Source organism: Electrona antarctica, assembly GCF_951216825.1.
Source record: "Electrona antarctica genome assembly, chromosome: 17".
Classification (NCBI taxonomy): domain Eukaryota; kingdom Metazoa; phylum Chordata; class Actinopteri; order Myctophiformes; family Myctophidae; genus Electrona; species Electrona antarctica.
In genome coordinates, this window is record NC_136798.1 from 15,246,393 (window position 1) to 15,389,592 (window position 143,200).

Below are 143,200 nucleotides of genomic sequence, written 5' to 3' on the forward strand. Positions count from 1 at the left end.
TACTGTCACAATACTTATTTTGTTATCTTTATAAACTGTAACTTCTGTAGTCGATATTGGAACAATTATTAAAACAAACTCACTCTAATAATAATATTAATAATAGCAACAATGTCAACACAGCTGATTTAAAGGCAATATTTTTACTTAAGTCTACCTCTTTATTTAAGTGCCTAATAAATGACCCAACCTCTTACCTAAACTAGTTTAGCTTACAGTACATGCCCAGTGGCATGTCAACAGCCATTCAAACAATTAAACAGGTCAATACACGTAATGGTCTAGATGGTAGCAGATAATAGGGTGATGAGTCTGACAGTGATGAAACATGTTAATAGGACTGTAGCAATACATAGACCTTGACAACTGTAAAGGTGGTTGCACACTGGGCGCGTTTCTTGGAAAACCGACGGAAAAACTCGAAAAATCCGAAAATGCGTCCAGTGTGCAGGGACCTTTAATCTGTGTTTTCCTCCTTACATGAAACTGCTCTCATACAGTCAGCCATGTGGCTGCCACAGCTTCTGCCGCTGATGCATATCACACAGCCAGCCAGAGACATCAAGCCATCAAACAGACTCCAAATAGGCAGAGGCCTGCACTCAGCCACTGATCATGTCAGATCCGATGATTACATCAGGATGTTTCTAAACAGCTAAAAATAAACCTCATGTCATGGGATGACATACGTTGAACCTTGTCCTTCCAGTCACAGACCTTGTCATTGTCATTCCAGTCACAGTTTTGTTTTAAAGCTGCAATCCGGGAATTATTTTAACATGACAGAGTATGTTAATGCAAAATAATGTAACTAGCACATGCTGTACCACCTCCATTACAGCCATGGCACCTCCAACCACATAGTGGTCCACATAGTGCTGGTTGGAGGTGGCTGTAATGGAGGTCCTGCTACTTCTCCGTTGAGAGAATTCGTCTTTGGTGTGAGTTTGGACACCTACTACAGTAGCTGACAAATGACAATGTCAATAAAGTTATTTAAAGTAGACCATACACCAAATTGTTCACTAGACACACTGTTGCAATTACCCCTCTCCGTTGGGAGAGACATAAAACATACAGACAGAGTTTGAAGTTGAATGGGCTTAGTTGAGGGGCGTTCATCAATTTAATATCAATATATTGAATTTAAAAACTACACACAGATCAGCATATGTTAACCACTGCGCCAACACAAACATTCATCAGTAAAATTAAGAGTAAGATTTCTGTTCTGAAACGTTCTGAATTATTCCCTAATATGAATCTTAAATGTGTCAACTACATCCATGATAAGATGATGCATGGATATATGGATGATTGAATGACACGGAGCCTCCTCACATCACCTTCTGTTCCACCCAGAGCAAAGTGTTTCTAAGATCAGTCATCTTGATTGCGGTCAGATCAGATTAATACTGGTCTTACCAAATTGCAAGCTTGTAACCAATTTGGTTGTACTCATTACATTCCATGTGTGGGGTATTGTATAGAGATGGTGAATCTCTTGAGAGCAATAACAGAAGAACATGCTGAACATTTTGATAAATGTGACATCAAACCTCACACTTAATCCAACAAAACCAAAAACCGACAAGACAGACTATATCGGTCTCTGTCTGTCTGTTTCCACAGCTCACAGCACATCTATGCAAATCCCATAACAACTCAGGATAGCAGTCAGGGTTAGGCTTATCACTATGTTCTGCTTTATATCATTCCTACCTTCACCATTCCAACAACACCTCCCGCCTATTCTAGAGTAAATGTTTAGGAGACAAAGATGCACACATTCTCTATAGAAAAGGTTACTGAGAACACAGATCAGAGAACAGTATATAAAGTGAATGTTTGTGATCATGGCATAAATTAAGTAAAACTCACAATCACACTGTTGCTGATGTTATAGATATTATACGGATGGTTAGCACTTAGCAGATTAAAGGTTCTGAGACAAATGGAAGATGGGTTTGACACAACGTCCTCAAATCCTCTCCAGTCTCGACTTTAGAGATAAAGAACAAAGGTATTTTCTTTACAGTGTTCTTTGAGTGATTGTGGTCTAAAAGAGGTGATGCATGAGCATCAGGCAACTTTTTCTTTCTCGCAATTCATATCAGCAATTTTCACAAGCAACAAGAAACCAAACGAGATTGTTGGCTAAAATCTGTTTAAATACTTCCTGGCAACATGAAACTCGAGTGTAATCAATCCACCGATGCTAAAGGCCAACATTAAACAAAACGCAGTCTGTGTATTGCTACCTCAGCTATTAAAAGGAGGTATTGAATGAACATGTATTTTTGGCAAGGTAATTGTTAAATACTATTATCCTCACATCTTCATTAATAATCAACCACTACTGTTCAGAGAGCAAAAGTCTGTTTTCTTAAAGACTCTCAATTGCAAGGCTTCAGATGCACAATTGGGGGGGAAAGAGCTATTGTTTACCAGTGCAATGTCTACCAAACAACTGCGGCAACAAGAACAAAAACTGGGATATTCCATATAGTAATGACTGGAAAATTCACAACACCCTCTTTTTCCTCCATAGATGACTGTTACGGTGCCATGCCATTAGTCCAATGGCCCATTAAGTATCATTGGTCCATATATTGGCACATTATAATTATGCCTAACTCTATTCGTATCCCAAACCTCAGACTAACCTAACATTTTTCTGAAAATTGGGACTTCAGAATAATGGGCCGCCGGACCAATGGTCAGCCCCCACATCAAGTTTGTCACGCAGAGAGATCATCAAATCCTTCTTAAGTACAAAGTAGACTAGGTTGTAACATACAGTACTTTCACTCCAGAATGCTTTGAGGCTCATTTATATTGTATAAAATATTTTATGGAATTAGAAGATGAGGTGTGAGGTTACAATTACTGTAAATGTGTATCTCGTGCTTAGTTCATCAATGAATATAAAATGTGCCGACACAGCAACGTTTTGGATTTCAATATCTGAAATGGTTGATTTGTTATGTAGCTAATGGTGTAATGGTAAGAACAATACTGTACCTTGCAAGAAAAGTAAATTTCATTACAGCCAATAGCATCTTTGTGCTGTGCACTGCTTTACATTTACCATGTTGAACCATTTTCTGGGTTGTGTAGCCATATTTGAACCTTTTTGCTTTGTTGTCAGGTTATATTTCATACGCCTTCACTAAACATGTCAATCTGTTTTGAATGCACACATGCTAGGGCTGCACAATAGTGGCTTTTTAATTCCCCTTTTTTTTGTAAACCTTTTTTGTATCCTGTGAATTTCAGTACCTACAAACACCTTTTTCTACAGAATTTGTCACCATAACATCGCGTAGGATTTGCTCAATTTTGGATCGAGTGAAAGATATTTTTTATGACATGCAACTTGAAGTACAGCAGAGTATATACAAGAAGCCTTTCCCTCTGATCGCAAAGTAATTATAGCCTCTTGGGATTTGGTCAATTCAGCCGTCAGCACTGCAATTTCATTATAAAATGTTTTATTTGCAATAACTATGTAACTCTAATATAATCACATACAGAAAGTCATGCAGCGTATTTCTGTGAGGCACAGCTGGTAATCAATATTCTGTCACAATACTCTGTCAGTGGTTCCCAAACAAGGACCCCCCCAATTGACATTTATTAGCCCGCGGACACCCATTTGAAAAATACATGACAGGGGCCACCCATTAGAAAAGAATTGTATGGCTCTAGCAATGATTCTCAAACATTTTAATTTCAAGGACCCCCAGTTTGACATGCATTCGTCTACGGACCCCCATTTAATGGCATTTTTTTATTTTTCATCTCTGAGACCCTAATTTATATTGTACAATCTATGTTAATTTAACTCTGAGAGTGTACATTTGGTTCCATTTGTATCACTCTCAGAGTAAAGGTGGCCTTACACTAGCCGATAATCGGGCATTTTTGACGCTCGGGGGGTGCCTGACCGCTCAAAGCGCGATCGGGATCGGCCCGATCAAGAATGTTTGATATTTGCTTTGCCCCGCTCCGATTATCCTGTAGTGTGTGGTGCTATCAGATTTCAGATTGAAAAAAATCGGCTAGTGTAAGGCCACCTTTACAGACCCATAAGGGTCCACTTCGTTCCAAGCTATAATTTAGTTGGGGACCCCCTGGAACTCCCTCAAGGACCCCTGGGGGTCCCTGGACCCCACTTTGGGAACCACTGCTCTATGTACTTCAAACTAAATCAGTCCATAAAACTAGGCTATAGAACATTTCTGTGATCATATTACAGACTAAAAAACAACTATTGATTCTTGCAAAACAATATCTACAGTCAGGAAACTGTAAATAAACAAAAATGTTTTCTTGCTGACTAGGAACCGTTTGAAACAATAGATATTAAGTAATATTTCTTATTTATACCGACACTACCACAATGTTGCCTTGATTTGTGTATTGTAAGTTGAAAAAAGGTTCAATAAACTCAAACTGTGAAATCAGTCATAAACATGACAATTGCTACCAGATGCAATTAATAGATCCTGATCTCTTTCATGTCAAACACCCACACATTAATATATATTTGGCCACGGACCCCCATCTGAAAAGATTTTGTGCCAGGGACCCCCATACAAAATTTGTATTAAAATATTTCTTAATATTCTTTTAATAGCAGATGTATATAAAAGGATTGAAGCGGTTAAACTGATTAACTGATGCTAAACCAATTTCACTGGGGAACCTCTGGAACCTCCTCAAGGACCCCTGGGGGTCCCCAGACCCCACTTTGAGAACCACTGTGATAGATAAGGCTCTAGGAAAAATATAATGAATTTGTTCTCTATTTTCATAGTGTAGGCCTATAACAAAGCCTTCTATTAGACTAGAGAGTTGCATCAATGAGTGACAAACGCTCATAGACTCCAGTGCATTCCGTAAACATTCCGTAAAGCTTTGAAGTCTATGTAGAAGACTCGCCCGATGAAGAGAACGGAGGTGACGCAACTCTTTGATAGAAGGCTCTGGTGTATACCAATGGGGCTTGTTTGTGATTTGGGTTCACATTTCCAAATTATCCATCCATGTTCTTAGTGATTTGGGTTCATATCCATCCATGTTCAGGCCAATGTATGGTTTCACTGCACATTTTAGTGCTAAACTCACTTTCCTTTATATGCTTTATTGTAATAGCACCATGAACTATTTATTATAACAAATTGGGTTCATTATTATTATAGTTTTAGAGTTAATATGTTTTTTATACAGCAAATCGACAGAGAACAGTGACGAATAATATAGGTGCAAAGACGGGTCTTGTATCGATGTTCATTAGTTTGATTATCTGTCTATCTACTTGGTGTGGCCATCCTGTGCCCGTCTCATGCGCACTCTATCCTGGTTGTTACGAACCACCTGGCGGATGCTGTGTTCACTTTTCTGACACACCTCTGTGAGACGGATGTCACATTCTATGATGCTGGTGTTGTGAGATATCCCTTCTTCAAGAGCTTTACCTCCATCCTACACAGAGAGAGACAGAGAGAGAGAGAGAGACCTTTTTTGGATTTTGGATTTGATGCAGTGAAAGACGGTGCCAAAGGTGTTTCGGGGTCTTGATACCCAACCATCCACACTCCTCTTCAGATGCTATTGTTGCACAACACTGTACTACTACTATAACCTATGTACCGTCCACTTTCCCGTCTGTGGACAGTGTTTTACTGAAGTGAGACACACATTTCTATTGCAGTGAAGAGTACACCAAGGTCGAGGATATTGATGCCACTGCATGTGGCGTTTCTGCAACGTGGGTGATTTTCGATCCTCTGCAGTGACCATCTACTCACTCACAGTCCCTGTGTACAACTTGTATAATCTTGATGAGCAGTGATCGTGAGATGGGGGGACATCCATATTTGTCTCCCATGGGAAAACAACACCTACTCAACTTTCCATTACTGCATGTTTTCAACACATCTATGAATAATTGAGAAATCCTTGTGCTTCTGAGCATCTTTGCTCACTTTGCTGTACTATACATGCTCTCTTTTTATGGGTTGCACTAGGAGTGTTAAGGCCTTAATACTACTAGTTTCAGGTGATAAGATAACCACCAAAAACTACAACATGACATCACGCCGCAGTGATAAGCGCGCACACACGCACGCACGCACGCACGCACGCACACACGCACGCACACACACGCAGGGAAAAGCTGGAAATATGTCATGACAGAGGCTCTCTCCTGAGTGTGTGTAGTGGCGGCTGAATTTATCCTGTGTGCAGATCGATAGACAGTCACACCCTGCACAGTCTTAGTTTAACTCAGGCCAGGTGATACTGCTTAAATCAGCCACCACTATCTGTACAATAGTAAGCGTATAGGGGTAGCTCTAGTATCATCATTAGTGTAACAAAATATCCTGAACTGTGTTTTTTAATAGTAATTTGAGAGAGATTAATCGAGACCCATGGTGTTGTTTCAAATCTAGTTGCAATGGAACCTCTAAACATAATGATAAACTGGGAAGAAGTTACACTTGTTAGTGGGAGAGGGAGTTGAAGCTGAGATTTGAATGATATTGTAGTGGAACATGTATGGGCAAATTCAGCAACATTTCACATTAAGCTGCTTTTCATGTTTCGTGTTCATGTTATTATTATAGTTACTGTACACGATAATTCTGAAGAATAACCACTAGTCTTTGCCATATTTCCCTTTCCACAGTTTGGAGACCAGAAATTGTGCATGCGTGAACTTACAATGCCCAGTCTGTTGCAGGAGAGGTCGATACTCTTGAGACTGTTGTTCTGAAACAGGACTTGGGAGAAGACAGAGGCGGTGGCCTCCGTCATCTCGTTGCCTCTCAGATGCAAGTGGAGCAGAGTGCTATTCTTCAGTAGGGCCTGGCCGATAGCCTGGCCCCCCTCATCTCCCAAACGATTCAGGCACAGGTTGAGGGAGTGCAGGGTACAGTTCTTCGACAGGGTGTAGCTGATAGCTTGGGCTCCAGGGCTCCCGATGTTGTTGTTACACATGTTCAGCGTCTCCAGTTGACTCCTGTTTAGTAGCTTTCCGATGGCTCTGGCTCCCTTGTCCCCTATCAGGTTGTGGGAGAGGTCGAGCTCAATCAGGGAGGGGTGATCCAGGAGGTAGTTCACCAGCAGTCTGCATTTTGTATCCCCCACCTTGCTTTGGTGGAGTCTCAGAACCTATGGGAATAGTATCATATTTATGCTTTGTACCAGATAGCGATTAGCTAAATATTGTACAGTACAAAGCATCTCTTTGAATTCAATGCAAAGTTTATCTCTTTGGGTTTAACACATATGCATATACAGTATATATTTAAATATGACCACTAACAAAGACAGCACTATATGCAAAGAAATCTTTTGAAGGAGGCAGTTTGTCTAATGTCTATACAAGGTGGTAGTGCTTCTGGTGCGACAATATAATTCCATGATAATTGTAAATTGTGCCTACATTAATACATACATTAATAAAACTGAAAAAACAGGATTTGGGCACCTCATCTCAGGACAGTGTGGCTTAAAAACACACGCACGCACGCACGCACGCACGCACGCACGCACGCACGCACGCACGCACGCACGCACGCACGCACGCACACACACACACACACACACACACACACACACACACACACACACACACCTTCAACGTCTTACAGGACTTCAGGGCCTTGGCCAGAGACTCGCAGTCTTGCATGGTGATCTCAAACATATTCCACTCAAAGTTCATGCCGCAATTTTTGACCTTGTACACCAAATGCAGCTCCTCCAGGTTGGTCAGCTTGTCCAGCAAGATGCCAAAGTCAAAGTGGTCGACAGATGGCCCATCTGAGCCACCGTCACTTGCAGAGTCTGAGACCTCCTCTTCTTCTGTCTTCTGGGGCTCTTTAATAGGTGGAAGCAGCTGCGAAATGTCCAGCCTCTTTACATAGTTCATACAAAGAGGGACCATGTCCAGAACCGTCTTTGGGTCTGTCACGCCTGGGATAAAGAGCTCAACAATCTTCTCTAGGTGCCTCTCAAAGAACATTTGTTTCCAGCTGTGGCCATATCGAGAGATATCGCACACATCCCAGCGCTCCTTGCAGCATCGCTGCCAATAGCCTTCATCACTTATGAGGTTGGCTGTCACATTCAGGGGAAGAACAGGAGACAACTTCTCCAGCACGTAGTCTTTATGGCCAGGCAGAAGTTCTTCAACTATGGGCTTTTCTGTAATAACGGTATGCATGAAAGCCAATGATATCGTATATTGTAACATAATTGGTGGGTGTGTAATGATGCTAATGAAATTAAAAGCATACCTTCAAAATTTCTCACAATTTGTTGCAGGCAGAGATTTGATAAAAGAGGCACTACAACGAGGGACCACTGTGGATCTTCAGCAATGATCCTCCTCATCCTCCTGTGGAGATTGAGGTCTGCCAGAGAAGGAGACTTCGACATTGTTCAGTTCATGGATTCTTCTGAGGACATAAACTAGAGAGAATCCAGATTTTCTGCCACTTAATTTCCCGTCATGAAATACATTTTTGAATGGCATATTAAATTAACTTGAGTATGTTTTAATATAACATTTACGTGCTATGTGTGTTTTCCTTCTGAAAACGTACAGTACAAGTAACAGAAATTTTAACATTCAACATTTAGGGCATGCAACAGCCCTGGGTGTTACAGACAGACACCCACGTTAACGTGCTTAGCCAAAATGTTCAATGCATCCTACATAATAAACTGCTCGAACAAAAAAAACAAATGCAATCATTTACATGAAGTGAACTAGTAAAATCATCTCTAGTCCTTTTACACAAAGCAATGTCATTGTAAACTGTCGAGGAGTGCCGTGCTTTACCTTCAGTGATCTGCTTTGTGCTCGTAACTGTAGGCCTACGAGCCCATCTCCTTGGCAACAGACAGTCCACAATGTTTCAGTGGCAGGCAGTCATGCATGTAGTCCAACCCCCTCAACACCTAGCAGCACATGATTACATTAAACTCAAGTACTGTACATTTGCAGCCAACATTTTTATATTTGTCGAGGTAAGCAGAGTATATTGTGCCCAGAGTATATTTCTGCCTAAAATATCAATTGGTGAGCATATTCATTGATTTCACACTGAAATGTTTTCACATGTCTGATAATTATTTGCAATTGTTGTGTTGAATATTATTTGAGCCTATATATTAAGGCATGACACTTGCCCGTGGCTGTGTCCTCAACTGACAGACAACCACTATTTCATGCCATTACATTTATTGTGAGTTGGGTATGGTGCAGTGTGGTCATGCTTGATCATGCTGTGAAGAACATTTGCGGTCAAAAAGCTGACAGATGGGCCCAGGCCTACTGGTTAACATTCTCTTGGAAACCGTCCAGCTGAAAGAATAAGAAATCACTCCATGCAAGGCTACAGCCATGGTTGTATAGGCCTATTCATTGCAAGAATATGCAAATATAGAATCTGCAAATGAGACTTGATAATAAATAAAAAAGTTGACATTCAAAATAGCAAATATCAATAAAGAATCATAGCCTATCTATTGATTTATTACACACCTTAGTTTCTACTCTAGTCAAGAAAGGAAGCTACAGCACGACAACTATTGTTTTATATGGATGTGTTGTGTGTGTTAGTGTGTTATAGGCCGGTGTTTGGGTGGGTGATATTTTTGGCAACCCTGATCAATGTGATCCTGCAGTTGGTATTGCAGGTACTCTATGCGTCACTGCTTGTTTCCGCCAACACTATAGTTCATGCATACAGTTGAGTAGGTGACCTGTCAGCTTGGCCAGTCACGCTACACTGACCCTTAACAGGAGCATTTGAAAAGAGTTGCATCTCTCACTTGGAAGGATAATGCGTTAATCTGAAAAGATAGGAATTACCAGTTCTTCTGTTCTGGCTCTGAAGTGGTGACGCAAGACAGTTAGTAATACGATTGGGTTTGTACTGGATCATTCATTAATTATGTAACAAATCGTGCAGCACTTCAAATGAACTCAGCTGGACATGTCTACTAGTCGCATGATAGTGTATGTATTATAGGGAGCCAGGGAAGAACAAGAGACGGTGGAAAGTAAGTTGTAACTAAGTAGTACATATACTCAAGAGCTGTACTTTTGAGGTACTTTTACTTGAGTATTTCCATTTTTTAATACGAATCCAACTACATCTCAGGAGCATTTGTACTTGTACTCAACTACAATTGACAGCTTTAGTAAGCTTTAGTTTTATAATTAGATTTTTACAAAACGTACCACCAACCCTAACCAAAACCAACCCTTAACCCTAACATTAATCATTTCAGAATTGTATACCTTGGCTATTTGAAAATAGGAGGCTCTGTCTGTAGGCCGGATACAGTCCATCATCATCATACTCATGTAACCCAGCCTGATAGACCAGCAGTTTCAAACAATTTAATGTAAAGGTGGACCCCTCATTGATATGTATATGGTCGTGAATGCCCATCTTAATACATGTTGTGCCAGGGACCTCCAAAAAACATTTGTGTTGTTAAAGATTTTCAAGTTTTCAAAAATAGACGATATACAAGCTCAGAACGCATCGCAGTGCGACATGTTGTGAGCTTGTAGATCAGCTATTTTTGAACAGCTTAAGAATAAAATCGGATTTTGATGCTATGTTAACTAGTTTTGCTGGGGACAAGCTGGAACCCCCTCAAGGACTTCTGGGGGTCCCCGGACACCACTTTGAGAACCACTGTGACAGACAAAAGACAAACGCATCATTTGCACTCCAACTTTTAAGGAGCCACGCAGAGCACAGGCATCAAGCTCACTCTGCCTCCGTGCACTGTGCCTTGCATTCTGCTCTATACTCCAGCCTACATCTTGGGAATGTAATGTAGCCTGATAGATCCTGTCTGTTCATTTGCTGAACGACAAACAGCTCTTTATAGCCGCAGTTGAATAATAGCCATTACTCTGAAGATAATTGGGTTTGAATACCACTGCAAAATCTAGAACCAATACAATGCTTCATTTACATTAAAAAACTGTAAAAAAAATAATAATAAAAAAATAATAATTAAATGACCAGAAGGCATGCGACAGACAATTCAGAGCTGCAAAAATGCAATGCCACCAAATTACCAGAACTGCTGATTGCAGTTCATTCTGACTGCAAACGTCTCTCTCCATTTATGCCATACAGCACAGCGGGATATTGGCTCATATATCTCACAAAGCGCTCGGCTGTTTCATACCGATAAGAGATTTGGTATTGGGAAATTGAATACATGCCACCCTGATTTATGACAAGAGTTAAAATCCTCAGAAGCTTGGAAAGAGGCCCTGCAGAACAATGTACAGGGAAATCAAGTGCCAACGGAGAGCAACCATCTGTCTGTTATGAATGCCTGCATTACTTTTTGCCTCATGGTTGGGAAAGGTGCTATCACACTTCTATTTGTTTTCATAGCACAAGGGGCTGGCTGTTGCATTAGTTGCTAGGCAACATCACTGACCCTATGAAATTACCAAAGGATAGACGGATAGTAACTGATGAGTTCCATTCTAAGATGTCAACCGTGAGAGACAAGTGACACGACACCTACTCCAGTAAAGAGATTGCTCGCATTGAGTGTAGCTGTTGACACTTGTGACTTTACCCACAAAGCAGCAAAATGTGGCGATTGTGAGATTGGTTTTCGGACAACTGACAAGAAAAGCCTTGGACAAGTTGAGCACGATGTGGCTAAACAGAACAAGTACTACCTACAGTATACCCACACAATTCTCAAATGTTTACCATATTAAAATCAAAACCCAACAAAAATAACACCCATGAAAAAAGGAGCAATTACCTAATGGCTACCCATAGTGTATGTCCTTTTGTTTGATTGGCTCCATCTTGTGTTTGGATTATTATAGTACAATCTTGAAATCCAGAAACATTATGGTACATTCCTGTAAAGACTACATGGTTAATTTCCAGTCAGAGGCTCAAATCATGAACGCCTGGTGGAGACCTGTGCTCTGAGGAGCACATTTTTCTAGTTTATGATTTCACTTAAATAATAAAAGCATCATATTTTTCATGTTTCAACGACATGATTCTAGTCTTTTTTCCACATAAAAAAAGGCAATTTGTTGGTTACAAATTAGTTATGATTTGGGTTGGGTAAATGTGTATAGGTGATCAACTTTAAAATGTTACCAATTCTCTGATGCATGACAAACAATTGCTTACTATGACTCATCAATCCACACAAAAACATACATGCAATGGAAAGGACTGACCTCAGAAATTGACAGACTAGACTTTATTGTTTTTAGTTTGTTGAATGTGAACTAGTCTCGTGTAGCCAGAAAATCCACAATCTCCAAATGCTATACTGTATAGTCTTAAATAGAGGGTACACGCATGCATAGTGAATGGCACATCGAGTGGCAAAGTCAATTTAATGTCTTTTAAAGTCATTTAATGCAATCAAATTTCATTTTGGATGTATGGGCTGTCAAGGCCAGAAAGTAGCAGATATGATGATGATGTCACGCGCATACCCTCTATTACACACCACAAACACAGGGAAAATAAGCAGTCATCTGCTCGTCATTCTCGTTCATTTCTTTTTTTTCCCAGCTAAGCAGCAACTTATATATGCTTTGATTAGATTTATATTAGGACAAACGAGGGCTCTGATGTTTGTGCTGCATTTGCATTTAATTTGAATATTGTGGGAGGCAACAGTCTGGCTCGCGAGACTAAACTTGAACAAGACAGGCAAATGACAAAAATAAAAAATAAAGAAAACCAAATACTTTCAATAATGGACATCACTAAATACATTTGGCCATTGAACCTCTACAAAGAGACTTCCAGACAGTCCAGTCATTGAGAGCCATCACAAGGGTGACAAAAGGGGGCTAATCTTCAATGACATCATCTTCGTCAGTATAACTACTACTACTGAACAGGTCTGGACGGAATCTTCGGCTTTCAGAGTTCACAGAGATGACAGAGTTGCTGCTACTGTCCAAAGACAAGACACTATCGTCATCACTGTCGTTCAAACTGCTGATGCTGTGGGTACTGTCCTCATCAGGAATCACCAACGGTTCAGCGGCTGGCAAACACACAAAAGGAGAATGTTTATTGTATTACATAAATATAACATCCTGTGGCCCAAGACACCATCATTTCCTCTGAATGAAGTGAAAAGTCCCTCACATGAATAAAAAAGTAATAACAATTGGGGTCTAATAACGGCATGACTTCATGTGGATCTTAGGTTTCATGCACGCTGGGCAAGACCTACGCTGTAGAGTGCATTGCTGGCATTTGGCGGAAGTAGCAGGGATTTACCGCTCAAGTACCACTCAAGGAAATTACGTTGACACTTTACAAATCCGTTTACATTCTCCGTAGTCTCGCGTGGCCAGACTGTTGCCTCTCGCAATTTCCAAATGCTGCTGTCATACAGTCTTGAGCAACAGACTGTGGCTCAAGAGGTAGAGCAGGTCGTCCAATGATCCATGGGTCGGCGGTTCGAATCCCGGCTCCTCCTGTCTACATGTCGAAGTGTCCATGGGCAAGACACTGAACCCCAAATTGCTCCCGATGTGCTGGTTGGTACCTTGCATGGCTTCCGCTGCAATCGGTGTATGAATGTGTGTGTGAATGGGTGAATGTAATGCAAAATCTATGTAAAGCGCTTTGGATAAAGGCGCTATATAAATGCACCATTTACCATTTAACAGAAGTAAATTTTCGTTCGGTACGGCTCAAAAAACTAAAGCCTGGGGAAACGTGAGACATTTCCTGGTCTAGGAGTGGGAGAGGGCGTCGCTCTCAATATAGTGAAGTCAGTTTCTTCCGCTGTTTTCTACCAGGGAGGGGTGGGGGCTTGCTCCATACGCGCCCGCGCCTCTAGACCAGAAAGCACACTGGCTAGGCCAGGCTACAGAAGTTCTATCATGAGTAAAATATAAAGCGGAAGTGGAGCCTCCTCCCCACTTCCGTTTCGTATTTACAGTCACGCAATTTTATCCTAATATAAATAGAAATCATCTAAGCATATAGCTTGCTGCTTAGCAGAAATGGAAAACATCAGACCCATCTGAAGTGAGTGATACTGTACTTGTGCTGTACGTACTGTACTGTACTGTACTGTACTGTACTGTACTGTACTGTACTGTACTGTACAAGCCCTCCTCCCTGGTCTGTGTGTTAGGCTGTGAAACAGTGACACTTGGTGGTGAACAAACGCTATAGTGGTTGCACCACCCAAAAAAGAAATATTTTTGTGAACGGAAATGACAAACATTACTCAGATTTTGGGAGGTGTAGTTCCAGACTATATAGCATTTGAAGATTGTGGAATAGTTGTCTGGCTAGTGCGATTGGTCGGAAAATATCGTATCCGGGGGAAATAGAGAAATATCCAGAGTTGTATGACACACAACCAATTATTGGAAAAAAGAAAAGGAGTTTTATGGCATTTGGACGCTGCGTTGATGATTTGAGGCATTTTGAGATATTGTGTACCGATTGCATGATGTTTGTATGAGTAATATAATTTTTTGTATAGGTTTTATTGCCAAGCAGAGGTTCTGCTCTGGCATCCAGAGGGTGAGCAGTTTCATGTCGATCGGGCCAGGAGATCAGCTGTCCACAGACCGACAGAACAAATATGGACAGACGAAGGAGAGTCTCGGCCACGACTTTGGCCTGGCGAGACAACAAGAATTTAACTTCCTGCATGGCTGCGACCTGCTGTATTGTATGACAATGATATAGTGCAGGGCTATTCAACTGGCGGCCCGCGGGCCAGATCCGGCCCGCCAAGCAAGTTGGACCGGCCCGCGGAAGATTTCCAAAAAGAAGAAAAAAAAAAAAAAAAAAACATTTTTTTTTTTTTTTTTTTAATATATATAATCGTTATGTTACTTATTTACTTATTATACCGGAATGGTCGGAACAACCACATACGTTCGCCATATGTACACAGACATAATAATCATAATTCTATATAGGCCTATCCGACATGTTCAGGCTGTTAAACACCGTCTGGGAAGGTAGGTGGCGCCGTGGCGGTATGCAGTGCCATGCACCCAAACGACAGAAGAAAAAGAACGCTCCGAGCTCTCCTTCCTGCACGTGAAATCAAATGAAAACAAACATTGCATCCCACCTGGCTCGCTCCCACTGGTGTGGTGTGTAGTGTGTACTAGCGTAACCATGTCGCTATCGAAATTGAAAAAGAGAAAAGTTGATTCAGAAAATCGCCAGTTTAATAACGAGTGGACCGAGAAATATGCATACATTGAAACTCCCGAGGGCAAACCAATGTGTTTGCTCTGCAACCAAATCAACGCTGTTGCAAAGGAGTATAACCTGCGGAGGCACTTCAACACAACTCATGACAAGTTTGATGCAAACTATCCACCAGGTTCAGATATGCGCAAGGAAAGGATAAAAAAGCTGTCTGAAAGTTGCACGTTTATTTTTATTTTATTTTTATATTGAAATGTATAAGAAGAGATGTTGCAGTTGCACATAAATGAAGCACTTTTTCATAAGCTCAGATGCACTATACATGTGTTACAGGTGTTGGTGTTAGAATGTTCAGATGCACATCATGCACTTGTTTATTTTGCAGTTGCACATGAATGAAGCACTTTTTTTGAAAAGTATACTACTTTTGCAATGTAGTTAAATAAAAGTTGTGAAAATGTGGTTGCGTTATATTCATAGCACGGGGGAGGCGCCGTGGCAGTCCGGCCCCCGGCCCCTTGGGTTTCTGACAATGTGGCCCCCTGAACATTTTAGTTGAATAGCCCTGATATAGTGTATAGAAAAGAAAACCAGCACTCACGTAGTCTCCTGGAAGGATTAAAGTTTTATTTTTTATTTTTGTTTTATCTGAGTCTGTCTTTATAGAGGGGTCCTAGAGACCTGCACAGGTTAGGTTTAGATGCAGACGGATCCCATATACTTAATATTTTGACATTGGCAATTTTATGTGATTCTATTTTTTTGGTTTACTGTTTCTTGTTTAATAAGTACCATGCTTCTTGTAGTAGAAAAAAACTATGTAAACAGCAAAATTATGATGTCTTATATGAGGTAAACTGAGATAATTTGAGGTGCACCCAAACCGCTATGTGCGTGACACGGTACCTAGGTCCTCTTTATAAGTGACACCTACACAGTGTTCTCTAGGGCTGCGTTCGAATTCATTCCCTATGCCCCATATAGTGCACTACTTTGGGGTTCCGCCATTTTGTTATAGTGTCCGAATATGTAGTGAGCATTTTTGCACCCTAATGTAGTGGACTGAAGTATCCCACAATGCACCGGGAATTGTAGGGACCATCCGATGGTCACTACAAAAACACAGCGAAGCAAATCTGCCCCATAATGCATTGCGCAAGCTCGCTCTTGAGCGCACATGCACGCGTTTGAGCGCACGTGCGCTGCTTCTGCATGCATGCGCTTATTGCGCTCCAACGCAGAAGAGGCAGAAGTTGAACCAGCGAAAGAAATCAACACAAATGTACTTTTTAAACTTTCGTTTCCCCTCTCTTTTCTTCCCTGGCGGATCTCAAAGCTACAGATCTCGAGACAAATGATCTGTGCATTTATTTGCAATTGATTTGTTTTATTTATTTATAATAAAACAGTTGCTTGCTGTAGAAGGCCTTATATTTTATAGTTTTTGGATTAAGGTTGGTGAGGTTGTAAAGCTATGTGCTAAAGTCCAATATATATTTTGTACATGCATGTGAGACACATTAATTGTGTCTCCGAACATATGTTTTATTCATATTAATTAATTCCTGCCATTAAAAAATATATGTTATCTAACATGATTTCATTTAATTGCGCTAAATACATTACAACTTCATTATGTAGGCAGTAATTTATTGGACTGCTGTTTCTGTTAACGTCCGTATTGTGAGCAGAGCTTGTAGATTGGCTACTTTTGGTAATTCTTTACCAAAAGTACCCGATCTACAAGCTCACAACACGGACGTCGCGTTGCTTATACATCGGCTATTTTTACCGTATCCCCCCCCCCCCCCCCCCAGGATTAGCGGGGGTTCATAATCATGCGCTGCTGATATTTTCATATTGTCAAGGTGGTGCACTGTTTTCATATTGCTGGATAATGGATATAATATTAATTTATTGATAATAATCATAGGCCTATGTTATTTTAAAATAATAACCTTTTTATCATCATTTCAGCAGCAGCGTTTTGACTGTTTTTTTGTAGTCAGTTGATTCTTCATATCCAATTGAGTGAAACGGCCGGGATGATTTGTTTATTTTTCATACAGTTCTTTATGAGGCGATCTGAAAAAACCCTATGGGGATTACAATGCAAATAAAAAGTACATGAACCCGCGGACCTATAGCGCCCTCTACCGATATTGACGTCAGAGTCGGTGCTCCCCATACAGGGAGTATTGTCCGAATTAATCACTATTTGAGTCCACTGAGTCTGCAATTCGAACGCAGCCCGGGTCCCCGTATGGGGAGTAGGGAGTAGGGAACAACCCTAGCAATTCGAACGCAGCCTAGATTTACACTGAAGAAGGCTCTCGGGCCGAAACATCCTTACTGTCGTTTGCTGCTGGGGGGAAACAAAATAAAACTTGAATCCTTCCAGGAGACTACGTGAGTGCTGGTATTCTTTTCTATAGACTGTATCTTCCAGAACCGTGCACCCGTGACATTATGACGTGGAAATAATCAACCGAGTGCTTGCTTTTGCTTTCTTCTTCAATGATATAGTGTATGACAGTGACAATAAAACACTTTGAAGATTACATTTAATTTATCCACATCACATAGGCCTCAAATCAAAAAGCCTTTTACTCCAACCACGTTGACAGTAGAATACAAATTAATCTAAAATTGACGCACCTCCTCTTACCTTTCCTCTCTGCGACCAAGGCATGACGCCTCTCTTTCATTTCAGGGCTGAGGTTTTCCACCATGCGTTCGATGCAGTTGTCCAGCGCCAGGCAGCGGGTCTGAGACTGGATTTCTCCTCGGCAGATGGGGCACTCATTTTTCTTCTTACGCCACTCCCCAATGCAGCGCATGCAGAAGCTATGAGCGCAGTTCAGATTGACAGCCTATAAGATAGGGAAGTCCAAACACAGCATTGTCAGCACAAAGGAGGTGTTTGTGTTAACAGTCTTCACTCTTCAGGACTGCCTACATTTAAAAGGAAAAGACAGTTCTGTAGGAGCAAAGTTCATTCATAATTAACAGTTTGACGGCCGCTAATCGTTTAATCCAGGGTTCCACCGCGCGTAAAACGCTATACTAGACATTTGTTTAATGCGTTTAATTCGCCGTTTTAAAATAATTAAAAAGAAACAGCGGATTTATCCGGGACCTGGTGACGAGGCCGTCAGGTTATGACGAAACCGGAAATCAAGTCAACCTCTGGGCTGCTAGGGCTTCTGGGAAATTGAGCCCAATGCAAGTGGACGGGCCGTTTGTTTAGACTGCGCTGTGGTTTTGTATCGCATTATCATGGCCGCTGGGGCGTCTGATCATAACAAACCGACGGACCATTTTTCGCCGGTTTTCGTGGTTGAAAGCTGCAAATACTTCAGCGTATGCTCTAAAGGTAATAAAACAATCTCAGCAGTGTAGAATATTTGATTAAATAGCGGGTAAAGCGTTTTATGCCGTCAAACTGTTAAGCTCTTGAGCATTTTGAGCGTTAACGATGTAAACAACAAATATCATTTCACCAAAAACTGTCTGGGAACAAGGCAGAGATTTATTTTTGTTATTATAAATCGTATAACATAGAACATTAGATCACTGTGTACTCTTCAAGGTCCTTGTGGGTATTTTGTTTGTTTAGATTTTTTTATGGGAATGTGCTACAATGTGCTACAATGTGTGAATATGCTGTGATGGAACAATCTGTGTGAAACTGCAAAAAGTAAAAATGTAAAGTAAAGAAACAAAAACAAAAGACTGTTTTACCTCTATGAAGAGCTCTGAGCAAATGATACATTGAAGTTCATTCTCCAGGACTTCCGTCACTTGGGTAACTACTTCGTCTTTCTGAGCTTGTGCTCTCTCCTGTGGGAAAGGATACAATTTAAAGCCCTGAGGAGTCAAAACGTTTGTCAGACTGCTGCAGCGGCAAATATTTCTTCTGCGGGTGTGGTCGGTTTCTTAAAGAAGAATTTTCAGACTAGAAGGCTTTCTTACCTTTATTTGTAGTAGTTACGTCCCCACCAAAGAGGTCCAGGTGTTATTTTGTGCAAAAACTCATTATTGGCTATTTCCCCTACCATAAGCCCTCAATCGGGCGTTGGGTTTTAGTGCTAATTCACTTATAGCCAATAATGAGTGTTTGCACAAAATAACACCTGGACCTCTTTGGTGGCGACGCAACAACTACAAATAAAGGTAAGAAAGCCTTCTAGTCCGAAATTCTCCTTTAAGACTGTTAGATCCGAGTCTTCATCTGTCCTTGATACTGTCAGTAGAGAATGCTTAGCTTGGCACTTCACTTCTATAATATTTTAAAAAGATAATATAGGCCGCTGAGGTTAAACTACAAAATTGGCAAACAAAATATATATAGACTACAGAAGCATACCTTTGTCATTTGTAGCTCTTTGTCTTTGGCCAGGAGGTCATTGTCTTTGGCCAGCAGAATCTTCTGAAAGTCTTGTCGAGAGAAGGTCAACTCCTCCATCACTTTCTTTTGCTATCGGCATTGCAAAAGGATAGAAAAGATTTCAAATACGATCAACGAAATTACACACATTATGTACAGTACATAGATTCTACATAAAGGGCACATTGATACATTTGGTACAATTGAAATAGCATTTGAAACATTACAAACTATTGGGTGAAGATTTATTTGTAAGCAATATTTTATTTTAGCTGTACAAATCCAAATCCATTACCATTAATCAATTCATATTTCACCAAATAGTCTGAGGGACATCACTTTTATGTATGCATGCATGAACTGTATGTATATCACTCTGTCCTCAGTAACACCACCACCGGAAACATCATATATTAGATCACTAACTCAATATCTGACAACATTGCAATTGTCACAGAAAACGTGAATTATTGATTAGCCAAAAAATAACGTGTTCAATAATTACTGTATCAATATGAGACTAATACATTTGAAATCTTGTCTCAAGGACACTGAGGACAAGGTCATCTGTCAATGCACCACAGTTCAACTATGCACATCTTTCCCTTCAATCATCTACATCAACTGAAGCAAATGCAGTATGCTAGGATGTACAGCAATGACTTGGTGAACCAACCAACTCACAGCCCCATGCCTCCTGGCTTAAGTAATTTAATAAGATGAAAATCAGCCTAGGCCGTGGCTCAGTGGTCCAGGCACCTTGGCTGGTAATCCAGTCTGGCAGTGTGCTGCGGGTTCGACTCCCGATCCCGACGGCCTTTACTGCATGTCATCCCCCCCATCTCTCTTCCCATTTCCTGTCAGCCTACTGTCTGTCCCTCCATAAAAAATATAAAATAAAGGCGAAAGCCACAAAAAAAAAAACATTAAAAAAATAAAAGAATAAGATGAAAATCACTACAGCACAACATGTTTACCTCCTGCAAGGCATCTTCTAGCTGTTTTTTCAAAACATCCTCTTCTTGTTGTGATTTCTCTGCCTTTGAACAAAAAAACAGCTTAAGTAAATGTAATGTCTACTACTGGTGGATATAATACGGGTTCAAATTGTTTCACTTGTAAAATGAAATACTATGTATGCATTGTTTTCTTATGTTTGAGGAAAAACAGAAATCCACAAGGATCCATATGAATAAATAACAGCCATTAAGACATTCAGAAATAACTTGAATGTTCCCCCATTACATGTGGATGACAGTTCTGGAGTCAAAATTGTTCTTTTTTTTGTGACAGACATCACTCTTTATTCAAATCAGGCTCACAGACTATAAGAGGGCAAAGCATGTACGCAGAATAAGAAATTGATCACAAACCAGCATGTATTGTTTAACGCGTTTATGATAATTCAAATTCAAAATCCTTTTTGGATGATGATGGATCAAAAGGCAAATTGTCCACATAATTACAGATTAAATTCCCTTAACAGACACAAAAACCTAAATAAATTACCACTAAACACCACAAAAGAAAGGACAGTACTACTGGGTCAAAATGTAATGTGTAAAAAGTCTCACCGCCATCTGTTTCTTTGTCTCACTGAAGGACTTCTCCAAAGTCTCCATCCTGCGCATCTTGGTCGTAAGCGTCTGTAGATGTTTCTGCAGCACAGTGAACTGCTCCCCTCTGACTGGGTCAACTTGCTGTGGCTCGCCCTTCAGTGATGCTACCTGCTTCTGGGTGTCATCGACCTGCTCCCGCAGCATCAGGATGTTCTGGCTGAACCTACAGTCAGACATTATGGAGATCCAAAGGTCGAGAAACAGTCTAATGATCACAGTAGGAGTTCCACTAACACGCCTACTATACATAATATTAAGGTGTGTGATGGATGTCAATTGGCACAACATATGAAGAAATGAATAAAAGGGTAAACAAAATGTATTTGTGAGATATTTTGCAAGCTTGGCACCGCCTTTCAGCAGTTAGAATGAATTATATACCTCTGTAAACTGTCCAAATCACAAGGATTGCTGGTGCCTTCTGAGGGTACATCTATTCCGTGGACATGTTTGCTTGAGGAAGAGACCTCTGGTTGTTTTGTTCTGGCCCTCGCTTGGTCTTCCACTACTGGGCAAGACTGGTCAGGTGTATTGTCTGCAATAGAGCGTCTATAACGCTTGGGCTTAGATGAGGTGGAAGGCTCAGTTTCATCTAAAATGTTATTGGATTTTCTCTTAGTCTTCTTGAGTATGGAGGGTGCATTCTCACCAGATACCTTTGCAAGGTATGGCGTAATGTCTTTCTTTGGGAGACAACTAAGAATGTACTCATAGTCGATGGTGCCATTTATCGGAACACCAAGTTGAAGTGAGTCCCCAATCTGTAGGCGTTGTGGTTTCTCAGCAGGTACGCGCTTTCCATTCACCCAAACACCATTGAGACTCTGGGGAAAGTAAGCAAGATTTAGATTACATTTGCTTGATAGGATCTGATATTAAGGTAAGCAAACACTAAATGAGATACAGATACCTTCTGGTCAGTCACTGTCCATTGCCCACCTTCCCTCTGTTTGAAAGTGCAGTGTAGTCTGGAGATCATCAGGGGGTTGATTGGAGATAAAAGTTGGTAGGTGACATTCAGACCACGTCCAACAGTTATCTGTCCCATAATAAAAAAAAATTAATAAAATGGTGACATGATAACCACTGTACGTCAAATGGTGTGGCTAGCCCCTTTCGGCGCCCTCGGTTACCTTTTCTGAATTTTGGACGGCGGTAGCCTAGGGTCCCTCGTAGCTTATTCCACTCTCCATAGGACGCAGATTTACCTACTCTCTGGAGACCTGCGCCGTTGCTTGAGTGTTGGTGAGATTTTTCAAAGATGCATAACACAGCTATAGGAGACAACGGAAACGTGTGCGAAAGAGCGCTAATCGGAGTTGCCGTTAAGTATTTTTTTTTTATTTTGCTTTGCTGAACTTCTCTCTCCTCCTTGACTTCCTTATTGACTTCCCATTGTACCGCCTCTTGAGCGGCGACTGGCTAGCTGCACGTCCCTACGTTACTGCCTCTGATTGGCGGAGCTCGTACATGCTGTGGTGGATGTTTGTTTTCCATGTTGTATTTTTGTCTCCACCAGGCCGAAGGCATGGGGAGAGAGAGTATGTTTTGCACTCCGTCCGTGTGTGTGTGAGTCCGTCCGTCCTTCCTTCCTTCCTTCCGTCCGTCCGTTACCAGCTAATCTCCGGCACCGTTGATCCGATCCATGCATCCAAACTTTGCACACACTCTCTGGATGCCAACGACGAACCTCTGCCCCAAATATTCCTCAACGGCCTGTTATAGCGCCACCATGAGGCCGGCAAAACACATTTCTGTAGATTACTCGTACACATTTTATCCATACATCACACAATTCGGTATACACTATCTCCATAGTCATGTGATCAACACGGATCTGCACCATTTCCCATCTTCCTTCCTGATTGGCTAAGATTCGCTTCCAAAGCTCACATGATTGGTCCGTTTCGAACAAAATGCCACAAATCACAAACACAGTGTGCAATTTCCGTGAAATTATACACGCACATTTCCACTAGGCTGAGGACGACATGACACAATTTATTTTCCAAACCAGCCTCATGGTGGCGCTATAACAGGGCAATTCCTGTTTTTACCTATAACTGCATCGATCTGTGTACAACTTTGTATGCGCACTCCCTAGAGGCCATGGAAAAACATTTTCCCTGCATCCCTCCACATCTGCCGGTTATAGCGCCACCATGAGGCCGATTTCTGCAAAACACATTGTTTATATTAGTCGCACAGATTTCATCCAAATCTCATGCAAATCGGTATACATGATCTCTGTAGTCATGTGATCAAGACGAGTCTGTTTGATTTCTCAGATTCTACACTGATTGGCTAAGATTGCCTTCCAAAGTCTTCAGGAGTGGCCCGTTTTGTACAAAATGCTGCACATGTCCTGCTCATCCAGAATTCTATCCTCAGAGATACTATGAGTGATCTGGCTCTGCATTTCCTCAACAAAATGAAGAAAATTGTTGCAAAAAACAAACAAACATGTTTATATCACTCCTAAACATTTTGCCAAACATCACACACACTCCTATCCTCCTGGTGGAGACCTGTGCCCAGAAGGGCACTTTTTCTAGTTTAGCTCTGTTTCTGTGGCCAAAAAGAGAAGGATCACTTTGAAAAGTCCTTTTCTTTTTGGCCACAGAAACAGAGCTAAACTAGAAAAAGTGCACTTCTGGGCACAGGTCTCCACCAGGAGGATAGGAGTGTGAGTGTGATGTTTGGCAAAATGTTTAGGAGCAATATAAACGTGTGTGTGCGCGTGCGTACATGCGTGCGTGTGTGTGACGTGGCTTGGCCTGTTGTAGCGCCACTATGAGGCTGATTTGAAAACTGTCAAGTGGCATTTCTTCCAAAGCCTAGTGGGAATATGCATGCAGTTTCACCACAATCGGCGATTTGTACAAAATGGGTACAAAGCGGGCTACTCCTGAAAGGTTTAGAAGCCAATCGTAGCCAATGAGGGTGGATTATGAGAAATCAAACCCGTCTTGATCACATGACTATGGAGAGCATGTGTACCGATTTGCGTGAAATTTGGATAAAATCTGAAGGAGTAATATTAGAAAATGTGTTTTACACATGTCGGCCTCCTGGTGGCTCTATAAAGAGCAGCTGTGAAAAATTCCAGGTTTTTCCTTGGCCTCTAGGGAGTTGGTATACAAAGTTATCCACAGATCCGTGCAATTAGAGGTAAAAACACTTTTGCCAGTTATAGCGCCACCATGAGGCTGAGTTGAAAATGTTCATGTGGCATTTCTTCCTCGGCCTAGTGGGAATGTGCGTGCACAATTTCACGGAAATCACACGATGTGTTCATGATTTGCAGCATTTTGTTTGAAACTGAGCACTCCTGCTTGCTTTGGAAGCCAATCTTAGCCAATCAGGATGGAGTCTGAGAAATCTGAAAGACCCGTTTCGTCGAATGGCTCTAGAGAGACTGTGTACCAATTTGCGTGATGTTTGGACAAAATCTGTAGGTGTACTGTCCAAAAACTTGTTTTGCACAAAGCGGCCTCCTGGTGGCGCTATAACAGGCCGTTCTGGAAATTTTGGGGCAGAGGTTCATCGTTGGCATCCAGGGAGAGTGTGTGCAAAATTTGGCATCGACCGGGTTAACGGTGCCGGAGATTAGCTGATCACAGACGGACACACGGACGGACGGACACACGGACGGACACACGGACGGACGGAGTGCAAAACATACTCTCTCCCCATGCCTTCGGCCTGGTGGAGACAAATATTGGGCCATAATAACGTGTATTGAATGTAGACGCAGACACAACAACATGGAAAACAAATCCACGAGCTCCGCCAATCAGAGGCAGTAACGTAGGGACGTGCAGCTAGCCAGTCTCCGCTCGGGAGGCGGTACAATGAGAAGTCAATAAGGAAGTCAAGAAAGAGAGAGAAGTTCAGCGAAGCAAAAAAACAAAAAAAGTACTAAATACTTAACGGCAACTCTGATTAGCGCTCTTTCGCACACGTTTCCGTTGTCTCCTATAGCTGTGTTATGAATCTTTGAAACATCTCACCAACACTCAAGCGACGGCGCAGGTCTCCGTGAACAGAGAGTAGGTAAATCTGTGTCCTATGGAGAGTGGAATAAGCTACGAGGGACCCTAGGCTACCGCCGTCCAAAATTCAGAAAAGGTAGTAGATCTGCTATTTTTGCAGAATGTTAAGCCTAGATAACCGGGACAGTGGACACTTGGTATATAATATATATACCCTTGGTGTGGGTATGCGTATAATATATATATATAGACCAGGGAAAACTTCCTTAGAAGAGGAAGGGACCGCACACTCCAGAGGACAAGATTATTTTTGCTTCATTGCTTTATTTGCACGACACGTTTCGCCGTGTAGGCTTCATCAGGTGCTTTATATATATATATATGAGGACAAATACATCATTTTTAATTACACTGAAAACTGGAATTGTATTCTTATTATGACATGCTATTGCTAGGGTTCACGTTGTAAACTTCTTAGTTTGACTTATTACGTAACTTACCATAGAATCCAGATATATTAGTAGGCCTACAGAAGGGAGGGAATTTCCTCTCCTTGTTAGTTATGGATAGATTGCTAAACCAAGTTCAAAGAGTCAGTTGCCCTCTACTACAGACTGACTCAGAGCTGAGGTAAAGAAATTATGTGTCTGGATAGGATAAAGTAAGTTATAAATGCTATTTATTTAAGATTAAACTTTTGATGTATATATATTTTTAGTCCGCATGAGGACGAAATGTTGACATATCAGCCCTGTAAATACTTGATGAATTGAATACACATGACCACAATGGAAACAAGCCACCAGGGATTCGATCAAAAATAAAATAAAAATATTGGTAAACTAGAATAACAAGTAAACTCTAAACAATAACTTTTTACTATAGTAATATAAACGTTTACTTTAACGAAAGCAAGGTGTATACCTCTGTACTGTCGACCAAGCAAAGCCACTCTGAATTTCTTCCGACTCGTTTCAGACACACTTCACGTTCACAGTTCTCATCGTCTTCGCCCGCTGAAGAATTAGACGCCACAAGTTCCACAACGTCCATTTTACCTCATTCTATTACTAACTATAATGGAGGTGGTTTGTCGTTGAAGAGTATGTTCAGCTAATTAATTACTGCTAGCGCTAACAGTTCCACAATCAGCTAAAGTTGTGATGATCCGCTCTGTGTTATGTTTGGTAGAACGACGGCCATGTTAGTTATGCCGTTTGTCTCGCGAGAATGCTGTGACTGCTCTGGTTGAGTTGAGGAGAAGAGGCGCTAAAACTAAAAGTATGGTTCTTTACAAATGGAGAATGATTCCGGGAAACTTGATAATAAACATAATATTTCAATATGTTTTGGCTTGCGTCAACATAGTCACCGGGGACTTAATTGAAGTACTGACAAAGTAATGCCGCTCAGATCCGGTCTGTCTAGAGCCCGCCTACTGAGACCGTTTCCCAAAAAATCCATTATGAATTATACTATTTAAAACTAAGTAAATGGTATAAGCTTCTACAAGCTTGTAGATCGGCTATTTTCAATGTATTTAATTATAATGTATTTATTTTAAAATGTCTGAAGAAAATTTGATAAAAGATTGTCATAATTATTGTCATTGATATATGCAGATATAGCTATTTTTTTTCTTTAATCTTTTGGGGGAAAGAAATGTTCCTGTCCGTGTCCCGTCCATTCGGACGACGCCTAGATGGAAAACGTTCGCAACCCGTAGGTAGGCGGGACTTCCTTTATTTAGCCGGATACGACATTCGGGTGAGCAAGCAGGCAGAATAGAAATTGACGATATGCACACGGCTGCCATCTTGCCAGCAAGGTGCCAACTTCACATAGACAGCCCATTCATCCAAAAAGAAAAGTCATATCTAATTGTATTAAATAACGTCAAACTCACCAACATTGCAGCAGCTGTACAAAAAGCTTGAATTATCGTCTTACTATCTGCAAAGTGTTTGTTTCATAAAAATCCACCTAGTCATTACATTACCTAGTCAGCTACTTCCTTGCAGATGATTTTCTAAGTGTCAGAGTTTGGAAGCACTCGTTATCAGTAAAGCAACCTCCTGCTGCCTCCTGCATTATGTGCAAATTCAAAACAGGTGGTACGCATGGGCTGTTGCGTGATAGTCAACGAGCACTTCCAAACTCCAGCAAAAAACATCTGCAAGGGAGTAGCTCATAACATGTCTACAGTGGATTTTTAACACATTGCAGATAGAGAATAATTCAAGGCAAGCTTTCCGTATGCAATGTTGGTGAATTTGACGAGGACTTTTCTGTTTGGACGAATGGGCTGTCTATGGAAAGATGGCGGCCGTGTGCATATCGTCAATAAAAGGCTTGGTCGGGGGGTGATCACATCATCACATCACATCCACCGGTTTACCAGGCAGCAGCTACCCGAGTACAGACGATGCAGCAGCGGCTGTAGAACCAGAGATCCACCGGCGATGCTTACCTGAGACACACCGTCTCCACACCTGAGCGCAAAACTTTCTTAAGCTGCGCACTTCTTAAGCTGCGCGCAGCTTAAAGCTTGAGTTTTTAGACAGCTGGTGGATGGAAAAGAAGCTCCACCTCCGCGGAAGACTTGAGCGGAGGAGAGCGTTTCCGGGAATCTGGCCGTCGCGCAAGAATTCAGCGGAGGTGGAGCTTAATTTCCATCCACCAGCTGTCTAAAAACTCAAGCTTTAAGCTACGCGCAGCCGAGAACGTGCGCAGCTCTTTTGACCGTCTGGCAGCACCTAGAGAGAGCGCAGCCTGTTGCTGCCACCGCCCTGTGAAAATGTCCGATGTCAACAAGACCATCCAGAAATGGCATGCGAGTTTTAGAAAAGGCACTGACTTTGACTCCTGGGGACAGTTAGTGGAGGCTATAGATGAGTACCAAATGTAAGTTGCAATCAACATGTGTATCATAATAACACTCCCTGCAACTGATATAGAAGGCACGATGCTTCTGTTTATCTATGGATACTCGTAGAAATGGCCAGTAGTAGGAAACAGATGCATGATTATTTTCACCAAGTTGGCTTTGTTCTAGTCAGTTAAATATATGAACCTAACCCATCATGGTTTATGTGGCTCAATGATACCCACTATATAGCTCTCTGGTCCACGACTCCACGTCCATAGCAATCCGTAGCGTTGGGACCCTATGCATGTAATACTTCAGAGTTCCTAATGGACAGGACAACACGGACTGTTTTGGAAACGATGTTTCTAGTCTTCCAGGACTCAGGCGTCATGCAGTACACGAATAGGCCACATTTTCTGATTATTGAGAAATGGTAACGGTATAATCTCGCGTCAGCCAGGAGAAATAGCGACTTTAGCGAGCCACACCCTCTCATTGTTATGGGTGGGGTAGGTTTACATCTCTAGTGAAGACTGAAGAATGTCTTTCACTGCAGTCGGATAAAGTAGTAATAATGTCAATACTGCATACACAACCAAGCAGTTGAAGTAGTGATCAAGTGGCAAGTTTGGCAACTAGTAAATTACACAAGTGACAAATTACATTTCTACCAGCCGTATTTTGAGCCCGGTGCCTGCCTACTGCCTTCTCACTGTGAACAGGAGGGGGCGCCAAAGAACATGGTCACCCACGTCAGATTCCCAATGATTTCCAAGCCCTTTTAATAATAGGACCTGTATTCTAACCATTTACCTTTAACACTGCTTCACCTAGACTAGCACGACATCTACAGAAAGAGGTCCAGTCAACAAACTCATGTGACTTCACTGAGGATCAAAAGGTACCTAGGACATATGTCATTAAAAACGGTGTGTGTGTGTGTGTGTGTGTGTGTGTGTGTGTGTGTGTGTGTGTGTGTGTGTGTGTGTGTGTGTGTGTGTGTGTGTGTGTGTGTGTGTGTGTGATCAATATTCTAAGCACTGGTTTATTTGCCTCTTTTAGAAAACATTAGGGAAGTTTGCAACATGCTTGGAGATGAGAAGTGCAAGTTTGCAGGTTTGTATGTCCCAGTATTCCCTTTAAAGCCAACCAGCTGGTTGCAGTATAGTCAAAATAAACAGAGAAAATAGAGATCATAAGCTGTTGTTAATTCATACTGTATGCTTTGATTTGAATAGATTCAGAGAGTTTGTTGTTTGTTTTGGTGACTTTGATTACATTGAACATGCAGCTCTTTGAAGTGATGTTTTTGTCCAAAGATATAGGCCTTTCTTATGTAATTTGTCTCATTCATAGTGCACACAGTCAAATGGGGAGTTCAAGCTAGAAGACCTGAAGAAACTGGAACCCAGTAAGACTCTCACAGTAGGCCTATGCTGTTAATACCTCCATCACCATTGTGCTTTATATGTCCATCCATTTTATTTGCTAAGGGTTGTCTCCTTTTGCCAATAGTTATTCAAAATATACAGACCTACAACAAAGACTTTCCTTTTGATGTCCAACCAGTGCCATTGAGGTAAAGGGCCACTCAAACCATTCCCATTATAGCTGACTGCATAATTGTCTCCACCAGGCCGATGGCATGGGGAGAGAGTATGTTTTGCACTCCGTCTGTGTGTCCGTCCGTCTGTGAACAGCTAATCTCCGGCACCATTAACCCGGTCATGCCAAATTTTGCACACACTCCCTGGATGCCAATGATAAACCTATAGCGCCACCAGGAGGCTGACTTTTGAAAAACACATTTTTTGATATTACTCCTCCAGATTCTGTCCAAAAATCCTGCAAATCGTTACACACTAACTCTATAGTCATGTGTTCAAGATCTGTCCGATATTTCATATTCCATCCTAATTGGCTAACATTGGCTTTCAAAGATTGCAGGATTGGCCCTTTTGAAACAAAAAGCCTCAAATCATGAACGCAGCGTGCAATTTACATGAAATCTTTCAGACTTTCCTACTAGGCTGAGGAATATATCCCACCCTTTTCACATTGGCCTGTTATAGCGCCACCAACAGGTGGATTTTTGCAAAACACATTTTTGGAACAAAATGCCTCAAATCATCCAATTGCCATCAATGGTGTAAGAACAAATGGCACCCTTTTCACATTGGCCTATTATAGCGCCACCAGGAGGCCACAACCTGCCCTGGCCTGGTGGAGACCTGTGCCCTGAGGGGCACTTTTCTAGTTTTGTCTGTTGTCTCAGAGCACAAAGCTACCACGTTTAGGTGTGATATCATGTGAATAAAGCCTGTCATCCCCCTTGTCAGGAAAATCCTTGCTCCAGGGGAGGAGGAGAGCCTTGAGCTAGAAGAGGAGGAGGATGCCACAGGAGGAGCAGGGTCACCAGAAGCGTTCCCCTCCAGAGTGCCGGGTACCGTGCTGCATTTCTGCCCAACACAGACCATGGCTCTTTTCCACTACAAAGAACTGAGCAAACCGTGCCGTGAAACATAGTTCACAGGTTCTGGGTTTGTTTCCGTACGCTATATATCAGAAGCTGATCGTGAGGTGCTATTAACCCTGAGAAAATAGTTCTAAAATAGCAGATCTGATATTTTTTTATGACCTACCTCCCCTTTCAGATAGTTTCAGATTGTGGAAGGTTCAGGCTTACATTTTGTAGTTGAAAAGAGCCAACAGAGAACCCACGTTGTTTTGGAGGGCTGTTTGTGTTTGATTGTTATGTGTCCTTTGTTCTCTTTGTCGGTGTCGTGCATGGCTTCATCGCTTACCTTCGCCTGCTTCATTTACAGCTCTGCAAGGTATGACTTTTCACTGAACAACGTCTATCATTAGTCTGCCGTTGCATGATATGATTTGGGTTTTGATTGTACCTTTTAGAATCAGAATCATAATAGAAATATACAATATGAACTCTGGCTTGCAGAACAGACAAAAGTATTAAAATTAACACTCTGGTAAGAATTATATAACCAGCCCAGTAAAAAATATAAATGAGGTTCTAGCAGTTACGAATATCACATTTTAAGTGTCTGGCATTTGTTGATAATCCATATAACTGTAATTTGCAATGTCTAAAGAGTGTTCTGCTATGCACACATTAAGTTGTCATGCCACAAAGGATGTTTGTGGGTTTTTTAATCTTTTAATCTTTAATCTGTCCTCTTCTACAGGTACATTGTTGCCTCGACTACCTTCAGAGCCTGGGATGGGACTACTCACAATAAAGATCGACAAAATTGGGTTGAAGGATGCTGGGCAATGCATCGATCCTTACATAACCATTAGTGTGAAAGGTACTGTTTTCACTCTCTGCACTTTGCACATATACAGTGTGTAATGGTTAGGTTCATTAATGTGTATGTATTTCAGCGCATGACCCATTCGCTTTACAAAAATAATTTAACAAGAAAAACACCTGAAATGGTGTAGTTGTAGTGATTAACAACTTAAACGCTCTGTACTTTCTTTTGACGTACTTTCTTGATGTTTCTTTGCCAGAAATAGCTGATATTCAAGCTCACAACGCGTCGCAACACATTGTGTGCTTGTGGTTGTGGATCTTCGATTTCTGGTGAATGTTCCCCCAGAATAGTGGGGTGCTAGGGTTCAAGTGGTTAAGATCCCTCCCTCTGGAAACTGCCTTACAGGATTAAATCATGATAGAATCGTCTCTCCACTAGCTCTCAGACTGAATCCCTGTCGGTTTACCTACTGGACCCCCCCCCCCACACACACACACACACACACACACACGCATATATTACCAGGAGCAGTGGGTGCTATTAATGCAGTGCCCTGGGAGCAGTTGGGGCTTAAGTACAGTATCTTGCCCATCTATCTACCTTGACATGGGGGAAAAACATGTTTCAGTGTTGTGCATTACAGTGTTGTTGCTCTTACAGAAAGTGTTTTTGTCCATTATCTGTCCCCTCAGACTTGAATGGTGTAGATGTGAATCCAGTGCAGGAAACTCCTGTGGCCAGCAGAAAGGAAGACAACTACATTCACTTCAGCATGGATGTGGAGATCCAAAGACATGTGGAGAGACTACCTAAAGGTACTTTAAGCCCTGTAACATAATATTTACACAAAGACTCTTACCAGAGAAATGTAGGTGCCAACATTGTCACTGACAACTTGAGTTTGACCAGATGAAGAGCCTTGGCTCGAAACGTCGTCAATAAACTTATCTTTTGGAGCATATGAGTGTGCGGGTTTTCTCTCTTTTTCATATGTTATTTTTCGAACCCAGCACCTCCACAAAGTGATGTGCGTATTTTACTATAGTTCCAACATTACAAAGGACATAATTCAAGAGACTTTTTATAACTCTTCATATGTAATGTTAAAAGTTCAGCAGTACAACAATCTATTTATTCAATAAAATCAACTTCCAGGGGCAGCTATCTTCTTTGAATTCAAGCACTACAAACCCAAGAAGAGGTTTACCAGCACAAAATGTTTTGCCTTCATGGAATTGGATGAGATCAAACCTGGTCCCATTGTAATCGAGCTGTAAGTCAGTCTTTAAAATGCATCTCAGTCTGACTATTTCATTGGGTTCCGTTGTGCAATTGCAATCGTGAAACTTTGTGAATCTTTATTCTTGAACATCAGGTACAAGAAGCCCACAGACTTCAAGAGGAAGAAACTGCAGCTGTTGACCAAGAAACCACTTTTTCTCCATCTTCACCAAACTTTGCACAAGGACTGCTAAAGATAGTCACATTGATGAAGCAGGTCATGGCCATTAAAGCACATCCTTCAATAGCTGTAACTGTTGCCCGCTTTATCATCCAGAAAAGTCATGAATTCCACCTTGACAGTTTGCAATAGTAAGACAAGGCAGTTGTCTCCATTTGAGCCTATCATCAGGGCACACTATTGTTTTTGCAATTGGGTAGGCCATTTTGTTTAAGTACAATATAATGGTGCTGTTGCAGAAAATCTCTAATTCTTTTTTTCTACATGAAGTTTAATATTGGTATTCATGAAATATGATTAAACTAGCAAACCACTTGATCTCGTCTTCCTTAGCTGTGGTTTTGTAAACGAAGGGAAAGCAACAAGCAAAGTGTTTTTTAAGTTACTGCAGGTGTATAATTTCAGCCGAGTCTGGGTTATAGAATCTACCGTTAAGACTTGGCAAAGAACCTTGAACTGGGGTCAATGGTTCAAATACTCATTGAGTAACTGACTCTTAAACCCCAGTTGATTGAGGCTGTTAAGTCACTAAAAACGTCTGGGTTTCCGAGGCTACTCTACTAGCTAACTCCCAGGCGTGGATGTACATAATGGGATACAAAGTTGGTCTGAGAGAAAGCATGCATGCTCAGCCAAGTAGTTCCCTCCTTAAAGGCTTAGTAAAGGGAAGTCATTTATAAATACGTTTTCACCCCATTTCTTAGACCCAAGATCTAATCTCAGGTCCAAGAGACCCAATGACGTGCTGTAGTCGCAGCATTGGATAGCAACAGGGTTTGTAAGTGTATGTGGTATCATACTGTTCGTGCTAAATTTACAACACACAGCGCCCTGACATGTTTCTACATACGGGTGGGCATGCTTTTTCATGTTTAAGAAAGATTCAGGTTCAAATAGTTTGTAGTTAATATTGGTTTGTTTCAGCAAATATGATATTTATACGATAGGAACGATGATGAATCAGTATTGAGTTTGGTATGAAATGAGTTTGCATATGAAAGTGTGGGTACTAACATGTACGGTATGCAACATTGCGGTCAGCACACTCTAAATACTTGTATTCTATTATGCAGTGTGAGCATTTGGTTACTAATCAAAATTACCATATAGGATTGCTACAGAGATGTCTATCTCCTGCCATGAATTGGCATTTTAAATTTAATTTCTGTTCATCAAAATAAGGCATTTTGGAACAGCATCTTCACAGCAGCTCAATGGTTGTGGTATAGCATGTTGAGAATGTGCAGTCAACACAACCAGAGGTGTATTAATGGCATTAATGTCTTACGGTTTGCCTATCTCTGAGAAATGTGATCTTTTGTTTTGAAATGTGATGTCATCCTGTTATAAGGCCTTTTTTAAAATTGAGGTTTCATTTTAAACATGTTTACAGTCATACCCTGCAGATTTCTTTGCATTTCCTTAACTTCTCTGCATTGTAATATTTGATTTGTTTTTTATATTTTATTTTTGTAATGTCAGGATATCAAAGAGTAAATTAATTCTGAAGAAACACTAATCGATTGCTATAACTATGTATGTAATGTTTGTGTGGCAGGATATGGACTGGGCATTGGATATGGGAACAGTATTTTGATGTCACGTTGAGGTAAAAAGATATTTACACTGCTTTCATTTCTAATAAATGACAAATGGTTGCTGACATGGCTCATCACTTGATCTATTCTATATAGACCCATTCTGATACAATAGCCGGTTCAGATTCATTTTGGAATGGTTCGAATACTTTTTGTAACAATAGGACATCTCAGGAAATACTGGGTTGCACTCTGTACTGCAAGATGGGACAAGACAGCAACTCAACCCAGGACTTTTATGCATCTTATGCAAGGATTTGGAGCATCACTGTACTGTAATATCAAGGTCCCTTAAATAAGTCTCAGTTACTCAATATTCAAACGTAAGTCAGATTTATACTTTGCGTAGTACTGACAATAGCCAATCTACAAGCTTGTGAACTTGCCCGACACTGCATGCATTAAAGTATATCAAGCCTTTTAGGAATCCTCAGCATCAGAATATTCAAGCCTCCTGCAGAGCCACATCATAATTTCATATAAGAATAAGTGAATATTTACATTGACAGACATGGATCAGAACCTCAAACTATGCAAGTTTATCCGGAAGCAATGGCCAACACCAATAGCTTTTGCAATCTTTATTAATAAAATTTCTAAGAACATAGTAAAATAAGTTATACATCTGGCCATCAAATTACACATTTCCTTTACCGTTCATTCTAAAGCAACAGCTTTGGGAGAAAGGTGATGGTATTCCTGAAATGATAGAACCCAAAGCTTCCTCCATTTTAAAATAATTTCCACAGGAAATGACATTTAAAAAAAATCCCCCCTACAAGTCAATGCTATTTGTCAAAACTTAAACTTAAAGGGTAAGACCACTTTGGTAGAGGTTTGGGTTGTAGATTACCGTTTAACTTCCTGTTGGTTTTGCCATTTTTATTAGGAATAAAACCCGGACTGGATCCGTATCGATATCTTCAAATGGTAAAATTGACAGGAAGTTAACATTTTTATAAAAAAACAGTACGAGGTTTGGTGAGGCTCTATATTGTCTGAATCAACTTTGTGTTTGTTTACGTACTAGAGTGACTTAGAGAGCTGTTTCAGCGTACAATGTAAGTCAATGAGGAGCATATTTTGAATTATCAATTTCTAATCAATGGAGCAATTATTTTGTATTTCTTGTCCACATTTGGCAAGGTAACTACACAACCCAAACCTCTACCAAAGTGGTCTTGCACTTTAAAATAATTGAAAATACTCAGGCATACAATAGAAATGTTATTGCACAATAAGCTGTGTCACAAAGTGACAATCCTTACTACTCTTCAAGTTATCAATTTTGGACACAATTGATTTTCTGAAGCTTTAATGGAAGTGTATATTTTTGATAATGAAGAGTATGTTTTCATAAACCTTTATTGGACAGTTCTTCCTTAGTTGAAATATGAATAAAGAAAGAAAAAAAAGATGGGTTGTTAATTGCGGCAAGTTTGTCAGGGTTTGCTCCAAGTCCTCAGCCATGGTTTGGGGTATTGTTTTTAAGGCTCTCCCATGGCTGACCTGTCTGAGTCCTGAGGGGTTGCATTGGCCTTCATGGCCAAGTCCTGCCCCTGTCCAATGACAGTATGGTGCCCAAGGGCATTCTGGTGTCCCTCAGGAGGACCCCGAGCGAAAGAGTCACTGTGATGGACTGACATACCTCCTGGCGGGAGGTGTGCAGGCGGGTATCCGTGGTCACGTGGTCCTGGGAAGCGCATGTCAGGAGGAAAGTGTGGACGTGGTACCATTGGGCCTCGGACACCTGGACAGAATGGTTAAATGAAGAGCTGTTAACATAAGGTCAAATGTGGGGGGAAAATCTACACAGCTCATCACCACAATGCGGTTTAACCAGTTCACATACCGGGTGGTGGGAGCATCGGGGGGAAATGATGAGGCGGAGGTGGACGGAAGTGTGGAGGTGGTGGACCTCGAGGGTCAGGGCCAAGTCTGGGTCGAAATGCGTACCCGTTGGATGGGATGGATCCAGGCGGTGGCATAGGCATGCCTGGGTGTCCGTTGGCAGGTAGTGGAGGCCCGTGAGGAGGGATGTGGTGCCCAGGCCCAGCCCCAGGGTGGTAGTGGGGACCAAGGGGTCGTACAGATCTGTGGGGCCCAGGAGGTGGGAAACGACCATGGGGTCCAGGAGGCAGCAGAGGGTCATGGGGTCCAAGGGCTACTGGAGGGCCCTGGGGTCCAGATGCAGGTGAGTCCCGGATTGGAGAGGCTATGAAGGATCCAGGGCCCTGAGCAACGGAGAAGGAGACAAAGGTAACAGTCAGGGAGAGCAACAGCTCATATTCTGTTAGTTTCTAGTGAAATTTAATTTAATATTCCTCTTCAAGCAACTTTAGATGCATTAACCCATTTTGACCTGAGATCAGATTCTAAAAATGTCTTCTACATCCTGACAGTTTTCTGAAAAAGCTATGTTTCTGTTATTGGTTCTTCGATTTTTCAAAAATAGCAGACCTACAAGCTCGTAGCGCGCCACTCGGTGGCGCGCTATGAGCTTGTAGATCTGCTATTTTTCAATAGCTAAAGCATAACATAATGCTAACACCAAAAGGGGTTCCAGCCCAAAATGGGTTAAGCCAAGTACTGATCAAAGAAAAACATGTATTTTACACCCAGCCAAGTAGTGATCAAAGAAGAACGTAGAATGTATTTTACGCCCAAACCAAACGTACAGCTAGCCAAAAACCAATCACGTGACCATTAACCAAACACTGTGATGTTATAGACCAGAAAACAAGACAATCTTCACAAATGCCACACCGATGTTACAATTTAAAATTTCAAAGAGGTGAGTATTTCCATCCACAAGTGATGCTGGAGTCACCACTTCATTCAGTGCCGTGAGAGCAGGTCAAAACTACACACCACGTAGGGCTGGGCAATTAACTGTAAATATATTGAAACAGAAATTTAGAATGAATTTACAATGAATCGCCCCGAAAAATAAAAAGATCTACCGTAATAGATATTTTATAATCGATGAATCACTTCACAGTGTTACTCCCTTACCCTAGACAAAGGAGCGTAACAGTATTATACTTGTGAAATGGTGCCATACTAGCGAAAATAGCAGTGCCTGTAGATCTGCAATTTGCACTTTAAATTTTTTTATTGTTTGTATGTAAAAATGTATACAACGGAGGCAAAAGATTGAAATAATCATGATATAGATTTGAAGTTATCGCCCAGCCCTAACATCAGTAAAGCAAACATCATGGATCACTCCCAAAGTCTGCATGCAGCTTTAGGGAAGAGGACCTCACACCTAAACCTGGTACCATAACCCTCTGGCCACTCTATACTCACTGGCTCTGGAATCTCAGTGTAGGCCTCAGCCTGTGTGTCTGAATCTATCGGTGGAGTCTGAGCAAGGACACACACATGGATCATGAAGACAAGGAACATGAAGACAGAAGTTCTAGGCCTACACGTGGAACGAGAGAGGCTACGGTTTTTAAGCATTTGAGAGTCCGATTAACAAGACTTACAGAGGTGTCCATGTTGGCAGGCGAAGAGGTACGTGGGGCCATCATGTCTAGAAGAGAATAAAACAGCATACATTTAAGATCTGGTGAGAAAAGCAAAGCTTCCAAACCATGGATGGATGGATGGACAAACAGACAGACATACCAATCCCAGAGGTGAGTTTGTTGTCAAGGTAACGACCGTGAGGATCTGATGGAGGTCGTGGACCTACAGGGGCAGGATGAAGATGAAAAAAAGTGCAGAACATCTCCAGATCTTATTTTCTGCATACATACAAATTCAGTGGTATAGAGCATTGGAAAGATGATGAGGGAACTTGCTCCTGGGTTTCAGAACTATAATTAATAATGGAAAAGCATCAAGGTCCAGAACAAAGACAGCAAACGTTTCCTTAGAAGGAAAAATAAAATTATGCTTATTTTCTTCATCAGATCTATTTACATAATTCACTGGCCAGTTCCTGATGCCGTTGCTAACAAACACATCAACAATGCAAAACAAAGAACAGACAGGGAAAGCTAGGTGAAGAAAAGCAGGTTAGTTCTATTCCATGGGGAGAACAATCAAAAGAGAGAAACATTCTGGTAAAGCAACAGGTGAACCAATCTGGTGTTCCAACAAAAAGAAACAAAGACTCAGGATCGGGATTTTACTGAAGAGGAAGAAACCAATAGCAGCAGGAAATGCAGAACTGAGGAAGGAGAGTCAGGATGAGGGAAAGAAAGCATTGGGAAGAAAATCAAGGCTGTGAAAGAAGCTAAAAGGGATCACAATGAAGTGACACATGCAAGAGGAGCCAGATTTTGGGTTGGGCGGAGAAGGTTGAAGAAAAGGCTGGTGTGAAATGGCTCCGCAAAATCAGTGGAGTAAAGTTGTCCATCTGGACTCACCATACGGATCAATCTTCCTCCCTACAGGAGCAGAAGGGGGACGCCGTGGTCCTTCCATCATTGGAGGGGGGGATGGGGCACCCCCGCTCACAGGCGAGGGCCCATACGAATCACCTGTTTTGATCAAACCAGCCATTTTATCAAGAAACAGCTGGCAAATTAGCAGCATAGACTTAAAGAGAAACTTGGAACACTCATAACACTTTTTTATAGTTAGTAAATGTATAGGGTCACTTAATTAATGCTGGAAATTGACTTTGATCCCAATCTGGTGTTCACTGCAAAAGTAGTCTCACGTTGCCAGACTGTTGCCTCTCACAATTTCCAAATGCTTGTCATACAGTCTGGAGCAACAGAAGCTCTATCATGAGTAAAATATAAAGCGGAAGTGGAGCCTCCTCCCCACTTCCGTTTCGTCTTTACAGTCGCGCAAATGTATCCTAATATTAATAAAGATCATCTAAGCATATATAGCTTGTTGCTTAGCAGAAAATGAAATAAAAAAATTAAATGTAAAGAGATTTTAAAATCTATTTTTGTCAACGGAAATTGCAGCTTCCTTACTCAATTTCGGTGTAGTTCCAGACTCTATATAGCATTCGGAGATTATGGAATAGTCGTCTGGCTATGCAAGACTACTGCAAAGGCAACACTGCCCTCTATGGGTTGCAGTACAATCCAACATCATTCGGTGTTGGCTGTTAATGGGTGAACTCGTTTAAGGGGTCCCAGGCAGACACTGACAGACCAGCTGGGTGGAGATTTCTCTCGATTTCTAATGAATTCCTGCCTGGCGACAAAGGCTCTGAATCACTATCCTTCTCAATCAAAATCAATTAAACCATAGGTCAAGGCGGAGGACAAATCAAACAGCTAAACAGAGGTAGATGTTTTGCCATTGTACAGACTTGTACACTTAATTACTGCAACCAGTTTGCTGTTCTCCACCCCTTCAATTGACTGGGTATCAAGTGCACCCGATATGAGCGGAGGAAAAGCTTTCCTTTCTACTTTGGCACACAGAAATAGAAAGAGAACATTTTATTAATGTGTAGAACCGCATTTGACATGGAAGTAAGCAGACTAAGCACAAGGTCAAATCATGTACTATGGATGCATTTTGATGCCAGTGTGCCAGTTGTATTGTACCTAAATCAAACACTGCTAAATGGTATCTAAACACCATGGTTGTGTATGGCCAGGTGTTGTTGAGTAGACCACAGTGCGATCCATAGCTAAATGCTCTAGTAGTCTGTCTATAGGATGGGTAGCTGTCCCGGTGTCCCCACAGAAGTAAGTAGCCTTGCCGAGCCATGATCGAGGCCCATAGGGCAGGAGCCTATCTCCTGTTTCTGTAGCGTGAGGCAGCTTGATGTACAAGTACACCCCCTGGACATGACGCTAGTATGTCGCAGGGACATACTAGCGTCCCACACAGAATATCATATAAAATGTGGAGACTGATGTTACCTTGACGGGGACCTGTGTTCTGTCCAGAGTTGGGCCGGAATAGAGGAGCACGGCGCTCATTCAGCTGGGAGCTGAGCACAGTCAATCTGTACAGGAGTACATATACATAATATATCCCCGTTATTATTAAAAACCCAGTAGCTGTAGAAAAACATTGCTTTCGGGTGGAAACCTTTTGTCCAAAACGGTTCTATTATAAAGGGCATGCGCATGCATAAAGTCAATGGCAAATCGAGTGGCAAAGTGAGTTTAACGTTGCTTAACAATACAATCAGATAGACAGGCTGTCAAGGCCAGAAAGTAGTTTTTTGCCACTCAGTAGGCATTCCTGCATAAGTTCCGGGTATGATGATGTCATGCGCATACCCTCCATTTTTCGTGTAAAATAAATAAATAAAGTGAACATAGCCGATCTACAAGTATGATGAAGTAGGGCATTAACTTACGAAAATACATACAAATTGAAATATAGAATAGATAGCCTGACAGCTATATAATATGTATTAATATGGCCGAAACACCATTATGTTCCTTCACTACAGGCACCTTGTGCACTCACTTTTCACGCAGCTTGGATGTTTCAAGCTTCTCTTGATTCAGAGCTCGCTCTGCGTTCCGCGCATTCACCTGGAAGAGACAGATCATTTATATAGGTCCTATTAGGAATCGTTGTGTATTACTGAAAAATAAGTGTAATACTTGCACAACATTATAAAACATACCCAATTTGAATGAGTTTTGTTTTCCTGCTCTTTTATCTGAAAAATGGGAACAAATATATGAACAGTCAGAATATGCAGCGTAATGTATGTTTATATATGACAAAAAGGATGCATTTGTGACTGAAGTTTCAAATACACCATTGTATTAAGTATAATTTACTGTAAGTGTAAATGAGCCTTAACAGCATTAATAAAACAACTTTGACCGTCAAAAAGAATTCTACGCTCCGAATGCTCTGACCTGCTCCTTATACACCCCCTCTGTCTTCTTCATCTGCTCCTCCATTTCGCTGATGCGTTGTCTTAAGACTCTGACCTGCTCCTCAGCTTCCACAGCCTTACCGCCAACCTCAGACAGCATCGACTCCTTGCTACGACGGTCCAACTCCTCTTTGGTCAGTCTCCTATGAGGCCACAAACATTTTAACTCTTTTACCGCCGAGATCGCCTTTTGACACCTCCTGGTCCAAATACCCTCTGTGTCGAGATCGCCTTTAGGCGCCTTTTTTAATTTAAATTGATTACGGTTCACAACAGTGTTCTCTACGCGTACACACGAGCGCTCGTTATCAAAAAAATGTGAAAAAGTTCCTAATGTTCAATGCCAAAAACACAATAAAATTGTTAATCGCTAATATTTGTTCGAGAACCAAATGTCAGGGACATGAATAAGACAAACAAAAAGTCCATAGACTTGGCCTGATGACATGATGTCTGAAAGCCAGATGTTTGAGGGGCATGACAATTGCACTGTAATTGAGGATTATTCTTCGGAGCAACAATACCACAATGTGTGGGAATTGGGAAAGGACAACCACTTTACAATGACATGCAGGGAGTGTGTGCATTTTGTGCATCTTTGATTTGGGACTTTTGGGGACATTTTCAAGCCACTTACTGCTGCAAGGCATTCTCCTTCTGTTGGTACATCTCAGTCATGATTTCATTCTTCTGCTGGAGGATCTTGTATTGGTTTTCAATGTGGCTCTTCTCACCCTTGAGGGCTCCGATGGAATGCTCTAGCTCCTGGTGTTGTTCTATATAACAAAATACAATTGTGTAAAGAGAGGCTTCTTAAGAAACAACAGGAACGGTTTTGGATCTAAAAATAATAATAATTTTGGTGATCATTTTCACGAGCACCAATGTGATCAACATACCTTCCATTGTCTTTCTAGCCTTTTCCTCATTTAGGAGCTTGGTCATGAATCTGTCTCGCTCCTCTTCTACCACTATTAGAGTGGTCTGGATCTGGGAAGAAACCAGTAGTTAGTGAATCAACTCAAGGACTAAGATTAACACTTTGTATTTTCACATACATAGAAGAGCTTTAGAAATTTAAATTGCAACTCACTCGAGACACATCCATCATCTGTTTAATCCTGCTCTTTATGGAAGTCTTCTTGCCTGTAAAATAACAGTCATAGTCAATTTAGTAATTGTTCATCTACTCGGCCGTTTCCTGTGAATTTCCTTGGCTTTTACACATAGGCTGGAACTTACCAATGGCTACTTCACCATTGGGTAAAACTTTGTCACTTTTTTGCAAATCACAGGCATCCAAGTCAGCCAACAGATCAGACAGCACCTGCAATGGAACAAGTGAGAAATGCTGACATGAAGCAACCCTTAGATATAAAAATCTATGTTTTTTGGCAAGCCAGTTACTGTCAATTAAAAACAGAAAAACCCAGAACACTTCTTACCTCCACATTGTGATCTTTGAGAACCACAGAGTCCTCCAGTTCTTTCTGAGACTTCTGGTAAACCTTGATCTGCTCACTCATCTCCTTGTGCTTGTCCTCCCATCCTTTAATAGTAACCTTGAGCTGTAAGAGTCAGTGAAATCAGGAGGTGCTTTAACCCATTTTGACCTGAGATCAGATTCTAAAAATGTCTTCTACATCCTGACAGTTTTCTGAAAAAGCTATGTTTCTATGTCAGTCGTTCTTCGATTTTTTTAAAATAGCAGACCTACAAGCTCGTAGCACGCCACTCGGTGGCACGCTATGAGCTTGTAGATCTGCTATTTTTCAATAGCTAAAGCATAACATAATGCTAACACCAAAAGGGGTTCCCGCCCCAAAATGGGTTAAGGCAGCGGTTCTAAAATCTTTTCGCTTCAGTACCCCTTTCCCTGATTTCTGAATCCACTACCCGCTTTACTCGCATACTTTACTCGCTTAACATTTTTGCTTAGGAAACTGCAAGAAGAAACCATAGCAAGCATAAAGATGTTATGAATGAATGATAAACAACCTTTAAGAATATACATTTACAAATACTGTAAGAAATGAAGTGCACCAGTTGCAATTAGTGCCCCCTGAGCAGTGTAATTTCCAAATTACATTATTATGTCACAAAAATACTTATTGCTTCCTAGTTTCTATTTAAGATGAGAAGTTGTGTTTTTTTTACATGATACAGATCAGCAGGTTCACACAAAGTTTATCTGTTTTATAATTAAACTTAACGGAATAAATGTTTCCATTTTCCACTTCTCGCACACCCCCATTTTGAATCTTACAATTACTCTTGTAGAGGTAAAATAATTATATTGAATTAAATCCATCCGTTAGAGAATAACTCTCAACTTTCAGTAGATAGAATAGAACATTTTACTGGCAACAAATTAAAAGCACAGTATCGCCAATTAAAAGCACTAAAATGGATTAATAAAACAAGCCGCAGCTTGTTTCCATTGTGGTCCATAGACGCTGTACCTCTGATTTCAGCTACTACTAACCGAGCAGTGTAGCTGTGTTACATTTCAATTGCAATCAAAGTAAATTGTCTACAGAAAAGCTGCCCTTTGGACTGTAGTTTGAACCCTAAAGGTGTTTGGTTAAAATCCATAAAGCTGTTTGTCAAATCATACCTCCTGAAAAACCCACATTAGAAGTGGACCGTAGCAACAAAATGGCCAAACAATATTGTGTCTGTCTGTCTTACCGTTTTGTTCTCTTCTTTTAGTGCAGTGTGATCCCGCTCAAGGCATTTGTGCTGAACGGTCCGGGCTTCTTCACGAATTTTGGCCTCGTCCAGGAGAATAGTGATCTAGGGGATAAAGGAATCATTGAGATACTGAAACAATAACGCAACAGGAGTGTATTGAGAATTTATACACATTGTGCAAGTTGGGTGTAAGCCGCGTAACATGTACCTTAGCGAGTGCTTCCTGAGTCTTCTTCCTACTGAGCTGCACCTTTCCATTTGACTTCTCCAATTTTTCAATCTGAAATCATTCAGCAAACATCATGAGGCTAAGAGGACAAAGATATTTTGCACACACACACACGCGCACACGCACACGCACGCACGCACGCACGCACGCACGCACCAATAGCCATAATACACCAAAGGGCAAACTGGTTGTTGGCTAGATCGCCAGGCGTAACTTATGAGTGGCCATTTCCGATTGAGGGCTAATTTATAGAAATGTAACACCAATAATGAATGAATTGGCCAGCCAACTAGTGCTGCACGATTCTTCACAAAATGAGGTAGGTGTCTGAAATTTTTTTTTGTACGTGTCTTAGTGTTGAATTATCAAATGTCTATACTATAGTGTTAGTCCTATTTTGAGCTCACCCATTCACCTATAGAGGACAAACAAATGCATCTACTTTGTATTTTTGGTGGTGGCCACCCCATTTGTTTATATCTGCAACACATCATAGAGGGCCATCGAAGGAATTCAAACTCACTCGGCTCTCATTTTTCAGAGAATTTGCCCTCTCTTCTTCAAGAAGCCTTGCATATTTGTTCCTTTCTCCAGCGATCTGATCATTTCGTGTTTTGGCCTGCAGAACCATGTCCTGTAAAGATAAGTATGAAGATAATGAAAGGCTTTTTTTTTTACTGCTCCCAGAAAACAAGGGTGCACAATTAACACAAAACAAAAATAGATCCATGTATATTCCTCTGTGCTCACCTCCAGCTCTTGGTTCCTTTGCATGGCACTGCAGTTTGTTACCACCGACATCTTTTGCTTTTCTTTCAGTTCTTCAGTCTGAGAGAAAGGTAAAACTATTACATTTATTGCTGGACATAACTAATGCATAGATGGTAGACTTATCTTAATGTGTAACCTACATGCTTCTGGAGGTCTGAAATCTTTGAGATGGCATCATCCTTTTCTTTTTTGAGGGTCTTCATTCGGTCATTGAGACCATTTTCATCCACTTATAACATACCAAACACAGCCAACAATTAGTTCGAATTTCTACAGTTATTCATGCATAGAAATAGCTTTTTTTCCACATACGTAAAGGAAGAGTGAAAACTTACCAAGATATTCACGCTTCTTCACCTAAAGAGGACACAGATTAATCACATTTAATAATCAAACTGGTTTAATTTATCAACATGATTTAAAAATTGATTGATGTTTCAACCAGTCACAGCAGATCAGTCACAATAGGAAAATACAGCTAGTTGGATTTAGCCTTGGCATATTTTACAGACTGTTGTGTGCAATATAGTTTCAGATGAAGAATGCTATACCATTTGGTTCTGTTAATTATTAAATTAATAAATAAACTGTTTCTACAATAGCGTTAGATCATGATAAAACTATGCTTACAGCCAACACTGTCTTCCAGAAGAAAAGCATGACGCTGAACACTCCAACCAATGCTGTGATGACGACTGCTTGCCATGGGCATCCATACAAGCTTTCCCCTGGCTTCCATTCTTCTGGTAGACGGGCAATCATCTGAGGACACACGCAAACGTTATGTTATTGTGTGATGTGGTCAGAATTACAAAAACAACAATGTAAGTATGTTTGCACAAAGTTGTCTCATGACGTCATGAGGTTTGGTGAATTACTTATTATTTATTTAAATGACTACTGCTCAGCCCATATCTACTGTTACTACTGTACTACTGTAATTCATGTATCCTCCTCCTTACTGACATGTTTGCACTTTGGTGAGATGCGAAAATACTTTTCGCTGTGCTGTACTTGTACTGTACATTGACAATAAATTGAATCTCATCTCAATCTCATCTCAAGAAATCGACTAAAGTAAATTTACAATTACTAAAGGACACTGATCATCACAAAAACATTTTTGAAGAACAAAGAAAGCTTGGCGTTAAATATTAAAATTGTTGAGTGCTATTAGTACACTCAAATATAAGACTTAAGGTTAAGATTGGGATGTATCTTGTTTCACATTGGTCCTTCCATCACAATAAAACATGTCTTTGGGGATTAAGAATTTTGATTCCTGTGATACTTCCATACTTGGGAGTCTTCTTTGGTATTACAAGCATTGTAAGGCTTTGCTTTCAACGTAATCAGCTACATTTAACTAGTGTAAAAACAGGTCTAGACCCCAAAACATGTACGTTTACAGGCTGGATGGACTGTTCTGGATTTGTGGTCTTGTGACCTTTACCTTTGCAATGCACTAATACTATCTGCAACCATGATGGGCAACACAGTACTGCAACCAATTTGTAGTAGTGTACTCTATCATAGGGATGTGACAGTTAATCAAACATATCTATTAACAAAAAACAGCAGCCTCCCAAGGCGAGTTTAAATTTGCTCCCCTCATGTGGAGATTTTACCACCCTAGACGCAATTTGCAACTCTAGATTTTGTTATAATGGGATGAATCTAGAGTTGCAATACCCTCCATTGACTCCCCACTCATCCAATTTGGTTTGCGATCTGCTTGTCTTAAACAACGTTAAACTCACCAACAGCTGTAATCCAAGCTTGAATTATCCTCTTTCAATCTGCCAAGCTTGTTTTTCATAAAAATCCACCGTAGACATGTTATGAGCTACTTTCTGACTGTCAAGAAATTCTGTGCAGGTGATTCTTTTTCTAAGTGTTGCAGTTTTGTTAACGGGTCGCGCTGCTGCCTCCTGCATTATGTGCAAATTCGAAACAGGTGGTACGCAGGGCCGTTCAGTGACATACGACGAGTGCTTCCAAACTCCAGCACTTAGAAAAATAATCACCTGCACAGAATTTCTTGACAGAAAGTAGCTCTTGTCTACGGTGGATTCTTATGAAAAACAAGCATGGCAGATTGAAAGAGGATAATTCAAGCTTGGACTACAGCTGCAATGTTGGTGAGTTTAACGTTGTTTAAGACAAGCAGATCGCAAACCAAATTGGATGAGTGGTGAGTCAATGGAGGGTATTGCAACTCTAGATAGATCTCATTATAAAAAAATCTAGCGTTACAAATTGCGGCTATTACCACCCCTGAGTTGACACCAACAGGGGGTCTTTTTTATCCTATCAGCGATTGGGCTTGTTAAACTCAAAGGGGCTGTGAATTTCAGTGGATGTGATATGGTGCATCCCATAATTTGTTCTGGTGAGAACTTGACAAGTAACATTGACAACAGTGAAGTTGGCTTCAACTGTGTACCAGTGTTTATGCAAAATAATATATGTATTATGTCTATATTGTATGTAAATGTTTGCCATAACCTTACTGCTAAACAAAATTGTCCCTTGGGGACAAATACAATGCAGACTTCAACCTAAACCCTAAAAAGGCTGGTGAATGAACTCACATAAACACAGCTCCCTCCAGTATGCTAATGAGGAGGCCAGATTAGCTTAGCAACTCAACAGCTCAGGCTGTCAAGAGTAGAGAACAAACTCATGTTCTACTTACATATTGCATCTCCCTTAGAAAAAGCATGTAAAGCTGATCAGAGTCCATCATAGGTCGAGGGAACGTATCGCCACGTATGTCCATGACAGATTGTAGCACATAAAATAAACAAGAATGGACCTAGCGATGCTAGTTTGACAGATGGCTTGCTAACGCTTTAACTAGCGAGTCTTAACGTTATCCAGAAAGATGTCCAACAAAATAAAACATGTCCAACCCCGTCAACGAGAGGGAAATAATAATAAATAAAAAACGATAGATTGCGAACGATTAAGCAATCATTACTTAAGGTTGTGTGCCGGCTAACTTAAGTCAACCCCGTTCACAATCAACAATAGAGCTTGAGTACAGCTTTGACCGGCTTTTGTTACCATTAGCAAGTAAAGGTTCAGTGCGTTTGTAAACAATACGCAGCAGGTTAAACCAACGACGTTAGTTGTGAATATACGAGTTATTTCCCTGGCTCAGGCCCATCCAGCAGCGAAGACAGCTCACCGCTACCGTTAGTCCATGGGTGAACTGAACTTCAGTCTACAACACCGCACGGTAGAAACACGTCAACAGAACATGCATATGGTAGTTTTGTGCCTCAACATTGTGCAAGCGCCAAGCAGGCCTACTACTTCCTCCCATAAAGCTGTCACAATCCGAGGTTTTAACTTAATTCTTATAGTTGAACAGTCAAAATACACCAACCAGGGGACACTCTGATGTGTACATTTAAGTTGGACTTTATAATCGTTCACATGCCAATGTGCCTTGTTACATGTGATTAGGACTTACAAGTACCATATGCAGAAAGGGGAGTATCTCTATAGAGTATCAGGTGCATGCAAGATAAATAGGATCAGAAGAGATTCCAAACATGCATTTGCAAAGACCTGGGTATCTCAAGAATGAATGTTACCCTGGTAGTTGATTTCTTTTTTTCCCCATAATGACCTACAAGTATATAGCTCAATAATGCATGTACAGGATGGATGGCCACAAAAACACAATGTTTGCCTGAATATAGTAAAGATGGACAAATAATAATAGCCTAATACATTTTTTTGTAGGATATGATTGATTGATGATGTAAATAGCCTGCATCCTGCATCCTTAGACTCACTAAATTGAGAAAGGACGCAATCATGTCACCCCCCCGGGGGTCCTGGGATGCAATACTGTACTCTAACGTCGTTGAAGTAGGAGGACTCATAAAATGTCCCTGTGACCCATCAAAAAGACCACCCCTGGGTCCCGGGACCCATTACATTGAAAACCTATTTATATCACTGATTGTGTAACTATTTATGGAAATATCCTCAGGGACATAAGATGAAGAAAGAAAGGTTCCAACTCTAAAGTCAATCATAGGAATTATAGTTTAAGCAGCCTCTACTAAATTGATTGTCAGTTTGGATAGAGGCCGCCTGACTAACATTGTGTTTTTCTGGCCATTCTGTACATGCATTGTTGAGCTATATACTTGTAGGTCTAGGACATTATGCAAAAAAACAAAAACTACCACCAGGGTAACATACACAACTTTATCTACTCCATGTCAGCCAATGTCACACCAGAAACATCTACAGAAACCGACCAGTCCTTTCCACCCCTAAATTTGTCAATGCACTAATTTCATCCTGCCTGGACTACTGTAACGCCCTCTATTCGACACTCAGCAAAGGATCCATACACCGCCTGCAGTTGGTACAGAACGTGTCTGCCAGACTCATTACTGGGACTAGGAGATCTGTACCACACAACAATAAAGGTGCAGCAATCTAGAAAAGCAGATCTAGATTGCAGGGTGAAAAACATAAAGGCTACTGGCATTTTCCATTCTGACATTTAGATGCACTGCATTTTAAGCACATCTTTTAACGTGCACAAAACAGGCACCCAAAAGGACTAAGGTTACATGTACATGACTATTAATAGCATGATCTTACAACTTACCAGAATGACCCACTCTCCAATTTTTGTCTTGACGAAATCAAGGACACAGCCTGCATATAAAAATCCTTTTGACATAAACCCCAATTCCTCTTCCTCGTAAAAGTCAGGAACAGGTTCGATTGAGTCCCCAGATCCTGAAGGTAGAAAACAACACATATTACAATTTACACCATATATAGTTAGAAGCAATATCAGCCATTTCCCACATATTTTGAATTGAAACAATTTGATAAATAGGCTGAACTTGGGGTTTGATTTATAAACGTTGTTATATTATGACAATACGGAAATAATAAAGGAAACAAAAACAAAGTAGCTAAAATGGCCAACCTACATCCTCATAACGTGTCACGAGACGTTGTGAGCTTGTAGATCTGCTACTTTTTTATATTATTTATTATAATAATAATATTTAGTCAAGTGGTTAACTGTATCTGTGGATTTTATAATAATACATATCAAACTAATGCAAAGTATTAACAAGAACTTGTGACCAAATAACATTTGGAACACAGGTTTATCTTTCACCATTTCCTGAAAAGTAATCGTTTTGGACATACAAGGTTTGTATGTCCTGACAGGGACTATAACGGCGATATATTTTACAAAGCTCTAAACTGCCAACCTGAGGATGAGTGTTCCATCTCCACACCGATGCCCATGTCAAATGGCTTTTCCAGGATTGTTTGTGGAACCTTCTGCATTTCTTCTGCTGGATCGAAACTCGGCTGATTGTCTTTGTTTTTATTAAAGTGACCTCTATCTTCATTTACAGCAATATCCGCCCCCCTGTGTACTTTGGCCTTCTCATCTTCTTTCTCTGGCAGCCTTTCCTCCACCTCTGGTGCCACGAGGCTGTCATCCCCCTTGGCCACTGTGTGGTTGTCATCATGTGTTTCTTTTGTATGGGAGAGCGTCTCACTTTCCTCTATAATTGGTAGGCGTTTATCTGTTGAAAAACACACAATTAAAAAGTTAGAGGGACATGACTTTGAGTGCATTTTAATATTTTCTGTGCACGGCACGCACAACAATCCATTCTCAGCAAATTGTCCTGTTTGTGGTCCTAATTACATCTGTTGCTTACATGTAAACACTTCAAATCAATCCAGCAGTAGAAGGGTGTAGCTTTATTACAAGACTGCCTTGTCTGAGTTACCTGTGACTTTTAAAACAGTCAGCCATTGAAATGTGAGACTACAGTAACATTTAAAATACCATCATAGCATTTGATGACCCACATATAATTCAGAAAACAGACGGCAACACTGACATGGACATGACCTGTCCTACACCTTGCTAAAGTGTACACATGGACTATGTTATGTAGAATATGTACAGTATTGCTGCTATAGTGTGCAATGTATAATGCACATTGTAGTGATTGTACAGTTTCTACTTTCTAGCCATTTCTTTATCCATATCATATATTGTTGCTTATCTTTATGTTTTTGAGTTCATATTAATACATATTAATATCGGTTCATTCAATTCAAACTACCTTGATCGAGATGTGACGCTGTGTCTGTTGCCAGCAGTGTACTGTCACTAGCCACTGAATATTTCTGTCGTAGGCTGAATGCAAGCTCCTGGAAATCATCCAGTATTTGAGATTCCTCATCAAACAAGCTTGTGTCTTTTTGCTGCGAGTCATCACTTTTCAAGTCCCGGCCATCCAGCATCTTTTCAATCTCATCCAGGATCGGGTTCTCAGAGGCTTCCGATATGGCCTCAAGTGCCTTTTCAATGTCGTCCAAGGTGCCTGTATGTGACCGACGGGTGGCCTGGAGCTCCAAGTCCAAGTCAGAGAACATAGCCTCCACCCTGAAGAGGTTCTTGAGACCCAATATGCTGTGGAAGCGCTCCATATACTGCTCACTGAAGTGGTTTCGTAGCAGAGTCAGTCTCAGAACATCATCGCTGTGTTCTGGCTCTGAGGTTGGCTGCACAGGTAGGCTTGATTCAAGGAGGGGTTCAGCATCTTCTGTCCGTGATGGGTGTGACCGTGTGGGGGAAATAGCATTTTCATCTTCAAGGAGTTCTTCATTCTGACTCCCCTTATCCACCTCAATGTCCTCAGTAGGAAAGCCTGCTTCCTCTGTTAATTCTGGGTGAATGTGCCCATGCTTATTCTTTTCTAAATCTATTGCTTTATGTTCTTGATATTGGTCAGATTGATCCTCCTCTTTGTGATCAACTTCTGTCTCCTTTGTTTCCTCTTCTGCAACTACAATGTCTTCTTCCGTGTCCTCCTCAGCAACTACAATCTCTTCTTCTGTGACCTCCTCTGCAACTACGTCTTCTGTGTCCTCCTCTGCAACTACAATGTCTTCTGTGTCCTTCTCTGCAACTACAATGTCTTCTGTGTCCTCCTCTGCAACTACAATGTCTTCTGTGTCCTCCTCTGCATCTACAATGTCTTCTTCTGAGTTCTCGTCTTCTAAATCAGTGCCGAGATCCTCAAGGTGATGCTTAGAAGTGTTATTATCCTGTATATCTACATCAGCTTTAACCTCTTGCATCTCAATCTCCACTTCTCCTCCTCCTCCTCCTCCTTCTTCTTCTTCTTCCTCCTCCTCCTCCTCCTCCTCCTCCTCCTCCTCCTCCTCCTCCTCCTCCTCCTCCTCCTCCTCCTCCTCCTCCTCCTCCTCCGTGGTCTCACTTTGTGGTTGGTGAGGCTTGGGTTTGTCTGAGTTGTGTCCTGTTGACAAAGGGTTCTCTGCTGTAGTGCTCTCTTCTATGTTTTTGTGGGAGGCCTGCTGCTCATCAGTGGGAAGCGCAGTTTCATCTGGTTCATTTTCATGCTCTGCAACCTCTTCCTCCTCCACAACGTCATCATCCTCCTCAAACAATTGCTCTGAATCATTGTTGGTTTCCATCTCCATAGTGTTTGCAAGATTGGACTCTTTCAGTGGTTCTGCTGACAGCAGTTTGATCTCATCTTCCTTTGCCTTTTCAGTGTTAGGAGGGGGTTTGGGGGCATTCTCTTCCTCGTCTTCATCCTCCTCCGAACTTGAAATGTCTGCTGTCGTTTCTCCACCAGTGACAAGTGCAAAAACTTTATCCCCTAGTGATGTCCACATGTTCTTCTCAATATGATGTACCGTTGTTGGACTGTCCTCCTTTGCTGGATGTTCTGATTCAGGAGCATCTGCTGTCAGTAATGGAATTCCCTTTTCGGTATCACTGGAGTCTTCATGATAATCTGCCAATTCTTCACTCTCTTCCTCTACATATGGTGTGACCTTCCAAGTGTCTTCATCGTCAGTTGTGACAGCATCAAATGTTGTTCCAAGTGTAGTTTTTAACTGAGGGATGGGTTTCCCTTCAGAAACGGGGACAGGTCTTTTTTCTAATGCAATAGTATCATCTCTGGGCAAAGACTTGAGCTCAGGGTTTGTTGACTCATCTTTGGCTTCTTTTTCCTCTAAATCATCATTTTTCAAAACATCATCTTCTGTGGTAGAAAGAGAGACAGATACAGGTTTTGAATCAAGATCATTTCCATTATAATTTGCCGTGACCTTCCAAGTGTCTTCATCATCAGTTGTTACAGCGTCAAAAGTTGATCCAAGAGTAGTTTTTAACTGAGGGATGGGTTTCCCGTCAGAAACGGGGACAGGTCTTTTTTCTAATGCAGTAGTATGATCTCCGGGCAAAGACTTGAGCGCAGGGTTCGTTGACTCTTTGGCTTCTTTTTCCTCTAAATCATCATTTTCCAAAACATCATCTTCTGTGGTAGACTGCTCTTGCTCCATGTCCACCTCCACCTTGGGTGATTCCGTCATTATTTCTTGCTTAGGCAAAGGTTCACTTTCATCACCTGGAACTACATCAAGATCCTGAGCATTATCGTTATGGTCATCCAGGTTTTCAGTACCCTTTACTTCTCCAGATAGCTCTTTTTCTTCTTCTGTAACCAGTGATGTTTTTCTTTGATCAGATGTGCCATTATTTAAATGAATATCCCCCATCGTCAATGGCATAGAGGTCCCCAGCAATGAATCAATATCATAGTTGTCAAACTTATCAAATCCTGTGTCAAAACAGACAAAATCTGTTTCCTGTAAAAAGAATAAGTATATTGAACTTTGTTGCAACAAAACATAAGAAAACAAAACACAGCTTGATGAATTTAAGGACTACATAATGATACAATTAATGTATTCTCATACCTCAGCTGGGGACTCCAATTCTTTTTCAGTATATATATGATTTACTGCAAGAAAGTCCTTGGGAAAATAGCCAAAGTGACTACCAACCTATTGACAGAAGGAGACAGCACATTATAAGCATGTAGCTATAGTATAATGCAGCTGATAAAGTTCAAATATTAACCATAGTCAACTTACACTCCCCGCCCACATGTCGGTCCTTCTGCCTGATAGTTTGTAGTATACATAGATCGTTTCTGATTTCTTGAAGGACAGAAACCGACAGTCTGGGCCTGAGAAATCACTCACAGCTTTCCCTCTACATAGGAGCACTGTGAATACAAAACATACAATTTTAGTTGAGAGGTAAGCCTTACTAAATTGTAAGAATACAAGGGAAAGAGCACACAGCACAAACCAATACATTGTAAACTTGTCCCTGTACTAAATGTTAGGCATTGTTGTCCATCTCTACAGCATCAGTACCCAATAAATATATTATGAAGGTTGATATGGCCCTTTCTCCCTGCAGCTACAAAACAATCTCCTTTCAGAAAGGTATGGGGTTAAAAAATGTGGATAGAAAAACCTGTCACAACTGGTAGGGTTATCTGTTGGCACACTATCTAGATTTAGAAAGATTGGCTTCAAATGCAAATTTATTCTAGTAACTTAAATATTTGCATCTGCCTGATAACTGTTTACCGTTATGTGTTGACAGAAATCTAATCTAGTATTAAACTTAATACTGTTCGAAACCTAGCCAATGTGTAATTTAGAGTTTTAGACATATCTTTGGTAGGTAGAAGACACACGCAGTAACACAATAAAAAGCGAATATGCAAAACTAAGGCCACCAATGGGTCTAAGGCACTAAGGCAATGGGTCTACTCTGGTCCACAAGATACGCTACACCACCAAGATACCCATGTACCTGTCTGTCAACGAAGTCCACACCCACAACACCAGAGGGAGTTCAACAAACCATGTGCAACCCAGATTCGGCACAAACAAGGGACTAAATTAATTTCGCTCCTATGCCACAAAAGGTGGCAAAAATGACCAACAGTCATTAAGACATGCGAATCCCTTGACTCCTTCAAAACTGCTCTCAAAGGGCACCTACGAACTGCTGCAATTCGAAACTGGCCCCCGTAAAATCTGAATCCCCCACCCACCCTTCCCGGTATACGTTTTGTTCCCCTTTTTACCTCCTCTATGATGATTTCCTGTTTTTGGCTATATAGAAGTGTATGTCTCTTAATGTTTTGATGATCAATTGAAAATGGTGAGCCCTATATTGTAAACAAGTGTAATGCTTTATGGTGTCGTCCACTCACAGTTAACAGTTTTTGTATTGATTTGTACTAGTTGAAATGTACTGTAATTCTGCAAACTGTTAATAAATCAATCACTCAAAAACCAGGCATGGACCTTGGGGACGACTAGCCCCATCAGTGACCTCTACCTCCCCCATCCGATGGGGGTCAGACTCAACGGGGAACGACGGAACCATGGATTCATGCTTTCTGTAGAAAAGTCTACAGTATAAAAAGCTATTTACAAAAATCTAACCTAGCAAACTGCAGCTGATCCAATTTGAAATATTGAAATAGCCTATAACGACACGAAAATGCAGCTACACACTGTAAACTTAGTAATGTTGTACTGACTCATTGTTTTTGCAGTCAAGAGGGCAGGGTTTGTTGTGAATTTCTCCAAACCGGCCCCCGGTAACTAATTAGCTGCTAAGGTGGCTAACGCTATCTAGATAGCGTTAGGTATTTCCAGGACATGACATAATATATACACAACAACCATGCGAGGTTATGCACTTTAGTTTACAAACATCGAGTGTCAACAGGTCAAAGATAACGCAGTTTACAGCTTACTACAGTCCAATCTCTCGTCACACACAGGCTGGCAGCCAGATCGCAGCACCACTGAATGATGATGAGACGCCAATAAAACATACTTACTACTACACTCCTCATCGGCACATCTTTTAAGTTCAGAGAACCTTCTCTCCAATGCTGCAGCTGAAATAAGACTAAACAGTATTAATATTAAACCTTTTGGGCAAAAGACATTTGCTGCCATGCTGGCAGTTTTGTTGCCTGGGTAGGTTCTGCTGCTTGAGCATGAGCAGCACTCTGGCAGCACTAGAGATGAAGCCGACACGTCAGCACAGTAGATCCGGGGCCGGGAGGGTGTCCTTTTTTTTCTCTTTTTTTTTTTACTAGGTTCTGGTTTGAGGATGTAAACAATCTCAAGGAAAGCTTAGATACATACGACCGAGGCAATATGTGAGATGATAATGTTATAGTTATTGCTTTTATCTCTCCATGTAGAAGACTCTGTTCAGGACGTGCAGTTAATAGGCACTTTACAATAATGGTCTAAAAAAGTGCATGGCATTGGTGGCCTGCGTAGCAGTCGGACGACATAAGGCAACACCATCGGAAGCTGAACGCCCTCGAAGTGGCGCTTGGGCTGTTTTTTTTTTTTGCTTTTTGCTTATTGCATTGTAATATACTAGGCTACTGTGTTTAGAGGCTATTAGCCTTAGATCAAGACTATCATAGATATTCGTTGTAGCCTATTTTATCGAGAACATAATCGAATGAATGCCCTCGGAATAATATGTTTCATAAACTTTGATATCTACAGACTACACTATGACTATCAATGTGTTATTATTCAGTCATTGTGTACAAACATTGCACACTTAATTGACTTTGTTTTCTTACCCCACAGATATGGGATATGTTTCACATTCTGCGATTTTTGTAAAACAGGCCAGGGTACCACTTTACTTCTATTTTGTTGAGGCCTGCCTATCTGTTTCTTAATACAAATTAAGAAACTGCCTCCACCTCATGGACAGCCAACGCTACAGCAGCAAGGCTGTCCACTTTAGTTTGAACACCAGGCATTATTCAAAGGTCTCCTCTCTGTACAGTCTCTGTAACTTGCAGTCTCCATCATAGATATAGTTTATATCTATGGTCTCCATCAGTCGTGACTCGTCTCTCTCTCTCTCTCTCTCTCTCTCTTTCGGCTCGATAGAACACTAACATACATTTTTGGTCAACACCATGAACCCTGAGACGGTGGAGGAAGTGCAGTCTTTGCTGTAGTTTACTACAGAGACTGTCCACATGTGTATTCCAAGTTAGTGAGTTCTCAATACAGATACCCAAGTATTTATATAAGGAGATCTGTGAGATGGTCGAGTCATGAATGACCACAGGCCTGTGGTCACCAATACTCTTAGGGTCAAACACTATCTCCTGTGTCTTGTGTGTGACATTAAGAACAAGGTGGTTGTCATCACACCACTTTACAAAGCTCTGTATCTCTAAAAAGTAGTCCGCTAAATCCCCATCCTTATCCAGAAGGGCTAGGATGGCAGTATCATCCGAGAATTTAATGATATAGTTATTCGGGTTACCACTTCTACACTCATTTGTGTATGAAGTAAAAAGGACAGGTGAGCTAACACAGCCCTGAGGTGCTAATGATAATGATAAGGGGATGGACATTAAGGTCCCTCAACCGCTTAATTAAGAGATGTGACTATCGTATTAAATGCTGAACTGAAATCTACAAGAAGGCGGCGTGCATAAGCTTTGTTATTGTCCAGGTGTTTCAACAGAAAGTAGTCCAAGGCCAAAACTGCATCCTCTATACCCGTCACTCCTATATGCAAACTGGAACTCATCTAATGAAGAGCCAACCGCTGCCTTCAGCAGATTTTTCAAAACACTTCATAATTACTGAAGTCAAAGCGACTCATTATCATTATTTTCCTTGTCGCATGCCTTTTTGGGAACAGGGATTATAATGGAGTCTTTCCAGGTGGACGGAACAGTACATGAGTCCAGTGACTTTTGGTAGATGGGGCACCAAGTCTCCGCTACCTCCTGACTGCATGAGTGCAGCAGCCGGCCACATATCCCGTCTGGACCTGAAGCCTTCCTGGGACATGTGTGTGCAAACATCTTCTGAACCACAGTAATTCCCTGGTCACTGTGTATGGGTACAGACTCTAGAACAGTTTTTTGTTCATGCAGGAAGTCAGCTGTTTCAAACCTTGAGACCATCATCAACACTAGTAGCAATACATATATCTACAGAAAACAATTTGAAGTTGGGGCATTTCTGGGTTTAAGCTTAGAAGACTTTTCTAGGACGACTTACAAATTGCTCTTTCATGGTGGTTTTGAAGGTAAGGAGTCACTTTTTGAAGGCTGTTGGTAGGGCATCCCACATTTTGGTGGCATAGCAGTAGAACTAATTTAACCCCTTGTTTGTGCCAATTCTAGGTTGAACGAGATCAGGTTAGCTCCCTCTGGGGTTGTGACTGTGTGTGTCTCACCTCATTTAAGTAGTTTGACAGGTACATGGGCATCCCTGATCCTTTAAGTATCTCGAAGACAAGGCCCATTGCAAGTTGATATAGGTGTGAGACCAAGTAGTGACCTGACCAGTTTGTAGACAAAATTACATTGGGTGAGTGCTCCAGAATGCATTCAGTTTTGCCCAGGTGTAAAGGTAGTTTTTTATATATATTTTTTACCAGCAAGCCAGGTGCAGATTTTAGAGTTCAGAGCTAAGGGCATTTTCAACCTGCAATTTGTTATTGCCCGAGACCAGGAGTACAGAGTTAGTGCCGACACAGTGAATGAAATTGTAGTCCTAGAGTGTAGTGTAAATTATATAAAAAAGAAAAATGTATTGGTTTGGCCCCTCACATATTAGGACAATATAAGTCACCAGAACCAAGGACAGGTATTTTCAATGAATCTATCATGTTTAAAATAGAGTTTGAAGTTACAATGGGTTTAAAGGAAGGGGGCATGTCAAAATACTGAATCAAGCAACTTAAAACCCAACTTGGCACTAACACTGGTCAGGGGTCTGCCATCAGAATAGCCATATCGCAGTTGCTCCAATCTGCATCAAACTTGGCAGTTGGCACAAACACTGTTCAAGGTCCATGACAATGGACTCACTAGGGGTGGCCCCCAGAGGCGCACGTCAAGGTAGGGGTTGAAAACGCAGAGGTAAAGTCAGTAACGTTACGTATCACAGCCACAAAGCACAGGCTTAAAAGGCACTTCGGCATACATCATGGTCTATTACTTGGCCAACCGAACAAAGACGTGCGTGCACACAAGTGTGCTCTTCTCAATTGTATATTTAGATTGCAAAACACTATTAGGCAATAACAAAGTCAAATCCATTTTAGACCACATTGACTTTCAATGAAACATTTCTATCTCAAGAGTAAGGCAATATGATTTTAACACATTATGTTCATGGCCAATTCAGTCCGTCTCATTAGTGTCCACTGTCCACCAACCTGACAAGCTAAAAACATGGAAAACTGGCGAAAATGTATGTAAGTAGAACAATGAAAGAAGACGAGCTTTCCATTCTCTTGGTGTAGTTTTAATTTAGGAACTGAAAAAGGGAGAGGATTTAAGTATAATGTTCAACATACCGTGTACAAGATGGTTACAAGCATGCTATACAGAACCACTCTTACATCTTAATTGTCCCATAGCCTACTGAAGAAATACAGTACGTTATATGGATAGCATGTAGGAATATTTGTTTGTTAAGAGACAACAGATTGTTGCCATCAGGATGAGTATAGTGGCAACTATAATAGAGGTAAAGTATGTTGAGAGGTGATGATTAATGGTGGTCTAATGGACTCATAAGGGTTTAATGGACTTTAAAGAGCTAAATGTTCCATGTTCTGCCACTGATGTCAGGCAAAAATAAAGCTAATAATAAAATATCAAACTAAAAACAGAGACATATAAGGCATGATAAGCAAAGCATTTTACCTGTAGCTTACTTTGCACCATTTAAACCAGGAACCCCTATTATGTAACTATGCCTTTCAATCCGGGAACCCCTTTTGGGGTACAGTAGAATGTTTTTTTTTTTTTGTCATTTTTGAATAAATAAAACTTCAGCCTCAGGTTATTCATTACATGGCCATGTACATAAATACCATATTTGCTGACATACAACAAATACATTTCATAACATGTCAGAGTTCTGTCTGGTTATTACTTATCTCTCCACTATGAAATGGCACTGACAAATAACTGATCCACTGTTCTTGATTACAGATGGGAGAAATGGGATACTTAAATAATAAGTAAATACACAAGTTACAGAAATAGTTGGAGCATGGTGAAATAACGATATCCCTTATCACTGAAAGAAGGAAATGGAGTAAGTAGTACTAGGTTCAAGCATACATTCACCAGAGATGAATTTTAAGTGCAGACAGTGAAATACATTACACAATCATGATACAGTGTACAAATTATTTTCACCATGGTGATTTTAACAGATACACATACTTTTCGGAAATGGGTTGTTACTGAATATTGTGATTACATGACTGCATATGCAGACATACATACGCAGGCTATAGGTTGGAAACACTTGCATCAGTAGTGTAATGCATCCAACAGCCTTCGGTAATTGATTTTATCCAGGGAAATGCATTATTCAACGCAATAAGAGAGAAAGTGAAAAGGGCCATTGAAAACCAGACATACCTTACAACACCATACAGTACCTGTACCACGCAGGCTACACTGGCTTATGCGGGTAGAGCTATTTAACAGTTTAAGTAAAAATCTTAAAAATACAGTAAGGAAAATACTGATGCTATTCTGTTTTTAGCTCACATCTTCGCTTTCACAGAGCAAGGCTCATTGCATGTGGTGTCATGAGCTATGAAAATCATAAGCGAGTTACTTTCCCTGCTCTTACGACTCCAAATATTCCCCTCGTCAGCTACAAATCTACCACACACACACACACACACACACACACACACACACACACACACACACACACACACACACACACACACACACACACACACACACACACACACACACACACACACACACACACACACACACACACACACACACACACACACACACACACACACACACACACACACACACACACACACACACACACACACACACCTACACCTCTCTGTCTCTACCAATGCACTTAGTAGAGTGCATTATAATAAAGTAATTAGACCTTGTTCCACATTACAGAAAAGTCACATTGGGTAATTGTCTTGCAGACAAAAAACAACAACAAAATGGCAATGACACAAATGAAACCAAGAAAAGATAAGCTTTTTCCTTAATGTCGTAACTAGGTTACAATTGTCCTCTTTTAAAAACAGAGAAGCAGATGGCTGCACTGGGAAGGGAGGAAAAAAAAGATACAAATAGACCAACCACTTAGTGGCAGCTTTTCCCACGAGAGATGTGAAGGCAGGAGTCCAAATTTGGGAAGAGGCTGGGGCTTTGTCCTCCATTCCTGCAAAGCTTTTCCACAACTCTAAAGGTGGAGCGAAAGCGAGTCCTACTGTATGTGAACGGAGAAGGTGGGGTACAAAGGGCTGGTTGCTCCTCTGCTATGAGGAGACTGTGACTGGATTCAGAGAACCGTTACGATTGTAGAACTTTGAGAAGGCCTCTTCTAGAACTGATGCAAGTCGCGGCTGATCGCCCTGTGGTAGAGAGATGCAGATTGAGAGGATTTGACTCAGTTTGACTTTAACCTAGAGTCATGTCTTTAGCTGGAACTGGAGGGGTGCCAAGAGGTCACTTTGGTCATGATGAACTCTGCTTACCTCACTGATGAATCCCAGTTGGACCAACTCCACAGCAAGCTCCTGCACATTCTCATCTGGGCAAGATATGGAGAGCTTATGAGATAACTACAGAGATGTCAAGGTGTCCTATTGCTGAAATAGTATTACCAGCATGTGTCAAACAGTGAAATGTCCTTGACACTAAGGCAAAAACTCAAACCACTCACCAAGGTATACCTGTATAATAAATGCATGTATATGGACGGCACTGGGCAAACATGATTAGTGTAATTTCACTGATTCTGAACAGCCACTGTGATCTGTTAACAGTTGGTTCTGGTAAGGTAATTTGATTGGAAAAGTGGTACAGTATGTATTCCATGAGTACTGATATACAGTAGTACAGTATAACAGTACTGGAACTAGTCTGGGCTGACTGTTATATGTTGCTTAGCAATATTATTGTTGATGAAGTTTTGAAAGAAGTGCATTTGTTGGTGGTACCAAAAATTGAAAATAATAATAAACATACTCCCATTACAAAGCCAGACTGTTGCCTCCCACAATTTTTAAATGCTTCCGTCATACAGTCGATATGCATCTCTTTGAAGTCACATACATTTGTAGCGAAAGTATATACAGCTTGCTGTTATCGGAAATGAGAATTCAAAAATATGTTTTAAACAAAAAATATGTTTTAAACTAAAAATATGTGAACGGAAATGGGAAACAGATGGCAGCTTCCTTTCTCGGCTTGTAGTTCCAGACTCTATGTAGCACTCGGAAATTGTGTAATAGTAGTTTGGCTACGCAAAACCTGTTTGCACTATAAAAGCAATATTACTGTGATTATCCTAGAACGAGTCAGTCAGCCTTACTGATTTACAGTACAGTACAACATATCGTCACTGTCCGTTACTTTTCAGGAAATGCAAAAATATAACTCTTGCTCCAATGGCTCCAACATAGTTATTTAGTCACAAGCTTGTGAATAGCTTGTTAGTACTCGTAAGTAGTACTAGTGAAAATAACGGATCAGTCGGCTTATTAATGAAAAAACATAAAAAGTTGAAAATACTCACTTGGTAGTAAATCACAACTCAAGTGCCTGTTCAACTTATCCTCAAGCTTCAAGAGCAACGTAAGCTGAAAAGAGAAAATTACGGGTGTTATTTTTTTTAACTTTCACTGTGAAACTGTGTAGAATTAAAAATGGAATGTCATTCCCTATCTGCTGCTTATTGAGAACGTGCTTCCGTGTACAATTCTGCAATCAGAATTGTATGTTATTAGTGTGGTTGCCCTAACAGGGCAACCAACCAGACTATTAGTGTGGTTGCCCTAACAGGGCAACCAACCAGACTATTGTTATTGATCATTTGGATACTTTGACGCACTACTCCTCCCACAGTTTTTGCCGCACACACTCAAGCCATATGTCAAATCGACCGGCTTCATCGGGAATCGTGTGCTTGTATTTTGCTAAGAGATCCGTTGTATAGTTTAATTGATGATTAATTAATTAGTTCTCCATAGACTTATAATGGGGAAGCCCACTTTATGTTTTGGCTTATAACTCTTGAACCATAGGTTGTACAATCAAAATTATTGTTGCCCTGGATTCCTTGGGTCATGACGCATCTCCCCATATAGGCCACGCCCATTTGTGTTAGGATAGATTTTCCGCCATTTTGAATTTTCTTCAAAACACACTTTTATTTTCTGATTCTACAGATTTTGTCCGAATCTCACAGAAATCGGTACACATGATCTCTGGACCTATCGGACTGCGTTTCAATTTTTTTCAGATTTTTTGAATTTTTTTTGTCCGTATCGTTCGGCCTTAATCGTCGTCCGAAGTTAGTGGGAGGGGCCTATTTTACAAAAAATGCCTAAAATCAAGAAACGGAATGTCCAGATGTCGCGGGTGGTTTAATCAACCAAAAGCCAAAAGCGATTCCATTTTCATCCACAGGGGGCGCCGCAAATGCGAAAAATTTAACCGTTTCTTGCAGAAACATGATTTTGCGTTTTTCCCTATAACTCTTGAACCGTAAGTCGTAAAATCTAAATTTCTTTTTCCATGGATTCCTTGGGTCATGATGCATTTCCACATATAGGCCACGCCCATTTTCGACCTGGAAAAAAATCCTGCAAATTAGAATTTTCTCCAAAACACACTTTTGGCTCCTCCTCCTACAGATTTTGTCTCACAAAAATCGGCACACATGATCTCCGGACCCATCCAATTAAAATACCAATTGCAGAATTTTGGTACTGCGTATCGTTCGGCCGTAATCGTCGTCCGAAGATAGTAGGAGGGGCCTATTTTAAAAAAATGCCATAAATCACGAACGGAATGTCCAATCCATCCCAAATTTTAATCGCATGTCGCGGGTGGTTCAATCAACCAAGTTCCAAAAGCAATTCCATTTCCATCCATAGGGGGTGCCGCAAATGCGAGAAATTTAACCGTTTGTCGGAAAAACATGATTTTTGGGGGATAAATCCCCTCCGAATTACTTATGCATGATCGCAGGGGTGACGCGACATTGTAATTGGCTGGAAATATCAGTGGGAGGGGCATATGTAAGCCACTGCGGCAACCACACTTTGCAATTTTTTAAAATTGCGACCTTTCTAGTTATTACTAGAAAGGTAGAGTGGCCGGATGGTAACTGGTTGCCAGTTCGAACCCGGGCTTCCCCAGAGTTTGTGTCGAAGTGTCCTTGAGCAAGACACTGAACCCTTAATTGCTCCTGATGTGCTGGTTGGTGCCTTGCATGGTTTCCTCTGCCATTTGGTGTATAAATGTGTGCGTGAAATCCGTGAATGGGTGATGCACAATCTATGTAAAGCGCCTTGGATAAAGGTGGAATATAAATGCACCATTTACCATTTTAGTTTTTGCAATATGAAGCTTGTTTTTATGGCGTGGCACTGAAGAGGTCAGCCATTTAGAACGGTATTTGTCTTTATGTACATATATATATATACACAGGTAGTATGTACAAATGAAGTCAGATTGATGACATTATTCACAAACTGCGTGCGTGTGTGCGTGCCCGGAGCTAATCTCACAAACCGCTTTTAACATACATTTTATACTTTTGAAATAGTTTACTTTAATTAATTGTATAATAATGTCTGATTGACCTGAAACCTTGCAACCTTGGAGTGATAGATATTTTATAGAAAAGGTTATAGGTTAAAAGTTATAGACAAGTGACGACACAGATGACCGATGTTTACATAGTCAGCGATCCACATCGGAGTCAAATCTGAGATTCACAATGTAGGCACAACATTTCTATGTGGATTTCGAGATCCTCATAATTTCTTAGTTTTCAATAGACCCCGTCTTGTTTTTGTTTCCTACAATGACCTCATGAGAGCAATTTCTGGAGGGAGGCTGACAATGTCCTAGTTGTGAAAATAAAGAGTTCTGTTTTGAAGGAAGTCACATTCATAGCGCAGGAGTCGTGGCCGACTGCCAGTCTGACTTGAGACTTACATGATGCTTGGCTCCCTCGTCAACTGGCTCAATATTGCACTGCATCTGAAGGACCTGAAGAGTTAAGAGAAAATGGCTCTGGGTTACTGCTTTACCAAGCAGATTCTGATCGTTATTACCCTATTATGTGTTCACCATTATGTATTAATACTTTATAAGCGGCAGTGAATGAACAATTCAAACCGTGATTGAGTGCTCGAGTTCGTCATAAAACATTTGTTTGGTTCCATCAAGGGCTCTAATGAACAACAGGATGCAACAGACATTAAATTGCAAATATTTTGTGCTCGGCTTACCTTCCTGGTCTCAAGTTCCGCAGGTTCTGGGGTAGGGGTTGTGACTGAAGGGGGGATTATGGGTGATTTCACTGCCTCCTGTTGAGGTTGCTGTGGACATGGCATGCCAAACGCCGTCAGAGGGTAGATTCCATTCCTGATAAGAGAAAGCCATGCAACGCAAACGTATGACAAACTAAAGGACTCTTACCTCAATGTATATATTCACACTGTGATCATGTTGCTTTTACATCACATTTGGGGTGGGGATTCCCACCCTGAGTGCGAATATGCAGAGCCTGACCATACATTTTAGGAGAGATATGTCCAACGTGGCTGAAGGCCAAGCTCCGCAGCTGAATCTGTCAGCAACTCCCGTTACGTTTAGAGTTTAGAAATGTTAGGAATGTAAACAAAGACGCACCACGGAAGTGGAGCGCTAAAGGGCCAACATCCGGTTTCTACATTTCTACACGTGCACCCAGCAGCAAATTCAAAGGATTCTTTTCCCCCTGTTTTTTGCCAATGGGTTCCCAGATTGAGCTAGGAGAGCCACATTTTTAGTTAATTCTAATAGCCCACTTAAACTCTATGTTAAATATGTATATTACGGACAGAGGTCCTGTCCCTACTGTGATAATTCAAATCACACTGTCGTGTGGTATTTGAGTCTGGAGATGCTGTGTATGGATCTTGTTTCCCGGGGGGGCGGGTTCAAACATTTTCTCTTTGACGCAATTGGTCAGAGCTACTGTCAGTCAAAGGTCTCAAGCATTGAACGTCACTGTACCAAAGCCCGCCCATATTGCATACCGTGTCCCGATTGGCCACACCAGTTCTCTGGTGTAAGAAATGGGCGTTCAATTGAGCCTCTCCAGACCGTAATCCACCGGCAGGCAATTTCTTTTTGCCAACGGCTGATTCGGTCTGGCTTATTAGCCAGGCTAAGTTAATTCCACATCTTTGATTGCCTTGTAGGACATCACCAATAGGGATGGAGCTTGTTCATTTTTTAATGATGACGAGCACCGTATCGCTCAAGCTTAACGAGCCGGGTTCTTATTGAGCCCACTATCGAGCATTTTCTATTATTTTGTGGAAAGACAGGAGACAAGTAGACAACAATACATTCTGAACACAACCAGTATCTTTTACTAGGGCCTTCAAATACAGTACTTTTCTAACAGGCGGAAGGCAATTGACCGTTTTACTTTTGGAAAATAATATTAAAGAAACGGTTAACTGGTTAATGTGTGTACGGTCACTTTAAAAGCGTAATTTTGTTTACCTGGGCAGCACTGGTTGGCAGGTATCAATGCACTTTTAGACCGACATGTTTGTGCCAGCAAACATAACAAAACCAGTTTATAACAAACTAAATTAGCTTCCTTACCTTACATCTTCCAAGAACTTGTCCAGCTCAAGAGCAGGAAACTGGGAAAGCCTGAAAATAAATGGTGGTTCATATTGAAAAGTCAGTTCCAGACTTCCAGGGTTAACTCAAATCAGACCTTTTCTCTAATTTATTGAGCACTCACACTGGAATAAATCAATTGTCAACATGCAATGTAAATAAACTAGGAGCATCACATGATATGCTCCTAGTTGCTTGAAGTTGCAAATTGCCAATCTAAGAATTTAAGCTTATTGTACAACTGGACTCATTAGAATTGCAAAGACCATCAGAAACAATGCCAAAAATGTAGTTGTTTATTATCGTCACATGTTTCTTTTACCAGTCGCTAATACACTATAATTCTGATTCAAAGGATAGATGCATGATACTCAATACTTACTTCAGCTGAACACCTTCCTTGACCTCAACAATCACCAAGTTAGGGTCCATATTTTTGGTCATCTCCTCTAAAGCATTTTCTGGAATCATATCTGTAAGATAAGATAGGAGAGGATAGGATGTTTCCACAAGATTAAAGCATGGTGTCACCATTTCCAACGTCATACTGTCACTTGTGTCACATAGGTTGTCCACACACTTGCTGTTCAAACTACGTATTAGTATAGTCGAATAAATATCCCTAAACCACACCAAACCTCTGTCATTAAACATAAACTAAAACGACTAGTGCACAACATAAATTTGTATTATTCACTCACGCTGATGGCCGACGATACAATGTGCAGCCAGCAGTTTTAGTAAAGGCACTTCAAACAAGGCCTGATGAAACAACAGCTCCCTGGCTGTTGGTCGCTTACTGGGGTCTACTTCCAGACACTTCTGAATGAATTCCTGGAAGTAGGAAAAATAAAAAATAAATAAACGTACAAAAGGGATCTCTTTGTCTCACACAGAAACCAACAGGTTTTAAGTGATTAGCCCTCACCCCTTGTAGTGGGTCCTCCAGCAACTGTATGGCACTGTTTATGGCTTCTTGGGACACATAAGACGACTCTCCATTGCTCTGGATTTCCAGCACTGCCATCTAAAAACATGGGAAATTAGTTTGGAATCAAGGTGCAAGCACCAGCAGGCTGTCCAACATTTTCTTCTTCCAAACCATCAGTACTCCCAATGCTCTCTCTCTCTCTCTCTCTCTCTCTCTCTCTCTCTCTCTCTCTCTCTCTCTCTCTCTCTCTCTCTCTCTCTCTCTCTCTCTCTCTCTCTCTCTCTCTCTCTCTCTCTCTCTCTCTCTCTCTCTCTCTCTCTCTCTCTCTCTCTCTCTCTCTCTCTCTCTCTCTCTCTCTCTCTCTCTCTCTCTCTCTCTCTCTCTCTCTCTCTCTCTCTCTCTCTCTCTCTCTCTCTCTCTCTCTCTCTCTCTCTCTCTCTCTCTCTCTCTCTCTCTCTCTCTCTATGTGTCGGTTGTTTTTAAATGTGACAAGCTGTTGGTATTAAGTAACAATAAAACTGAGTCTGAATACACAGCCTGAGTAGACTTACATTTCAAATATATATTCCTTGGATAGGATGGATGGAAGTGTTGGAGTTAAACCCAGTAAGTCATAATAGAAAGCAAAGTACCATCTGTCTAAATTAAAACATGTGAATGTTCCATGCTGATAACAGAACAATCAGAATGTCCAGTTGTGCTAAAGTGTCTAATTTATTAACAATGTGTCAGGGATGCATCAGTATATTACCATTAACAAATGTCTATGATACTACAACTCAGTCAAACAAGAGCATCTCTGCATACATTTTTCTTCTCATTATGTTCAATGGATAGGATTAATTGAACTTCAGAGGATTCTAATAATTTTCAGTGTGCGAGTAATAGCTCATTAGTGATCTGGTATTCCCTCACCTCTAAGGCGCACATTCCAAACGAATAGATATCCACAGCTGTGGTGACATCCGCAACAGCTGAAAAGCAGACATGCGGATCAGTATCATTTTAGATGCCCCCCCACCACAAGCAGTATTCACAAACGACGAAACAAGCAATGTACAAGTTCAGCTCTGACCTCCATACTCTGGAGCAAAAAAATGTAGGCTCTTCTGTTCCTCACGGCAGGTTTTAACGTGGTTGTTAATGGTGTCTGGTGCCACTGAAATGGAAGGTAAAGAAATTGCCATTACATTCTGGAGCAGCTAAGGCCCACCTATGCATTAAGAAAAGAGGTCTGACCAGCTGATATATTAGCTGTAATGTGGCTGTAATTAAGTCATTGTCTCACAATGAATCAGCGTATTGAGAAGTTAACTATTGACAGCGGGTGCAAGGTTAAGTTCAGCTCTTGAACGCACACACTGACAGCTTCTTTATTTAACTTCTTTATTTAACCAAACGAGCTTTTGATCTATCTTCGTCAGATGACTTCATTTGTTTAACAATATTCACAATTTGCATTGTTTTTCTTCTTCTTTTCAATTGCTTACAACTTTAATTTATATTTTATGAAAGTTAGTTTTTGTTTAATATTTGTGCATCAATGTGCCCTGAGAGAACATGCTGCTTGTTTGTTTTGCACATAAGATCTATGGCATCTCTAAGATACAAAAAGCATTTCAATGGCAGTAAATGATTAACTTTTTTGCTACAGGCATATCTTTTCATTCAAAATTGTCTTTACTGGGGCTCACCTGAGCCGATTTTAATGAGGCCATTGTGTTGGATGAAGATGGTGTCACAGGTCAGGTTTCCATGAATGATGGGAGAAGATTCGTAAGAGTGCAAGTAGCTAGGAACAAGAAATGGAGACCAAAGTTAAAAAATGCTAAAACAGTGCAAGGCAGGGAACTGTTTTGTCCGCTCATCATGGTCTGATGTACTGTATTCAAACATTTACTCCCCCGACACCCGTATGCTACTGACCTGAGAGCAGAAAGTATTTGTATGCACCAGCGCTTCCAGGCCTGAAAGATAATTAAATAGGTTTAAAAGCTATGCTGGGTATTTCTAGTTCAATTCAACCTAATTTCAGATCCAGGAAGATCCATACGGCAATTAAAAACACAACACAATAAAGTAACAGAAAGGAAAATAAAAATACATATTCAATTTCCAAATATCTCGATTGCAACTATTGTGGAATAAAGGCAGTCTAACACAGCAAAAACAAAAACACTTTTGAAAGAGCTTAGTTATCAAGGACAGCACAATCAGGTGAGTGAGAAAACAGGTCATGTTTGACGGAAGCAGTTACAGACAGTACATACCTTTTCATTCATGGTCTTGTGGTTTTTCTTGGTCTTTTTTAGAAACTGTTTCAGACTTCCTGAGGACATGTATTCTGTGATGAAAATTACCTGCAAATATATAATGCATACAATATATATATATAACACTACTTATAAGAGCCAGCATATTTTGTATATTAATTATACATATCGGTGTGTGTGTGTGTGTGTGTTATGTATTGTATGTATAAAAAAGAGAATCGCCTACCCTAGCTCTGTTTTCCTTCACATCAGCCCAGTACTTGTGAAACTTGGCAATGTTCACATGATCCAACTGGACCAAGTTGTCAAAAACTGTTTTAACCTTGTCCTGTGAGGAGAATTATTTAAAAAAAAAGGTTAGCATGGTGGGTAGTATGGTACATGCATTGTATAGAGGGGGTTAAGTGGCAGTGTCCACAGAAAGCATTTTTGTTTAAGCTACCTGCCAGCACCTTTCTGACACTATGTATGAGTATGACAAAATATAATTGTTTTGTGTTTTGTATTATGTTATGTTTTTCTTGTCTCCTGCCCCCCTTTCCCAAAAGGAAGGGGGGCAGGGCAAAATACAAAGGTACATGTATTTTATTTTGTATTGTTGCTCCCTGTCCCCTTTCCCCAAAAGGACCACAACGGAAACAAGCCTACCGGTTTTCTTATGTCTGTATCCTTTTGAGTGAATTTTCAATGTAATCAATCAATCTTTTTTCTTTTTTCTTATTTTCCTTTGTTAAGTGTTTTGTATTGATTGTACAGTTAGGACCCTCTCGAAAACGAGATACTATATCTCAATGGGGTATTCCTAAATAAAGAATTTCAAACAAACAAACAAAATCAGACATGCAATTACATGGTAAAGACGTACTTGAAGTGCCCCTCATCTCTGGACATGATTTCAAGCTGCTCAGAGGATGGCACTATCTGAGCCAAAATACACTACCAAGTAATAGTACTACTGGAGGTCTCAAAAACTGTGGAGCTCATTTCCAGATAATTTAATACAATTTCTATTTGTAAAGATTGATTTTGTTTGATCAAATGTTAAAGATCGATCTTTGTATCACACACTTTAAGTACAAAGGAAGTGTATTTTTCCCATTACAAACTCTAGTTGACCAAAAAAAGAATGATACAATGATAAAACAAAACAAAACAATGCCATAGAATCATGCAGATGATGCTATAGTTTTGTATCAATTAAAAGTTTTGTGGATCACACCATCACTGCAGAAGAAGAGAGCAGAACTCATTTCAGCCAAGTGAACTAAAGAAATGCAAATGTTAGTTCTTTAATATGAGCTTAAACTAGCCCTGGTACTTGGCATCTGTCTGCACATGACAGCATGCCGGTGGTTGGGCTCTTGTTGAGTTGTGTTCAACATGAATTCTCAATTATGTGCGTATGTGTGTGTGAGACAGAGGGTGAGACAGAGTTAGCTCACAATACATAAATGGTGAAGGGAAGAAGAAATTACAAGTTAAATGTAATGTGTTAAGCCTACATAAATGGGGCAGGGAAGAAGACATTTTGAGTAAAATGTAATGTTTTAAAGCCTGTATGTGCATCAGTTGAGTTCTTCCATAAAAAAGCCAACCTAAGTAAATTATGATGTCTTGTCTGTTGAAGAATATTAGCTCACAATCCAGTGCAGAATCTTTTTATTCTTTCCAGGGGGGCCCTGTATTGCAGTGCCCATTGAATTGAATGTTGACGAGTAAAAGGTGAAAAGAAAACTTGCAAGCGGTTTATGCAACAAACAATCATAGTATAGCTGCTGACATCCCTGGAATGTGTTTCAGTAAATATTGAGGTAATGCATGCCATATAAAGTGTTTCGAGGCTGCCAGCAATAGGCATGATTGCAATGCATTGCATAAGGACGTTGGAACAAGAGGGAAACAAACACTTGACAGGCAGCCTTATCACAAGGTTTCTGCAAACCAGCTCTCGTACGTTGAATGTTGACATTTCAGAACCCAAAAAAAGCTGCATATCTACATTTCCAGATGCGGACTACGGTATGTCAACTCAATCCCAGATTTTCAAGTCAAGTACTACAGTATTTGCGATTTAGAAGTAGATTATAATATCCCATCCTATTGATATGCAGCTCCAACATCGTTTAATCCGCAGCGCGGCCATTGCGCCACTCAGCTGTGTAGTGGCACTCGCTCGGCTTATGCCTCTCTTGGGGCACACCTCACGGGGGTCATGCCTGCTTCTGGCAGTGCACCTCCCTTAAAACGTTGAGATTCCTGATGTACCCGTGGGTTTGAAGAAAGGCACAATGTGCTTTCTGGTATAGAGGGGCAGGTAGCTCATGTTTGATCATATTGATTCACCGATCTGAGCCTTAGTTGCATTAGTTGCAACCTTAGTTGCATTAAACAAAACAAAGATTGTGTCAAACTTCACACACACATCACCATTGGCCTAGAAGTGGACTCACCTCCTGCAGTTTGAAGATCTTCCTTTCAGAGAACATGACCTCATTCCAAACCACCTCAACTCCTTCCTCTGTGTCCATGGCCAAGTACGCATTATCAATTCCAGGAACATTGCGCTGATTCACCTAAAAAAAAATATTCGTCAACCACTGAAACTCAGAAACAGACTCCGCCACACAGCAGAATCAATTCAAGCCATGTACCTCTTCTCTTCGTTTCTGCCAGCGTCCGCATGGGCTCTCCTCCAGAATTTCGGACTCGTCTTCACTCTCCTCTTCCTCATCCTCTGTAGCTGTTGTGGTGGGCGCAGGATGGGTTACCATGGACACAGGGGGCGATACGGATGACACTCCTTGACTTGTGAGTGCTGTTGACTCTGACTTCATGTCTTGGGCAGAGTCCAGGGCCTGCTTATTATCGCCTTCAGACATAATTTGATTTGTTTATCCTGTCCTGGCACAGCAGCCTGCTGTACACACAAAGTAAAGTAATGCATGGTCACTCACAACACAGATTATTCTAGATACTAAAAACAATCTGTGAACAGAGACAGACGTAAGTTTCCAATTTTCTCCCCACATAAATGAAATGGAAAAAGAAAATCAGTTTTAAAAACATACGTGGTCAACCAGGTATATATATGAGACGATGCCAGCTCGAGCTCAGCAGACAGACAGACAAGGACTGCCCTTTGGACCTTCAGTCTGGTGACACAACGCCCTGCTGCTTCTGTAGCTCCTATAGATTACATTACCACCACAGATGAAAATCATGAAACGTTGTGAAGCTTCCAACTATCATGTAACAAATGAAACCATTTTCTCGACAAGATACACATTCAAGTTATTTGTCAACTGAGATCCTGCGACTATATTATCGTTGACAGCTAGTATAAAGGATGTTAGGTAGCTCGTCGTCAAATATGGCAAACTATAGCCGATGTCTGTATTTGGTTACTTACACAATTTTGCACCAGTCTTCAGCACACTTAATGAATACGTGTACAACCGCGTTTCATTCGAACTTCGCTTGAAAGGAAACAAAAACAATTAACATTACAGAATACAATAGCCTAACGCTAGCTAGACGATGATGGCGAACACAACACACACTACGCAGTGTTGCCATATTTTGTGAGAGAAATAAGCAACCAGGAAAACAAACCCAAGGAAAATAGCCGAGTGACACAAATGCTCCCTTGCAAACACATTTTCATAAAAAAAATATTTGAGAACTACTGGTTTAAATAATAATTAAAATATTTAGAACTAAAAGCAAGAACAAGCCCAAAAAAAGACTCAAAGCACGCACGCCTGCAACGAAACGACCAATCTTTACAAGTAATCTTTACAGCAAAATAAGTCGCTTATAATAAGCCGACATGGCAACACTGTCTACGACTTCTGGGTGAGGTGACGTCACGAGCAGGCAAGGTGAAATGAAATGAAATCTATATTTACCCAGGGTATCTGGGCTAAGCTCAAGAACTTGTTTCCAGCCAGGCCCTGCTCATAGAACACATTTCATCGTAGTGGTTGATGCCTTGTTCAAGGGCATTTCAGCGGTGGTAATTTTAACGTGTCGGACGGCTGATTCGAACTGGGAACCTTCCGGTATCTAGACCGCGCCGCTATCCGTTCGGCCACCGCTGCCACAGGTTGCCAAGTTCGGTTGGTTCTATGATATCCCCCTACATAGCGTTTGAAATTACTTGAACATTATGTTTACATTCGGCTGCTGTGGCGCTGTCCTATTGCTTCAGTGCTGAAGATCTGAGGTCGAAGGACTACGTAACATAACAGGCATAGACTATACAACCACTACTACAATGTGCATTATTTTATATCGACCCCCCCAGTGCAATATAAACTAATAGGCCTATAAATTAAATGACTCTTTATCTTTGGGTAGTATTATGATTTTTTTCTTCATTTAGCTGTAGGCTATTGTATACACCCACGTCGCCCAGCCATGGATTAATCAGACTATCAGAGTCACTAGTAGCTCCGTTTGGAACCTCTACGCTTGCAGTGTAGATATGAGGTTCCAAACGGAGCTATTAAAGTGGCACGTTTGAAGATGAGGATGGAGAAGAATCTCAATAAAAGACACTAAAACACTTGGGTAACACTTTAAGCGTGGTTATGCATTTCCCTAATCTTGAGACATTTAGATCCTTCCTGTCTAAGGTGAGACATGACCTTTGATATGTCCTTTTTCTGGTTTGGCACAGATTTTGACCTAAAGGTCAAGATTCAATGTATCCCTGACCCTGATCAAGCAGGCAGACTATTAGCTTAATGGTAAGGAAAAACAACATTCACTTGGCAGGAGACTGGTGTTCAAATCCGAAGCTGCAGTTCACTCAGACAGTGGCCAGGGTCTATGGGCTGCATCCAGGCTAGGGTAGCTGCAGTCCACTCAGACAGTGGCCAGGGTCTATGGGCTGCATCCAGGCTAGGGTAGCTGCAGTTCACTCAGACAGTGGCCAGGGTCTATGGGCTGCATCCAGGCTAGGGTAGCTGCAGTTCACTCAGACAGTGGCCAGGGTCTATGGGCTGCATCCAGGCTAGGGTAGCACAGGGTAGTTGCATAATGGCCAGGGTCTATGGGCTGCATCCAGGTTAGGGTAGCGCAGGGTAGTTGCATAATGCAGCTTTAAATATTATGTCTTTATACATAAAGACAATTTATATCTATCTATCTATCTATCTATCTATCTATCTATCTATCTATCTATCTATCTATCTATCTATTTGTACCACTAGGTGTCAATAGTGTAGAGCAGATACTAATGGCACATGATGACTAGGGTTATGAAATCCAGTCATGAAAGAAAATGAAAAAAAAGATATGTTGTAACAGGGATTATAACCATGTAGGTAAAAGAGCTTACAATAAATAAATAGAATGTGGGTAAAACAGTACAGCAGGTACATACTGGTCCCCAACACTACAATAGTAATGTTGAGTGGCAAAAAATATTTTATGACAGCCAAATACATACAAATAGAAAAATCTGTCTGCATTAAACGACATTAAACAATATTAAACACACTTTGCCAATCCCTTTGCCATGCACTCAATTTGTGCATGCTCATACCCTCTATATTACAGCTTACTACAATATGTTTCTTCTGAATTAGCTATGAGCTACATCCCAGGAGTGTATGGTCACAATCACATCAATAGCCATTATAGCTATGAAAGTTTAATGTGCGGATACAGCTTCTGGTCATTCTTAATGAATGAGAGTGAATATTGAAAAGTGGTATAGATTTTGAGGCCATATTTGAGAAGTCTCCCACCCTCTCTTATAAGAGGCCTATTTTTAGCCCTTGCACCAGCGAATAGCTGGCTGTGTGTGTGTGTGTGTGTGTGTGTGTGTGTGTGTGTGTGTGTGTGTGTGTGTGTGTGTGTGTGTGTGTGTGTGTGTGTGTGTGTTTGTTGACAGGGTATCAGCAGTGACAGCACTCGAAAAAGGAACTAAGAGTGTCAGGGCAGTGAGAGAGGATATACAGGAACTTTCTTTGGGCGGCTAGTGGTTACTCAAGCTCAAATAAGCAAGGAATCAGCAGTTTATTTGCACTGAAGAATGAATGTCAGAGGCAAATTAACACACGAATAAGGCGATGGAGGTGACATACAAAGTTGAAGAAATTGTGGAGGTGACATACAAAATGGATGAAATTGTAGAAGAAATTCCGGTGAGAGAAATAGCTGAAAATGATGCAGAATTTGATCCTGACAAAGAACGTGACTACCCCCCTGTTGGTAGCAACTCTATCTACTCAGCCATTCTAAGCAGAAATGAGACTGTGAAAGATGCCAAGCGTCTTAAAACCTTTTTGGAACTACGGGACAAATATGTAAGCAAGAAGGTGCTGTTTGAAGATCCATTGTTCCCTGCAGATGACTCCTCTCTCTTCTATAGTGAAAAAAATCCCAGAAAATTTGAATGGAAACGACCATCGGTGAGTGCCTCTGGAGGGTAACAAGACAACTCACCCCTTTTCTGTTTTCCTCCCGGAATTTTCCCCAGTGAGGGGTGGGAGAGGCTGGACAGCAGACGGCTGGACTTTGAATTTCTCTAACTATAAACTTTCACGACAGCAGACAGCCTAAGTACACATATTATTTATGAAAAGCTACTACAGTGATGTCTGTTCACAGAAGTTGTTGTAGGCTATGTGAGGATTATCTGACGAGGTACCATTTGAGTGGGAAAAACCTTACATATACTAAATAATACTAAATTGTTTATAGGGTCAATATAAGTAAAATAATATAGCCTTTCCACAGGAGTATCTATTCTTTTTATATTTTTCCAAAAAGAATAGCCAATAGCATATTACAAAGTTATCCCCCTCACTGGGGAAAATTCCGGGAGTACATGGAGAGTATTCAATTGCTGTAAGGGTAGAAGGAACACTTTGTAGGCTATAACTGTACTTAATACTTAGACAAACACTCTTGGTGGTTGACAAAACTCCCCATCTCCAAATTCCAAGCACATTACTTGACATCACTGATGGAAAGGGTGTGAAGATGATATAGCTACGTGTTTGTCAGCACATAGTTCTATTCTATCACCTTCTAGAATCACAGACAGCTGACGCTCACACAATTGACTCCTCACGGACACTGCCATGAAACTCAGCAGGGCATAAGTAGGGGATTTGGTCTAACATTGATCTCTGATAATGTCATGCTCACCAGGATGTTTATTCAGGGAAAGGAAAGGAAAGGGAAAGCCTTGTAATTGGCACTGCCCAAAGTGCCTATCCTAACTATTAGCAATGGTGCCATGGGAATAGCTAGGGGTCCAATGACTTGCTCAACTGGGAACCATTCCCACTGCTGCATCTAAGTGCCACCTTTATGGTGCAGCCTGGATTACAGTTTGTTGGTGACATGTGTAGTCACATGCAGTCACAAGCCACAGACATGGCAAAGACACATGAACTGATATAGTACATGCAAGACAGATGGACAGGCAGACATACACATGTTGGTTTTGCCAACTTCAACCATATCAAGTTTGGAGTGCCGAGGTTGACACGTTGCATCGCAATGCGTTGTGAGCTTGCAGATCTGCTATTCTAAAATAGCTTTTGTACGTATAGGGTTCATGTGGTTATGAACTGATGCTATTATTAACTTGCGTGGAACCCCCCTCAATGACCCCTGGGGGTCCACGCCAATTTGAGAACCATCATTTTCTTTAGCTAATGCTCTAATAATTGGTTCAGACTATGCGCAGTATGAGCTGGTTGTTATGGCCTAATGTAACCTTGTCCTCATCCAAGGGTCATTGGTTGGACACGCTAGTATGAGATTTTAATTTTACAACCCTGGCGTCTCATGATGGTTCTCATTATGAGACGCAGGTGTCACTGCTGTGTCTCAAGTATCACTGCTGGTATGTATGTACAGTATTGGTACATACAGAATGTTCTGAGATGCTCATTGGTGATGATGATAATCTGATGGAACAACAAAGCTAAGTGTTGTTCCAGAGGACAATATCTTGAACTGAAAAAAGTGTGCAAAAAAGGTTTGTTACCGAAGCATCAGGCTTCATACGTCACTGTGTGGAATCAGATGGAATGACACCCAACCCTTACAAGCATTACTTAAACATATGTGGTCATAAATAAGGTGACATAATCAAAGTCTGCAGTTTGTGCACTGGCCATGTATCGAGAGTTGTATTGCCGTAAATGAGAGATAACTATTTAAGTCCTTAATAATAAATAATCTGTGTATAACATTTCGTCACTTGGTTTCCAGTAAGTCCACTACATGGCCGTTTATCATTCTGCCCTGACAGAGGTTGGTATGAGGTCAGGTGAAGGATTCTCAGCATTTACCACAACATTATGGCATGTTCAGGAGACTCAGAGGTTCTGACCTGTAACACCTGCCCCTAGACTTATAGCTAATGGAGTTCCTGCCTGGTCCCAACTCCCAGGCCCCAGACAGAACATTTTACTCTAACTCAGCTGCCGGGTGAAAGGTCAAGTCCTCTCCATATAAGTCATCTCATGTGCAGAGATCTGTGAATGCAGATTTAAAGCTGAATATTAGCATTTGTTTTGGTCAAGGATCTGTGATTTCTTTCATTTTGTCCTTTTTCACAGGAAATCTGTGAAAATCCTGAATTCATCATAGAAGGAGCCAGTAGGACAGACATCTGTCAAGGAGAATTGGGTAATGTTTACAGTGCAGTGATGATTGAAAATATATTTCAATAAAGCTCAGTTACCACCAATGCAAAACTCCTCTTATGAAGGATAGGCTTCTTCTTTATACTTTTGAAAAAGCAAGAATCATGTATTGATGAGAAGACTATGGGATGTTTTCAATACATATTAAACAGACACCATCACGATAGTAGGCAAAAAACTACTAAAGTAGAAAAGACTACTAACCAACCAGGTTATCCTTCCCAACAACAACAAAAGTCCAAATACCAAATAGTTTCCAAATAGTAGCCCTGCCTCAAACAGCCACACGGTTCCTTTTAAACGCCTGGTGTCTGACACCATTTTGCGAATTAAACGCTCCGTCCAAATAATAGCCAGGGCTATTATTTGCAGGGGGGGGGGGGGGGGGATATTATATGCAGTTTCTTCAGCCTAATTTGGGTCCACCCAGGCTATCATTTGCAGTTTCATCAGCCGAATTTGAATTTTAACCAAATAATGGCCTGGTAAATAATACAAAAATAAATAAATGGTAAATGGTGTATTTATATAGCGCCTTTATCCAAGGCGGTTTACGTAGATTGTGCATTACATTCACCCACACATTCATACACCGATGGTGGCGGAAACCATGCAAGGCACCAACCAGCACATCAGGAGCAATTAGGGGTTCAGTGTCTTGCTCAAGGACACTTCGACACTAACTCTGGGGGAGCCCAGGTTCGAACTGGCAACCTTGCGGTTGCCATCCGGCCACTCTACCCCTGAGCCACCGCCACTCCTGCTGCAAATAGCCGTCTATAGTTCCTTTTTAAACGCCCCGGGTCCAAATCAATTTTGCGCATTAAGGGCTCCATTTTCGTCACCGCTAAACCCCTTATCCCTAAACTTCCTTGCCTTTTTTACTATTTTGAAAGACATTTTTTAATAGTTCAACTAGCCAATCTACATTGACACGTTGTGAGCTTGTAGACTGGCCATTTTAACTATTCAAAAATGTTTAGCAAAATAGTAAAAAAAGGCAAAGAAGTTTAGGGATAAGGGGTTTAGCGGTGACAAAAATGGAGCCCTATATGCCTGGGCTACTAATTTACGTGTAATTGGAAATGATCACCTTTATTTGTTATATTTGTCTAGACTTCGCCTTGTCCACACTAGACCAGCATGTGTCATTTGTGTCACACTCACACGCTGTCATATCTTCTGTTTTCATTTAACTCTGAGAGTTTACAAATGAAACCAAATGCACCAACAAGGGTTCATTTATAGTTTTACACTCCCAGAGTTAGACATGGATAAATGAGTGACGTGACACGATGTAAACTTGTAGATCTGCTATTTTCAGTGTGTGACATAGCACTGCAACTGCAACCAAGTATAAATCAGGCTAGGGGATTTGCACCTGCCGCAGGATTGTAATATTTGCCAAATGCATTAGCTAATACCCCTTTATAACTCCCTCAACTTGTTGACAGGTGACTGCTGGTTGCTTGCTGCCATCGCTTGTCTGACACTGAATGAGATGTTATTGTATAGAGTTATCCCTGCAGATCAGAGCTTCACCGAAAACTATGCTGGCATCTTCCACTTCCAGGTACATCAACTTGTCACTACAAACTTTACAGCTCTGCCCCTCTCTTTTGTTCTTCATCAACATATTTCTAATGTGATAATGATTGATGGTTTCCATTAATTATGGTTTGTTAATTTGACTGATATGGGGCAGGAAATCACAGTAGTCCATCCTATATCAGGTCATGTCATATGCATAAGGGGAGTTAGATTTGAATTCCCATCAAAAGGAGATGTCATTCACTGCCGCCGTTTTTCCCTTTTCTTCATTGTACATTTATTTGTATTTGTTGATGATGGCATGTATGAATGTGTTAACTTAATATGCTATGTTAATGTTGATTAATTGAATACATACTGTATGTCAGGACCAATATGGATACAAGTCCCCAGGACATTTTTGTGTTGTCCTTTTAGCCCCTTACTGTACATCTGTGCTGTTTATATTTCTGACTATTAGAGTATTCAATCAATTAGGCCCAAATCTTTCTTCTGCGTTCTGTGTCTTCACTCTTTACATTCCCTGCTGTCATCATGTCACTTGCAGTTCTGGCGGTACGGGGAATGGATTGATGTTGTTGTGGATGACCGCATCCCTACCGTCAACAACCAGCTAGTGTTTACCAAATCGTTCAGAAGGAATGAGTTCTGGAGTGCCCTCTTGGAAAAAGCATATGCCAAGTAAGTATGACTAATATTGAGGTTGAATACATCATTCTCATCATAATATTATGGTGGTGGATGTGGTGCACTTCATCATCAAGTGGCTGCATGGGCAATTAGTCGAATATATTGAAGCCGATATTTAGATTTATTAATTAAGTATCAGGATTTTCAATGAAAATATCAATGAATCAACATGAAAGAATTCTTATATAATAACCACTTAACCCTGTATTAAAACCTATTTTGTCGTACCACCATATATGGCATATAAAAATAGTGAAAATAACCGATCTACAAACTCAGAATATGTCGCAATGTGACAAGTTCTGAGCTTTTAGATCATCCATTCTTTTCACAGTTTTTGTTTAATAATAAGCAAAGGTTTGAAATGATTGTGACATCGATTTTAAGTCATATCACCCAGCACTTGTTCGCATGGTTCAGATTTCAATTAAGCTTGTCTGCTATGGCCTCATGTGAACAGACAATTGCACTCTGAATGTGACTGGTTGTTTCCTTCTCAGGTTGCATGGTACCTATGAAGCACTGAAAGGGGGAAACACCCTCGAAGCCATGGAGGACTTCACAGGGGGTGTGACGGAGTTCTTTGATTTAATAGATGCCCCCCAAGAGCTCTTCAAGATCATGAAGAAATCGCTGCAGAGAGGCTCACTGATGGGATGCTCCATTGATGTGAGTTTAGAGTTAAGAGTTGTGTTAAGCCTTAATCTTGCACTTATAAATAAATAAATACATAATAGAAAAGACAATGATACATGACAGGATGAGATTGCGAATTACAAGCAGTGAAAGAAAGCCAAGACAACGAAACACACATTAGAGGCCATGCCGCTCCTTACACCCATTTGGAACGGAGTTTGAAGCTAGCGGCCAAAAGTACACACAGAAAAGCGGCTTGCCCGGCGTTGCTAGAGATAATGTTGTTGATATCACATTGCCTTGAGAAATATTTACTCCAAATGTAAATGTCTTGTACGTCTCCTCTGTCAGGTCCTTACTCCACAGGACATGGAAAGTCGGACTGAACAGGGACTTGTTCAAGGCCATGCCTACTCCATCATAGGTCTGGAGGAGGTACAGTAAAGTGTACACAAAATGTGTGGTTTCAAGATTCTTTGCAACATGAAAATTGTTTTTTTTTTTACATTATGCTTAAAGGTTGTTGGTGTTTTCAGTGTGATCAGGTTAAACTGGACACCAGAATTCGCCTGATTCGCTTGCGCAATCCCTGGGGTTGGGTGCTATGGAAAGGACCATGGAATGCAAGGTAAGACTTGATCAGTGACCCATTATAGTTTCTGAACATATTTATAATACATTGAAAACAGGTTTTGGTCAAATAGTATTTGTAGATAGCTCTTGGCATTTGTTCTAAGCTCCTTGGAGTGCTAGATAGATGAACAGGTGTATGTGCAAACCATGACTGCAACATCTCTTATTCTGTGTCTCTCCATTGCCGACATATGAGTATGACTGATTGTCATTTGACCTTCAAAGGACACCAAACTATATCGACTGTGGGCGTAGGGCTAAACAAAACTAGAGGTTGAGCCTGCACACCAAGCTATGGTAAAAAGAGATAGTCAATCTTTATGCAAGATTAGTTTTGACATTGACTTGATTGTGACTCCTGCGTTGACAACAACAAAGAGGGGGGATAGGTTAGGATGTGATTTATTGATTACAGCTTTAAAACCATACTCTCCACCAGGGCAGGCTGGTTAGAATGTTGTGCAACTGGCTAATAGACTGCTAGACGCCATGTGATCAGGGTGGGGAGTCATACCTCTACTACCACCCTCACCGTAAACACTTGAGACCCCCATTATAAGCTGTATATGGCTAAGTAAGATTTTTTTTTCATGCAGTGTTTAGCATGCATTATTTTGTGGATGGTAATGTTTCTACAGTTCAAAAGAATGGGACACCCTTGCCATCGCAGAAAGGGACAACCTGAAAAAACAGACTGTTGAACAAAGTGAGTTCTGGTGAGTGAAAACCTCTGTCATTTCTCGTTTCATTGTCCCATGACCCATTTCAGACATTTTTCCACTTAATATCACTTGATATTTTTTCCCGTCTCTGATCACCTCCAGGATGTCCTTTGATGATTTCAAGAAGTACTTCACTAAGATGGAGATTTGTAACCTGACTCCAGACTCAATGGACCACGATGAAAGAGTCAGCTGGACTGTGGCCGTTAATGAAGGACGCTGGGTGAGAGGAAGTTCAGCTGGGGGCTGCAGGAACTTCGCAGGTATGTCTTATCATTCACTCTTTAGCATCATCTACGATTGTCTCAAGCAGTGAGTCAGAAGACCGCACCCACCTTGCTGTTTTACAGAAACCTTCTGGACCAACCCACAGTATCGCATGCGGTTATATGACGAAGACGATGATCCAGAAGATGAACATGGGGTGGCATGCACTGTGGTTGTGGCTCTGATGCAGAAAGGCCGTAGGAAGGAACGCAGTAAGGGTGGCAAGAACTTCACCATTGGATTTTCCATCTATGAGGTACTAAAATCCTGATTGAGGTTCACTATGGAATCCATACTTTTATGCAAATCACTGGAAGGAATAGCACTGCTCATATTTACTTTGTTTTCATACTGTAGGTGCCACAGGAGGTAGGATCATCTGGGAGGACATCAATGTAACGATGTCAGCGCTGTCCCAATTATGACCTGTATCTTCAAGTGCCTCTTTTGTGTGTGTGTGTGTGTGTGTGTGTGTGTGTAGTACAGTACTTGTCTTTTATATTGTCTTGTGTATTGTCTAACTCATCTATAAATGCACTGTTCGCCCCACCGACTTCAAATTCGACACACATGTTCCACACCACCACAGGGAGAGCAGTGCCCGGTGTCGAGTCGGTCGGACACATAGTTGTCCAGAACCGCCCCAAAAAGGACTTTGCCCGGGCTCTGGACAGGGCCCGCGCCCAGGGTCCATATATGGAGCTGGCCTGTTCTGACATCATCTGCATAGACTCCATATTTGGGCATAAAAGGGACAGACATAATATCTGGGTGTCGCATTTCTAAGTCAATAATTTGATGACTGGCGGAAAGACGCTGCAAGTAGTCATCAAATTATTGTCTTAGGAATGCAACAAAAACTCCATGAATTCAAGGCTTCATGGGGTATGTAATTAATATTGAATTACATTCTTTAAGATGATTAAGGATTTCTAAAGGATATTGCTCCACCACCATTCCTTCCGAATGGTGAGCCACTATGTCCCGAATCAATGCCACTGCCCTATGTCCATTCCTAGATGCGTGGATGCAATCAGCACCTGCAGAAGGACTTCTTCCTATACACGGCCTCCAAGGCCAAATGTAAGAGCTACATCAACCTGCGTGAGATAACAGAACGTTTCCGCCTGCCTCCAGGGGAGTATGTCATCATTCCCACGACCTTTAAACAGCATCAGGAGGGAGAATTCATTCTCAGAGTCTTCTCTGAGAAAAGGAGCAGCATCTCAGAGTAAGAATCAATAAGGGTGCAGGGGTTTGGTCATACAGTATGTGGTGTGGTTGGTATAATGTTGGATGCTGCTGTTGATCAAAGGGATGTAGAATAGGTAGGGTAGTAAAGAAAAAACTATTAATTCTACTGTGACATTTGTCTGCTTTCTCCCAGGGAAAGTGACAGCGCAGTTGGGACTGACATAACGCAGGTAATGTAATTATGGTAGATCTGTGTATTAAGGCTGCACAATATGGACAAAATTGTATTTTAACTGGCATTTGCAATATGAGTTACAGACAGTACAGGTCTAGTTTTAAAATGGACTAAATTTACTATTGATTAGGTCTGTTAAAAAAATATATAAAACAGCCCCAAAATCATTCTTGCAATATGTTCTATAATACAGATACACTTACACCTAGTATTGAAAAACCCTATTGTGCAGCCTACATACAGAATCTCATCATCAGTCTCCTCATCAGTCTCAACATCATCCATCTTGTCTGTCCTGTATCATGCATCCTTCACATCTCTTCCATTCCTTTTCATCTCATTTAATTTTTCTCCTATCCTGTCTCATTTCACGGGCCATCAGAATGATGAGAAAGACAAAGCAAAGGTAAAGCAGAAAGAAAGCGGAATATACTTTCTGTTGAGCTCTGCTTTTCCTGCCTCTGTCTTACATGTCATGTTGTCTTGTGCCAATGTCGGCAACAGCAGTTGCATCATTGCTTGCAGTCATTTGAATATCCACCCCGTTGTTGCCTTTCATCCTAATCACAATCATCCCACAACCCTCTCATTTCTTCTTCCCATATAAACAACTTCAATTTCTCATGTGTCTCCCTATTCTAGCCCATTGTGTTCGTGTCAGACAGGGCTCAAGCCAACAAAGAAATCGAGCATGATGGCATGATTCGGGGGGAAAAGAAGAAGAAGGTAATAATGAGCAAGCGAGTAGTAGTTTGTCTAGAGTCTGCATCAGCACTGCATTAACTGTTGTGACCTCTGCACTCACATACCGGTACAGTAATTCAGATAAGTCTCCGAGCCCGACAGGCCTGGCTGAAACTCAATCTTCACATGTCACCAGCACCTCCCCCAAGTGAACTACTTTCCAAGATTTAAAGGGCAATTGCTCCATGGGGGCCTACTTCCACCTGCTCCTTTCTCATGAATCTGTTTACATGTTCATAGTTACTGTACTGTATATGATATCTACCCGTAGTGCTGCCCTCTTCCGTTTGTATATTTTCTTTCTCACAATTCATTGTCCAATGCTCCCATGTACTGTATATACAGTACTGTACCTGGTCACTGCCAAGCCTTGGGACTGGGATGGGTGTAGACACTAGACAATCACGTCTCCTTCGATAAATAGCCACTCCTTTTCACCCAACAGTAAGGATTTCACCGGGAGAGCATAATGCATGTCACATGTGGAAGAATATGCCATCCGTCCCAGTTCTTCTCCCTGCTGGGTCACTAGTACAGTGTCAGTCAGTGATAGAGAACGCACTCCCCTGTAGTTTCCCCCAGGGGATGAGAGGGTGTGTGCCAATTACTCAGCCTCCCCGGGAAAGTTTACGCTAAGGTACTGGAAAGGAGGGTCCAGACGATAATCGAACCTCAGATTCAAGAGGAGCATGACAGGAGGGCGTGACAATTATAAGAACTCTTTGTCTCTGCATGAGTTGGAGGGTTTATATCTCCAAAATCTGCCAGGAACGCCTCAGGATCCCACAGAATGAAGTTACTAATGTTGCTGTGGAGAGGGAAGTCTGGAGCTCTCTGGTTGAGCTGTTGCCCCAGTGACCAGAGTACGGATAAGTGGTTGAAGATGGATGGATGGGCCACACCATAGATTTGCAGATGTGTATATCTGCTACATTTTTAATAGCTAAAGTATAAAATATGGTTAAAATGCTATTAATTAATTATGCTGGGGACCACACCAAGGACCCCTGGGGGTCCCCAGACCCCACTTTGAGAACCACTGGATTAAGGTATCCAATAACTTAACCACTAAAGCCCTATACACTTCTTCGTATAGCTATGATAACATGCCCAATAGGGATGCTAGGTTGAAAGTGGTAAAAAAAAAGTGCTGAAGCTCATCCAAATGCTTAGGGTTATAGTTTAGACTAGTGAAAAGCATATATGAAATGGACACTTTTATTTGTTGCTAAACACTCGTATTGTTTGTTGACCTTTTCCTTTTTCAGCTAAAGATTCTCCAGCCTGTGGAAGAAACTGAAGAGGAGAAGCAGTTTAGAGCCATTTATGAGCAGATTGCTGGCGAGGTGAGGAGACATGTCAAGATGGGGAAACGGAACACCACATGACAGACACTAAATGATTTAAGAGTTACCTGTATATACCAGTGAGTTAATGTGAACTGTTACTTTCCCCTCGTTCAGGATATGCAGATCAACTCCAATGAGTTTAAAGTGGTCATGCAGAGAGTATTGGCAAAACGTGAGTATAGGCCTACACTTGAATAAAATGAAAAAAATTAAAAATAAGATTCCTTCACTTTCATCTTATACATGTTGTGAGATGCCTAGTCATGTCAGCTCTGCCTTTTCTACAGACAATCAAATAGAGACAGAGGGCTTCAGCCTGGAGACATGTCGAAGTATGATTGCACTCATGGATGTATCCTTTCATTTGATTGACAGCAGGCAGGCCACTTCTGAACCCCGTGACTCGGCAGTGCTAAAATGAACACGCAGAAATGTGTCTGATGGTCCTCAGTTTGACAGTTTAAAACCCATGACTGGGGAAATCGTTTCAAGGGAAACTGACTGATTAGAACCCTGCAAGACCCGGATTTATTATTTCAAAAAAATAGTTTAAATGTTTTTCACATAAACATCAGCATTGGGTCCTATTGTTTAGTCTTACAACGCCATTGGCTAGGATATTTGCATATAAATACCCCCCACAGAGGCAGAAATTCACACAACTTCACAAAATAAATGTTGCCCAAAAGCATCGCTGGGTGCTTGATCCTGAACAGAAATTAGGTGACATTCAACGGGTCACTGAAATATTCAGCAATATACAGCAAAATGACCACCCTCTACAGAATATTATCCACGTTTGTATTCATTGAAAGATTTTTGAGCAGTAGTAGTTTAACTTTATAGCTTTCTACAGTTCTTGCCATAACTGAACATACCTCAGACGGACGGTACAGGAAAGCTCAATCTTCAAGAGTTTAAACACCTGTGGAAAAAGATCAAAGAGTGGCAGGTAGGACAGCATTTCATTTTTTGAAAGAATCTCTGTTAAGGATGCTACTGTACGTGAAACTTGACAGATGTAACCCTCCCTTGTTGATGCAGACTAACCGGTTCTCATTTTATGATCCTTGCGTTAATCTCTCACAGCTGATCTTCAAACGTTATGATCCCAACAAGAAACGCTGCATCAGCAGTTTTGAGATGAGGAATGCAGTTAATGATGCAGGTTAGCACTATGGTGTTAATACAAAGTGGGAGTTTACCAAAAAAGTGTTTTGAGGGAAAAACAAAAAGTAAAAGTACTTTTACATTAAAAAAAAATGTAAAAGTATTTACTGACTATTTATCAACTCATAACAGATATAAATGGTCAAAATGTATTTCTAATTAATACTTGGCAGATCAATGCAGTGTCTCGTTGACATGAAGGTAGTTAACTGTAGTTAACTGCTTCATTGTGTCCACATCAAGGTTTTCAGCTCAACAAACAGTTATATGACATCATTGCCATGCGCTATGCTGATGAACACCTCAATATCGACTTTGACAGCTTCATCTGTTGCTTTGTGAGATTGGAGGGCATGTTCAGTAAGTACAGACTACACTGAAAGCTGTGAATGAGAGGAAAACTGGTTGTATATTGTATTATACAGTAAAGATAGACTACCAAACACTTTGGCATGGACGATAGTGTAGTTTGTCATACTGTAGATGCATTAGCTATTAATGATGTGTCTTAGATTGTTTGGCACATTGTTTAGGAAATAGTCGAGGGTCAAATTTCACCCTCTTGTAAAGTTTATGTCCCTGCAATATATTAATCATGAGATCGATGTATATAGATGAATATAAAAGTTTGTGTTGGGTTTATTACAGGGGCATTCAATGCTTTTGACAAGGATGGAGACGGCATCATCAAGCTCAATGTCCTTGAGGTACACCAGTTCCAGTTTCTCGCTCTGTATGTATATATACACAAGTTTAATCATAAAATACTTAATGCCCACCTTGTTCTATTATATTTTGCAGTGGCTCCAGTTGACCCTGTATTCATAGTTCAACTTGCCTTCTAAGAATCCCTGACCTGCCATATAGGTATATACGGCATTTGCCTACAAACAAATCCAAGGCAAGATTCAGATCTACAGTATCAAAAATGTGCTTCATGTCAATATGAGTGGCTGGGTGATTCTCTTTAACCACTTAAACCCTCTAGTCTCCTTTTTTCAGTCTATTTTGGGGAGAGATAATGGTGTAGACTCTACACAAATCTCTACAAGTCTCTACAAGCTCTTTGAGCTTGTAGATCTGCTATAGATCTGATATTTTTGGACAAATATTCCCCCCAGAACAGGGGTGCAGGGGGTTGAAAGTGTTTAACATGTTAAATAAATTATTCACATTACTGTTGTCTTTTTATTTTATGGAATGTGGGGAAAGTCATAGATATTGTTAAAACTAAGTGTTAATTTACTGAATGTAAATATGGTTAAACTGATACTCAGGATTGTATTGTATTAGGAGGAAGCCCAAAAGCCCTCGATGAGGCCTTTAGGAGGGCCATTCGAGCCGCAAGTGGTAGTTGCCCATTCGAGCCACTGGAGCCTGCAGAACCATTGCGGCTCAAGAATCCACCACTCCTGAATGAAGTGTCTGGTGCTGGGAGTCTGGTGCAACGCACAGGTCCTGGCGGTACTCCTGGTGAGAGCAGGAGTGGACCTGGTGAGACGTAGGAGGGGCCCGGACAGGAGGCAACCCACAGAGCCTAGTCCCTCCACATACCAGAATTGTACCTCTCAGTCCTGGCACAGTAGTTCCGGAGTGGTTCCAACGGATTGTGCGGGCCCTGTCTTTCCCTAGTGGGTCTGATCGAGGGTAGCTACTGGGACGTAAGTCGGGACTTGATCACCCCGGCTGGGTCACCCGAGTGAGGGGTATGATGTTCGAGAGACCCGAAACCCCGATGACCTTGGGATACATCACTGAGGATACGTCCCAGTTGCATCCAGGCATTGCATTTTCGTTCTGATTATTGAAATCCCTGACTCATAGTGGAATACCGGTAGTGAAAGACCAGATAACCCACATTTATGACATGAGTACTGTATGCATCCGTTTCCTTAATTTGTCCTACAAAAAAGTAAACCAAATCTAAAAAAATAAATGTTTTGTATTTATTGTTGTACATGTAAGAATGTGGCAACAAATTATCAAAAATAGCAGATCAAAGTGTCATGTCACGGGAGAGCTTGTAGATCTGCCATTTTTTTAATAAAAATAATGTACTTTTGTAAGTTTGGGTCGGGGTACACACCAAATGTCTACATGGCAACATGGCCTGGGCCACTGGTGCATCGGTTCAGGCACCTAGCAGCCTGACAGCGTGTCGCGGGTTCGAATTCCGATCCAGTCAACCTTTGCGTGTCACTCCCCATTTCCTGTCAGCCTACTGTCCTGTCAATAAAGGCATAACAAAAGCCCAAAATAAATCAGACATGCGATGCAACACAACATGATGAATGAACAAACTGTTGTAGACTTTGACAGAAACACTGGCCTTTCCTCTAGCATCCACCTTAGTCCAAAACCTCCACTTTGCACAACATAACGGTAGGCCTATGATCACAAAATCTAATGAGGCAGATTGCCATAACACCTGCTGAGTGCATTCATGCCCTCTGGAGGATGAACTGTAATCATTTGAGTGAAACCATTACCTGTCCTCTAGTGCCACCCTCAGGCCAAAACTCTCATAATCTAATAGGCAGTTTGCAGAAGATTTGATTTACTGGACTTATTCCTGTAGGCTCCTAGGTGGAGCATAGTGAGCTGGCTTCCCTTAGGCTTTCACCAGTACACGCCATGGCCTCGTTTTCAGAGGAATCTCTCCGACTAGGCTCTTCCTGGGGTAGTGTTCTTGGGGTTTCTGTAGCATACGTAGGTTTTTACGGGTTGGGGTTGCTAGCCCCAAGTCCAACCTTCCACCATTTATGGCTTCCGGTGTGTTTGGAGTTGGTTTGTTAGTCCCCTTCCCCTAACCTATTGTCTTCCAGGCAATGGATTACAATCTCATACCACGTGAGACCAGACAGGTTTTGGGTTGTGTACAAGCTGTCCCGGCACGTCAAGCCCAACCAACTCCAGCTACTGTGTAGTGAAAGCTGCAGTCAGGGCAAGCATTTCATACCAGCAGCACGAGACAGCAGAAGATTTACCCCACTGGTTTTGTTGACACCAGTCTTTCATCTATGCCAAAATGCACCTACAGTACTACTTTTTAAATTGTGGCACCTTTACGGTACAGCTGTGAGATCGCAGGGCTCTAAGGATGGCAATCAGTTGAAGTCAATTTTGTTCAGGTTGAGGTTCAGGTGACTGGTCCATGACAAAAACAATAGACTATGAAAAGCATTCTAGGATTTGGTGGCATTTAATGCTGCTAAAATATCAGACAAGAAATATCAGAACAAAATACTGTTTTTGAAGAAATAAGTCACAGTATTTGATGCCAAACAAAAGCCATGTCCAATAAGCAATGGTAATGGAAATGTGCATATATTGGTAGGAAATGCAAAAGAAAATCCTTCTCCAAGTAGCAGAAGGCTACTGCTGTACATCAAATCACATCACTCAAATGATCAATTCACAATTACATTCCCACTCAGGTGGAATTCTCCATAATATCCTCTTCTTGTGAACCAACAGAGCCCACAATAAACTCTTAACATATTGTTGCTGTCATGCGGAAACCTTGTATGTTTAAAACTTTTCAGGAAATGGAAAGCGTGTTCCAATGTAGTTATTACTTAGTCACAAGCTCTTGTTAATATGTTTCATTGGTTTAAAAAAACCTGCAGACACTTACTGTAACCACCTTCACTTTTACATAATTGTAGGTCTGATATTTTTGCATGACACTGTAGTATGACAAAGTAGGGCATTAATGTACGACAGCGACAATATGTAGATTCGGAAAAAAACATTAAAGGGACACTTCACCCTTTTTGCAAGAAAATATATGTTAATGACGTTTAGAAGATTTAGAACACTTCCCTAGGGGTCATTATGTGTGTAATATGTGGTTTTAGATATTTTAGATTTTAGCAGTGAGCCCAGTGTCTCTGATGTCATGGACACTGGGCTCACTTACTTCCTGGACTACATGTTTCAGTAAGACAGCCCTCCCCCTATGGAGTAGTGCACCAAAGCATTATGGGAATTGTAGTCCAGGAAGTAAGTGAGCCCAGTGTCCATGAAATCAGAGACACTGGGCTCAGTGCTAAAATCTAAAACCACATATTACCCACATAAAGACCCCCTCCCCCCCAGGAAAGTGTTCTAAATCTTCTAAACGTCATTAACATATATTTTTTTGGCAAAAAGGTTGAAGTGTCCCTTTAATGAGCAACCAATTTTACAAACAATGGATTGACCAAGTATATAACCTGTTGTTACCTAACCGCTTTAATGCTCATTGGCTCAATGGGTTTCAGTTTAACCGATTATTGCAGGTTGTTGGATACTGGATATCAGTTAACATGTTTAGGAATCCAAAAAGATTAGCACTGAAATTAAGTGTCTCTCGCCGTGTCCCTGCGAAAACTGAGAGAACATAAGGACCACAGTCCACGAGGACATGATCATAAATATACAAAAACAGGAACCATTAAGAAAAATGGGTCGAGCCCTTTAAAAACAAATGCAAAGAGGCTTAGCTGGTGTCATGTTCTGGTGGGAGCACCAGACTCATCTGCTGCAGTTAAGGTTTGTGTTCTATATCTCCAGCTTGCTGTTGTGCTCCACATGGTACTGCATGTGATCTGGTAGATCCTGAAGAATAAAGAACAGGGAAAGGGAAATGTGGAATAATTCAGTATTCATTATCCTATCTAACCCTATGACGTCTTGTGGCGCTGTGGCATTCATTTCATGAAGCACAAGACAAACCTATACAACACACCCATGTCTTAGCACCTTAGTCTCGTTTTAATTTTACATAAAGCCTAATGTAATTACATTAACATATTTGGCACAGTCCAATACATTTAAGTGACATCACTCCCACGCTATAACATCCACACATTACAGAACGTAGAGCTCTCGAGGGGAACAGAAGGTATCAAATGACTGTCGTGCATTACCTGTCTTACGGAGTCTTGCGTGGAGAAGAGGGTGTTGCAATCTTTCCAGCGACACTTGACTGACTGCAGCTGAGCGTTGCTGTGGTCTCTGAGCAGGTGCTGCAGCAGGTGTTCAGCAATGCCAAAGATGAAATTGCAGCCATGCCACTGGAAAGAGAGTAGAGTTGGAAAAAATAAATAAAAGGTTGAGAAGACATTTTAAAAAGAGAAAGGCGAGCACTCATCTTAAGAATAATTCACATATGTACATTTCCTCTTCTACCCCGGATTTGATCCCAGTTTTCTGTGCAATTTTTACCATTGAGCTCAACCAATTGCATGTTATATTATATACAGTAGTATTAACATACTCTACCATACAGATTGGACAAAATTATCATTAACTGAGTATCATTAACTGTCAGGTGAAATGAAACAAGCGCTGTCTCCGTTGTGCATCTGTCCCCCTTTTTTTCCTAACGTTTCCTTTTTGTTGTAACGTGTATGTTTCTCTGTCACAACCTCGCAGCCGTTGTTTTCGTTCGTTTGCAACGTTCTTTTGTTGGTTAAATCACTGTGTTTTGTTATGGCTTTCCTGCTCTACAGTTAGCTCATAACATTAGCCGCTGTTGTCAACTGCTTCGCTCCGCATTGCAGTGTGGTCTGGGTGCAGACTTCCGCCAAACAACTTAATGCTTGATGTTCATATCTCAATAACAGGTTGCATGCTGCACTAAAGATGTGTCTTTGTAAGCCACGTCAGCCAGTAAAAATGGTAATGCAATTAAGTGGTAGTTAAGAATACCACTTAATTACACCTTTTTTATAACAACAAACAAACTAAGATTATTACGCTTACAACTACATCAAATTAGACCCATGTAAGATTGTTTTAATTTTAAGTGTTGGTGGAAACACGCTGTGGCAGCTAATGTTAGAGGGTAAGCAGGCAGTGACCTTTGCTATGTTAATAGAGGTATGGTAAACAAGGAACCTGGAAGTGTTCAGAGTGTCGTTATTGGGATATCGGCATACATTGGAATGCCTCTGAGCCAGTTACAATGCAATGTAAGAATGATATTATGCAGCCGTATATCCATACCGAGCAGCGGAAGTTCTTCATCAGGTTGAGTCTGACGGCTTGAACACTTCCATCATAGCAACCCGTGTAGATCTGAGTGGGAGTCAGATAAGCCACAGCTCAATGACTGAATATTATGTTGATCAGGAAAATTCAGGAAGGTCTCATCATTCCTTCTAAAATACTGAATCCGGCACACTAAAACTTTAAGAATCACAGGTAAGAGGTAAGACTAGTTAGGGTATACTACACAGTAACATTCTCAGTGTTCATTCATCATTTTTTAAATGAACATTACGTACCGTGCTCTTGTATATGGTCATACACATCACCATGTCATTGTGACCCCCATACACCTGCAGGCGGTCATGTGACTAACACAGGAAAAAAGAGAACGTTTGGAAAAGGCTGAATATTAGTTTTGAGTTATAATGTTAACTTGACCATTAAGATGTCAACCATTAAGATGAAAATGCCTAAGTGAGGGATCTCTCATATTAGGAGTACAATTTCATATTAAGAGTCATATTAATACGTACCTGTAGCTCATGTACACGGACAAATCTGTCCAGACTAGCCGTCACCATGACCTTCCCCAAGATGGCTATTGCGGTGACGGCGTGACTATGGCCCTTATAGATGCGTACCAACTCTCCTGTCTGCACATGAAGAAGACCGAAATGAAAAATCACACCAGTGACGTGAGGTGAGGGGCGCTAATATATTAAAGTCTAACTCATGTTGATTAGGTGATGTAAAACAAACAAACATTAAACGCCATTAACAATAAAGAGACAATATGACGTAATGAGTTACATTATGACGTACATTTTCCCTTCATTGTTCAATGGCGTTTACAAAACAAACATTGAACTAAAGACAAACATTAAACCCGTGTATAAATCACACCCGGGTGTGAAATGAGGGGCGCTCTTATCATCGTACATCATCCATTCATTGTTAATGGGAATTTAGTGTAGGACAAAAATAGCCGATTTGCTCACAATTTACAATTTAGGCATTTAGCAGACGCTCTTAATCCAGAGCGATTTACATTAAGCAAGAACAAAAAGCATGGGAATACATCACATATATAAAAAGCATTTATCAAGAAACATGCGTAAGCTAAGAACGTAGCTAGAACATATCTATATAATGACACTGTACATATAAACTATACATATATACTATACTATGCTGTACATATATACTATGAAGTGCTATGACTACATACAATGCAATTAGTGTGCTGTCTACATAACATGCTCGTCTACATGACGGAAATTCTCCATTCATTGTCAAGGGGAATTTAATTTTTTTGTGTAGGACAAAAATAGTCGATTTGCTAGCTTAATGTAATGTTAGCTTAATGTAATGTCAAATGTCATGTTTTTATGTTCTGTGTGGACCCCAGGAAGACTAGTTGCTGTTATGCACCAGGCTAATGGGGATCCTAATAAACTCTATACACATTAGGAATCAGGATAGGGATTTGGGGACGCATTCAGAGGTGAAAGGTTTTATCGCTATGCAGGCTGTCCTTGTGGCAAAGGGAAAGTGAATCTCAGAAGCCATAAGGTGTATCATAGGTTGGTCCCCCTGGGTTCAGAGTCAGACTTCAGACTAGTGTGTGACTTTAGTTACGGCCAAGGAAGAAATTAAAAAGTAAAATTTCTAGACAGAATATCCATTTTTATTTATGGTACACTTGGTTTGATCCTTAAACTCATCATCTTTCATCATTTATTTTACTTACATGGACATTATGGGCATGAACAGATGTGTCACTCGAACCGCTGAAGACAAGGTCATTCACCACCTGAAAACACCAAGAATATTGACAGCTTTATTTCCCCTGCCGTTAAACCCATAGTAACTGAAAATACAGGTGCAATTTACTCCATAGTTTACAAACATTATAATTGCATGCCCATAAATGTTGAAATTCAAAGAAATTGGAGCAAATTCAAAGTATGCAAGTTGTGTGAAAACAAGAGTGAGGTTCGGAACCTTCAAACAGAGTACGGTCTTGGTGTGACCCGTCAGTGTGCGCAGTATCAGGCCACTCTTGGCGTCGCGTACACTAATGGTGCTGTCATACGACCCAGCTAGCAGTATCCTGCGAGCCCCCTCCTGGGCTGTAGACATACAGCTCACACCTCGGGTACCGTGGCATTCAAACATATCCAGCTGTTTCAGGGTCTTCAGAAGCGGATAATTATGAGAGAGAAAAAACAAACAGGGAATAAGGCATAGGACCATCATGCTGAACTTCAGTTCAGCATGATGGTGGAGTCAGAGGTTAAGCACATTCAAATTTAGCTTTTTCAAATTAATATTTTTCTCAGCATTGAGTTTTATGCCAGATCCCCATTCCCCATGTACAATAGTCCCATATCACTGCCAACTCCCACAGTTGGTCCTAGCAAGCGCATACAGTGTCTCTTTTGACATGTGCGTTGCCAAGGCCGCTTCTTGTCACCTGGCAGTGAGGAGTTTCACCAGGAGGACAAAACGCACATGGCAGTACTCTAGTGCCTCACCCCCCACTTCACAGCTTTGACCAACCTGTGAGAGTTGCTAGTGCAGTGACAGAGATCATCCTCCCCACCCGTCGTATGTTGATACCCGGCCAAGCTGGAGGTAACATGGAGGAAGCAGGCTCACCTTTACATCAAAGATAAATACTGATCCGTCAGCGACCCCCACATACAGAATCTTCCAGGCAATGTGTAAACACAACACTCGATCTGGAAGAGATTTCTGCTCCAGGCATTTCTTCGACTAGTGAATGAGAGAGAAACATAAGACACTGTAAGGGCAACCTACAGGTTTGTGTAGTTTTGACCAACACATTGCATCATATTTCCGACATTGAGGCAGCTATTTTTTATTCACCTTTAACTAGTCACAGAATTCATCTTCCCTATTTGTTGCGCGTTTGTGTAGTTCAGTAGTTAGATGAAGATTGAATGGTGGTCACACCGAAAGTGGAACGATACAAGAGAAATATGCGGATGAGGAAACAACTTTGGCGTTTGTGTGTGTGTGTGGGGGGGGGGGGGGCTGGAGGGTGTGTGGGAGTGGATTTTTGCAACCACGTGGTGTCCCTGTGTCTCGCTTGAAACAGTTTTGCAATGCCCATTTGCAATGCTCATAGCGTGGCACGTAGTACGAGCATTAACCACACCAAACGGTTGCCATGCAACTCCTTTTGTCCAAACGGTTGCGAGGAGTTGCATGGTGAGTTGGTGACCCTTTGGTGTGGTAGGCCATTGAATTAAACCAGTTGAATCACTTGGGACGACATGGGTCAACGTGCATCGAACCCCCTACAGGAGTAGGGGGCACGGTGGCACAGGACTGTATGGATGCTGCATATGCCACCATCACTCTCAGGCAACAATAATTTATGACCAAAAAAATGTGTGGCCATGTGTTGTGTTGGCGTTGTACCTTGATACTGTAGCAGCAGACAGTCTTGTCACTAGATCCAGTGTAGAGGCGTGCAGGCAGGCTGGGCAGGGATGACACCAGCAAACAATTGACCTTGTTTGTGTGGCCCTCAAACACCATCACACAGTCTTTGGTCTGGAATGATATAAATTATAAAGTGACCCATCATTACACAAACATAATGTAACTTTGTACTGTACGTTGACTAATAGATGGATACAAATAAAAATATAATTTGAGATGGCAGCAATTCAATAATCCATCATGAAAAGTTATTTGACAGCTTGCAAATGTTGTATAAAAGTAAACCACTATTTAAGTAAATTATTAGTAGTAGTTAGGTCAGAGCATACCACCAGACTGTAGGCATGCACTGTGTTGTCTCCTGAGCAAGTATAGAGTAACCCGCCGTGGACCTGCATGCCATAGACTGGTCCTGTGTGGTTCTTGAATGTACCCAAGGCAGGCTCCTCTTCCATAGCCATGTCAGCAGACTCTGAAAAGATGGGAGATGACTTATTCAATTAAAGGTCATTATGGTACTGTAGTCTTCTTTCCCTTTTGGCCGTTCCCTTCAGGGGTTGCCACAGCGAATCGTTTGCCTCCATCTCACTTGTCTCACACCAAATAACTTAATGTCCTCTTTCACTACATCCATAAATCTCCTCTTTGGTCTTTCTCTAGGCCTCGTGCCTGGCTGTTCCAACCTCAATATCCTTCTACCAATATACGTTTTGACTACCTTATCGATCGATTAACCGGTTAGTTGATGAGCGGAATTCATTTTTATTTGTATCTGAGAATCTTAACTGTACATTTTGCCGATATACAGAAAGAATACAAAAACATATTACTGTATATTCCTTTATCAAATATTTGACCATTTGAGATACAGGGCAAGGCAATGGCATCTTTGTATGAGGAATAAAATGAAATGAAGTGCACTGTCTTGTCTGTCACATCATATGCAAAAGCAGAGACATTTCTGTGGCTACCAAGTTGGGGGGGACTTTAATAGGCCCACATGTGTGTTCCTTGGCCACTCGCACGCAGACAGCATTACATTCACAGAAAACCGCCCAATGATGGAACCACTGAATTTTCTATTATTGGTTAACTGTTAAGTTTAATTGAAGAATTTCTTAACAGCTATTAACAATTAGCATCCCTGCTCACTATTCCTCCTCTGTCCAAACCATCTCAGTCTGGCCTCTCTGGCTTTATACAGCATCTCCAAAACACCCAACATGGGCTGTCCCTCTGATGTACTCGTTCCTGAGCATATCCATCCTTGTTACTTCCAGAGAGAACCTCAACATTTTAGTCTCGGCTACCTCCATGTCTGCTTCCTGTATTGAATTCATAAATTGGCATTTTGCCAAAGACATCACACAGTTCAATCACCCAGCGTGTGCTATAGCCAACAACATTCATCAAACTCTCAATCAGCACTTCTCATAAAGTTCTCAATACCACCATTTGGACGGAGATGGACTTTAACCATGCTTTAGTGGTAGTTTGGTCCATTCAGACACTGCAGCATTAAACAAACTGCTTCCCTGACATGTTGCTTTGTGCTACAAAGTATGAATTTTATTTACCAGTGTTTATTTTCTGATTCTACAGATATGCATTTACCTGAATGTTATTGTGTTGTATGCCACTGTTTTTTTGTTTGTTTTTGAATGTATTTCGATGTTGAACAGGCTGTGAAAACTAATCCCTCTATGACACATTGACAATAAGGTAAGGAAATTTGATAACTCACCAGGATTATTCACAGAGACTGATGGAACTTCAATTTTTCTGAGGGAACAACAGAAATGTCTTGTTAACAATTAATATAAGATTATCTGAACTTGGGCACATGTAGCATCCTGTCAATATTGAGGAAATGATACATATATAGGGGCTAGGCAATTAACCAAAAATATATCAAAACCGAAGTAGAACCAATAACCGTCTTAATCTTTCATTTATGTTAATCGAATAATCAAGAAGCAAGGTTTTGGTTTAGATATGTTTTCTATTTAATATACTGTATATCAACACGAAAACATTCAAATAGATGTTATATTCAACTAAATCAATTAGTCTGATTAACAACGTATCCCTAATGGTGGTGATAATAGCCTCTCTACTAAGGTAAGTTAATAAAACACCGCATCATGATGCATTTTGAGCTTGCACATCTGCCATTTTAGTTATTTAAAATAAGAAAACGTTCCTAATATAATGCCCAGCCCTACAACATATGCACCTCTGGATGGAACTGACCTGACCACGTTCTCGTCCTTAAACTTCTGAGTCTGCGTCTGACCAGCAGCAGTACTGAGCTGCACTGAAGCAGCTCTCTGAGGAGCCACTGAGGGTTTAGAGACCTCATCAGAAGAGTCCTCGATGTCAATGACGTCGGAGCCAGAGAAGGGATCTAGAAATTCTAAAGACCCGTCGCTATCGTTCCCTCCTCTCATGTCTTGCGCAGGCTCATCTTGGGTTCTCCCTGTGATGGACTCTGTCCGTTGTGCTACAGCTGGTGGGGCCGCAGGCGTGTGTGACGGCGGGAGTAGCAAGCTGGGGAGGAGAACAGGAACTGAGGAGTGGGGAACGGGACTGCTAGCCATGTGAGGAGATGCTCTGTTACAATGTTGACGGGCCGGTTCGTCTGCCCACGGTTCACATCTTTCCATTTTTATCACCCTTGGAAGAGTCACATAGGTTGGTTGAGTAAGGGTGATGGAAGACGGTGAGGCTCTGCTAGGTGGTGTGTGGAAGGCCGAGGTCGTGGTGGGGTTGGATAACGGGCGGGGAGGGGGCCTTGGAGACACAGTGGCAGCTCTTGCCAGAGTTGAGCCATTGTTCTCTCCCACATCAGATGTCCCCACATCAGTGTACCCATCTGAACAAGACATGGAGAGATAAATGGGGTTAACTGTTTCTTGCCCATTAAATGCCGGTACAACCTGAGGGCAACGGAAATGGGCAACACGATAATTAACAATAGCCCTATGAAAGTCACATTCAAATCATGTCATACTACAAGTGACTTAATGGTCAGATGTGCTAAAATCAGTGCGAAACTGGTCCCAAAAAAGAATAGGCAGCAATTCCAACGCCGATATGTATTGCGTTGACTGGATATAGTTTGAAAAATATGAATGTGTGAATAAACTTGCACAAATAAACCAGCCATGGTGTGCAAAGGTCTTTAAGGTCTCCACAGCAAGCAACTATATCTATATTGTTCAGTCATTGTTATAGTTGTGGCGTGAACGCTGCCATCCACTTTATTTATGATTTTAAAAACAATATCTTTAAAGTTATAGTGATTGGAGTGGAGGGCCTAATACTCTTATTAAAAATATGTATAAAATGCTTTCTCAATGTAAACTCCTACCTTGCATCCCTTGCAGGATCTCAATTCGCTGGGTCCTCAGATTGTTGACCTCATTGGTACACTAAAAACAGGTGTGTGTGTGTGTGTGTGTGTGTGTGTGTGGTGGGGGGGAGAGTTAATCAATGTTTCTGAGGTAAAGTGAACTTAACACATCCAGTAATAGCACAAATGAATTTGTATTCTAGTTGGTAGCTTGTTGTCCATTGGTGGTGTGGGCTACCTGTTGTTTGAGCAGCAGTAGTCTTTGGACCTCGGTGTACGCAGCCTGCAAGGCGTTGCGGGCGAGAATCAGCGAGTTGTCAATTTCCTGCAGTGACTGGCACAGCTTATCCTCCTTAAGAGACACCATCAAGAGCTGGTCCACTTTGGACTGGTCTACATTGACACAAAAAGGTTGAAATAAATCTATTGTCAATTATTTTCCCACTCCTTTTTCATACGCACATTTGGATGGACTTTATTTGCAACTTGAGGCAATCATTATATTGAGTCAATAAATACATAAAATATTTAATTTACCCTCGTTTGATGTTGCTCTTCTCTTTTTTCCACTTTGTTCCATAGTAGCAAAGCCCATATTATCACCATCCTGATGGAAAACAACACAAAGTTTATGACAATACACCTGTTGAAGTAACAACATCCACAGCCATGCACAAACCCCTTGACGGGCATCAGCTCACAAGGAAACAATACCCAGCGTTTGATGGCTGTTGGTGTCCCTGTGCAACTGAAAAGGCTTTCAGACAGTTAGCTAAATGAATGATCAGTTTTCTGGCTAAGTGGCTTAGTACAGTACAACTTATACCAGTGGTTCCCAAACTATTTCATGTCAAGGACTCCCAAATTTACACTAATTAGTCCGCAGACCTGGGCCTTTCTCGGCCCCTCCTCTCTCCCTGTGTTTTAGGATCCAAGATGGCCGCAGCACCAGGAGGGGGTGGGGCAGAGGTGAGCGGGCGGGGTCGACATATGACCTTACTGGGCTGCATTCAAGACACTTGCCTTGTGTCTGACACCTGACTTGTGTCTGAACACAGCTTTGATGGATGTGTTCTGCCCCCCTCCCCCCCATCAAACAAAATGTTTGGTTCTATCGCTCCGCTCCGCTCCCTGCACTGGCTCCCAGTCGCTGCCCGCACAGAATACAAAACTCTGATGCTGGCATTCAAAGCAACCAAAGGTATGGCTCCCCCATATCTTGCAAGCATGATTGAACCCTACAAACACTCCCGCGCACTCAGATCAGCCAACGCAGGAAAGCTGGAAGTACCCTCACTAAAAACGCCGGGACAACGCTCCACACGTCCTAAACTCTTCTCCCTTCTGGCCCCAAAACTGTGGAATGCACTCCCCGTTGCAATCAGAACTGCAGCATCACTACCAATCTTCCGCTGTAGTCTGAAGACCCACCTTTTCAGACTCCATCATGGCCCATAGCACTTATCCTACCCCCTTAGATAGCACTTTTTAGACTTAGATAGCATTTGAAACAGACTTATAGCATGTCATGTAGACAGCACAATAATTGCATTGTATGTAGTCATAGCACATCATAGTACATACATATGTATAGCATAGTATAGTATATATGTATAGTTTATATGTATAGTGTCATTATATAGATATGTTCTAGTTACGTTCTTAGCTTACGCATGTTTCTTGATAAATGCATTTTATATATGTGATGTATTCCCATACTTTTGTTCTTGCCTAATGTAAGTCACTCTGGATTAAGAGCGTCTGCTAAATGCCTAAATTGTAAATTGTATTGGAAATGCATTGGAGTGGCCATTAAACACAGACACAAGACAAACGCAAGACAGGTGTCTTGAATTTGTGAACGCAGCCCAGTAAGGCCACCCCCTCCTTGTGCTGCGGCCATCTTGGATCCTAAAACACAGTGAGAGAGGTGGGGCAGAGAAAGGCCCTTCACCATTTTCATTTCAAGGGCCCCCGATTTGACCTGAATTAGGCTACGGGCCCCCATTAAATGGCTTTTCTATCTCTGGGACACCAATTTATATTGTAAAATCAATGTTAATTTAACTCTGAGAGTGTACAAATGGAACCAAATGGTTAGGGTCCATTTGTACACTCTCTGAGTTACAGACCCATAAGGGTCCATTTGGTTACAAACTATCATTTAGCTGGGGAACCCCTGGAACTCCCTCAAGGACCCCACTTTGGGAAGCCATGACTTATACAACCTGAGAATCTCACATTAACAAATGGCACTAGAGAGAAACAACATGATCAGTGTGGATTGTTCCCTTCCTTTCCTATGACATTATCTTTCTATGTTCCAAATGTTGCTATTTTTGTGATGTACAATTTGCAAGCTGTGTTATACTGAGGGTGGGGGGAGGGGGGTTTAACATGAACTGAATATACAGTATGACATCTGGTCACTGGGTGACAATGTCGGAGTTAAATGTGGGATGTATAAAAAATGACAAGCTAGCCAAGTTGTTGAAAGCTAAAATCGGGTGTGTAGGATTGCAGAGGTGATCTGATACCAAACGGGTGTGTAGACAGTCATTATTCCAACTGGAATTATTCCAACTCGCCCCATTACTAACCCTGTCCCTAACTCTAACTGCATGCGAAGCCACGTTGTTGGACTAATGCGCCGTCATAATTACGAACGGATCCCGTGCGTCTCACATCCAAACCCACTATGGGCTATGTTTCAGTATATGTTGGATGGTGAGCATCCGTGTACATTCCTCATTACATCTAATATACTGTACTTGAGTGGTTCTCAACCTGTGGTACGTGTACCCACCAGTGGTAAAGCCGGTAAAGTGTGTGTGAGTGAGAAATAGGCTAGTACAGTAGTACAGTTATTGTTTTCACTTAATGTGTTTGAATAAGTTACAGTACTACAGTTGTTAATGCAGTCTCTGGCTGGCTGTGGCGTTGTGTGACAGCTTCAGAACAGGCGTGCCGAACAGGAAGGGACGAGGCCGGGGAAAAAGACGACGAACGGGAGGCCTACGGGCCAACCGGGGCCCACCGACGGCCAGCGATCGCCACCCCAGCGCCTGATGACGTGTTTAACCCACGGCCTCCCGTGCCGGTAAAACGGGCGCCCCTGTTCCGTTTTTCTCACTTGTACTGTAACATATACACAACTGACTATGAAAAAGAATATGAAGGAATACATTTGTTTCCGGCATGTGCATAGGTGAATAGGATGGGATAGGTCTACTCTACTGTATTTTAACGCAGTCATCATGGTGGTACTTGGAGAGCCAAATATTTTCTGAGGTGTTACACAGTGTAAAAAGGTTGAGGATGACTGCTGTACATCTACATCTCCTTACCGTCTTCCGTTTCATCATATTCTCAGCATTGAGGTTTCTTCCCGATGGCACATCCACTGGTTCCACTTTTATACGGTCTTTTGTCATCATGGCTTGGATGCTCCTGCCACCCCCCAGAGCAGCATTCGGCTCCTCCAAAGGCTCTTGCATTAAAGGGTGTGACGGTCTCTCTATGATGGAATCATTAACCGCTGTATTTTGAGGTGAGGAGGGTAGGGCACAGGGCGCAGGTGGAGGGTCGCTAGGCAAAACAGAATCCCAGTGGAAGCCCTCTGATAGGGCAATGTCCTGGTCCTGCCTTACATCTCCTTGGTCAGAGTGGGGTTTCATCTCAATCCCAAACCTGTACAACAAAAGCATGAAAACAATTTCAGTTGATTTATTTATAGAAAAGGTGTTTCTCAAACTGTAAATAAAAATTGTAAATTTAGCAACACTCAGAAGAATGCACATAAAGTGCACAGAGACCCGCACAATGTCTGCACTTGCAATACGAACTTTATTTATAGGCAACGTTTCGGTCAAAGACCTTCTTCAGGCATCTCGAGGAAGGTCAGGACCCCTGCCTATACGCACCCGCCTCAGAGCATACAGGTGTGCATAAGACTTTGTCGCCTAATTTTAGCAACACAAAAGCCTAAAAGGCCTTGTGCCAGTGCAAGTGTCCCCTAGGATGCTCCAAGATTCATGGTAATCTGACAAGATATTGAGATATCTTGTTTGGAACCTACGTTTTCGACAGATGGATGAACAGACATGATAGAGCAGTGGTTCCCAAACTTTTTCATGTCAAGGACCCCCAAATTGACACTCATTAGCAAGCGGACCCCCCATTAGAAAATATATGCCAAGGATCCCCATAAGAGAAGATCTTTATGGCTCTATTTTCAACCATTTTAATTTCATCCTGAATTAGGCTAAGTACAGTCCCCCATCTCTATCTCTGGGACCCCAATTTTTATTGTAAAATCAATGTTAATTTAACTCTGAGTGTACAAATGGAACCAAATGTACCCTTCAGGGTCCATTTGGTTCCCAGCTATCATTTAGCTGGGGACCCCCTAGAACTCTCTCAAGGACACCTAGGGGTCCCCGGACCCCACTTTGGGAACCACTGTGATAGAGTGCCGCTAATAGCGGAGATTACAATTGCTAACTTGGTCTTGCTGACTCCCCCACCTGGGCATGCCTTTGATCTTCTCTTTTTTCTTCCTGCTGACCTCCTGGTACATCTCATTCCAGTCGACCTTCCCAGATGAGCCGAGCAACTTCTGAACGGTTGGTCTGAGTCGCCCCTCTTTCTCAGGCTCCGTCTTATGCGATTCGCTGACATGTCGGATTCTGCGAGCGGCATCTAGGTTGGGCTCAGCAGATGTCGACTGTCGAGTGAGAGAAGCTGCCAGGGTGTCAAGTATGGGCACCGAAGGCCCTCTAGGTGATCCTCTTTCCCAGTTGCTTGACGGTCCGTCTGAGTCACACCTACTCTCTGAGGTCACCTCTGACTGTTGTGACTGTGTTGTCTTCTTTAACTTAACAGCGCTAACCTTGGAGCTGCGCATTCCAATACGGGGCACAGGAATAATAGTAGTGTCAACCTGAGGGCACTGTAGAGATTGGGGTTTTGTTAATTTGTTATGAGCCGTTTTGGTGAATGTGGTGAAAGGAGTGGTTCGCTCTGTGTCAGGTTTCTCCAAGCCAGTTTGTTGTACAGTGCTTTTCACTTCCTCCTTGAAACCAGCCTCTTGGCTCTGCTTCTGATTACGGGCTGCACGCTCTGCCCTGCATGGTTCCCTCACACCTAGTTCTCTTCTGACTTGCCTAAGTATTGAACTGACATCAACATCCTTTAATTGACCATTGTCAGTTGGTCCGTCTAGACATGTGGATGTAGTGGCAGAGACTCGTTCTTGCCCTGGTTGTGAAGATCTGTTACTGCTCTCTTCCTTCTGTTCAAATACTTTAACCTTCTGCCCAAAGATTTTAACTCCAGTATCTGATAGCTGGTCTGCAGTTAAGTCACAGTAACTATCATCATAATGCATGTTACACCCTACTGATTGTTGTGGCATTCCTTGACAGTTCTTGGGTCTTGTATCAATTCTGTTTCCTCCAGTACTCCGACTGTTGCTTTGGTCATAATTTCTGTTGATGATATCAATTTCTGACATGGTTGAAACTGATTCCTTGATTGACTGATGCCTTTGTGATGCTGACTGACTTGGGTGTTGATGTCTGCCAGCTAGTCTGCCTCCATTTAATGCAGTTTGCTCTGGTGGTTGCTTTTTGTTTTCAATGTTTTGTGTAACTCCTGCATTTCCTGCTTTAGCCGCTTTCTTCTTTTTCTTTCCCTTTCCTTTTTTCCTGTGATAAATTGAAAAGAAGAACAGTTACAGAAATATAGCTCACACACACACACACACACACACACACACACACACACACACACACACACACACACACACACACACACACACACACACACACACACACACACACACACACACACACACACACACACACACACACACACACACACACACACACACACACACACACACACACACACACACACACACACACACACACGGTTTGTGAATATGTAAATTCCTTAGTGATCCCCAACCTAATACAATCCACCTCAGAGCACTGTTACCAAGAAGTTATTAAATAATGATCTTATTCACTGTTTTCTTCCAGATTAATCATGCAAAATGCTTACCCAATAATGCTTAGCCTTCGTTTTCTGTCAAGAAGTAATTTTGTATTAGTACAACGTGATTGCCTCAGCTACATTACATCCTTTGCAATGTTATGTGTACATTGCATTGTCATTGCTGAAACATTATTCAGCCCTGCTAATACAGGCATTTATAAATATTCAATAAAAACACACACACACTTCATACTGGGTGTGTGATGCAATTTGTTGTAATTCAATATTAAGTCAATTAAAAATGCAAATACTAACGTTGAAAAATGTTCAACCTCTGCAATTCTTGCCCAAGAGAACAGAGACATCAAAGGTGGAGAAGTAATTTGTTGCTCTGAGTGGATTTCCTGAGCTATTGTACATACAGTAACAGTTAATAGAATTGTGAATGGACAAGAGTATTGTCCATCTCTGTTAAGCGCACATTGTGTTTGCTTGTTTTTCCATGCCTAACAGACACACTGCAAACATACTGTACACGTCGCTGATGCTGCTGCGACCAGATTCACAATAGTAGCTGAGAAGAGCTGTTCTTGACCATTTTTCACACATCCGGTGAATGCACCTTTATGCTTGAATAAAACAAAGGTACTAGTGTATGTGAAAATCTTACTGTTCCTTCTTCACTTCCTGGTTTCTAGTCTTGATTCTGCTAAGGGCTGCATCCCCCAGAGTCTCTTTTACAGTCAGAGCCTTTACATTATCTTTTTTCTTCATCAGCAGAGCCATGTTCTTCCTGTGTTGAGCGGTGGAGATGTGCATGGCATACGTTTGAAGATGCATGGAGGGTACGCTACATGCCTGGCAATGATGGCATGGTTCCCTGGATATAAAACAATAAAAATAAGCACATTTGTTAGTGGTGAGTGGACAACCAACATCTTATGCTCTCATCTCAGCTCTCGTCTTATGACGGTGCATATAATACAATAATAGGTCACACACACACACACACACACACACACACACACACACACACACACACACACACACACACACACACACACACACACACACACACACACACACACACACACACACACACACACAGTTAACTAGAAAATAGTAGCCCAAAGTATTGCTACAAGGTCAGGCTCAAAAGTTAGACATGAGAAGCACAGGAAAATACATTATAGCCTAAGACTCTCTACACTCAACTTACATTATATTTTCAAATGTTCTACTTGTGTGCCTACAGTAAATAAAATACATTATAGGATTTAAGTGTTCAAAAATAACACACATCCTCCATCTTAAATGTTTATTAAAGTTTGTGCGGCATTGAAAGTGAGTTGCAAGCCCTTTCTTTTATTTTAATTTGTGTCCATGGTAGAGAGTTGGGTTACTGTGGGCTAATAGAACGGCAACTGAAGCAGCTTCAGAGGAAACCGAAATTTACAGTGATTAGAGACTGACCAAGGAATAAAGCAAGACTAATCCATGTTTTCACCAGTGGCTCTCAAAGTGGGATCAGGGGACCCCTAGGCAAGGGTTCCCAAACCTTTCAGTGCATGACCCCACCAAAATAATCATATTTGAACTGGGGACTCCCCCACACACACCCTGAAAAGCAATGTAGGCATTTACATTTAGTTTGACTCTGTTCCACAGATAAATATTGTGAGAATAGCCCACAGCGCCTTGCAGTGCGAGTCGTTGTGAGCTTGTAGATCGGATATTTTATTTGTCACAATATTTGTGAAATATTAGGTACCATTTAACAATTTGGCTATTACCAGTGTATATACTGACAGTCTTACACTGTATGTTGGTTTGTTTATTGTTGAGTTGGTTTCTGGACAATGTCGTTTTATGCCATGAAGATCAGGCGGGCACGGCGTGATCTATGGCTGTGTATTTGGAATACATGAAATGTACAGTATGTAATATCACAGCCATTATATACTAGGGCACGCTATACTAGGTGCTCTTTTTTTCCCCCACAACACCAAATCTCTTTGCCGAAAACAGCCGAACTACAACGCACAGTGAGCTTGTAGATCTGCTGTTTTCGACACGCTTGCCACAGAAAGAATAGGGGACACAGGGCGTGTCAGTAACTTAACAGTAACACAATACTGTAGCTCACCTGGGCAACACAATGGCCAGTTGTTGGTGATGGTGCATGGCGTGCATATGCCTATGTGAATCCTGCAGAAAACACGTTTTGTCGAGGTTAGCAAGCAATGAATCAATCAATCATAAATAATACAGTGACTGCATGTATTTATTTAGTGACTTTTACTTTCTCATGTATGGATGGATTTGGACCAAGCTTGATAATCACTTACATCATTGAAATAACAATGTCGGCATACTATACAGTAGGTTTTTTTCCTTGGGGCTTTTCTTCCAGCATTGCAGGTGGCAGTTACCACCACTTTAACTACGGTTGCAGCCATTTCTGAAACAAGAACAATATAGCAACAATCAATAACTTAATTTACCGCTAATCCCCGTTTTGTTCCCACCAAATGGGCTATGTAACGTTTTTACACATCCTGAAAGGCTCGGCAGATGTCATGTATTGACATGTGTCAGTGGAACACGAGTTCATCCGAGAGTTTCAACAATAACATTGAATGTGCAACAGTCTTTAAACGTTGGGTCGCACAGACTCAATTGGGCAACAAGGATGCCATTAGCTAGAAATACGGGGAATTGAATAGGGTGTATACCGTAAATGCAAAAGTTACCTTGCGATTTTCACATGGCACCAGGAGAAACTAACAGGCCGTCGCCATGTTTGTCTTGCGCAGTTTGGTCCCACCTCCTTCTATCCGTAGCAGCCAATTGGAAAGCCTGGTGACGCGAGGTTAGCAGCCAATCGTTCGCTCGTTCGCGACATCAGCCGGAAGCTGGTGGTGGGGGGCAGTTTTCACAGATCTACAAGTAATCACAATAATAACCATAGATACCGGTATATGTATATCCGCCGATCGCGTGTTGTAGAGCTCTACAACGCGCGCACCAGAGACTCTCGACACGCACGCGCACCACCGTCTGCGTGACTACGTCTGCTGCGGAAGTGGAACTAGAATAGAACGAATAGAAATGTACGACTTGTTTAAAGCGGTTCAAATAATCTAATCTCTCTCTATTATTGTCCACCAGCCCAGGGTTAGGTTGAACTGCTGATGCGTGCATCGTTTGATCACTGAAAAGAATCAACATGTGCACCGGCTGTGTACAAAAGGAATATCCAAACAGAGTAAGTATGACCATATACTTTCTTTATTTTGACTGTAGCATTCTTATAGTAGTACTGTACAGCCCATTGGGATTCTATTGGTTCCGAAAGGGGTAGTAGTAGTACTAGTATGCTCATGTATTCAACATTTCAACAACTTACCCAAAAGTAATCCTAACCAATGTTTTAGATGAATTGAGTATAAAGGTCGGGACACCAATGGAAAAAAGCCAAAATGCTTTTCTGGTTCCATCCTTTTAGCAGACCTTGTATTGTACTTCACTGTGCCTGTCCTTGCAAACTGTTAATAAAAGTATTCAATCAATCACAAATACTGTAATTTATGTAACAAAGGTATCACATGATTGACATTATGACAACAATGTCAACGGTCTGACAATGGAGTGCCACATTTGTGATCTGAATCTCAAATCATTGACTCCTTTAGGGGAACATCTGTTTGGAAAATGGAGCCTACCTAATGAATTACCTGTGCTGTGCCAACTGTCATCAAAGGGACTTCCTGCTGATCAGTAATAAGTCTACAGAGGATGAGGATGGAGAGGAGATTGTGACATATGACCGTAAATCTGAATTATTTTTTGTTGTACCATATCCACTCAGTTCCCACTGTCTCCCCATTGGTCCCAGATATGATTCCAGGCCTATGACTGGTTGAAGTGTCCTTGAGCAAGACACCTGATTGATTGATTGATTGAAAATTGTATTAACAGTTTGCAGAATTACAGTACATTTCAAGCACAAACTCAATACAAAGGCTGTTAACTGTGAGTGGACGACCCAATTAAGCATTACACTTGTTTACAACAGGGTCCACCATGTTCAATTCATCAAAAAACCTAACCTGTAACTGCTTCAGCGATGAGCTGAAACTGAATTAACCCCACAGGAGCAAGTTTGTCAATATTAAACTGGGGGTCCTATTCAGTTTAGAGCCACTGTCATATAGGACCAAAATAGTTTTGAAAAAAAGAACGTGGCTGTGTTTGGTATGGTGTTGATGACTTTCCACCCAGGTTTCCATTGAAAAAATCTTCACATTGCACATATCAAGCTAATTCTGTCATTTTTACCTTGCAGATGTGTGTAAAAACTGTGACCATGTCATTGCCAGGCATGAGTACACGTTTTCTGTTGTCGATGAATACCAGGTGAGGAATCATCTACGTAAGTCGGGGGATGCTTCTTTTGATGTGCCATAATTGAATGGAATATACTCAGATAATGCCTACCTAGAACTACTAATATTATGATTATGTTGGTCACATTTGGTGCAATGCACATTATGTTTCACCCTGCTTTCTGCTATATTGGTTGGATGTCTCATGTATGTAATTGTATTGTTTACATTGTCCAGGAGTACACAATGCTGTGCATGCTGTGTGGAAAGGCAGAGGACTCCATCAGCGTGTTGCCAGATGACCCCAGGCAGTCCGCCCCTCTCTTTTAGAACTACTGATATGTCTGGGGACATCTACATTCAATGAATGGAATAAAACTAGATGGAAACAGTGAAATATAATAATAATAATAGCATGGCAGGACCAATGCAAAGATTTTAGGTCCTTCATATGGGATGGTATCAGGATGGGGTTTCAAAGCATGGGGCGTAGGTTTGTTAGTGGCCATTCTTGCTGCTGTTCGAGTCCATACATTGAATTTAGATTTACCCAGACCAGTAGGCAGAGATATCCCATCGTCTGCCTGCATGACAACAGCGTGCCCATCAAATAGAACACATTAGGATACAGGTCAAATATATAGTCAACAACGCATTATAATTTGTGACATTAATTACATCAGGAGAAAATACATCTAATGTGAATATTTTGAGTCTAACGATTAATCTAATAATTAATCAGTCAACCAAAAAGTTTATCAAATTCAGCCGTAGTAATAATAATTAGTTACATCTGGTTAAACATATTAAGCAACCTCAAGCTGTATTCATTTTGTATATTATTTCCTTATTTTACCATCATTTTATCTACATTTATCACAGATTCAGTGCATATAGATAATAATCTGCAGCTCTAATATTGTTAAACAATATATTTGTTTTCTGTCATTTTTCCCCCCAGTTTCCTGACCTGTGTCAGAATCCCATAGTTGTTTATACATTACTGTTCTTCACAGAGCTGGCAAAGTGATCAGACCGAGCATATCACCCCATGCCACTGGTTGTTATATACAATATATTGTCAATAATATATAATAGACAATTAGACATGTTAACAGAGATTGACTAGATGACACGTAGACAGTTTAACAATTAGGTCATGATGCTACCATGAAGGTAGAGAGCTATGTTGCTATCATATACTTACATACTTTATATTTGTTTTTAAGATTATGACAGTATTGTTCTCTGGGTAAATACATGCTTTTGGAGTGGTTTAAGAATATTGTCACTGTTGGGCAGAAACCATTTTAACTTTTTTATTATTTTAATAAATCAGTGCTATTGAACACTTGTTTTACGTCTGTGTGGGTTTTTACAAATATTGAACCAATGAAATGTGACTAAATCTAACTCCATTGGATACTCAAACTGTCAGTCTAACCACCTAACTCCAACTTTGGAGATGTTTTTCCATCAGAATGACGAAGACAGATGGAAAAAGTCTCCACACTAAAATTGTCAAAAACATCCTAACTCCACTTGAGCTGTATTTGGGTAAAGTGATAATATAGCACACATTCAAGTATCTGAATGTATAGCCATACCAACAGTATTGTATTGTGTTCTAAAAACATGTCTGGGAACATTGGAAAACATGGGAAATTGATGCGTCAGACGTCTTGGCATAGGGAGGGATGTCCCGATCACTTTTTTTTTACTCCCAATCCAATTCCGATCATTACATTTTCCCAATCCTATATTTTTATAGAACACTTATGCCATATCACAATAGGACAATATCCAGTCTAATATGATATGGATACAAGGTCATGTTTTTTTGCTCCTGATCCATTTCCGATTGTTTTAAAATGACGTGATTGGCCCTGATTTCCAATCACGTGATCGGATCGGGAAAATTGTGACCGCCCCAAAGCTTGCGGGGTTCAGGAAATATGGAAATACATAAGCCTGTATAATTATGATGTAATTATGAGTTACTTACAATGTGTCTGACTTCCACAGTAAAACTGAATGAAACGATACACCCTGTATTTGTTTATTAATGGAAATTGTTTTTAGGCAAACTAAACTTTAAAATTGTATATGAGGTATTTTTTCAGACCTTGTTTACTACTTAATGTAATATATCTTTATGTATAAATCCACAGTATCTGTGTGTCACCCCCCACACAAGAACCGTCATGTTCTCTTGGCATGTGTATCACAGAGGGCCCAAGGGAGTGCATTGCCAAGTCGGTTGGATCAGCGATTAAGTTGAATATATAATGTGAAGATATACTGTATCTATAAATCCACAAATCTATCTGTATCCCTTTTATGGCCATATACTGTATGGAGATCCCTGATATCATCAATATGACATGTATTTATAACATAATAGGTACTGCAGAAAGTACTCTAATCAATGGGTACAACAGATATTGCAGTGCATTTCCAACTGACATCACCCTAGTATATTTTAAAGTGAAATAAAACATGCCAGATATCATTCAGCCCTATAATGAACGACTCAGGGGTGGCAGTGGCACAGGAAGTTAAGTGGCCTTCTTGGAACCGGAAGGTTCCCAGTTTAATCCCCAGCTCCTCCTGGCTGCAAGTGTCCTTGAGCACGATACTTAACCCCTTAACAGCTCCTGATGAACAACCTCCACTGGTGTGTGAATGAATGGGTGCATATAATTAAGCAATATTACACGAGACGAGAGGGTGTGCTTTACTGTCATTAATGGCACGCCCGCATTGCTGCAGGAATATAGGCGAAGATATAGGCAAGTTCCGTATGCAGCACAGAAGTGGGAAGCGATTTATATACAGTAAATGCACCATTACAAACGGAAACATTTGTCCATTTTGAGAATATTCAATACATAAAACAATAATGGACCACAATTGTGCTCGTCTACATGATAGTGTATTTTATCAGAACCAGTTCAATAAAAATACAGATTTGTTTTAGCAGACTGTACAAATGAATAAAAAAAACAAAACGGTTACAACAAAAGTAATTTGCAATGATAACCAATGATATTCGTGCACTTTTACAATACTTACGTGTTTGTGCATTTACATTCCAACACTTTGCATGACAGAATCTATTCTAGCAAAGAAAAGCAGACTAATACAATGTGGATATGCTAAAACAAGTGATTCATCTTAACATAGTTTCTAGTCGTTTTTCGATGTATAATGATGAGGACAATGAGGGACTGCATGCCCTGGTCCTGTATATTAATTAACAGTGATGTTGGTACACTAAGACTAAATTGTAGTGTGATTTCATACTATTTATACTATATATCTACATTTATTCACTTTCTTTACATCCCTCAAGTATTATATAGTACATCATGTTTTTGGTCTCATTATAGGCCTATATGGACTGTTAAGAGAAGAGGTTAAGGGAAGATATGGTAAGAGTTGGCAATCTCAAGGCTTCAAAACCTCCCTGTTTTGACCACAGGTATCAAGCCACATCGTCAAGTAATTTGAGAGACACATCCAACAAATGAATAAATAAATAAATAAATACATTTTATCATACATTTTACATTACATGTACATTCCCTTGAGTAAATACCATATTTACACATGCTTTCAGCTTAAGATTGGACATGATACAGCCTCTGTACACAGTTAAAACCACTACGGGCTTGAATCATTACAGTCATCGACTCACTTTACCACACCCTTTGCCCTCGGCTCCGGCTCCCCTCCCGCCGGTGCCATGTCCTGACACCCACTGAGGCCTGTCTTGCGTGTGGGCATGCCGTGGAGGGGGGGACCCAGACAAGCTGGACGGAGAGCGGCTACGTACCAGGAACGCTCCCTCGCGGTGCTCCTGCCGAGAGGGGGAGGAGCTCTGTGAGCGCTGCAGGGACGAGGAAGTGCTGCGGGGTCGAGGAGGGGGGCTGAAGAGCATACCTCCACGGTCCTGCATCAGCTGGGTCAGGCTGGCCAGGAAGTCTGCGTCGCTGGTGCTACTAGCACGCACTCTAAACCGCCGGCGCCTGGAAAAAAAAAAACATGCGATTCTGTAGTTAAAACATTGATCTCTCAACTCTTGATATTTACTTTGCAACGTTACTAGTGCACACAAATCATACCTATTGTCAATAACCGCCCGTGTGGGTGGCTTCCCAGGGGGTGGTCGAGGCAGAAATCTGCTAGTCAACTGCTCGGGTGCGAAAGGGCTGTTCACGGGACGTGGAATCTTGCTCTTACTACCAGATGAGGAAGACAGAGAGAGAGGGTCTTCTCCGAGCCAGTCAGACTTGGAGCCTCGTTCTGACAAGAACCTGTCCCTGGGCATAGCGCTGGGCAGATTGTCACAGGAGAGAGATGGACAGGGTGAGTGGGTGGGGGTGCCAGGGACTGGACTGCTCCAGCGGTGACGTCTTTCCACGGTGACCTCCTTGGTGGGAGAGTCCAATTGAGAGGCGGAGTCACGCACAGGGATCCGGCTAATCCTTGGGGAGGAGGGACAGTCTATTTGTCTAAGCAGAGGTGGAGGTGGGGAGGAGGAAACTGTGCCAATGCTCTCCACTGCACCTCCGGCCGAGTCTGCCTGAGGCTGTTGGTTGGGCTCAGAGGAACGGTCAGGCAATCCAGAATCACTCTCTGGGTCTCCATCGTTGGTCAGATGAGCAAAATGGCATTTGAGCAGGTTTGGCACTGGACTGGGAGCTAACCCCAGCTTCTCTTCTTCCTTCATGATTTCTTTGGGGGTTTCATCTGCTTTGGTGGATGGGGGCTCTAATGGTATCGCCTCACTCCTTTCTTGCACTGGGGACTTCAGCTGTGCACCACAGCTGAAGGACTGTGGAGAGAGGACAGCGTTATTCTAACTATATTTGATATTTTTGATCACATACAGTGCCTTACAGTCTTTATTTGCCTTGGATGAGCAGGTGATAAAATGAAAAGATATGGCGATAACCATAGAATAATGAAGGGTCAGCTGCAATATCTTCCCTAGGTACTGTAGGTGCAGCTGATCACTGAGCGCAGGCTGAACTGGTACTGTGAGCAGCATTGCTGTCGAAACATGACCACCAAGAACATCTGCAGTAAGATTCAAGACTGCAGATTGTTTGGTAAAAGTATCGGCTGAGGAGACACTCGAGTTTATCCTGGTGCAAAGGAAGCAAAACACAGAGCAAAGGTGCCCGGACCGCTACGCCAGCGGCCCAGGCCAGGCCACCCATGCTTTTAACCAATTCTCTCCCCACAACTGTTGGGACATCCTAGTAGGACTATCACTTTGTTTATTATTGTTGACAGTAATGTTAAAGTACCAATTTGCTTAGTGATGATCAAATGCTATTTTCTTGCCTGACATTCGCTATTGCTCTCCAATGTCAAGCAAGGCCGAGACGTAGGCAATGAAAATGCCCAGATGATAATATGTATATGATTTATTATATTAGCTATATTCAATGAATCAGTAATTGACAGCATTACAGCATTTTAATTAAACTAGAAGTGTATTTTACATCTAAAATATACCCTAGACGCAGTATATTATTTAGACAAAATGTCTTATGTACATCCTTTTAACATCTGTTGTGCTATTATACTGTAGATAGGTCATTATTTTCCAATATTTTTTGTTGCCTATAATGAAAACTGGGATGCCAGGGTTCAAGTGGTTAATTCATTTAGAAACAAAACTCTTGTACTTTGTGTGTGTTTAAGTTCCACAACATACCTGTTCCATTCTGCTCATTTGAAGGACTGAGGGCATCTGTCCCATTATCCCTGGTAGCCTCCTGTGTCCCAGTAGCCATGTGCCGGGCAAGGCCATGTGTGACAGAACAGGGCTGCTGGGAACTGATGTGGGTTGGCCGTTCTCTGGTTCAGAGGAGTGGACCCCAGCGTCTGCCTTGACCTGACAATGGGTTTCTGCTGGAGGCTTGGTAGCTCCAGAGCTGCTGCCTGGCTCCAACTCCAACATCACCCACTCTTGGGAGTCTCCCTCCCGTGGCACCGGACTGAGGTTCACAGCAACAAAGCCACTACTTGCCGCGCAATCCTCCTGGTCAGGGGTTGCTGCGGCTGTGTGCTCCTCATCGCGGATGGGCGTCTGGTCACCGGGTCGCCTCTCAGGAAGGGATTTCTCCCCCACCTGGGAGAGGACGGGGTGCTGCTTAAGGCTGAGAAGAGAGTGTGTTTGGGGTGAGTTTTAGCCTCACATTTATCATTTATTTACACATGCCTACAAATTTCTAAACAGAAAAACTCACTAGGCCTCCAAGAAGCGCTCGATGGTGGGCTTGGGTTCCGGCGCCAGCTTCTTCTCAAACGCCAAGCTCTGACTGTGTCTCATCCTGCGCAGCAACGGGGCAGCCCGGTCCAAGAACATTGTCTCAGAACGTACCCGTCTGGGGGAACTCTGCACAGAGCCGGTGTTGGGACTCTGGTTTCCCTGATTCTGACTGTGCTCGTCCTCACTCACCACCTGAGTAGAATGGATGGATTAACCACTACACTCTGCACCACAGAACCACAGATAGGATAACCTGTTTTGCGACATTCAGCTATTTCATGTTTCATGTTCATATTTTACTATGCCAACCTGTGAGCCGAAAATCCAACATGGAATACACAAAACATGCAGAGATCCCTTGATTTTGTACTAGACGTACTAGATGAGTAAGATGACGAATGCTGATTGTTCCTAAATTGGATGAATGTGCATGTTCATGATGACTTGCATAGGTGGACACCATTCACCAGAATAAAAGGCATGCAAATAAGCTCTTCAAGGCTTTTCAAGTTTTATTTCTGAGAGGCTGAAAAAATACAATTTCAGAATAGAAGTGTAAATAGCATGGCAAGAAATTAGTAATGCCGTTAAAACTGACAACAAGAAGACTGAATGGTTAATCAGAAGCTTATCTTAGAAGATTATAATATCGACAAACATTTCGTTGTAATTGTAAACTTGAGGTTTGGAACAACTGTAATTGATTTTGCACAAAGAATAAGTACGTAAAAGCCAGGTCAGCATAATACACACGTTCCTAGATGTTAACAAACAAAAGAAAAGATGTGGAAACATTTGCAAGTACACTTTTCAACACCTTTGTAGATTGACTTCGCTAGTCTGCCAGTTTTGCTAAGGCTGCCACAACATAATTAATTTCAAGTTCAAGCCAGAGAAAGAAGGTTTGGTGAAAGAGGATGAGGGGGGGGAAATTGGCTGGAGGGGGGCATTAAGACCACTTGCACAGAAAGTGTGATAAATAAGAAAGAATGTTTTCATACAACTCTAGATCACCCCCCTACTGACCTTCCTGACGACTGGCTGCTTCTGGTTACGGTTGCGGTCCATCTCCTCCCACACATCGGCCCCTGGCGTTGTGGGTGTGGGGATGGGGGGACAGTTGTCGGCATCACTAAGGCGCTCTCCTTGCAGGACGTCCTCTGTGTTCTCACGCTGCAGCTCACCACCCGGCAGCATCGAGGCGTTGGCCATGCTGGAGGAAGAGGAGAAGAGAAACAGGAGAGGGGAAGGTCACTTTGTCTGCTACTCTCCCAATGCAAAGTGGAGCAACCATTCCTCAAGAGGATCTCTGCCAAAAAGAAAAAAGCCATGTACTGTACTACTGACACTTGGATCTACCAAAGCAGATTGAACTTTGACCTAGGCAAAACAAATGGCAATGACAAAGAGTTGTCTTTAACTGCTTAATATTTAGAGGTCATGGATGTTCAGTAATATTTTGTACAAAGTCATGAACACGAACTTGTACCTGAATAATTACAGCAAGAAAATGTTAGCTTAGCAAAACTGTGTAGCACATAGATTTTATGATAACTTAAGTTATCATTGATAAAACAATGGAACAATACAATCTAAAAACATTCCTTGAAGACCAAACAAACCACAGTATGTTTTGGAAGATGGTTGGAAGTAATGTTTAGTAATGTATACTGTATGGTGAGTTGTTATCATGTAAGCTAAACATGGCATAGTATATGACACAATAGAGACATCACAGAGCTGTTTATAGCCACAGTTACCCCATGTAGGCTGGTGTTAGGCGGGTCAGTTGCTGAGTGATCGCTGAGCCACTGATGGTCAGCATATCTTCTGTGCCGCATTTCTCCCAGTCATATGGGTCATTCTCCAACACGTTGTGGCTCTTCATAGCATTTTCAAACACTGTCATCAGGAGCTGCCGAGAAGCCAAAACACATCTGCATTAATCTGGGGGGGAAAACACAAGATACAGTACATACAGTATGTGTGGGATGAAAGTGGTGGTCTACCTGATAGTCCGGTTTAGTGAAGTAGTCCAAAGTCAAGATGTGATCCAAGAAGTGACTGAACTCAGAGGGAAGGTGTTTAAGCATAAGTCGGTGGTCATATGTCTCTTTGAGATTTCCTACCTGCTCCTACGAGAGGGGGAAAAAAGAGAATTTCATCAGACACACATTACTGTGACTCTCGACATTTTTAGATGATGAAGCCAAAGAACAACATACTTTGTCTTTAACCTTCCTCCAGGGAAGCTGTCCAACCATGAACTCAACCAGCATGTAAAAGAGAGACCAGAGGTCATCATGTCGACCCATTTCCTACAGATTCAGACACACCAGGGTAAGTAGCGCGAAAGTGCTACAATTGAGAACAGGCATGAGATAGCACAATTGTAAAGACCGCAAAGCAGCATATTGATTTGGTCCAAATTAAACTCACCTTATTTTTATGTGCATTGACAGAAGCATATCTCACAGTGCCTCTGAATCCTGCCACAGGACGAGGCTACAATGGAAGAGGGACATTATGAGCCAAAGAAAAATAATAATGCTTAAAAGAAAAGATGAAACTATTTACGAAGATAAGTTTGTGTTACGGGACTAAGCTGTACCCAAAACAGTAAATGCCAGAACCTACACCATGGCATCGCGACTCTGTGATATTCAGATGTTCTGAAGAACATATCATAAGGCAAAGATGAACAACATAGCAACAATATAAGGTGCAAATCTACCATAATTCTTTTAAACTTTAAGTCACTATGAAGGATTTCTACATGCAACAAAATATAATACGTTCTCCCTGAGTCCCTGTCCAATGTCCATCACTTTGTTTTGAACTTGGATTTTTATTAATGGATTGCTATTTGCATTACTATATTTGTGTAGTAATGCAGACAAAGCCCCAGGGCCCTATTTTGCACTGCTCAATTACCAGGCCAATGCTGTTTGGCCGCTCAAAATATTGATGGCCACCTTGGTAACAAGACCAAACCTATAAATACAAAGTGCAGTTTAAGTAGGGACAATCCCAAATACTTACTGGACGGACTTCCTGGCAGGAGTTGGTGAACTGACGGGCCAGACCAAAATCAAGCATATAGCAGCATCTGCATGTGCTGGCTAGTCGGCCCATGGCAAAGTTAGACTGGAAGATTTAAAGACACAGATGTACATACGTTATTTTCAATGATTGACACATCGTACAACTACAGTAAGCATGGATTAAACTAAGCCAAATTAAATCTCACGACTAAAAATGTTTGTAACATACTAACAGTGTGAAAGGCGGCCCCTCCTAAACAATTAACACAATATGTACAATTGTGATGTTTTAGTATAAAACAATCAAGCTTGATTGAGAGCTTGAATAAAGATCAAGTTTAAGCTCTCAATGCGTCGAGAGTTTGTAGATTCGCTTTGCAACATGTTTCCACAGTACTGACTGAAATCAGTCGTGGGCCATGGCGACTTCGAAGTTTAATCCATGAGTGTGTGTGTATGTGTGTGTGTGTGTGTGTGTGTGTGTGTGTGAGAGAGAGAGAGAGAGAGAGAAACAGATACTCACTTTGTGACAATGACAAATAATATTCATAACGGCATACAAATTCAGCAAAGTCATTCCCCATCTGTGCCCATTTCCTTTGTTATTCTGATTCTAAACAGCAGGCCAACTTACGGGTTTGATGTCACGATGCAAGAAGCCAACAGAATGGATACTTTCAATAGCCTCCAGAATCTGTCTGCCAAGCCTCAGGGTGGTGGAGGTAGAAAATGTGCCACGTGTCATGGTTCTGCGTAAGTCTGCTAGATTCCTCCCCTACATATGTGGAAAACAGTGTTAACATATTAGTCATTTTTGACATAAAACGATATGCGATCAAAAAATGAGCTGAATACCATGCCAGAAGAGCCTACCTGGAGTTCCATGACTACATAATTGAAGCGATCATTTCGGCCACAGCCCACAAAACGGCACACATGGTCTTTACCTAAGGAAGAGATGTATGACGAGCTGTGAATACTCTGGCCAAGGAGGCATCTAAACTCGGCAACAAAAGTTTGGAAACGTAACATTGGTCCATTATTTCTCCAATTTAATAATACCAATCTGTATTGTATTTTACATCATTTTAATCGGTGATTATTCACCTTTACAACAATAGCTTTTAAGGATTGGGTCTTCGTGGAATGAGCAACACATGTGGGTAGCGCCTCCAAAGAAATTGCCAAAAATGGCAAGTGGTTGGTATTCACCCTTGCTTTGAGTTGCTTAAAGGATTGGATGATTGCACTCTCACACAGTAATAAGGGAAAAAAACAACACATACCGGTATTGGCCATTTTTACACTTAATTAATTTTACACTCATTGTTAGGGAACTCAGTAGCGTCTGAAAAATCCATACGCAGCCACAACAGCTTGGTATGGTATGGGGCAGTATCTCTCTCACAGGCAAGATAGAACTTGTCATCATTGAAGTCAATCTCAATGCAGTGAGATATCGGGATGAGCAGTGGCGTTTCTGAAAATCCAGAGGGCCCCCTGCAAGGATAAGGGTGGGGCCCTTTTACCACAGTGTATTTAATCACGGAAGACTTACCATCTTCTGGCAATTTGGAAAATAGCCCATTCAGCATTGCTCTGCCGCCAATCCAGATGTAAACATTGAAGCACATGGACCTCCCACTCCCACAGACGGCAACACCGCCATAGGCGGCGGGTATGTAAGGCTAGGCAAGGCTTAGCCTTCCCAAAAATGATGCTATATATAATATATTGCAGCATTATATAGAAGGCTATTGTGTGTGTGTGTGTGTTGTCGCTGCCCCCTGGTGATCGCTGATCCATGATTGAACCCTATAAACCCTCCCGCGCACTCAGATCAGCCAACGCAGGGAAGCTGGAAGTACCCTCACTAAAAAGGCCGGGACAATGCTCCACACGTCCCAAACTCCTCTCCCTTCTGGCTCCAAAACTGTGGAATGCACTTCCTGTTGCAGTCAGAACTGCAGCATCACTCCCAATCTTCCGCCGTAGTCTGAAAACCCACCTTTTCAGACTCCATCATGGCCCATAGCACTTACCCTACCCCCTTAGATAGCATTTTTGTAGACTTAGATAGCATTTGATACAGACTTATAGCATGTTATGTAGACAGCACTATAATTGCATTGTATGTAGTCATAGCACGTCAGTACATATGTATAGCATAGTATAGTATATATGTATAGTTTCATTATATAGATATTCCACTGTCACGTTCTTAGTTTACGCATGTTTCATGATAAATGCTTTTTATATATGTGATCTATTCCCATGCTTTTTTGTTCTTGCTTAATGTAAATCGCTCTGGATTAAGAGCATCTGCTAAATGCCTAAATTGTAAATTGATCGGGTAGGCACAGCAACCAGCCGGATCAGCATATGATTGGCTACTTGGTATGTCTGTAAACCTCGTACTTCCAGTCGCTTTGTAGCAAACAGTAGCGCAAGCTGGTTTGTTTTGGAAAACAGCAAAAAGCTAAATGGATATAGCCTACGCCCTACGGTCTTTTTCAAGGCAAAGATAAAGTAATTCAGAAGAAGCTGTGAGTCGGCTTGTCAGCAGCACCAGTGACCGCACGGTTCATTCACACCACCGCAGCAACACTGTCTGTGTGCCGTCGGCCCATCTGTGAAGAGCCATGAGCCGGGATCGGCCGCAACACCGCCGGGTAATCTCCACACTGACTTGAGATTTGAAAAAAAGACCCATCTCAGCCAAAATATCCCAAAACAATGTCTGGGGAAGTTGGGGGAACAGAACCGTTCCCTTTCCTCAGACTACTTTAATTAAAAGGTAATATGCAGTGGCTATAATAATTGGGTCAAGGATCTTGCTTTCGTGAGCAATGGTGTACGAGATTGGTAATAAATTGGTCAAATCCTGATAAGTAACTAATTGTAGACCATCTGGGGGAAATAAATAAATAAATCTGCAGCATCCCCGCCCCACACGATTCTAGCCTACCTAAAGGTAAAATCCACCTGCCGCTTATTAAACCGCTGTAAAATGGGTGGCCAACCACGATCTATTGCAGAGTTAGGCTATAGCTTTGGGTGAGTGGTGCCCCCCTGCTGGAGGCCCCCCCACAGTGCATCGCTTGCGGAGCCTCAAATACGCCAGTGGGGATGAGATTCTACAGCAAGTGGCGATCCCATATCTTCAGAATCTGGCACCTAATGCCATCCTCCAGGATGACAACGCTCGCCCCCACAGAGCCAGGATCATCGCAGAGTACGTCCAGAATTTGGGAGTGGAGAGGATGGAATGGCCTGCCGTGAGTCCAGATCTCAACCCAATTAAACACTTGCGGGATCAGCTTGGACATGCTGTACATGCTATAGTGACCAACAGAACCACGTGTCTATAGGTTGGTGCATAAACATCTTTGATGAAACTTAATAAAGTCAAAGACAGCAAGCACTGCATACGAACGGGTAACGACGCGGCCAACGGGTCCAACTACTTTTAAACATCGTTGTGCGAACCAAGGGATAACAGGTACGGTACGGCACGGTGCACGCACGCACGGGTGAATACCAACCACTTGCCATTTTGGAATTATTTGGAGGCGCTACCCATACGTTTAGCTGTGTTGCTCATTCCACAACGCCCGATCCTTACAAGCTATACCTAGTTGTAAAGGTGACTAATCACAGATTACAATGATGTAAAACACAATACGAATTGGTATTATTAAAGTGGAGAAATAATGGACCAAAGTTAAGTTTCCAAACTTTTGTTGCTGAGTGTAGCTTTGTAGATCGATCTATGGACACTATGCTCACCCTGGAGTTTCTTTATTACAGCTACCTCCATCTTCAGGACCTGTTTGGGTTGCTGAGCAGACTCTACCTTTAAGGCCACATTGGCTTGGCTTAGCTGGTCTAAAACCTCGTAGATCTCACCGAACCCACCCCCACCGATCTTCTTCACCTGCAGAAACATAAGAGGAGCAGGAGGAATACATGAGAAGGGGTCAGTGAGTGTTTTTGGGGGCACTCCTCCTTGCGGTTAATTCATATCTTGTTGCACCAGAGAGAGAGTTAATCCACAGGCTAAGTATAAATTAAGCTTTGGACGATGTCGATTGTCGAATGAATGTTTTAGGTTCATGTGAATGTATGCGTTTCTTTAATACTAGCTTTACTTACCACTTTCCATCTCTCCCTGACCACATCTGCCACTGACAGGATGTCTGTCTGCTCTGCAGCCCCACTCATCCTGAGTGCTTTAAGTGCTCCCAGCAAGAGCCTGCACCTAGCATCAGTGATGCAGGCCTCTCACTAAAACAAGGCAAAAGTATCTGTGTTATCACATGATTAGGCTTAATTATGTATAGCATAAAGCACAGAAAACCCTTAATATACACAGGTGCAATGTTGGCAGTGGCACAGTTTTTGTTTAGATAGTATATTATGCTAACATGTTACATGGTCATGGACACAACTATTGACACAATTGTTTTATTCCAAATATTAGTCTGTAAGTAGGCCTACAGCTCTGTATTACAAAAAGGCTAAAACCTGCAATTGAAGTAGCCTCTATCACCAATATAACAAACCTCAATGGCCATAACATTGCAGTAATGCAGTAACAGTATAAGGCACACAAGGTAAAAATAGCTTTAGAAGCCATCAGATCAGGATGACATTTACACCCCAATATTAATTCACATGAAACGTTGAGGCATAATACTTGGGAGTGCAATTGGAATAATGCATAAAATGATGTGTGCTATCAACGTAAATCAAGCAGACTCTGCAGCAGGAATGCTGCACATGATCATCAAGGGTATATGTGATAGACAGCTATTTGTGTTTTCACTATGTCCCTGCCAGCAGCAATGCATTCAAAGATCCAGTCTATTGGTTGGCAAGTCAATGAAGGTGTCATCATAAGTGGACTGTATCATGGACAAGTCGTTTGAAGGAGAACAGAGAACTTATAGATGATAGTGATGATGGTGATGATGCTCAATGCGGCTGCTGCTGCTGCTGTTAGCAAGCTAAGCTAACCTCCGACCCAACTTACCTTACTTGGTTGCGCCATTACAATCACGTGGGGTGTATCAAATCCAAAAGATGCAGCTACTGTATCCATTTTCACTGTCTGTTATATCATCCGCTACGACTGTCTATTACCCAAATTAAATATCTGTAGCGGACGTACATAGCTGGCTAACGCTAAGCTAGCTAGTTACTATTGGTGAATGTGATGCCCTGCTGCTCACAACAGCATTGATGACGTCACTTGCGTGCAGGGCATGCGTCTCTTGTCTTGATGGATTCTGCATACCTCTGCATCCTTCCAAAGCAATTTCGGTATTATTGAACAGCCTTGGCAAAAATCCGCAGACCACTGCAAATGCATGCATTGGTTAGAATAAAAAGTGGCACTCATTTGTCACTCCGTCAGTCGTGTACTGCATGAAGATATTAGCCAATAGGAGGAGTGCTCTAGTGCTCAATCCATCCACCACCAACTGGTCCGAGGCTATTTGAGCTGATACTTCTTAAAGTGTAACTATAGGCTAGTAGTAGTAGCCTATTAGTAGTAGTCTACTACTAATAATCATACATTGCAATGAATTTTCTGTGAACAGGATTATCAGTGCAATGCCAGAACGAAGAAAAAAATCACACCCGTGTGAAGTGAGTGGTGCAACTCCATGTACTATAGGGGGTCACCGGAACTTCCAGACCCACAGGAACGAGCCCAGGGTGCCGGCCCGGGTTCCGGCGAGCCGCCCCGTGTCCGAAACGGTCGAGAAATGACAGTTAGCGTGTGGAGGTCCCCAGGGGGTCCCTCTACTGAGTCTACTGTACTGTCACTGTACTGTACTGTCACACCCGAAATCATCACATATAGGCCTATAGTTAATATGTGTGTGTGTGTGTGTGTGTGTGTGTGTGTGTGTGTGTGTGTGTGTGTGTGTGTGTGTGTGTGTGTGTGTGTGTGTGTGTGTGTGTGTGTGTGTGTGTGCTGCACAACAGTGACACTTTTTTCGTGCTCGGACACAGGGACACAGCCAGAGACACACAAAGCTCCCTCTACTGTAGGCTACTGTACTGTACTGTACTGTACTGTACTGTACTGTCACACCCAAAATCACCATAATATGCGTGTGTGCGTGCGTGCGTGCGTGTTAGTGACACTTGGTGATGAAAACCAACCAAACACTATTTGGACCAGAGCTAGAGGTAGCCTAGCTCTGGCTTCTTAAGATTATGGACAAGAGCTAGCTAGACCATGGGGTTCTCAAGCTGGGGGTCGGGACACCCAGCGCCAGGGGGGTCCCCAGATGATTTTGTGGGGTCCCCAGATGACAGTGAAGTAACAATAAATAAATGTATTAATACCTACAAAAAAAGAAAGAAAGAAAAGAAAGAAAAAAGACTTACTACATCAAAGCCCTGTACGATGAACGCTGTGTCAGCAAAGCTCGAGGAATAATGAAGGACCCAAGTCATCCCAACCGCAGTCTGTTTGAGATGCTACCACATGGGAAGCGGTTTCGCAGTCTCAAAGCCACTGGAAATAGACTGCAAAAAAGCTTCTTTCCCCGAACAATCAGATACATGAACAAACTGATAAGAACCAAAGTGTATCAGGGAAAAGGAAAACGCTAGCACCCCCCCGCACCTTTGCCCCGCACCTTTTGCCCTTTGCCCTCGCACTATTGAGCTCAAATTGCACCTCTCTAAAACGTTTTTGTTGTATATTTATATTGAACATAGTCTACTGTGAAGTTAAAAAAAAATAATAATAATAAAAGAATACTATAATAATAATAATTGTCCTACTACAAGGAAAACATGCACATGTACATATGATACTCTTTTTCTACACTTGTTTGCTCTTTTTTGCACTAAATTCTATTTTGTTTGCTGTGTTTTGCTGTTTTGATGTCGTATTATATTTTTGCTCTTTTTTGTTTGCACTCTATATTCTTTTTTGTTTGCTGTGTTTTGCTGTTTTGATGTCGTATTATATTTTTGCTGCTGCATTGTCTGAAGGAAGCCAAACAAAAAATAAGTTTTACTCTTATGTACCTGTACACAAGATGTAACAATAAAGCACAACCTTGAACCTTGAACCTTGAAAAGTAATCAACAAACTTGACTATTAAACTAGTGCATTGGCCAAATTGTAAAATTATATAAGAAAGAGGACACAATATTTATCTGTGGAACCAAGTCAAACTTATCTAATCTAATGCTTCAACTCCTATACAATTCCAAGTGTTTGTCATGGTGGGGGGTCCCCAGTTCACATTATTTTGGGGGTTACTCACCGTAACTCACAGCCTGAAAAGGTTGAGAACCCCTGAGCTATAGACAACGCCAGATAGTGCACATCCTCCTGGTCTGCTCTGGTATTGCTCATAGATTAGTAGCCAAAATAAAATGAAATTATAACTTGAATGAAATGGCCTACAATTGAAAAGCATCCACTTATCTGTCAAATTAAGTGTGCCTACAGACGACCACCTGGCCCGCTGTGACTGTCACATCCCAACGTGGAGCTCAATGCATAGACTGTATGGTGGTTGTGTGACTTGTGTCCAGCCCCTGTAACAGGGGCACTGTAGTAGGTCTCCCATTTAACACCATGGAGTGATTCAAGACTCTATCATGCTGTGGTGTTATATTGTCCCCACTCCCCATGGACTTGAAATAGTTACAGTAAAAGATCACAGGAACTCAAATGTGAGAACGTCATCACACCTCCATCACCAAAAGGGCCCAGGATGTTCTTCCTGAAGTGACATGTGACCTGAAGAAATTCAAACAGCTGTAGAAAAATGATGGGGGAGGGAAGGGGGGGGGGGGCTAACCCCTAACTCTTGGAGGGAGGAACCATGAACTGATCTGATCGGGACGACGACACTTATTTTGCTTTGTGGGAGCTTTCATTCTCTATATTTTGATAGTAATATTTGCTAACTGTGTGTTTGGTTTGTTCAGTAACATGGGATCTCCCCATCAGATCAGTAAACCATTTTTATCCAATCAGGAGAGAAACCCCCACAAAGATCATTTAACACCTTCAATTTTATATCAAGTTCCAATTTTGTCTGCTCATTTCTTTCATCATAATCCTGTACTGTATGAGTTCTCTATTGTTATATTGATATTTTAACAAAAATAACACCACCGTTGATGCACCTACCACTTCAGGTTTTCAGGGCAGAAATATGTTTACTACTAGCAATTAAGATTAACATTTTACTCTAAAATAGCCAATATATCTATAACCATTGTTATTGCCAACCATTTCCCAAACATATCCTTTTACAAGAAGGGTCTGACTGATAGGCCTAATTATTAACTGGTATGCCACTCCTTTATCAGTGCAAATTAGTTATGGTATCAAAATCAGTTTATTTGTATTTGTTTGAGCTTTTCTGCCTTTATTGAGTTTCACGTGAAGGAGGTAGAAACGGGGAGAGACATGCAGCAAAGGTCGTCATGAACGGGACTCAAACACACAATGCAGGCCAGAGCCTATATGTGGCACATGCGTTGACCACTATAGGCCAGAGGGCGCCCCCAAAATCAGTTATAAGCGGTACTATGTCACTTTCTTTTAAATTAAAATTTAATTTTGTCCAATCGGTATGGTAGTCAGGGACCTGCACAGATGCTAAAGCACCCTCCCTTTTGCTCCATAGACAGTAATGTTCCCTTTTGAAAGTTTGTTTTTTGTACAGTTTATTAATTTTATTTTTGTTTAGTTGAGTGTACGTGTATGTAGTGTATGTGGCCGCCCATGGTGACATCAATCAATTCTGGATTCAATATATTGTTTATGCCCCAAAATCTATAAACCTCACACACTGTTAAGGCAGCCGGCGCTTCCACATGCCACACAAGGTGCCCTTTTTTTAACTTGAGCACCTGCCCCTCAAAATGCCACTGGGTATAGTGTGTGAATTGGGGTGGTTGTATTTGGTCTCCTTGTACATTTAGATTGTGTCACGCTCATTATGTCTCACGTACTCACAATGGTCAAGATCCAATATACAGTATGCCCTGTGCAAGCAGGCAGGCTCTATTATGGTAATAATAAAACTATTAATGTTGGATATCTGCTGTATATTATGAGTCATGTCTCCTGCTGTTCCCTGCCTTGCCTTGTACTGTCTGAAAAATGCTGTATTTTTTAAGTTTGTCAAGCTGTTTTTCTGTTTTTCTTTGGATTTATTTTATTGTCTCTGTTTTTGTTATGTGTTTTTGTTTTCTTGCATTCACATAAAACAATTCTCAGCACAAACCGGGTTCAAATCTGGGGTAGAAACATATCTCTATGGGTACAAGTGGAAGGTTACTTGATTTATTTTATTAACAGTTTGCAGAATTGGTACAGTTCAAGGAAAGTACAGGTCAATACAAAATGTGCTAAGAGGATAAAACCAGAAAAGGCACTATAAGACTTGTTTACATAAGGGTCCTCCATTTTCAATTCATCAAAACATTTAAAGACAAACAAAATACACTTCTATGCAAAATAAATGAAAGAAATCATCATATACACAGGGATTCCCAACCTTTCTATTACCACGGAACGGCTGACAGTTCATAAAATGTTCATGGACCGGCATGGCTGGGGGGTGGACAGACGGGGGTGCGTCGCGTGCACGCATGATTGTACCAAAACACGGAAGACAGTTGACTAGTCAGTGGATGTGCATGATCTAAGACAGTGGTTCCCAAACTGTGGTGCGTGCACCCCTTGTGGTGTGCGAGCGCCTTCTAGGGGGTGCGCAACATGAAAAGTCTAATGGTGGTGCTATGGTTTTATTTTAAATATATTAACATATTATGCCAATATATGGCAAGTAATGCAGAATATAGCCTATGCTGCATATATTATGCCATATTCAGGTTCATATATGTGCATATATGTGGATAAAATATGTGCATATATGTATATATATAGCTTATGCAATTTATATTTCCATGGTGCATCAGCTAGGTCGGGAGGTAACAGGTGGTGCATGGCCAAAAAGGTTTGGGAACCGCTGATCTAAGTTAGTGATTCTCAAGCTGTTGGCCATGAGGATATTGAAAGTGGGCCCCCAAAAATGGACAAAACACTATGATTTTATCATTGTAATGATAATATAAAAAGTTAAAAACTTAATGTAAAAAAAGGCACAATTTTTTTCTTTAAAACCTTGACATAATCTCTGACTGGGTTTTCCTGTCTGCTTCTCTGCTTTTCTTCAATGAGACCCTTGCCATCTCTTTATCTATAGCTTCCAGGTACGGATGATCCTTCCCATGAGCCACCTCCATGATGGCTTTAGCCTGTAAATACACACACACACACACACACACACACACACACACACACACACACACACACACACACACACACACACACACACACACACACACACACACACACACACACACACACACACACACACACACACACACACACACACACACACACGTAGTGTTCTTCACTTTTGTTCACAACAATTTGCGGCTGCATATGTAGCAACTGTATTGTATAGTAGTAAGTTACTGATGCACTATAGGCCTATTTGAAGATGTTCAGCTACCCACTAAATCATTACCTTCGTGAGAAAACTCATGGCCATGAGTGGTTTTTCGATGTTGTAGTAGCCTCTGGCCAACTTCAGGTAGATGGAGGACACGTTCAGAGAGTATGGTGGATACAGCTCACTGCACAGGACAAGGAGGATTTGCACAACCATCATATGTATATATATATATATAAAGGTATGACACGCGGGGCGATATGGCTATTTAACGATTACGATTAATGAACGATTATGAAATAATAATAATGAAAATAGCAGATCTATAATTGTGTGATCTTGTAGAGCGGCTATTTTCTCTCTTTTTGTAAGCCACCATTGTACACTGAAGTATAATACAGGGTTAAGTGGTTAATCAGACAATCAATTTAGTCAATAATAAAAAAATCTAATCAAATCGTTGATCATTGATCAAAAATATATATAGTTATGTTTTTTGAAAGCTTCTTTATTATTCAATTAACCTGCAAATAGCAGGTTAATAGCCCAGCCCTATGACTTGCTCTCTGCAGTTTTTGAGATTTGAGGCCATTCCAGACAGTTGCAATAGGCTACCTACCTGTAAGGTTTCACAATTTTCTCGCCATAGTAGATCGCATTCTTCCAATCGTCCATATAGAAACACACCCCCATGGCCTGGTAGTACATGTGGAGCATGTACACGTGGGAGTCATCAAACACAGTTCCCATCTTGTCCAGGTACTGTTCACACATATCCAGCAAGTCGCTAGGGGGTGCAAGAGAGTCAAGGATGCAATGGCACAGGCTGAACCTGAAAAGCTATTGTTAAAAGGTAGGCTACTCAAATCAGACTCTTGATGCTACTTTGTTCATTCAACAGATTTGAGTGAAATAATAAATATTTGTCAGGGTAAATATGGTAACCGACACACAGTATATACAGTAGCTACTTACATTTACTTTAACTTTACTTTGAATTGCATGTACATTTACTTTAACTTTACTTTGAATTGTATGCATTTACTTAAGAGGCTCTTGCAGAACAGTGGATTAGTGTGCATATAGTTTGTTCAGCACTTTGCTGACAATACACAGTATATTGTTTGTTCAAGCCTCTTTACTACTATTAAAGGACCACTTCACCACTTTTCAACCTATCTCCTATCTATAGTTGGTCCTCACTAATGTTCATGATAAAATGCCACAATTATTTTCTACTCAGACTAGGATGCCATCCTAGTCTGAGTAGAGTGGGCAGTTCAGAAACCCGCCCACCAGTGACATCATCGATGAGGAATCCAAGCTAATAGAAACGGAAGGCTTTCTATTCCTGAAAAGTTGCAATACGATAATGGAAGCCATCATTCTCACGATAATAAAAATCTAAATATTATTATTTTTAAATCTTGTTTAAAAAACAATCTGCCTAACGATGATGTCACTGGTGGAAGGGTTTCTGAATTGCCCACAGCCCTCCTATGAGACACAAACTAGAAAACAAAGTAGAAAACAATTGTGATATTTTATCATGAACATTAGTGAGGACCAATTATATGAAGATACGTTGAAAAGTGGTGAAGTGGTCCTTTAACTTATAACCATGATTTGAAAGTCAATGCTAAAGGGGAACGCTTGATAGGCTTTTCAAGAACAGGTTCCCGGGCGCTATTTATACCAGTGGTTCCCAAACTTTTTCATATCAAGGACCCCTAAATTGACATTTATTCGCCTGCGGACCCCCATTTAAAAACATATGCCAGGGACCCCCATAAGAGAAGATTTGTATTACGGTTCTAGGAGTACAGACCCTTATTTATGGCATTTTTATCTCTAGGACCCCAATTTATATTGTAAAATCAATGTTAATTTAACTCAACTCATGGAACCAGTTCCATTTGTACATTCTCTGAGTTACAGACCCATAAGGGTCTATTTGGTTCCTAACTATCATTTAGGTGGGGACCCCCTGGAACTCTTTCAAGGACGCCTGGGGGTCCCCGGACCCCACTTTGGGAACCATCGATTTATACGATCAATGGACCAGGGCCTTATGGGTGTGAAAACCATTACGTAAGGAAGGATATTTTTCTCGTCCTCCTCCTTGGCATTTCGGAACTGTACGATGACCTTCTTAGCGTAGCGGACCATGTTACTGATGACGTCTGGCTCAATGGGATCACTCCGCTTACGCACTTTGAGCTTGACGTTGTCCTGAGACCAAGGAGAGAAGATGACATGTTAGAGTTGAGGAACATTAACCACTTGTGAATTAGAATAATTCTGTTCTGTTACCAACGATCTGTCAATACTGCTGTGCTCTTGTGTGTGATGTTGAAGTGACGATTTTGTTTGTTCATTGTCCATCATTCAAAAATGTTTCAAAAGATTATCAGAAATGTTCAAAAAATAGGGCTTATATGATTAATAATAATAATGTATTTATGCATATTTGGGTCCCGTGCAGACAACAAATTCCCCTTTTGTGTCTCGCGTTGAAATGGTTAGGGAATCCCAGGTTTATAATGTTCGGTTATAGTGTTCAGTGACGGTCTATGTTCTTGTCTGTTTTTAGTTTTCAGGCTTTTTCATTACTTACCATGGACTTAGTTTTACATTCGTGGCAGTCACAGGTGAAGTAGTAGCAGTCCTTTAACCGCTCGTTTCTGTCTTCTGTTGCGTATATTAGGTCTATGTAGCTGATCAACACCTTTGGAAGGCACAGGAACACACACACACACACACACACACACACACACACACACACACACACACACACACACACACACACACACACACACACACACACACACACACACACACACACACACACACACACACACACACACACACACACACACACACACACACACAAACACATTTGAAATGTTTATTTATGTCCACATAATGAGAAGTACAGGAATACCTTGTACAAAGGACATAAACACTGCCAGTGCAGTTTGACAGTGGGAGAGCAGCCAGTTACAACGTGCATGGACGGCAAAGCATCGTTACATACAGTACAGCTGACATGTCGGACACAGGGCAGCAGACATAAATCATGGATAAAGGAATCAACGCCTCCTCCAAATTGAGCGGCTTCCTATAATGGCTGAAACTGAACAGTACTTCGCTAACTGCTTGGCTCTCCTTTTGGAAAGGCCGGCCATTTGTAAGCACCTCACAACCAACTTATGCACATGCCCTAGGCTGCCAAAGTTTACATCTGTAGCCTAGCTGTGAGATAGAGGTCTGCACTAGCTGCTGATACTTCAGCACTTTGGTTAGAAAGGCTTCTTCCAGGCTATAGTCAAAGGTACAGCCGACCTTGAGAATGAACACCTCTCTATATGGTTTTCATTTACAACAATGACATCAGGGGTGTTAGCTGAAATGTTAGAGAACACAGAATCATCATTACACAGGTTAAACATCCTCGGCTTCACAGTAGAATGCTTATAAAGCATGATGGAGGACCTGAAAATGGAAGAGATGTCTTTCGATATCAAATCCACCATTCTGTCATGCCTACTTATGTAAAGGCCCCTGTAAACATGGCAACCATTTAAGATGTGGGACATGGTGGATACAGTGAGGAGCATGATTGCCTGGAAACCAGATGGAGAGATTAAGTTTAGAAGGTAGAACCTGTAATCTCGCTTTCAAAGTAAAAACAACAATGCACTCATCAATGGCAACATTTTTGAACACAGAGTGAGAGACAGAATGATCCGCAGCAGGAAGACATGCAGTCTTTCCTTGTAATCTCAACTCAGTCCAATGTTGTCGCTGTCTTTGTTGTTGTGCCCATAGGAGGCGACCTCGGGCATTAGTCAGTGGAAGTTGATGCTCCGTTCCACACACAGTCATAGTCGCTCTGACAGAGATACTGGGGTCAGATATAACATTCTCTGAGGCAGCCACCACCTCAGAGTTAGACCCTACCCACTCCAGGGTAACGTCATGCAGCCCAGCAGCACATGTCATTTAGGTCTGGCCAGTCTGACCACACACCAAAGCCAGGAGAGCGACTGTCCAGCTTTCCATTGGGTTTCCTATTGAAGCCTAGGAAGCTAGGACCACTCCCCCTGGCGAACCACTCGCCAGGGGGACCTTGCGTCTTTTTAGGTCCAAGAAAAGAGAAGAACGAGCAAGCCTTCTCACGTACTGGTCATCACCGTTCAGCAAATTCAACAGATGGGAGAGACGCGAAGCAATATAAACCCATTCAAAATTGGGGACCCCCAGACCACCCTCACCTTTACTGTGAATATAATGTCACGTGTTGTGTGTGTGTTTAGGCCAGTCCATTGTCTCACTAACTGTACAGTTTTGTCAGTCAAAAAATTGTACTTCAGGTTTCTCCTCCACATCTCCGTCTGGGATCAACGAGTTGTTTATTATCTGGAGTGTCTAAAATAATGTCCTGCAATTGGCTTACAATTCCCGGTTTAGAAACTGTTGTAAATCTTTGGAAACTTTCACCTACGCCCAAAATAGAGATGACTTAAAGTTAAGGGGCTAAGAAAGACCAGTTGGTTCACATGGTGGGTCTAAAAATAACCCTCTTTAGTCAGCTGTTGTGTTGTAGGCCTACTGCTTTTCTGTCTGAAGCTAAACAAAAAACATCCCCCTTCACACATCACATCCCCTACCCCCTTGTAACACATACAGTACCTTGTCCCCCTATCCACACACATGCAGCTGTCTCCTCACCTCATCACCAGGCTTCATATCCTGCACTGCTCGTATTTCTGCTGCCACTCCTTTGTATGTGACAACTACGCTTGGTACACAGCCATGGTTTATGAGGGCAACACTGAGGGGAGATGGGTAGAGAAGGTAAACAGGAGTAGAGTGTTACAGTATGTTACTGGCCTCATTCATGCATCTCTCGTCCATGTTCGAAAAACAACAATAATGTATTTGCAATTCTTTTATGTGGACCCCAGAAAGACTAGCTGGTTAGTATGGCACCAACTATGGGGATCCTTAACTCATTGTATTGTGACTTTTGTTTTGCCCATTAGTGGCATACACACAACCATGTTACATTTTTAATCAGCAGTGATAGAGAAACAAGTCTTGACTATTATGAAAATCCATACCGCACCAAGTCAATCAATTCTAATGGGCCCGATTCACTAAGCTGGTCGCAAATGATGTGCTAATAAAGGAAGGTGTATTTTCTCTAAGCAATAAACGGACATGCCATTCATCAAAACGCTGTGTAAATCTCTGATATGTGTGTACCACTTGTGTTCCTCATTTTTGTCTGATAGTCACAGGCGTGTTGACGCTGGGAATTATTTGCATTGTTCACGCCCCATTTAAGACCATAATAGGCAACCAGGAATGTCCAATGTCAGTGTAAAACATGACAACGTCACCACTCCTCAAAATGGACAAATCTACAAACTCACAAAGCCTCTCGACGCACAGCATGACAACTTATAGATCAGCGCAACGTTAATAACATAATAGCCAGCTCGTAATAGCTGTAATGATAATAAGAATTTTGTTTACGAAGTTAAACCTCACGACATACGTAAAACTTGGAATGGATATTATATAAGCCCTTTTAACTGAACAATTGCTCACTCACCTTTGCAGAGGTAAAAATTTTGATTCTGGAATCCGCCAATATCCGATATTTATTATATCGCTGATTATATCAGAACTTTATTTAATGATTACTGAGGGGAATCTCAGACGAACCCTCCGCTATAGTAGTATAGATTTCATCTATACTGTATTCTCATCAAGGTTAGACTGCGTTCATGTGATGAGGTCAATATTATTGGGCGACATAGTATAACAATGCATTTTTTTTTTTAATGTTACATTGGATGACATAGTGCAGCATGGCATTGTCATTGATATTGAAAGACATTGTTTAGCATTGCCTTTTTGCTGGTTTACTGACATGATAAGTATATGATATATATATACACCGGTATATATATTGGGTTTAAGTGGTTACATTGATGAGGATTTAACTGTGTGTGTGTGTGTGTGTGTGTGTGTGTGTGTGTGTGTGTGTGTGTGTGTGTGTGTGTGTGTGTGTGTGTGTGTGTGTGTGTGTGTGTGTGTTGTGTGGTGTGTGTGTGTGTGTGTGTGTGTGTGTGTGTGTGTGTGTGTGTGTGTGTGTGTGTGTGTGTGTGCGCGCGCATGCATACGTGTGTGCGTGCGTGTATGTCTTACTCTGGGTAGAGTGCAGTACCCATATTATGGGACAACTCCTCATCCTCCACTGTGAAGCAATTACAGCCAACCTGTTGCACAGAGAGAGGAATCATTACTAATCCTATTAATGCATTCGCACCTGTTGGATAACAATTTGGCCGTTTCTCCTCATTTTTAAGAATCCGTGGTGAGTTAGTTGAGAAATCGTCGGCAGATGGTTAGCGTTTCAGACTCCACGGGTGCTAGACAGGTGAGAAAGTGGTCAGTGCGTACTAATGCAATTCTGTGTCAATTCAAGGTAGCAGACAGCAAAAGTCGCAAGCTGACATTATGAGCATCATTAAACAGAGCATGACATCACTTGTGATGTGTGTGTGTGTGCGTGTGTGCGTGCGTGCGTGCGTGCGTGCGTGCGTGCGTGCGTGCGTGCGTGCGTGCGTGCGTGCGTGCGTGCGTGCGTGCGTGCGTGCGTGCGTGCGTTTAAGCTCATAGTGATTGTGCATTGTGATGTGAGCTTGTAGATCAGCTATTTTCGCGACTAGATTTTTCATTACCTATAGAGCAGAGCGTTGCAGTCCCGCCCCCTTTCATGACGACGATAGGCCCGGAAGAGAATTCCCCATACATTTTTTCCATATATGTTTCAAAAAGTATTTATTTAAAGACCTTTTAAGCCTCGGACAAAGCCAACTCTTGTTGTGACAAATCATGACAATAAACATGTTTTGGGCCTATCAAATATATATATATATTATATATTAATATTAGAAATGATTTGATCGGCACAAAACATTGAATTTATTGTCATGATTTGTCACAACAAGAGTTGGCTTTATCCGAGGCTTAAATGTCTTTAAATAAATACTTTTTGAAATGTCTATGCCAGGTTGAAAGTGATAAAGTCTGTCCATGGGTTTTATAACAGTAATAAACAGTATTAAGTAGAGCTTGTGACTAAAGTACAATGCATCCACTGGAACACAGGTTCTCCCCTAGCCTGGCATGGCCAGACTAATATCACTGCGTAGAATTAGTCTGGAACTTCGGTGTGCAAGATTTATTTCAAACAGATTCCAACGTCACAGCAAAAAAGTCTTGCATTGAATAGTGGGCTCTGATTGGTCACCCACAACTTTGGGGTGAGCAAAATGTAATTCAAACTGAGGAGTGCCAGACCAATATTCCCAGGGATTTATTTTCCTTTGGCAATTTTGTCTAGTTTCCAGGCTAGTTCACACACACACCCCACACACGTCCTCCACAGTCCACACACACCCCATTTCATGTTAAGTTACAGTTTTGTACATACAATGTTTCTGCTGGAAAACGACTACTGTACGGGTGTCTTCACACTACCTGTGAGAAGAGTGCAAGCAGATCATGGTGATCAGGGAAGTCCAGGTGTTTGGAATAGAAGTGATGCAGGCTGGCGATGTCGTGCTCGTTAATCGATTTCCTCTCCTCGTCCACATCCTCATCTGGTTTGGAAAATACACAGTGTTAATTACATGAAGGTACAATGTACCCATGTGCAAAGAATATAAATACAGAATAGGCACTAATGCACTGCTCCACTTTAAAAGCGATAGTTCACCCACAAAATTACTTTTTCCCCCTATCAATTACTCACCCCTGGAGACCCCTGAATTCATGGATATTTTTTCGGTTTTGGCGCATTCATAAGCCAATAATTTGATGACCAGGACCATAGGGTAGTGGTTCCCAAATATTTTCGTGTCAAGGACCCCCAAATTGACACTAATTAGCCCGCCGACCCCCATTTGAAAATATATGCGAGGGACCCCCATAAGAGAAGATTTACTACACCAAACCAGCCAATATGTGAGCTTGTAGGCTGGCAATTTTCCGGGAATGTTTGCCTATTATGACTTGCCCAGAATAGGGATGGTAGGGTTCATGTGGTTAACACCATATGGCCACTAGTGTTACTCAACCCGTGGCCCGTGGGCCACATGCGGCCCCTGCTAAATGTGTCTGCGGCCCTTCATGGTCATACCAATACAAATATTATTAGTTATTTTCATTGTTTTGAGCGAGATTCTAGGTATATTGTTTGTTCCAGAGAAAGTGATATGGCCTGATGTCAGCTCAGTATTAACCACTTATGTATTCACCTGTGCTAATCTGTCCATTATATGTTCTCTTCACATTGTGAATGAAGACTAATTTTGTAACTTCATCATTAATCACAATGTTTTTGTTCATTGAGGTTTGGCCTTATAGATGTAAATGTGTTTTTTACTGTGTTTCCTTCCATCTTTAGACTAGTCGTGTAGTCTGTTACAAAATAAAATTGTAAACGTTTCAAAAATAATACTGATATTTTTAGCTTGCGACCCTTGCACTTTTGGAATTTTGCCGAGTGGCCCCTGAGCCATCTTAAATTGAGTAGCCCCTGCCATGAGGTTTGCCATGACTCTCAAAGAGGTGAAGGAGAGATGAGACCGATATAGAGACCTCCTGTGACACTAGAGTCCATTTATACCACATCAGCGACTACGCACTGACTCAGCGTCTTGGGGGTAAACTGAACCTGTCCCCTCCTCCCCACACACATGCACAGTAGAATCCTCACTATTAATGTATCCATCTGTGCACTCAGTTTAAGCAGCACTCATCATTTTAGTGTGTACATGCTTGCGCACGCACGCACGCATGCACGCACGCACGCACGCACGCACGCACGCAAGCGCGCGCGTGCGCACGCACACGCACACGCACACACACACACACACACACACACACACACACACACACACACACACACACACACACACGTATGTGCACACCATTAAGATGTCCGTGCCCATGGCCGACGGTGACAAGACAGAGGTCTGTAGCAACAGAATAGAGGGTATGCATGTGACATGGATCATCATACCGGGATGTTATGCGGGAAGCCAGGAACGCCTACTGAGTGGCAAAAAAACTACTTTCTGGCCTTGACAGCCCATACATCCAAACAGAAAAGTCCTATTTGATTGCATGAAACGACGTTAAACAATGTTAAACTCACTTTACCACTCGATTTGCCACTCACTTTATATTATATATGCGCATACCCTCTATAACCTCTGTCTCCTGCAAGCTGAATGGAACTAACACTATGTATAAATAGATGGTGTGGAATGCTTCACTACTGCCAGACCCAGTGGTTCTCAAAGTGCGGTCTGGAGACCCCCAGGGGTCCATGAAGGGGTTCAACCACTTTAAACCTAGATACATCAGCTTGAAATCGGGTGAATCTTATTTTCAAGAAATCTTTTTAATATTGGAAACAACACAATTCTTGTATGGGAGCATAACATATTTTCCACGCCCAAATATATATTAACATTACCACTGCGCTGCTCCTCATGATGTAGGCCTATACCAGGGGTGGGAAACTTCCACTTTTGTTTATCTACCTGATTGGTGATTAGACTGGGATAGAGGAGGTCAATTGATCGAAGACAACCATTCTTTTATGTGCATACCCGTATTTTTCCAAATAGTAGCCCGGGCTGTTAATATGCTAAATCGATTTGTACCCCGGCCGTTTATAAGGAACCAGGCCGCTATTTGCAGTAGGCCGTTATCTATTTTTGCACTTGCCTGCACCGGGCCATTATTTGGTTACAGTTCCTGTGGAGCATGTTTTTTAGTGCAAAATAAAAAGGTATGATAAACATACATAGCAGGCAAAGTCTTTTTGATTTAATATTGAGAATAGGGGAGCTTATCGGCAGCTCCTGCTGCTTAATTGATTTGACCCAGATTCGTGCAAACAGACTGGCATGATGTAATTAGTTTGGTAGCACAGTTGTGTAAAATTCCAATATTATTATAAACATTTTAAAAGGCTGTCATATACTCTTTAATATATTCTTTCAAATGAGGTTTGGCCTTATACATAAAAATACATGTGCACAGTTTTTTAATGAATTCATTTTCAACTATTAATTAACCGCTGGGAAAATCGCTAATTGAGAGAGTGTAGGCCTAACAAGCTCACCAGAGTAATCTAGTAAGAGAGTGGCGACACGCTTTGATCTTGCCGCAAAGCGGGTGCTATGGTCTATAGTTCCAAACATTGGAACTATCCCATTGAGATAGAATGAGCACTTCCGCATTCCCATTGTTACAATGGGACTCAACGCTAGTGTCGCCACTCTCTTACTAGATTACTCTGAAGTGCACCACAGCTCAGTCAGTGCACGAAATATAGGCTGCATGGCTAAGAGGGCTTGGGCATTACCCTACCATCTCTCTCCATATCGTTTGATAAAGGCATAATAAAAAACATGATTTATACACCCAATGAAAATATAAACTTCACGGAGTAGACCACTTGGAATTATAACAATCGGTTGAGGATTGTCTGAGTATGGGACGAGTTAAATCTCAACTTTTTGCAGGATGCGCCATTGCGCTGAGGACTTTGTGGTGGCGGTCAGAACCTGGGCTGTTATTAGGTAGTGGGCGGTTATTTGAGTAAGGGCTGTTATTTGGAAATATACAGTAATAAAAAAAAATCATACCTTTATTATTCATATTATATTATTATTGACTCATTCTTTGTTTGGTTTCATTATTAAATTATTGACTTATTCTATGCTTTTAATTAGCAACGAAAAGATTGCCCACCCCTCTGAATACGGTAAAAAGGTTTGTTAATTACACTCTGAGTGTATAAATGGAACAGAATGGACCAGTAAGGGTCCATTTGGCTACATTTTTCCAAATTAATTAAATGAAATTATACCGATGTTATGGCAAATGTGTCAGTGTGGGCATGTTTGTGCGTTTCTGTTGAATGATGATCCCTTACGTGATAGCAGCTCTCCAATCAGATTAATCTTCTCAGACACACATCTTTCTTTCTGTTGTGTCTTCTGTAGAAAAAAGCATTAGCAAAAAATTAAGCTTTGGCAACACTTCTTAATAATATCTCTATTAAAAAAGAAAAATAATGCACAAATGTCTGTATACAGCACTTAGTACAAATCAATTCAATATGACAGGGTCATAGAGTCAGAGTCCAAAATACATTTCTGATCTTGTGCTATCATGTTAGTTACTGCATGCGAGAGTGAGGTCTAGCCAACACAACTCGGGATTCCCGGATCGCTGCCCTCCACATTTTCCTATCTATTATATATTAATGTATATATTATTATACCGTATTATACTATACTATTATACATATTGTGCTATCATGAACCATCCACCCAGACCTCTCAGGTCAACTGGGACAGGTCTGCTTTCTGTCCCCAAAATCTGAACTTAAAGCATAGTATGAAACGTTCCCTGTGTTTACAAACAAAACAATTAATTTATATTTTTTAGTTATTTACCAATCATTTCCCTCTATACCAGAAGTCATCAGCTACTGCAGTAGTAAACACACTAACTCTCTACTCTCTAAAACTAGAAAATATTAGGCTCTGATTAAGTGGCTCCTCCAATACGTTTTGGAAGTTATGGAGTCCATTCTTTCAATTTGTCCAGAATTTAAATCCATCCCTGATTGAATCTCTCAAGATAGATTCAGAGCTCCGCAGCTGAATCTGTCGGTAACACCCATTACAACATGTATATTTGTTGTTATCAGGAATGTAAACAACGGAGCACCACCGGAAGTGGATGACCAAAGGAGAGTGAACATCCGTTCTACACAGGGAATTGGGCGGTGCCTTGAGAGGCAAATTGGGTGGAATGTTGATGTGATGATAACCGTGACTAAAGACAAAATCGGAAGCGGGGGAGCCTACAATAGACCTAACAACTCGTATTTCATAATTAGGAACAGTGTTGGAATGAAATTATCAAGAAAGACCCCCCACTTACCTTTTTGGCAAGGATCCTGGCCACCAGGCGGACTGACTCTGATGGACACCATTTCGGACCATACGCATTCATTGCTTCGCACTCCAGCTTGTGCATAGCCCAATCCCCTTTCTGACACACACACACACACACACACACACACACACACACACACACACACACACACACACACACACACACACACACACACACACACACACACACACACACACACACACACACAGACAAAAAAATAAGTTTGCAACATGATGCTTGAGACATAAACTGACTCTTTTCACAGCAGCCATTTTGAGGTACTGTAAACACAGCTAAAGCCGGTTAAATAAATGCACCAAGTCTCTGTGTGTACGTGTGTACGTACGTCTGAAATCCACGTAACT

General features: G+C 41.5%; 10 protein-coding genes across 18 annotated transcripts in view; 3 read left to right on the forward strand and 7 right to left on the reverse strand.

Annotated features, from left to right (window-relative positions):
* Positions 1–5,319: 5,319 nt before the first annotated feature.
* Positions 5,320–8,406, reverse strand: drc5 (dynein regulatory complex subunit 5; the record flags this gene model as incomplete). Its single annotated transcript, XM_079526300.1, has 4 exons — positions 5,320–5,490; positions 6,733–7,182; positions 7,649–8,217; positions 8,310–8,406. 4 exons carry the CDS (start codon positions 8,404–8,406, stop codon positions 5,320–5,322), a joined length of 1,287 nt encoding a protein of 428 aa, XP_079382426.1.
* Positions 8,407–12,279: 3,873 nt separating this feature from the next.
* rnf8 (ring finger protein 8, E3 ubiquitin protein ligase) lies at positions 12,280–27,842 on the reverse strand. 4 transcript variants are annotated; one of them, XM_079526657.1, is made up of 9 exons: positions 27,723–27,842; positions 22,168–22,296; positions 21,639–22,081; positions 21,213–21,420; positions 20,616–20,678; positions 19,618–19,728; positions 18,993–19,091; positions 17,917–18,121; positions 12,280–13,098 (listed from the first exon to the last, which is right to left on the reverse strand). In XM_079526657.1, the coding sequence occupies exons 2-9, from the start codon at positions 22,234–22,236 to the stop codon at positions 12,899–12,901; spliced, it is 1,398 nt and encodes a 465-aa protein (XP_079382783.1). In that variant the 5' UTR covers positions 22,237–22,296; positions 27,723–27,842; the 3' UTR covers positions 12,280–12,898. The 4 variants fall into 4 exon arrangements, with proteins under 4 accessions (XP_079382783.1, XP_079382781.1, XP_079382780.1 ...); XM_079526655.1 differs by lacking the exon at positions 27,723–27,842 and adding an exon at positions 27,159–27,248; XM_079526654.1 differs by lacking the exon at positions 27,723–27,842 and adding an exon at positions 26,177–26,670.
* Positions 27,843–28,010: 168 nt separating this feature from the next.
* On the forward strand, positions 28,011–34,519 carry aida (axin interactor, dorsalization associated). The gene is made up of 10 exons (XM_079526666.1): positions 28,011–28,156; positions 28,956–29,022; positions 29,184–29,237; positions 29,478–29,532; positions 29,637–29,700; positions 30,461–30,564; positions 31,328–31,450; positions 32,092–32,214; positions 32,555–32,672; positions 32,775–34,519. The coding sequence occupies exons 1-10, from the start codon at positions 28,050–28,052 to the stop codon at positions 32,872–32,874; spliced, it is 915 nt and encodes a 304-aa protein (XP_079382792.1). The 5' UTR covers positions 28,011–28,049; the 3' UTR covers positions 32,875–34,519.
* Positions 34,520–35,025: 506 nt separating this feature from the next.
* On the reverse strand, positions 35,026–56,176 carry mia3 (MIA SH3 domain ER export factor 3). Its single transcript, XM_079526301.1, has 28 exons — positions 55,764–56,176; positions 53,983–54,116; positions 53,806–53,892; positions 51,132–53,694; positions 50,256–50,579; positions 49,631–49,764; positions 45,619–45,750; positions 45,324–45,345; positions 45,129–45,217; positions 44,968–45,045; positions 44,741–44,851; positions 44,197–44,268; positions 43,986–44,090; positions 42,740–42,862; positions 42,537–42,621; positions 42,388–42,440; positions 42,194–42,284; positions 41,932–42,070; positions 41,275–41,437; positions 41,034–41,069; positions 40,871–40,938; positions 40,312–40,397; positions 38,842–38,955; positions 38,096–38,158; positions 37,954–38,000; positions 37,772–37,828; positions 36,312–36,693; positions 35,026–36,209 (listed from the first exon to the last, which is right to left on the reverse strand). The coding sequence occupies exons 1-28, from the start codon at positions 55,882–55,884 to the stop codon at positions 35,947–35,949; spliced, it is 5,742 nt and encodes a 1,913-aa protein (XP_079382427.1). The 5' UTR covers positions 55,885–56,176; the 3' UTR covers positions 35,026–35,946.
* A 3,055-nt stretch (positions 56,177–59,231) lies between these two features.
* Positions 59,232–73,573, reverse strand: nrbp1 (nuclear receptor binding protein 1). Of its 2 annotated transcripts, XM_079526653.1 has the most exons (20): positions 73,464–73,573; positions 73,261–73,327; positions 72,920–73,037; positions 72,503–72,768; positions 72,302–72,424; positions 70,078–70,179; positions 69,849–69,938; positions 69,505–69,545; positions 69,273–69,370; positions 68,654–68,737; positions 68,494–68,552; positions 67,576–67,674; positions 67,349–67,481; positions 67,030–67,120; positions 66,627–66,677; positions 65,255–65,390; positions 64,959–65,012; positions 62,527–62,590; positions 61,484–61,539; positions 59,232–61,360 (listed from the first exon to the last, which is right to left on the reverse strand). In XM_079526653.1, exons 4-20 carry the CDS (start codon positions 72,728–72,730, stop codon positions 61,265–61,267), a joined length of 1,605 nt encoding a protein of 534 aa, XP_079382779.1. In that variant the 5' UTR covers positions 72,731–72,768; positions 72,920–73,037; positions 73,261–73,327; positions 73,464–73,573; the 3' UTR covers positions 59,232–61,264. The 2 variants fall into 2 exon arrangements, with proteins under 2 accessions (XP_079382779.1, XP_079382778.1); XM_079526652.1 differs by lacking the exon at positions 73,464–73,573 and having other exon boundaries at positions 72,916–73,037; positions 73,261–73,399.
* Positions 73,574–75,754: 2,181 nt separating this feature from the next.
* On the forward strand, positions 75,755–88,992 carry LOC306941276 (calpain-3-like). 2 transcript variants are annotated; one of them, XM_079526645.1, is made up of 23 exons: positions 75,755–76,273; positions 78,443–78,512; positions 79,984–80,102; positions 80,628–80,761; positions 81,271–81,439; positions 81,758–81,841; positions 81,943–82,034; positions 82,678–82,755; positions 82,864–83,024; positions 83,112–83,284; positions 83,386–83,397; positions 84,048–84,259; positions 84,416–84,452; positions 84,840–84,863; positions 85,100–85,183; positions 86,470–86,547; positions 86,665–86,722; positions 86,838–86,902; positions 87,434–87,502; positions 87,640–87,718; positions 87,964–88,080; positions 88,369–88,427; positions 88,522–88,991. In XM_079526645.1, exons 1-23 carry the CDS (start codon positions 75,932–75,934, stop codon positions 88,546–88,548), a joined length of 2,343 nt encoding a protein of 780 aa, XP_079382771.1. In that variant the 5' UTR covers positions 75,755–75,931; the 3' UTR covers positions 88,549–88,991. The 2 variants fall into 2 exon arrangements, with proteins under 2 accessions (XP_079382771.1, XP_079382772.1); XM_079526646.1 differs by lacking the exon at positions 84,840–84,863 and having other exon boundaries at positions 88,522–88,992.
* A 1,907-nt stretch (positions 88,993–90,899) lies between these two features.
* Positions 90,900–109,356, reverse strand: LOC306941267 (zinc finger protein 106-like). Of its 4 annotated transcripts, XR_013792119.1 has the most exons (23): positions 109,282–109,356; positions 108,877–108,989; positions 108,675–108,736; positions 107,199–107,408; positions 106,595–106,618; positions 105,055–106,236; positions 103,876–104,218; positions 101,066–101,135; positions 100,767–100,921; positions 100,547–100,607; positions 99,427–100,048; positions 98,918–98,955; positions 97,503–97,645; positions 97,150–97,284; positions 96,361–96,477; positions 95,704–95,895; positions 95,450–95,512; positions 94,233–94,352; positions 93,996–94,067; positions 93,715–93,786; positions 92,634–92,780; positions 91,352–92,322; positions 90,900–91,311 (listed from the first exon to the last, which is right to left on the reverse strand). XR_013792119.1 is itself a non-coding variant. In XM_079526617.1 (22 exons), exons 2-22 carry the CDS (start codon positions 108,985–108,987, stop codon positions 92,266–92,268), a joined length of 3,996 nt encoding a protein of 1,331 aa, XP_079382743.1. In that variant the 5' UTR covers positions 108,988–108,989; positions 109,282–109,356; the 3' UTR covers positions 90,900–92,265. The 4 variants fall into 4 exon arrangements, 3 of the variants coding, with proteins under 3 accessions (XP_079382743.1, XP_079382744.1, XP_079382745.1); XM_079526617.1 differs by having other exon boundaries at positions 90,900–92,322; XM_079526618.1 differs by lacking the exon at positions 106,595–106,618 and having other exon boundaries at positions 90,900–92,322.
* A 192-nt stretch (positions 109,357–109,548) lies between these two features.
* Positions 109,549–112,270, forward strand: churc1 (churchill domain containing 1). Its single transcript, XM_079526671.1, has 4 exons — positions 109,549–109,796; positions 110,224–110,359; positions 110,877–110,947; positions 111,154–112,270. The coding sequence occupies exons 1-4, from the start codon at positions 109,758–109,760 to the stop codon at positions 111,244–111,246; spliced, it is 339 nt and encodes a 112-aa protein (XP_079382797.1). The 5' UTR covers positions 109,549–109,757; the 3' UTR covers positions 111,247–112,270.
* A 1,459-nt stretch (positions 112,271–113,729) lies between these two features.
* ttbk2b (tau tubulin kinase 2b) lies at positions 113,730–125,786 on the reverse strand. Its single transcript, XM_079526632.1, has 15 exons — positions 125,285–125,786; positions 124,405–124,536; positions 124,039–124,186; positions 121,123–121,196; positions 120,884–121,024; positions 120,248–120,352; positions 119,645–119,710; positions 119,431–119,523; positions 119,215–119,340; positions 118,966–119,120; positions 118,232–118,418; positions 117,183–117,397; positions 116,648–117,092; positions 115,044–115,756; positions 113,730–114,947 (listed from the first exon to the last, which is right to left on the reverse strand). Exons 2-15 carry the CDS (start codon positions 124,471–124,473, stop codon positions 114,605–114,607), a joined length of 2,880 nt encoding a protein of 959 aa, XP_079382758.1. The 5' UTR covers positions 124,474–124,536; positions 125,285–125,786; the 3' UTR covers positions 113,730–114,604.
* A 3,752-nt stretch (positions 125,787–129,538) lies between these two features.
* LOC306941283 (N-lysine methyltransferase SMYD2-B-like) overlaps positions 129,539–143,200 on the reverse strand; it is a 25,264-nt gene continuing 11,602 nt past the window's right edge. Inside the window, exons 3-12 of the mRNA XM_079526659.1 lie at positions 142,821–142,931; positions 141,802–141,862; positions 138,327–138,448; positions 136,989–137,059; positions 135,501–135,603; positions 133,384–133,494; positions 132,872–132,998; positions 131,386–131,560; positions 130,842–130,950; positions 129,539–130,566 (exon numbers count right to left, since the gene is read on the reverse strand). Coding sequence (XP_079382785.1) covers positions 130,426–130,566; positions 130,842–130,950; positions 131,386–131,560; positions 132,872–132,998; positions 133,384–133,494; positions 135,501–135,603; positions 136,989–137,059; positions 138,327–138,448; positions 141,802–141,862; positions 142,821–142,931 — 1,131 coding nt within the window. The 3' untranslated portion in view covers positions 129,539–130,425. The remainder of the gene's footprint in view (positions 130,567–130,841; positions 130,951–131,385; positions 131,561–132,871; positions 132,999–133,383; positions 133,495–135,500; positions 135,604–136,988; positions 137,060–138,326; positions 138,449–141,801; positions 141,863–142,820; positions 142,932–143,200) is intronic.

Coding starts and splice junctions, on each gene's coding strand:
- ttbk2b (XM_079526632.1), bottom strand. CDS start 124,473: ATGAGTGGGGCTGCAGAGCAGACAGACATCCTGTCAGTGGCAGATGTG. Junction 124,187..124,404: donor TCAGGGAGAGATGGAAAGTG/GTAAGTAAAGCT, acceptor ATGTTTCTGCAG/GTGAAGAAGATCGGTGGGGG. Junction 118,419..118,965: donor CTAACACCAGCCTACATGGG/GTAACTGTGGCT, acceptor CTCTTCCTCCAG/CATGGCCAACGCCTCGATGC.
- LOC306941267 (XM_079526617.1), bottom strand. CDS start 108,987: ATGGCTGCAACCGTAGTTAAAGTGGTGGTAACTGCCACCTGCAATGCT. Junction 106,237..106,594: donor CGAAGGCTAAGCATTATTGG/GTAAGCATTTTG, acceptor AATTTATCACAG/GAAAAAAGGAAAGGGAAAGA. Junction 92,323..92,633: donor CGCAAGACTCCGTAAGACAG/GTAATGCACGAC, acceptor TTTATTCTTCAG/GATCTACCAGATCACATGCA.
- aida (XM_079526666.1), top strand. CDS start 28,050: ATGTCCGATGTCAACAAGACCATCCAGAAATGGCATGCGAGTTTTAGA. Junction 29,023..29,183: donor ACTTCACTGAGGATCAAAAG/GTACCTAGGACA, acceptor TGCCTCTTTTAG/AAAACATTAGGGAAGTTTGC. Junction 31,451..32,091: donor CATAACCATTAGTGTGAAAG/GTACTGTTTTCA, acceptor CTGTCCCCTCAG/ACTTGAATGGTGTAGATGTG.
- rnf8 (XM_079526654.1), bottom strand. CDS start 26,305: ATGGACGTTGTGGAACTTGTGGCGTCTAATTCTTCAGCGGGCGAAGAC. Junction 18,122..18,992: donor GCTCAGAGCTCTTCATAGAG/GTAAAACAGTCT, acceptor CCTATCTTATAG/GCTGTCAATCTGAACTGCGC. Junction 13,099..17,916: donor CTTGGTCGCAGAGAGGAAAG/GTAAGAGGAGGT, acceptor TGTGTTTGCCAG/CCGCTGAACCGTTGGTGATT.
- nrbp1 (XM_079526653.1), bottom strand. CDS start 72,730: ATGTCTGAAGGCGATAATAAGCAGGCCCTGGACTCTGCCCAAGACATG. Junction 67,121..67,348: donor TTGTATCGTCGGCCATCAGC/GTGAGTGAATAA, acceptor CTTATCTTACAG/ATATGATTCCAGAAAATGCT. Junction 65,013..65,254: donor CGGAACTTGAGACCAGGAAG/GTAAGCCGAGCA, acceptor TTAACTCTTCAG/GTCCTTCAGATGCAGTGCAA.
- churc1 (XM_079526671.1), top strand. CDS start 109,758: ATGTGCACCGGCTGTGTACAAAAGGAATATCCAAACAGA. Junction 110,360..110,876: donor GGAGATTGTGACATATGACC/GTAAATCTGAAT, acceptor TTTACCTTGCAG/ATGTGTGTAAAAACTGTGAC. Junction 110,948..111,153: donor CTGTTGTCGATGAATACCAG/GTGAGGAATCAT, acceptor TACATTGTCCAG/GAGTACACAATGCTGTGCAT.
- LOC306941276 (XM_079526645.1), top strand. CDS start 75,932: ATGGAGGTGACATACAAAGTTGAAGAAATTGTGGAGGTGACATACAAA. Junction 80,103..80,627: donor CTGGCATCTTCCACTTCCAG/GTACATCAACTT, acceptor TGTCACTTGCAG/TTCTGGCGGTACGGGGAATG. Junction 82,035..82,677: donor AAAGGACCATGGAATGCAAG/GTAAGACTTGAT, acceptor ATGTTTCTACAG/TTCAAAAGAATGGGACACCC.
- mia3 (XM_079526301.1), bottom strand. CDS start 55,884: ATGGCAGCAAATGTCTTTTGCCCAAAAGGTTTAATATTAATACTGTTT. Junction 49,765..50,255: donor GATGGAACACTCATCCTCAG/GTTGGCAGTTTA, acceptor TTCTACCTTCAG/GATCTGGGGACTCAATCGAA. Junction 42,622..42,739: donor TCAAAGATCACAATGTGGAG/GTAAGAAGTGTT, acceptor GTTCCATTGCAG/GTGCTGTCTGATCTGTTGGC.